The sequence below is a fragment of the Manis pentadactyla genome, chromosome 7, assembly GCF_030020395.1.
Source record: "Manis pentadactyla isolate mManPen7 chromosome 7, mManPen7.hap1, whole genome shotgun sequence".
Lineage (NCBI taxonomy): Eukaryota > Metazoa > Chordata > Mammalia > Pholidota > Manidae > Manis > Manis pentadactyla.
This window is the reverse complement of record NC_080025.1, coordinates 128,291,547-128,435,725: the sequence shown is the minus strand read 5'-3', so window position 1 is coordinate 128,435,725 and position 144,179 is coordinate 128,291,547. Positions and strand designations below refer to the sequence as shown.

Below are 144,179 nucleotides of genomic sequence, written 5' to 3'. Positions count from 1 at the left end.
GGTAATTGCAGTATATCTTTAATGCTTGTTCCAACTTTAACTTAACAAATTATTTTTGGGAATAGTCCACTCAGCCCTGGGTATAAAGAAAGAAGATCCAAGAGTTGTAGCTTGAACTTAATTACTGTGCTACCATATATATTCATACACATATTTCCTGTTGTTACTGCTTTACAGCAAAGGCTGTAATCTTTTTCGGTTTACCCGCTATTCTGTACATCAGCACTGTCCAAAATGGTGCCACTTGGCACATGTGATTACTTAAATTAGAATTAAATAAAAGTATGCAGCTCCTCAGTTGTACTAGCCAAATTTCAAGTCTTCTTTAGCCACATAAGCTGGTGGGTATGGTGTTGGACAGCTTGGATATGGAAAGTTGCCATCTGCAGAGGGTTCTTCGGCACTGCACTAGAAGCTTTCTTCAAATACATTTCTTACTAAATGCAGTGGCTTTTGCACAGGTGAGGGTTGGAGGACTCTGCCCAGGAGGCCGTGCCAGCATTTCTGGGTGTGGACAGAGAGCTTGCACTTTCACGCCCTTCCCACTCGAGATTCTGATCCGTAGCATGCCCTCCAACTATTTACTGGGAATTAGTGTTCTGTAATAACTTAATTGTGGGGAAGAAAATTGGTACCAAGAGCTGTTCAAGGCTAGAATATTACTTCAAGTAATAATTGGTGATGCACACACACTGCCCAATAGCACCTGCATGTACAGTAAATGTTTCTATTCAATTTAGAATAGAAAGTGTTTCATAACATTAGTTTCAGTGAATGCTCAACAACAAATAATATTTAAGTCTTTTAAAATGAGAAAGGATAGAATATTGGAAATATATCCTTTTATGCAATACAGGATGCTTTTATTTTGACATTTATGTTAGAAAATACATAATTTGGGCAAATACAAAGGAAAAAGCAGGTATAGTTCCCTTTGGGAAGGGAAATATAGATGAGAGGGAGACAGAGGCAGCATGGAGAGTTATTTTTTTCAGGATGTATTTGTTTTTACCCTGTAACAGTAATATTAGTTTAAAAAGAGATCAGTCAATAAAATAATGAAGGAAAAAATAAAACACATCTTTAAAATGTGCAGGATGCAGAATGTATTCTTGAGAAAGTAAGGGTCAATAGGACAGAAGGAATCACGCAGTTAACTAAGAGCAGAGAGCTGGCGACAATCAGAGGGACCCCCAACAGGGCAGCCTGGTATGCCTAGGCCGAAGGTTGGCACACTGTTCCTTACAAGCTGGTGATTTTGCAGCAGTTGAAGCTATTTAAAACTGTTCTATTATGTGTAGTCTAATGCATTTTAGAAGAAAAAGTATTCCTGGTATGAATTATTTTTTTCATGTCAACCCTTCTTAACACTTGTGGAACACAGTTTAGGAAATGGCTGATTTTAAATTCTTAAAAGTAATTAACCCAGAAAGATGAGGTGGAAAAGAAATTGTTCTAGGTCTGGGGCACCCTGTTCTGCTCTAATCTTTCAAGAAAATGAATACAGGTATTAATTGAGTTTAATTTGAATAGTAATGCATCACAGACTATTCTGCATATACGCCCACATATAAGTAACATGTCACTGAATGTGGACTGAACAGTTCTTACTGCCCCTTCTCCTCCCCAATCCTCTGCTTGAACTGCTACCAGTGACCAAGAGGTGGGAAGGTCCAGCATTGTGGTGGCTGGGCAGTGGGGACAGAGCTTTCTTCCACTGCCAAGTCTCTCTCAGTTTCCAGGAGACCATGACATCAAAAATGGAGTACCCATGGAGTAAAGATAAAATACTAGTTTTTGAAAACAGTACTGTGTATTTCAGGAAAATGGATTATTCTCTACTAAAGCAAGTTGCTAGGATCTGTACTTTTTCAAGAAAAAAAAGTAAGGGGAAAAATAACTAATTGGGGAAAAATTACTTCCTAAACTCCATGTATTACAAAGGAAATCTTATTTGGTGGGGAAGTTTAAGACAGGACTTACTGAAAGGCAGGGTAATTCTCAAAATATTTCACGAACTAGACAGCATAGGAGTCCAGACTTTCAGAATGAATGCCAGCTTTAAATAACTTAAATACCACACCAGTGTGTATAGGCTGAATGTCACTCCTGCTGAACGACAAAGCCATTTGGGTGGAAGATGAGCCATTACTGGGTTTTGTGACAGCGCCTGTTGATTGTCCCCCCAGTGTCCATAACCCACCCCTTCATAGAGCCACTGGGACCTACTTTATAGCTGGGGGGCTTGGCAGTTTTATGGCCACAGAACTAAATTCTGGTTAATAGGAGGTACATTATGTGGTCCTTTCCAGAACCTTCCTTGATGAACAATATGTATCCCCTCCTTGCCCTCTCTTTATGCCTTTCCCATTCTGCTGCCTGCAATGTAAGCCACCATCTTGGACCTTGAAGTCGAGGCCACACGTGGTAGAGCAGCAAAACAGATGGAGTCCACATTCGCCTTCCTGTACTTGTACCTCAGAAAGAAAGAAACTTCTCTTGTTGAAGCCACCGATACTTTGGGCTTCCTGTCATGCTCAGCCAAACTAGTGTAGGTCCCTAGTCTGCTAGGCAAATTCCATTTTATCTTATTTAAAACTTAGTGACCGTAGGTATTCTTGTTCTCGTTAGATTGGAGTTCTTTAAAAATTAAGCAACTTGCCCAAATACACACAGCCAGAGCCAGCATTTGAATCTGTGTCTGCTCTTTCTGACTTCACATTGCCCAAGCTTACTCCTTGCTTTAGTCATTAATATGAAACATAAAAAAGGGCACGTGGCACATGGTTTTGTAATATTCATGCTTTGGCAGAGCCCCAGTTTTGTGGATTTTTTAAAAAAGACATTGGGTTTTTCAGAGAAATTCATTTGTGGCTTTTTGAAAGTGACAAACATGTTAACTGTTCTCAGTCAATAATACCAGAAAAGCTTTTTGTTTAATTTCAAAGAAACTTGTGTTGTACCTCTAATTTCCAGTATTTATTAATTGTTTGCTAAATAGGACAGTCTATGAAAAGAGAATAGTTCAGAGAAAGACTGTATCGTTCATCTTCTTTGCTTATATCTACACTGAAGAAAATTTCAAGAAAAATTAGGAATTTTTTTAGAATTCTCCACTGTGCAACAACACGAGACCATTCTCCCTATCTGTTTTGTGATAATGTAGAAATTAGTATGATAGTGGAATGACAGGTATACATTATTTGGAGTGTCGCATGGGGGCAGCCTCTGCAACCAACATTTCTGCAATATTTAGACAGGAGAACAGAGACCACAGATGGCTATGTGCCATGCTATTCAGGATGGGGTGAAGGCGCAAGCTGGCGGCTGATGCCTGCAAGACAGGTGGGGCCCAGGAGGTCTGGGGAGGCTGGTAAATTGGGTCCAGTGCAGACAGCCAGGTGGCAGCAGAACCTGCAGTAGCGAAAGGGATCTTGACCCGCTGCCAAGGCTCCTGGTGGTGCCCAGGGTGATGCATCAAGTCCATTCATTTTTGTCATCTCAGAGTGGACACTTGATTGGTTACAGTAGCAATCCCTGAGTGTATTCCTGGGAACACTGCATCTGCAGGATTTGCTGTATTAAAAAAAAAAAAAAAGAATTTTATGGCAAATACATTGGGGAAAATTCTGCATCCTAATATAATACCTCTGCCAGAAATTGACAGTGCACACTTAGCATTTAAAAAACCCTAAGATGCAAGGAAATCTTATTAACTTTATTTAACCCAGTTTCTAAAACTTAACTTGAAAATGGAAATTGTATCATTTTTTGTTTAAGGGTCTATGGAACTATTTCATAGTTCTTTTAATAAGCAGTTAAAAATAAGTCTTGGAAATTGCAGTTGGAGTAGGCTGAATTCCTGAGAAAACACAAGATTTGAATTTAACAATGGAACTTCTCTTGGTGTCCCTTTTGCTCTTATTTGTGTGGCCATGTTCTTTAAAGTCCAGTGCCTCTCTGCTTGTGTGTTATGTCACAGAAGCAAAATTTTAATGCCTGAAAGGTCCTTTGAGGTCATCTAATTCTGCCTCCTCATTTGGTGGTTAAAGAAACTAAGATTCTAAAAGGTTAGGTCCCTTTCCCTTGCCAGGGTCCAGACAACTAATAAGTAAGGACACTGGGCCAAAGTCTCTTAATGGGCCATGACTCAGTTCCTAGTGGAAATTAGTTGAGTTAGTTTCTTAACTTTCAAGGCTTGTTTGTTGATAACTCCCAAGTGGGATGCAATAAGAGCAAAAGATTTGATGTTTGATTTTTTTGCCAAGGTTTGGGATAGGTGAAATGAGCAAAAGCAGGAGTGTTGCAGGAGGCCAGCCTGCTGCTCAATAAAAGGTGGGCTGCAAGGAAAACCAAGAGTCTAGATGAGGACTGTTAGGAAAAACCCTTTTATTTGTGTGGCCAAGAATACTTACAGTACACTTTCTTTGCAAGAGAATGCAGAAACTGAGTTAACTTCAGGATGGCTCTTACACAGTGAACAAATTAACAGCTAAGCAGACAATACTGCAGCTCCTGCCAGGTCTTATAGGGTGGCAGGAAGTGCTTATAGAGCCCATCAGGAAGTACTCATTGTCTGCCAGAGGTAATACTTGTCTGTTTTTCATAGAATTAAGGGTTTGGAAAGAATGGCCTCTGGAAATTTTTTATAAGCCTAGAGAATAGACATCATTAAGGTCCAAATTATTTTGCTTTAATTTAGTTTTCTTTGATTACTATGTGAAGTTGGATTCTTTTATTGTTGTGAGAGATTCTTTTTCTGTTTTCCTCACTGTGGCAGAATGTCACCTGTCAAAGATTTTTGTGGAGTTAATTTTGAATGTTTTTCTTACATTTTTTTGAAGTACTATCTATATAGGTTTCCAGTGAAACAGTGCTATTTTCCTGTTACAACCAAAGTTTTCTGTTTACATGCCCCCTTCTAAAGGTGCTATGTTCAGAATGAAAGCACAAAACTAAGGATATTATATACTGTTATATATCAACTATAGCTCCATTAAAAAAATAAGGATATTAAGTTTTCTTACTGACAGCCTGGAAGAAGAGAAAACATCATAAACTTGTAACATTCCCTGTTTCATTAATTAAGTCAGGAAAATTCCTAAAAAGGCAAATTCTGGAGCACAATTTCCAAAGTCTCTTGTCCCTGTTGCAGGCTCTGATCCCCAGTAAAGAGTTGAAGAGATTTGCCTCTGTAACCAGACAGTAGCAATCAGTCTATTGAAACTCTGAGAATAAGTTTAAAGCAAACATGCAGAAGATGACAGAATAAGTGTTGTTTCTAGAAGTAGGGAGTTTTTCTGATGGCTATCAACCTGAGGGTTCTTAACAACTAATAATGAACACTTATGATAACTAAATATACATGTATGTGGGAATTTGTTTTTTAGAACATAATTTAGGTTCACAGTAAAATTGAGAAGAAGGTGCAGAGCTCTAAAAGCACGACGTTCACTGGTGACTCTAGTGCTGTGGTGCATAGCTGGCCTGAAGATGCTCCATATACAGAGTTCATAAATGCTAAGAAATGTCATGTACTGAAAATTGGGGCCTTGAAAGAAATCACCTGTAATGCTGAGATCTCAACTCAGGTGGGAACATGGATTTATTTGAAGTGGAAAGGGGCGTGTGTGTGTGTGTGTGTGTGTGTGTGTGGCCAGCTAGTTAATGGAAAAAGAGAAAAAGAAAGGAAACCAATGTGTTTCAATTTCTTGAAGATGTGCTTGCAAGCTAACCCCACTTCCCCTTTTTCCTGACTTTCTCCTCAGTTCTGAGACATATCATTAGGTTTAATTTCATTCATAGCCACTGAGCTTTTACTTTTTATAAATTTGTATGCTTTTTTATAGTACAGAAGGAGGAGTTGAGATATTGCTTGGCTAGCTTGTAATCACTGGTGAGTTACTGGCACTATTTGTAGATAATGGTCAACCTTTAGTATTCTGTAGTCTTCTCCTGTCCCAGGTTTGCCTGAAACTTAGATGGTATCTTCTAGTCATCCCTCAGCTGGCTCTGCCTGCATAAACTGAAATATATCATGGAACTACGCCCAGTGCAATACTACTCTGATGCCTAAAATAGTTTTGAGAGTAATTCTGTCTGCACTTAGGGAATGGTGGTCTGTGTAATTTGATTTAGTAGTAATAGTCATTTTCAGAACATGAAATATACAAAACTAAAAAATAACCCTATTCCACATTTTCATAATAAAATGTTCTGTTTGACTAGAATGAGTGAAAAGCTGATTTGTCGCATTTCGTCAAACATGCTAGTCTGAAAATGGTGCTCTCACATTTCTCCTCTTTTTTTCTCCCTTTTATCAGCAGATGGCGTCCTGCTGTTTGCTATCTCTTATGCTTTCTTTGCCTTTTTATTCCTTTCCTTCCTCCTCCTCTCCTCAACCCCCCGCCCTCCTCACCTTGTCACAAGAATGGATGCTGTTAAAAATAAAGTCTGACTGTGACATGTTGTCTTTTCAAGAGAGGAGGAAACAGGTTTTTATTGCTTAAGGCATAATACAACTGGCTAATTTTCTCTGCTAACATATGTAATAGAGGAGCACTCCTTTTCCTTTAGAAGTGGATCTGACATTTTATTGTAACAGTTTAGTGTGCCTTTATATTCTATCATGTTTCTTTGTATGCAGATGACTCCTCTTTTCTCTTTTAGGTATATGGACACCTTTTGGTAATTTTACCTTTTTTTAAATACAAAGCTATTTTCAAAAGAAAATCTTTTGATGCACAGATAAATAGACCAGAATACATTTGTACTTAGTTTTGGGAGTAAAACTGATATGACAGTGATTGGGCTAGTCTTTACAAATATGAAGTAAACATAAAGATTTACAGTTCAGTAGAGAACACATACAATTAATGAAGATTGTTAATGACTGAAATAGGATTTAATTAATATGTATTATAAAACCAGATTGCATGTGGAGCAGTGTGTTTGAGCTAATTAAATATTCTAGGAATTCTATGAACCCCACATCTCTTTTCCTATCCTTTCTCCATCAACAGATACTTATTGAATGTATCCTAAATGAATGTTGCATTAAAAGTAAGTATGTGCAATTGTCTTTGCTGTTAAAGATATACTCTCATTGAATGTGATTTGTTAGTTCACTTTACTACTGTAGGAGGAATATTGGGGTGAGCCCAGTGTGATCTTTAACATATTACTTCTCATCCCAACTTGTCTAAATCCAGGTTGCAAGTAGGTGCTATCTTCTACGTGCTTATTTTAATTCTACTCCCACCCTCCTCCACTGAGGCACCCCACCTCCAAAAAAGGTTATCTGATACTCCTCAGAACATCCTTGGCATTTATGAAAACCCTCTGCTTGGCCTGTTCACTTACTACTTTGTAGTATAGTTACTTACAGTTCTTGAACTTAAAGTATCTTGATTCCCAGTGGTTCTCAGCGCAATACCCTGAACTGAAGCCCTATTCACTAAACTTACTGAATATGTATTGGATATTAACTTTATAAGTGTATTGGCTCTTAGAATCTGTTAGAACCTGGGTTTGAAACTCAGCTCTGCTATTTACTGGCTCTGTGATTTTGGCCAAGCCTTAACCTCTCTGAATTTCAGTTTTCTAATCTTCAAAATGTGGGTGATAGTGACTACTCAGTGGAGATGTTACAGAGATAAAAAAAAAACAGTGCCTGGGGTATAGTAGGTGTTCAGTAAATCTTGATGCGTATCCACATGCCCACTCAGGACACACACATATATATACACACACATGGTGTATGTGTAGTACTCTAGGCACTTGAAGGACAAAAACCACATGGGTCCTGTGCTCTTGTTGCTTAAAGACGAGATAAAAACCATATGAGGTAGAAAACAGTGGTACTGTTGGGGCAGTAAAGATGGAGAGAAATAGAGTTCATTTAATTCTCCCAGAGAAAGAATAGGTATGATTCATGAAAAATTTTGATACAGAGGTAGCAACTGTGCAGAAAGTAGAAGACTGGGTAGGGCTTAAATGGGTGAGCTGGAGGCTAGAGAGGTAGATAAGTATTTTGAAAGATTCGTCTTTTCAAAAACTACATCTTGTAGCACAGTAGAACTTTTTGGTCAGAGACTGAGACTGGAGATGGATGTCCCTACTGACCTGCCAGTAGTTTTCTCAGAAACTTGTCAAGTTCCTGTATGTGTTCTTGGCTGATTTCTGGATTCATTTTGGGCCAAGTGTGGTAGTTGCTGCCAGGGACGTTGGAAATGATAAAATTACTTAGCAGTGTGTCGAGTGTATTTCCCATAGATATGAAGAAGGGGCAGATTAACTTGGTAACTGTCCCTAAGATATGTCAGCAAGCTCTTCAGCTTAATGGTGAAATGATAAAGTATAGAGTAGCTTCCTAATCCTTACTGTATAGCACCTAGATTTTTCTAAGTGCTTTGAAGTAGATAGGGAATAAGAGAAGCAAGTAACACTAGACCATCCAAAACAAAATCAGATGCGTTATGCTTGCTGGGCATTGTATCATTCAGAAGTGTGGGCCTTAAGCTCCAGTCTACATCTATAAAGTTAACAGTACAGGTATCTCCTGCTCAGAATAGTGAATCAGTAAGTAATGGAATAAGGTTTATACTCTCCACTCACAGGTTGAGAATCTTTACAACGAAGAAAGCCACTAATACACACAAACAGGAGTATATTAGAATCCTTAAGTAAGGGCTGTGACTGCATGTCTCCTCAGAGAAGCTCTGAGAATGGGCTGGGCAAAGTGAGTCCTGCTGCCTGCCCTTCAGTCCCTCCCCCTGCCACCTGGGGCACAGGAGAGGATTTAACCCATCGGCTAACCCCATCTACTCCAGAGCTAGTAAATAGGTGATACATTTCTATATAGGAATAAGTTTAGCAGAAATTCCATTTGGTGACCGACAGGCATTTCTTTGGAGTTGGCGGGTGGGTGTCTGGTATATCTTACAATAATGAGGTACCATTGACATAATTACTGAATCTGTAGCTAGGAAAAGGCTGGTCTTTCCTGGCCATTTTACGTTTCTTTCTCCCACCTTCAAATGCCTCTCCATTGCTTGTACTGTTTAAATAGGAAATTGGGAAGAATTTATCTATTTGGAGGCTTAGCAGACTTGTTTTGGTTGTAAACAAGGGTTTAATGGCATGAGCTCTGAGGTAAGGTTGCTGGTCCTGTTAATCATTGGCTATATGATCTTAGGTAACTCAGTTTCTGAATAGTTGTGTTCACTCATCAGTGAAATTAAACTAATAATTCTTATTTCACTAGAGAACATAGATTCCTAATCTGGAATCCATAGATGGTCTTAATTAAAACTATATGGGTATTACATGTTTCTAGGGCCCTTACCTCCTTTTTTTTTTTTTTTATTAGAGGGTTCTGTGAACCTCCTTCCCCAAATTAAGAATCTCTGCCTTAAAAGTTACTATGAATTTGATAAAAGATAATGGCTAAAAAGTGCTGCAATAAAAGCAGCATTATTTCAAGTAGATTATAATCATTCCCTGGCTAGATTACTTAATTCATATTTTCAACTCTTTTAATTCCCTGATAAGTACATTTCTCTGGTTTTACAGTATCTCCCTTCCTCCTCCATCCTTCCAATCTCTTCCTTCTTTCCAGCTGCAGATATATAACAGAAACCTGAGTACAGTTTTCTAGGCTTAAATAGTTATCAAACCTGTAGTTCAATCCCAGGTTTACTTTCCCTGATTGTGGTATGTTCCTGACTTATACTAATGCTTTGGCATTTAAAACTGACTTTAAGGGCTTTAATTTCTATAATATTCTTCTGGTTGCTTTTGCCTTAGTGTTTTTTTCAGCTCCACTTCTATATTTTTGGGAAAAAAAGATTAATTTTCTTTTATCAGTAAGACTAATTATTTATCCAATCCTTTGAAAGAGACATCTTCGCTACTTACCCCATTTGAACTTAATAAATGGTATGAGCTTACCTTTTTCAAGTCAGGAATAGAAAGTAGAAAAAAAAACACTGTAGATTCTTTCATAAGTCTCTTGCATTCTAAACCAGATAGAGTTCTTTGTTCTTTGAGTTATCTGTTTCTATATAATAAACCATCCCAAGACTTACTGGATTAACACAACTATCATTTTATTTACCCATGAGTCTGTCCATTGGCTGGGGCTCAGCTGATGATTCTTCTGCTAGTCTTTCTGATAATCTAGAGTGATTGCAGCAAGATAGCAGCTGAGGCTGGGATATCCAAAATAGCTTCACCCACATGTCCAACCCCTTGGCAGGGTCATCTGGAAGGGTTTGATCTTTCTACCTTGCTTGCTTAGTCTTCTATATATGGCAGCTGAATATCAATAGATACTGGAGAGGATGAATATGCAAGTTCTTATCAAGCATCTGCCTGCGACATGCTTGCTAACACCCCAGTATTCTAGCCCAGAGTTGGTGTGGAAGGGCATGACACGGGATATGACCACCAGAAGGCATAGTTCATTGAGGACCGCTAAAATAATACATAGTGCTAGCATATAGGAATGACTTACTTAATATTTTTATTGGAGTGTTTTAAGTTCTTAACACAGAATAGTTCACAACTCCTCATTTTTTAAGGCTAATTTACATTCCAATGATCCCATACTGTTTTCCTAATCATACTCATTCACTTATTTATGTGTGTATTTATTTTTATAACTTAGTTTGTCTTTTCTGGTCTTCCCAATCCATACACAGCCAAACATACTTAAATTTGATTGAAACTTGGAAGTACAGAAATTTCTGTATTTCAGGTTTCTTAAACTTTTGCTTGGATCAGGTACACTGATTATTTTTTGCAATTATCTATATTTAAGTTTTACCTAAATGATAAACCATAAGTATTCTCCCATGTAGCCGCTCTGGGTCTGTGACATCAGAGAAAGTAAAGTTTGTCCTTTACCTAAGAAAGCCCAGGTTTAGAAATCTAAATTAAATAACAGATGATTGAAAGAAGCTTAAGGTGACTGAATGGAGGATGTGCTTTTGTTACAAAAGTATGTTTCTGATTTGCAAATTATATTCATCTACAATTCCCCATTAATATATTTAGGAATTCATTAATACACCATTAATGACTTGATACAGAAAGAGAAAGGGTGGTAAGAAATGAAAAGGAGTTTTTAAATTTTTACTTGGTGTAGTAAATTTTTAAAGGTTCTAGGAGTTGCTGTCATTTGAGGATGATCAGAAACAAAAATTAAAAGCAAAACACCTGTGGAATTAAAATGCTTCTGGAACATGTGATGTGATACCACTCATCAAGAGTCTGCCTTTTACAGATTGATGAATATCAGGTCATTTTCCAGGGAGAGTGATAGCCTTTCTCTTCCTTTGAAATATCTAAGGAACATTTTAACATATGAAAAACATCTGCAAATGATGACAGTTAAGGAACAGAAAATTGATTGTATTTAACTATAGTACTTCTGATTGTATTTAGTAAAGAACTTCAGTGTAATACTTCTCAAAGTTTAATGTGCATGCAAATCTCAGGAAGTTTACTAAGATGCAGATTCTGATTCAGTACCTCAGGGATGGAACCCAGGGCTCTTCATTTCTGATGAGCTCCCAGGTGATGTGACAGTGCTGGTACCACTACCACCAAGGCTTTAGGACACTTAATCCTTCTGAGGTCTGTTTGCTAGCCAAGCCTCTGAGGTGGCTTTTTACTTTTGTCATTGACCTCCCCCAGGACAAACAGAAATCCTTGTAGCATTTTTTCACATATGCTCAAACCATATACTTCACAACTAGGAAATATGTATTAATTCAAAACTATTTCCTTTGGTATGTGACATTAAGTCATTTGTGTGAATCTGGCCTTGGGTAATAGCTAGAACTTGAAAACAAAGAAGTTATTTGAATTGAGTCAAATTGATTAGTTCTTCAGAGATTTCTTATCAGAATCTTCATATCAGGCTCTCAACAAGACTTCTGCTTATGTAAGATTCTTGTTCAAAGCCAGGGTATAGAGAGGGCCAAACACTCTGATCTGCCAGCTTTTGCCAAGTGCCTGCTGGTGGAAATGGGATCCGGGTGTCTTCACCAACAGGACTGAAGGGCTGCCTGAGTCACGCCCAGGATGCCATCTGAACCCGGAACCTCGAGGTGTGGCTGTCCTTCCTTTACTTGTCAGTACTCTGTTTCTTATATTAGGTTTAAACATATTTCTGGAGGTGCTGAGGCCCATTTTGCATTTTTCTGTGCAGTGTTTTCAGAGTGTGTTCTTTCTTTCAGTGTTCTTATTTACAGAGGGAAGTATAGTAAATGCAGCATCATAGATCTAGCCCATCCAAGTAGACCAACCAAAAAATTTTTTTTCAGTTAGAAAATATTTTTAATTGGACAACTACATTGCTAATCTCCACCCAAGAAGACACTGCGTTGAACAAAGGCAGTGTGGTTAATAGGAGTGAGAGCTTTAGAATCAGACAGATTTGGATTTGAATCGTAGCTCAACTGTTACTAGCTGTGTGACCTTAGGCTGAAAGGGACACAAACCATTCTTCTAAGTCGCATTAAATCTGGTGACAATTCCCAGTTTTCAGGGTGTGTGGGAAATCTCTCACTTATTGTTGGGGCCCCCTCACTTCCCAGAAGGAGAGGGGGACCTCTGGTCTTCATCCGTTCGTGGTTGCCACTCTTCATGCACCTGGCCCAGTTCCCTGTGGTCTGCTCAAAAGGGAGGTTCTGTTAGTGGCTCTGCTGCCATGGCCAGCTCACCAGAGGGCTCTTCGCAGAACACCCCTGTGAATACTGTGGGTTCATATGGTCTCCGCAAGAACTCTGCCAGCCATATTCATCTGAAACCCTGCCTCCAGCAAGTGTGGGAATGGGCCAGGGATTTGCCTTTCATGGTGATCCTTCTCCTGCCAGTTTTGGGGAAATAAGCCTCAGGAGTTGAATAACTCCCCTTTTCAGTCCCAAAAGCCCACAACCTTCATGCCTCAAACTCTGGGAGATTCCAACACCTTAATTCCTTTGGTCTCTGCCTTCAAAAAAGGTCTCCTAGTTAGTCAACCCTATACTTGGAGAATTCTCTTTTGTTCTAAATTAGCAGCAAAAAAAAAAAAAAATTGAGTACAACTACTGCCAACATTCATTGTGTGTTTACTTGGAGTCATTATGCTATTCTAGAAGACCATTAAGTATCTTTATTTTAATTTATATAACAACCCTAGATGGTATTGTTCCTGTTTTTACATATAAGGAAATTGTAGCTTATGGAGTTTGACCAAGACGCTGCAGCTAGTGAGTGGAAGAATCTGAATGTGAACTTAAATCTCTTTGGTTACCAAACCCTGAAACCACGGTTGCCAAGTTCTCCCTCTGCCAGTGAGTATTTCATTGGCAAGTATGTATGTTTCTTAAATGTAGTTGTCTTATCTGAAAAAATCATTGTAGAGTAGTTGCTTTCCAAAGTATCCTTCCATCTAAAAAAATCTGTGATTCTACACAACTGTTTGACTTCTGATCTTTTTTGGCAAGAAAAAAATGATTTTTAAGCTATACAGAGTACAGAACTGCAGCCGTCTGCTGGGAAATGGAGCTCAGTGCGGGAAGATATCCAGTGACTACTGTTATAAATGAAGGGTCCTCAAACTCTAGATTGTTCAAGGAGCTTGCATATATCTTGAAAGACCCCAGTGTTGACCACTTTTGAAAAATCCCAGAATTTAAAAGGGGTCAAATACAGAAGAAAAACAACCTTAGTTCAAATTTTAAATGAAGCAAAAGATTTTGGAAGCCAAATGAATGTGTTCTGGCTATTGATTACCAGTGAAACATATAGCTAAATAGATGATTTGTGAACTTTAGAGAAGTCCATGGTATTACTAGGTCTAACATGAGTTCATTGTAGGACAAACAATATAAAATTAACTTGGGTTTTTTTTGTGTGTGAAAGAGTTCACATATTAAGGGTATGTTGTTAACATATTGTCTTGATTTTACTCTAAAGCATTTGACAGAGAATTCTTTGAGGATGGTGATATGTTGAATATGATTAGATTAGTAGTTTCCCCCTTTTTTGTCCCCTCCCCCCCAAGACAGGATTCTCACCTCCACTCCATACCTGTTGGAAAGGAATTACTGAGAAAAGGGCCCAGGAATCCATATGTTAAAAAGCTCATCCAGGTCTACTGCAGTCGTTCTACAGACTGGTATTTGAGAAATATTTTTTTGGAGGCAGGAAATCCTTTAATCAAATAAAATCTTGTTTGAGACTCCACCATATAAACCAGATAAAGTGACATTTTACTAGTATAAATTCTTTGAGGTTTACAGTTATACTGTTTACTGAAGAGTCAATAAGAACAATGAGGCTGTTACAAAAAAATTAAAATTTAAAATCAGGTGTTGATAATAACTGTATAAATAGCTGTATTCACATTATTAGCTTGTTTTTAATAAATTGTGTTTTTTACTTTAAGCATATATATTTTAAATCTTCTTATACATACTATTCACAAAATTATAATAGGATTTTTTTGGTTTTGTTTTTAAATAAGAAACAAATCCTTGGGATCCCATGATTTTTCAATTCAGCCAATCTAAGGTAGGGAATATTTGTTCCAAAATTGTAACCCTGTAACTAAACTTAATGAAAACAATTGCTCACATTCCTTATCATAAATCTAAAGTCATACAGGAAACATCTAATTCTTAGACTAAATATTTACCCTCTCTTGATGGTTAGCAAGGCCATACAGATGCCCCTAAACCTTGCCTGGCATTTAATGGAAGCCCACTCTTGGGTGTGGTTTTGTATTCGTGTGCTTACTTGGACAACTTCACGAGAGCAGATTGTGCACACTGGTATTTTTCACAACGCTGAGCCAGGGCTACAACTTCCTACCAGTGTCCCACTTACAAGAAGTCCACGTGGGTCCACAGAGGTGGCAGAGAGACCTACAATGGGCACTGCCTAGATCTCCCAGAAGGAGTTGTTTACAAGCGATCCTGTGTATGTGCTGTGGGAACATAAGTGGTATCTGCAGTGGCTGAAAAGTTTGCATATAAACCATTTCGGTGTCATTTTATAAAACTGTAGCTTTTAAAATATCTAAAATATATTTGAACACATTAGAAACAGGTGTTGGGGTATCCTTGGAGCACTTCCATAGAAGTCTTCTAAAAAAACATTTGTCTAATACTGACTGGATGCCTGATTTATATTAGGAAAAATGTTTGGTTCCCTGTTGAATACAGAGATTGAGTTGGGAACAGCTAGGTGGTACAGATGAGTGAAAGATTACAATTCAGAAAGTTAGTCTGTGTGCACCAAAAATAGAACAAAGTATCTTTGAGTACAAGTGGAGGAGTGACTTCTTCTGGCCAGAAAACCAGGGAGGTCTTCCTGGAAGAGAAGGCATTTTGGGGGAGGCCTTTGAGGACATCCAGGACTTGGATCTGAGATATTGGAGAGAAGAAATCATGTTTTAGAGCACTTTACCTTTTGGGAGAAAATAATCTTAACGGATATCTTTACTCTCTTAAACAGGTTACCTTCTCCATTAACAAGTTAGCTCTGCATGTATTTTAAACTGTAATCTATTCTTAATAAGCTCAAAAAAGGATCATTTTCATTAATTTAAACGTGGCCTGGGATTTCTTTCAAAGCTATTACTATCAAACAGTGGTTTTCTTGTTCAGATTTAGATCTTTCCAGTGATACTTTGCCCAGCTTGGTTGCCCCTTAATATCTACATATGTCATAAATTTGCCCTAAACCTGTCATCTCCAAGAATTACAGCCATTCATTCTTCCATTTGTTCAGCCACTCTGGTATAGTGAGCACCCATTTATATGTCAGGTTCTGGAGAGGTCTAGGCACCTGGCAATGAACAAGTAAAAAGTGAACAGGTGAATTGAATGCCTGGAAACCACCTGAAGTTCTTATCATTAAACTGTACTTAAAAAGATAGCAATACAGCTTTCCCTACAAACTGATAACAGCATAAAGCATACACCTCCCCGAGCTTTTACATTGTAACAGGGATCAAAGCTTTGCTTAGAACTGCTTCTAATTAAACAGTGTGTCAGGGGAATTGTGGTTTGAGCCTTGGGACTTTTCCAGCTTATATAGCTTTTTAAGCAGCAGGGTTGGTACTGTCCTATCTGTACTTTGATGTGGGGACTGGCTCTGATAATACTCCTCCCAGAAAACAGCTTAAAGAAAACTCTGCTGCGTGGGGAAAATCAATTAGATATACCATAATAGGAAAAACTCTTACTACAGTTTTGGCTTTTTGAGGCACAGGAGCGCAGAGCACAGAGGGGGAGTATAGCACAGTGCAGGTGCCAGCCCAGCTGTTGGTCATTGGGCAAGTCACTTAACCTCTCCATGCACCTATACATAGGGTTGATAATGATAATAGTGTCACCTTGAAGCACTGTTGAGTGTCAGCTGAGTTAGTACATGCAGAGCATATTGCTATATACAGAACCTGCCATAGGTAGGCATTACATCAATATTACTGATTATTTATTTTAGCTGTGTATTTTTACAGTTTGTCAGTTTTCTGAGAATATATGACAGATACAAAACAAAGCAAGAGTGGATAAGAAGCTAGATCAAAGAAGATGGTTAATTCCTTCTTTGCCCTCCTCATGCTACTCAACCTCATGCTCCCCAGACCCCAGAGGTATTTGTTTTGTAAAGCTCAAACATCATATTTGAATGTATGACTTGGAAAATTTCTGATTAAGTAGTTCTGGGCAAAGCTCTAAAGGTTGGAAAATAAATCAGGCCTCCCACACATACCTGCGCAGCCAAGAATTTGTTTGCCCCAGGAACCATGGGTGGGCGGGAATGGAAGCGAGTACACACCCAGACTCGTGGACTCTGCTTGCTTGAGACTGTGGTGTCACCTGTCTGTCTCTGCTCATCGTGCTTTCTGGTTACTTCTTTTCACTCTAAATTCTAGAGAAACAAATATTTTCATTTTTAAGAAATGCCTTTTCTCTGACCCCAGTGGAAAACTCCTCCGTCCCATTTGTTTGTTTTCTGAATTTTGTCTGTGTATTTGTCTCTTGGTATTGGACTTGTGCAGATTTCTGCCAAGGCAACATACAATGTACAGCAATGAACTCTAGGGCTCCTGCATGGCTCAGGGTCTGTGGCAAGGGCCTCTGGAAGTGCCCTGGAATTTTCCTGTTGTTTCTTGTAGCCAGGTTCTCATACCCCCTGCTTTTGCATTGGGGCATATCCCAGGTGCTCCTGCAGGCCAGGAGTGATTGTAGGGCATCCCTGGTCTGTGTCCTGGGGAGATTGGTGAGGGAGGTTCAGTTTACCACTTCAGAGGGGCTTGTTTTTCTGTTCTGTGAGACAGGCCACGTCAGACATGTGGTCGGTGTGACCTTCAGTTTTGGTTCCTGGCTTGTTGCATGCTTTTATTTTCAGCCTATTTAGCATTTCATCCCACTGTCCTAGTAAAGTCTGCTCATTAGAACAGGGGTGGTTTTTTTTCTGAGTATGAGAACAGGTGTGTATGGGGTCCCGTCCTGTGGAAGGCAGTCTGGGATGGGGAGGAAAGAGGGCTTCTCAGGGCCTGGGAATTCCCCTCGTTCAAGCTGAATGAGAAAGTTACTGAAGCCTAGGTAGTCACACATCCCTGTCAGTTTAAATCTACTTTGTGGGTGGTTCTAAAGGTGACACGTGAAACTGTATGGGACATAGCTCTCAGGAGTGGCGACTCTTCCTCTCTGTCCTTCTCAGATTACAGCACCCAGGCTTCTTGTAAGGATAGCAGGTATTGGGTAAATTCTTTGTAATCAGGTGAGCAGGCTTCAAGGTGGGGGACTGGGATTTGACTTAGCCCTATAGTCAGAATCCAGATAGGTCTGCCCAAAAAGAATCCTCCTTCTCCCTCGTGACCTAGGACTCTTGGAGGCAGCGAACACCCACTTTGAATTTAACCACTTTATCCCCTCTAGTTTGCTTAAATATAAAGAAGAACAGGCAAAATTAAAAATACAGAGGATTTTGTTTTGAAAATTATACCCAATCTACAGACAGCCTCAAATCAAGAGTAACCCCCAGACATCCTGTTCCACAGCACGTGTGCTGGTCGGGCACTGCTGTGCTCAGGGCTCTGCACCTTGAAGCAGATTGGCATTCTCGCTCATTCAGCCCAGGACATCTCTTACTGCTCTTGTAAAAACCTGTAGGATAAAAGGAAATCAGTTTGATAAAATCTGCACTTGGCCCAATTTGCTGCACCATCTTTGTCCATTTTACAAATCTAGAATTTTTGTACAAAGATAGGGTAAAATAAGTTTATCTGATTGTATGAATTGATGTTAGGCCAGAAAACTTTTATTAATGCCACTGAAATATATACCTTAAAGCTATTTTTAAGTCTCCTGAAGTAAACTAAATACCTTCATCAACTCCTAGACTCTAACATTCTCATTATGAAGGTCCACTGTGCGTCCCTGTGTAATAAGGACCGGGGGGTGGGGTAGCAGTTTGTGTACAAACAGATTTGCCACCCATTGGGAGGAGGCTCACCGCTTTGCCCACAGCCGCCTGGGTTGGCTGAGGTGGCGCCCACAGAGCCCAGGAACCGTTCTGTTGCCACTTGGGCAGCAGCACAGGAAAGAAAGTGGGACTAAAGGAAGCAGGCTGTCGGGGAGGTGCAGGTGGGAATGTGTTTTTAGGCATGTTGAGGGGGGGCTGTGAGAGAGGGCACTCCGTTCTGCAGAGCCAAGGCCTCTGCAGAGCCAGGCCCTGTGGGCAGGGCTCCCGTCTCAGGAGTGGTTCACCTGTCATCATATGTTCTTTGGGAAAAGTGGTAGTGTGATTTACGGACATCCTTCTAAATATTAGTTGTTGTTAATAGCAGTGGTTCCATAGTTCCCAGATTTATTCACCTGTCACTCCCCTGAGAAGTCCCAATCAGAATGGCCCTTCATATAAGAGAACACAGAACAACACATACTGGTCATGTTTTGAGGATTGCCATGGTGGGGTAAAAAGCAGATAAGCTTAGCTAAGTATAGAGTCTTAGGAAAATGAGAATGGTAAAATAAAATTTCCTGTATTTGTACTGATTAGTAATTAGGGGTAAAAGCTTGCATGAATAAGGAAAAATTTGAAGACATAGTTTGCTTTCTGGTATTCTCAGTTTAACATAAATGCTTACATAGTGTTCTTGGGTGTTTGCCAGTAGCAGCCCCTGTACTTGTTTTAATTATATATTTATTCCAAACTGCAGGGAAATGCCATGGGCACATTTTCTGCAGGATTGCCAGTAACTATGCAAGATTGTTTTTTATATGCAAACTTACAGGAAGAATTATTTGTATTGTTAAATAACATATATATGTGTATTATTTTTATAAGTAAAAGCAAAATATTGGGACTATTTCTAACCAGCTATTAACGATAATTGGATTAAGTGTACATAAAATGATGAACCTTAATGAGTGCCACGTAATGCATGTCTTTCTGCTGAGAACAGGTTTATTCAAACTGCGTTCTTCCCCAGTATCAGAATTCCTTCCACAATATACACAGTAAATGATAACTTAGGCATCATCATCTTTCTCTTTACTTCCCTCCTCTCCTCTTCCTTCCTTCATATTCCATCAAATGCATGGTGTTCCTAGGTTGCTTTAGTCAGCATCAAAGAATCGCAGGTGAGTACTCCACAGGCCTCACAGGCTAAGTATGTGCGGCAAACTGAGGTGTGTGCAGGGAAGAAGTATGTGCAGGTACCTGGACCAGAGGCTGGCTCTGCACATGCTCCATGAGAGAGAGAAGCACAGGACTCTGAGAGGAGATTACATGCAAGTTGAGATGTCAGTCTGCAGGGGGCGGCCTAGAAATGAAAACACGGTTGTGATGTACAGAGTCGCAAAACCGTGTTTGGGGAATGGCATGCAGCCTGGCAGAAGTGCCATGTGTGGTGCTGAGGAGAAGCAGGGCTGCAAGATGAGGCTATCTCAGGAGTTATGGGCACTCACTACTTTGCAGGAAAAAAAGTTCTGTGGCTGAGAAGGTATTTTGTTAGAAAGCATTTCCTTACATTGGGCCAAGTCTGCCTCCTTTTCTGTTTTTCCTTTGGGTTCAAATTGCACGTGTAGCCCAGAATGAGTCTTTGCCACTGCCTTTATATGTATACAAAAGTGGTATTTTGTTTCTTTAAACTTGCCCCAAGCTGTGTATACTTTCTTAGTTTTACCCTATTAAGGGTTTACCCTTCTTAATAGTTTTTGCTTAATAGTTTACTTCCATAATACAACCCAATGATAATTCCAGTAAGAGAATTATCTCCAATAAAAGAATCTTACGTGGTTGCTCATGTAGAAGTTTCAAATCTAATCAGTTAGCTAAGGATGCCCCAGAAAAGATGACGTGCCCCCTGGCTTCATGGTAGCAAGTGAGGGGCTGCTTCCCTGCCCTGGAGCAGAATGGTTTCCACAATGCAGTTACTGCTGTGATCTCCCCCTACCTTTTTATCCCCTGTTAACCAGCAGAGCAGAGAATAAAAATAATGATTCATTTAATTTTTTTTAGAATTTATCATGTCCATTTTTTACTTTACATGATATTATCATGGATTTCTCAGGGAAAATGTCTGATGGAAAGTGTGGCTTCCTTAGTGATGTGCCAGGCAGTCCTTCTGGACTAAACTCAGTGACAGAACTGACAAATGTCAGGGTTGAATCATGGTTAGATGGTCAGGGTTGAATCATGGTTAGATGGTCAGGGTTGAATCATGGTTAGGTGGTCAGGGTTAGATCAGGGTTAGACCTAAGCCTGGTTTACAGAATACTTCTGTTTGGTATTTATCCAGTTGTACATCAATAGATCTTCAAGTGGAAAACCTTTGTGTTAAATAGTCATTATCTAGCATTGTCACATGTATACAGTGATCTTTCTCCTCACTTAGAGAAGCCTTTTATTGTCAGAGTAAATGAAAAAATGCTAATATATAGCCATTACCAGTATAGCAAGTACTTGTATGTTCAACTCTTTCATAACGTGATGCAAAGTTTGTCTTTTTGATCTTTTCTACTATAAGTGATAGTCATAGATTACTTCTGTATAGATAAAATTCTGCTAACTTTTCTTTTGTAAAAATAATAATTAAAACAAAAACCCTGTTGGTGAACAGAGGATTAATTAAGACTACTAAAATAAGCCATTAGTTAATCCCAGGGCATTTCCTTCAGGTTCTTTACTGGAAATGGTTTCTTGGTGTCGTTGCATGAAAGAATTGAAGAATGGATGCAAAAGCCGCTGAGCTTTTGGAATTTGTTGGAAAATAAGAGTTTTAAAGAAAAGCAAAAAGTACGTGCTTAAGAGCTGAGGGAGGGCAGACAAGATGGGGAGGGAAGGAGAGAGAGAGACACATCCCATGGCACAGACCAAGGAGATAAATAGGAAGCTTTTTTAAGTAGAGTGAGATGAATTCTTACCAAGTGGGAATAGGTTTTAAAGGGAACAGGTGGAGTCTTCTTGGGTTTGGGCTTGCTGCACCTTCTCACTGTGCAGTGAAATTTTTGGTCCTCATTGATCACAATCACAATGTAAACAATAGCCAAAGTCCTCACCCCCTTTCCCTGCTTATATGGCTATCTACCTACTCTGACAGTTCCATGAAGAAGCCATCAGCTTTTTAGAAGCACTGTCACTGTTACACTCTAGTTCAAGCCACTGTAATCTCTTGCCTGGATTGTTTCAGTAGCTCAACAACCTTGCTCCCTTGCTTTCTCTTTGTTCTCAAAACAGCAATCAGATCGTATTTGTCTTTGCCCAAAACACCTCATTTGCATTCCAGGGCTCTCAGAACAAAAGCTGAAGGCCTTAGAGTACTTTAAGAAGCCTCTTACTTACCTCTCTGGCTTCACATCCTGTTACACCATTTCCCTTGTGTATCCCAGGTCAGACAGGCCACACTTCTGCCTCAGGGCCTTTGCACTTGCTGATCCTTCTGTCTGGAACTATCTTTCCCAAGATATTCCCAAACTTCCTTAAGGTATTTGCTCAAATATCAATTTTTCAGTGAGGCTTCTTTATGATCCTATTTAATACCCCCCTGCCACACATACAGCTGACATATTTTGTTTTTTTGCTTAATACATTGCTTATTTCCTTCTATAATGTTCTTCCTTGAGAGGATGAGGTTTTGTCTTGTTCATTTTACATCCACAGCACCTAGAACAATGCCTCGCTTATTGGAGGTGCAGACGTTTTGTTGAATGAATGAGGGACATTGCCACTCTCCAACCCCATGGCTAGATAGGAATTTAGAGCTAAAGGCGTTGTAAGACTTCTTCCTACAAGTTTTGTTCTCATTCTCATCACATAAGAGTACTGAAATATTAGAATATTTAAAAATATTTACCACAGCTGTGAGCTATTTAAAACATTCTATGCAGTGAGTTAGGAAATGCCAATTAATTGTTGATTTGTAAGGCAAATGGGAGAATAACAGTCAGTACACACCAGGTCTCTTGTGTGCCAAGCATGTGGATTCAGGCCCTGGGGGGTGGGGGAGGTGCAGTACATGGAGCCTCCCTCAGGGACCTGCACCTTTCTTGCCTTTGGCCCCTTAGTGGCAGCAGCATCCCACAGTGAGCGTCCCACAGTGAGCGTCCCACAGTGAACGCCAAGTCTTTCATGCTCTCCCTCTCTGCGGACTACTGCCCTGGGCATATGTTTGCATGTGTGCGTGTGTGTTAGTTTGCAAGTGTTTCATCAAGGGCTTCCTTTGGCCACAGTTTATGTTTCTCTTTTTGTTTATAGTGTTTCTTAGTAACCCACTGCCACAAGTCCCCTTTGCAGTGTTGCTACCCAAATGTGTCTTGAACTTTGTGCTATTTCTCTTTTAGTACTTAAGGTTTATTTTTGCCACGAAAGTCTAGGAAACTAAGTTACAGAAGTGAATGTAGACAGTGCCTGTCTAATTATTGGCACTGCAGGGGTGGGAGGACACACTGGGGAGAATGGAGCCCACTTAGGGAAGCCCTCTGGTCTACCTGGCAGAATAACTCATTTAAGTGATGGATGCAGCAGGTTCTAACAGCTGCAAAGCCATCATCACTTAATAAAGTATCTCTTGCATGTCCACTATTGTGGAACATGCTAATAAAATGATCACAGTATGCACCCTCATGGAGATTCTTATAGTCTAATGAGAGAAATAAACATAAATTTAGAAATCTCATAAATGTATAATTGTAAACTATGATCAGTGCTACAAAGGTGCAGATCAAGAGCAATGGGGGCTTAAAATAGGGGAATCTGTCCTAGTCTTGGGGTCATGTAACATTTGGGTTAGGATCTGCAGGTTACTAGGCATATGTGTGCTTCGGGAGGTAATGGGCAGGGTATGTGCCTTAATTTCAGGCAGAGGAAATAAGGTGTAGAAAATCTCTGAGGTGTTGAGGGATCTTGTTCATTCAAGAGAGTAAAAGGAGACCAGTGTGGCTGAAGTAGGTGAAGATGATAGGGAGAGTGGTAGTGGTGCACGGAGGAGGTTGGAGGTGCTGAGCAGGACAAGAGCAAGGCCTTAGAATCAGCTTTGGGTATTTATTGTAAGATCAATGCAGAGCATTGAAGAAGTTTAAATAGGGCTGAGTTTTTCTATTTTTAAAACTTTAATCTGGACACACGGTGGATAATGGACTGGAAGGGAGAAAGAGCAGAAATTGGGAAAATAGCTAGGAGTGTTTTGTGTTTGTCCAGAAGGATGATAGCAGCTTGACTAGGAAGGTGGTGGTAGAAGAGGTGGGACAACACTTGTTTGGAGAGAGAATATTAGAGGCCATTGGCATCTGGATTGTGAATGTTCTGATGCCCACTCACACAACAACTTTCTCTTACTTTGGCTTGATCTTTTACCTACCTATAAGGTGCCTATATCTGGGATTTGAGGACATATTTATTGTGTAAAGAAATGTGAACACATGGCCAGGCTGGATGGAGCAGGTGTCCAAGCTGTCTGGCAAGTATATATTTTTCATTGTAAATAAATGCATAGGCATTCTGGCTTTGTGTATCAATCTCTGAGTAGTTTTCATTAGCATGAATCAGTATTGATAAGCATCATCATTTTTGGAGCCTCAGTGAAAAAGACTTTTGGAGCTAGCAGGGTTGGGGGCAGAACTTAAACAGTCATGAATTCACCAAGGTAAATGTCACTTGATGGAGACACTGTGAACAGCGACATATCCTAGTCAACACCCTCTTTTGATGGGTGCTTTTCCATAATGATTTTTAAAAATTTTAAGTGAATCTGTTATAGCTGTATTCACCAGTTGTTTCTATCTCTAGAGCAGCAATTATACCACACAGCCAGGAAAGATGCTGCCCACCTAAAAAATAACTTCTGAGGGAGTGTAGTTTGAAAGGCATATGAAATGTAGAAGGATTCAGAGTCAAGGACAATCTTCCTTTAAATTGTTTCTCTGTGCATCTATTTATGATGGTGTGTTGATTTCTTTTGAAACCATAAGGCATTTGTTTTCAAATCTCCTATTATCTATACATACAGTTATACTGTCTTAATGGTTCTCTTCAGGGACTCAGTAAAGTTAGGCAGCTGAAATAATTGGCCAAAGTTTAATGAAGCCCTTTTGATACCTGAGTTCAGAAGACATCAAACTGTGATACGAAACATACGTGTGTATTTCTAACTACTCACTAAAAATGTTTTCCTTATCTCTTGCAGAAGAAAAATGGAGGAAACTGTGGTATGTTCAACGGAACAGAGTAAACCACTGAACAGGTAACAGAAATTAGCAGGGGTTGTATATATGTTAATTAGACGAGTTAATATTTGTGACGTCCGTGGAAGAGTACCTGGCACATAGTAAATACTATAAGTGTTTGCTGTTACTAAGTTCTTTTCAGTGTACCTGAGCCCAGGCCAACTAGTCATATGGCCAAAAACTGTCTAACAAAAAGCAAACACTTTGCTTCTAAAGCAAGTGTGAACATCAGTAGTAAGTTCTGACATGGTCTCTGTGTGACCTGTTAACAGTGGCCCAAGAAACTAATTTCTTAATCTTTGAGCACTGTAAGTATTTGAACACCCAGTTTTGTTTTTGAACACTCATCATGATTACCTTATAAGTGTCAGATCAGTTTCAATTTTGAAACAAATCAAGCTTCTTTAAAATTCTTGAAGATGTAGTTTCTTATCATTTGGGGAAATGGCTTAGCGTACAGGTAGCCACTGAAATGGCTTGTGGACAGTTAGGAAAGCTAGGACAGCAGTGAGAACAGCACTCAGCAGTTTCTGAGGATGGCCAGTGGCAACCTCAAATACAAAGTTTCCAGCTATTGACCCTGCCTAGGCACTAAATCATGTCGTAACTGTTGGTGTTACTGAGGCCTCATGACACATTCGACAAATGTTTTTAAGGGGCATATCATGTGTCAAGTGCTGTGCTTGGCATTGAGGTGGCAGAACTGAACATGCCCCCTTTCTTTCTCCTCGCCCACCCTCATCTCTCTGGATCTGCACCAGTTCCTGCCTTTTTTTATCTCTCTGTGGGGAGGCAGGTCTCCTGGCCAGAGTGGTGCTCCAGCGCCCCCCGGCCTGGCCCCCTCTTCCTCAGCTCTCCTACCTCCCCTGGCTCCTGCCCCTCAGCACGTTGGCATGCTGGTCATTCAGGGCTGGGAGCCGGGCCCACAGTCTGGTGGGGTGGGCAGGCACTGCTCTAGACGGCATTCTCATGGTACCTTCACACACACACCCACGCCAACTTCTGTTTCACAGTTTACTTTGCTTATTTTCAATACTCCATCGTTTTATGTTTTGCCGTGCTTCCCTTCTGGAATCTTGGGATATTATCTTTGGAAGTATTAGTATTTGGAGGTATTACAGAGGACATTACTAACTTGAGGGAGGTGGGCACTGCTGGTGCACTCAATATGTGAGTGGCTTTCAGACCTTTTTATTGGGACTCACATGGAGAAATGCTGTTATATTATGACCCAATGCACACAGTTGTACAAGTGGATGTATGGTTTCCCAAAATAATACCTTTTCTGTATGTGAGTTGTGATAGAATTTTCTAGTCTGTTCTATCACTCTTTTCTTTTTAATGTTCTTCTTAACCTACAAAATGGGTTTCATACCTAGTAGTCAATTGTGCTTGGACACACTTGAAATATTTTTATGCAGTGACAAGGACAGATGCTTTCTTGCCTTTCTCTCCATTTTCTGTAGTAATGGGCACAAATCTCTTGTAGCCTTAGAAACCCCTCAAACTTGCCTTCACTTAAATCTCTATGTGTAATACTCTGTCCTTCCTTTGGACATTCTTCTAACCAGTAGCTGAGAATCATTGTATTTACTATTTTGAATGCAATAGGTTACTTTGTACTGTTAGATCTTTGCATATTAAATATGATTTTCAAAATAGTAACACATTTCTTTTTCACTAAATCCTAGATTTGTTTAAATCCCCATAATCAATTTTTCAGAAACAGAGTTATTCTGATGGTTTTATCTCATGATTCATGCCTTTATATGCCTTTAGGGATCACAAAATTACAGCATTTAGCAGGGGAGGGGGATCTTCTGTACCTTTTTATCTTTTCAGTTGGTGTCATGGGCTGTAGAGAGACACTTGTTTACCCAAATGTGGTGTTTGCATTGTTTCTCTAGCCTGAAGTCTGTTATCTTGTCATTTTTAGGATCTTAAATTTTCATAGTGTGCAGGTAAGCTTGTTTATTGGAATACGATACCCCAATCTCCTCAAGCATTTTTAGGATTTCTAGCTCAATATCTAATGACCTGAAACGTTTTCATACTTCAACCAAGAAGCTGATATGTAACTGGGGGGAAAGTATTTCATGGTAAAACTTGATTCCTTATCTTCATGTGTTCTTACTGGGACTACAAAATGATAATTTAGCACCTAGCATGCTGGGATGCATTAAAAACTTTTGGAAATGATAATTCACTCTTCCAAGATGGTTAAGAACTTATTTTAATTGGTGTAGGTTTGCAGCATGGTTTGTTATATGAGGTATATTTGGTACTATTTATAAGTTTAGTGCTAGAAAAACAAGAATCTAAAATCTATTGCTTATTTATTTTCAAGTCTTATTAATACTATCATAGTGACTCAATTCTCATTGATTTCAGAGACAACTTTATTTATAAAGGATTCATAATTATACACGTAAGATTACCTAATGCACACAATGGATTTTGAAGATTATGATGTGCAAAATGATTCTCTTAAACAAAACTAAACTAATAGTCACCTATTTTTGAGGAATCTTTCCAAAGTTCACAGGCAATAAATGAGACTAGTAGTCAGTATGCGCCAGGAAGCCAGTGGAAAAACACTGGAATGGTATGTTAGTCCCATTAACCAACAGCTTTGTGAGCATACAAAAGAGACAGCTAAATCCTTGCCCCTGTCATGGCTCCACCTCATAAGCATTTGCCTCTTCTCTCTATTTCAAAAGAAACGTAAGTATCAGGACACGATTTACTGCCTCCAGAGAAAGGCAGAACTGAAAAAGATATCATTAATGGTTCAAGGGGACAAATATATGACAGAAATGTAAATAGTATTTGAGAATGTAAAATAAACTGTTTGAGTTTAATAAACCCCAGGCAGAAAGAATGACATGTGTTTTTAGAAGTATTTCATTCTTGTCCAGTTTCTCTGGCCATTTTCTTTGATTCATTTTCTGAGAAAGTAACCTGAAATGCAGAGAGAAACTATCGTTCCTTTTACCCAGGTGCCTAGACTGGTCATGGGAAGTCTGTCAGGTAGTCAAGCACTTCCTTTAAAAGCATGAATAAAAGAAGAGGAAGACGGTAAAACAACATAGTAAATGTGTTTTGGGTTGCTGGTTTTGAACTTCAATGCTAAACTTCGAGTCTTAAGTTTTTATGTTGTCATGAAAAGAAGTGAAATGCTTGGTTCATTTAAGAGCTCAGTACACAGCAGCTGCTGTTGTCATAGACAGATGCTCAAGGGCACTCTTAAGTAAATTCTTCAGTTGTGTTTCTTACAGTTAGGGATTTTTTTTAGCCATCCTCTATTTTTTGTGATAATTTGTATGGCAAAGAAACCAGTGATGATAATAGCATTTATTGTGAATTTCCTATGTGCTAAGTAAGCACTGGGTGAAGGACGTGAGGATGATCCTTCTCTCATCATGTGCCTGATACAAGGCTTAGTCCAGCTAGTGTGTGGGAGAACTGTTACCTAACCCTTCTTGGGAATAATGATATCCATAGTTACTGTTCTCATCAGAACCATATGCTAGCTGACTCCAAATAATGTTGCAGCAGCATATTTAATAAGCTTTAAAAAAAAAACCTTTGGTTTTACATTGTTGATTAGCTATGATAGCCACACAAGAAAACTACTACTTACTAAAAGAGAGATGATTTTGATAGAATAAGAATAAAACTCAGATTTTCCTGAGTTTTGGAGCATTAATTTTGATGTTGAAGATTTTTAAGTATTTGCAACTTATAGTCTACTGTTTACTCCTTAGAGATGGAATGGTGTGATATTAAAAAATTGAAAGTAGCAGTGCCTTTTAAAATGTGTATAATTAACATGAATATCTCAAAATATTTCCTGAGTGTCTGGTATTTTCAGTTGTACACATATGGCTTTTTCAACAGGAAATGGACCATTTAGACAGACCAATTCCAAAGGATTTCAGTATTTGGGGTATTCTGCATCAATAATTAGGAAAAAATGAATCCAGCACTTCTGCTTGAAGAGGCAAATAAATACATATCTGTAATCAATTTCCACTTTACCACCTTAATGGGAAGGAACAACAGCGGGGGTAAATGAAAGCTTTCATTTCACAGTAACTTAATTTCTTGGTTAGTTTTTGCTTTGGATTCTTTGTTTTCTGGGATGTAGGGCAGCCTACAGTGGATTTCGAAGTGGCTCAATATGTATTTGTGAAAGAGAGGAATATCCTTGTAATTTAAAATATGTTGCAAATATTGTCAAAAATTAGAATTAATACATAGGGAGTTTATTGTCCAAGACAAAGCAGGCAATTAACACTTGAATCTGTCGTGACAAGCCCTCCTATCTCCCCTCCCCCATTATCCCCATCTTTTTTTTTTTTTAAGGTGAATGAAATTAGTGTAGGAGTAAGATCAGATACTTAAAAAGGAAAGTAAGTCACCAAACCATTTGTATAAAAGCATTTGAATTTGGAATTGAAAGGCAAGTTAGAAGACATTTATTTTAACTTTTCCAATTTACAGATAAGGAAACTGAGATTCTGAGAGCTGATGGGACTTGCACAAGGCCGCAGAGCTATTAAAAGGCAAAACTAATACTGACACATAGACAATATTTACTCAACTAGAAGTTTTCATGATTTTCTTTCAGCTTTATTGAGGTTTAAATGACAAATAGTACTGTAAAATATTTGACATGTACAACATGATGCTTTGATGCAGTATGCATTGTGAGAAGGTTTCCCTCACTTTAATAATTTTCAAAAATAAATATTAAACCTCAGTCTTCCTTGGCTTTGTTGTTTTGTTTTTTAGCACACTATTTGGTAAATGTGTGACTTAGCAAATAAAGTGAAAAGCAAAGCCTGCTCATATCCAGTGCACTGTTTTTTCCACTTTGCCGGACTGAGGGCAGCCTGCCATATGCAAAAACAGATAGGAGAGGAAGGGACAGGCCCAGTGTTTGCCTCAGTGTCAGTGGAAGTTTTATGGGATGATTTTTAAACCTGGAACCATTTCTTTTCTAACAATAGTTGATCCCTGAGAAGTTACATGGCTTTCTCATGGTGTGTACTCCTGTTCAAGAAAAAACAGCACATTCCAGGGAGACCTTTGGAGATCACCTCAATAAACAAAATACTTCTGTGTAGAACGTTATCTGCATTGTTTTCTGACTGGTATAGAAGCAGTTTTAGTGTTGGCCATTAACTTACTGTATTTGTGCCCTGAGCTTCCTGAGGCTACAGTTCCACATTTGACTCCCCTCCCCCTGCTCCATAATCATTCAGCTTCCCAACTTAAAAAAAATCCGATTCCCACAACCAGCTACTACTCTCATTTGGATGGCTGCTTTGAAAATGAATGCTTTTGGTCCCAAGTACCATTAATGAAACAGGGTAAATGGGGCAGGAAAATGAGTATCATCACCTAAAAAAGTCCCAGTATGTAATACCACTAGTAAAAAGTGTCATTGGTAAAGTGCAGACATTACTCTGTTATCCAAAAGCTGTTATCTTTCTTAGAAGCTGATCGGCTAGATTGGTACATACTTGAATCATCCTTTTTTTGTTTCAGCTACAGAGAATGTTCCCTAACCCATGTGAAAAGTATTGGTTTTAGACACAGTGTATGCTAGGTAGAAATAAACAGTATAACATGATCGGAGAAAGAAGTGACCTAAATAAACCTAAAAATAACCTGAAAATGATAGTGATAAGTAGTAAAATCACATTTCTGGCTTCTGGTATGACATTGACACTGGCATGTATCATTATTCAGTTAGAATTTTCATTTTGACAGCCCTCTACCATATATATATATTTCAAAAGGATTGTTAAGCCATTGCCTTACTTTTAATAGAATACTTGGAGAAGGAACATGTAAGAAAATGTGGCGAAGCATTGTCACAATATGCTTAAAGCCCCGATTTTGTCTTAATTATCTGAGTATTTCATTGTATTTTGAAAGAATCTTGAATTATTCTAATTTAATTCTCCACATCTCAGTGTACAGTGCCTTATTATGCATTAATTCTTTATAATTTTTTTAAGTTTGTAAAGTACTGTGTTTGGCCAAAGGTGCTTTCATGAGAAAAGTTCCAAATTATGTAACCAAGGTGTAGTGCTCAGATGAAGACCTAGATATTGTTGCCCTTTTGTTCCAGGATTCTGTTGCACTGCCCATTTTAATGCAGATGTTAACAAAAGGAGAAATAGTACTTCCTTCTCATTTCAGTTTGTAGAAGCACATTGTGTTCACCCAGCATTTGAACAGTACTGTTAGGTTTTTGCTCATGGCCCTGGTACCTAGGAGAGGCAACCAGGCGACCAAGAATAGTGTTGATTTTTACTTATTTGCTATTTGTATAGGCCCTAACCAAAAGGCTTATTATATAAACCTGAAGGCAAGGGTGGGGAGATTGGAGGAAAAAGGAATTTGCGGTATATAATTCTTTCATGTTTTTCTGAAACATGATGATTGATACATGTGTCACAGTGTATATTATACCTGTGATTTTTGTATCCTGTCTGAAACCAATGAGGGAGGGTAACACAAGTGGGTGCAAAGAAAGAGGGACCCCTTGAGTTCTCTGCAACCCAGACTGGCAGTAAACAGCAAGGCTGCAGGACCCACTGGTTGTGGAGGTAAGACATGGAAGATGTGTCAGAAATGATTGGCTAATATAAAAATTCAAGTACCAGCACCTTAGGATAAATCCTTCTTAACTTCTAAATAAATAAGAATTTAGATGCATTACGGAAAGGTAGGGATCCTCTTAGTTGCATTCTTACATATTTTCTAGGAAGGGAAGAAAGATGGAGTTGGGGCTAATTGCTGGAAAGCGTGTACAGAGTGTATCATGGTATCAACGTGTGAAAGGTGGTCACTGTCTCTGGCATAGACTGGATTACCCTCTAATAGCCGGAGAAGTCAGGATAGACAGCAAAGTCAACGCAGGGGTGTTAATAGCATAGGTTTGCCTTTCGGGTTCCAGTTAACCTCAGTGCATTTTCTCCCTCTGTTCTCCCAGTGTCAGTCTGACTCTCCATCACAATTGATAGGGAGGGGTATTACTGTAAGGATACCACACAACTTGGGGGTGGAGAGGGGCCACTGGATCCAACTTCCTGGGTTCAGATACTGGCTCTGCCTCTTAGGCAACTGATTTAATTTTTTAGATTCTTTGTCTGTAAAACATGGATAATGCTAGTATTTACCTTCATGGGGTTGTTGAGAGGATCAAATGAGTTAATGACATGTAAAGTGCTTAGAACACTGTCAGGCACACAATAAACACTCAGTATGTGTTAGTATTATTATACATAATCCTATTTAATATTTTTATAAATTTATCTTCTCCCTATAACCCCCATACAGGGAGAATAGATACTAAACTGCGTGAATGGGTGAGTAATGACTCGCATGGTATCTTTAGAATTGTTGCTTAGTAATGTGATGCATCTTGGTTTGTGCATCAGTGTCCAAGATAAAGCCATGTAGGCATAGCACCCATTAAGTTAAATCCACATGTGATCTTCCCACCTCATTTTAAATAATCCTTCTTTCTTTCCTCCTTGTTCAATTTTGGAAAGCCCCCGGTGGTACTAGTCATAGCTGATAAGCTCAAAAACAGGGATATAATCATTACCAAGGGAAAAGAACTCAGTATATTTGGAAGTGAAGTAAGGCATGATAACCAATGTCATTAACTCTCACATCTCAGAAGTGTCTCAGTCTGATTCATCCTCATCTTATTAAACTTTCTTAAACATTTGTATACAGAAAAGTAAAATCATTACTAGTTCTATTAGTTTATTCCTTACATAATTACTAGTATTGGAACACAAATACCTTATGAGTGACAAGTTTTTGTGGACTGAGCTGGGTATGAACTATTATTAGCATCATTTCTAAGGGAAAAGCAGTTGCAATTCTGTACCACTAACATAGATACATTTTAGAAACATAACCAAGTATTTGAGTACTATTTACTGTCATTTCTCTTCACAATGCCTCTGTTCCTGGAAAGGGGTTGACCATATTAAAATCATCTGAGTGTTCCTAGAGTGCTTTTGTAATTATTTTCAATAGTAAATTAAAATGGAAATCATAGGAGAATTCAGAGTATTCTGAAAATAAGAGTATGGTTCAACATGGATTTTGAAATGACAAGTCACTTTTTTCCCTTGTGTATATGTGATGTTTATAACACACTCCTGGACATAGAGCTTGCTACTTTTAAACACTGTATTTATTCTGGGAGACAGTTAATCACAGAACATTGGGATCTTTCCCTGATTCAAGTTGGTGGTCACAGGTGTCTCAGGACAGCCCCTCACTCTCGCCATTTCCTTGCATATATACTTGAAATGTGATGGCTTTGCCTGATGAGACACATTATCTTTTTTAAGACTGGGAAACAGCAGTCAGAAAATGTTTTAAAAAAAAGTCTGTTATATGTTCCTGTTAGAAGTTTAGAAGTGTTGGTACTTAATCTTTGTTCTCTGTGCTGACCCTGGTATACTTTTTCATTGCACTCTGACAGCGTACATCTTTGCTACCTAGCAACACTTGAAATTTATTCTTCATTTTAAATCTTAAGGTATTATCTTCATTTTTTTTTTGGCTTGCATTTTAGTATATAAAGCTGACCCATGAACAATGCAGGGATTAGGGGTGGTGACCCCAGTGCTTTCGAAAACCTGGGCATAACTTTTGACTTACCTAAATATAACTACTACTTACCTAAACTTAACTACTGTTGGCCAGAAGCCTTACTGATAACATAAACAGTTAACACATATTTTGTATGTTATTTGTATTACATACTGTATCTTACAATAAAGTAAACTAGAGAAAAGAGAATGTTGTTTTCAAATTGTCATAAACTCTTAAAAATGTAACAGTATATTTATTGGAAAAAATTTACATATAAGTGTACCCATGCAGCTCAAATCCGTGTTGTTCAAGGGTCAACTGTAGTCTGAAACTTAACTGTACCATGTGTTGCAAACTAACAGCCATTGGTGCAAGTGAAATCATGGCAAGGGGGTCTTAGATGTTGTGATGATGTTCTCATCACATTTAAAATGCATCATCTTGACAACTTTGGTGTTCGTAAAATTGAAACTTGCATCTGAACTTGCAAATATACTGAGGATATTGTTGCCAAAGAGATACAGAGACACTAATTTCTATGTTACGGTCCACACAAGCCAAATATGAAACAGAATTCCTAAGCCCAATGTATAGTAAGCTGCATTTGAAATATGACTTGATATGGCTTTAAAAATATTTTTATGCATGCAACTTGGAGACACAGACATACATAGAATCAAATGATAAACTATAAATTTTAAAAAGTCATCAAGGCCTGACAAAAGATGAAGGTGAGCCCCTGGGGTTTGGGCAGTGTCATGTCAGTAGCCGTTCTGGAGGATGGTGAGTGGTCGGGCCGTAAGCCCCGAAGGAGGGGACTGTGCACCCTCTGGATGGCCTGCCACACCAACCATGGCCACTGTGCTCTCAGCTGGTGCGCATGCTGGGCTTTCGCCGGAGAGTTCATTTGGGGAATAAAAGCTTTTCCAATGCTGACCTATCATTTGAGAACCACTCCCCTGACAGATCTAGATTTGACTGACCTATTGGGCAAAATACTTGAAACATCAAATGCACTAAATGAGCTGATGTTAAAAAATTGAAGGTGTAAATACAAAGTCAGCTTTGTTACTGCTGATACCAGAGTGCATATACATCCTGAATCATGGAGGGGAGCCCATGGAAAGCTTGTTCATAAATATGTGGTTCCCTAAAGTCCGTTTCCCCTTATCCAGAAAGTTCCCTGGAAACTCTATGCATATTGGAGGAAAAGGTAAAACTTTTTCATTACAGTAAAACAGAATTTGCTCTGTTTTGTTAGTGATGTTCAAATAACAATTTTCTGTTCATATGATAATGATGGTGTTCTCCCCAGCACTTGGTACTGAAGTAAATTAGCTGGTTAATTAAAAAGGAGAACAGGTGATGGAAAATGACTGAATTTTATAAAAAGTTCACACAGTTTTAGGCTAATAAAGAAGGAACCAAAACCAAGAAATATGGAAAGATAATAGTTCAAATACATTTCTGACAGTATTTCTCAACTTCCTTTCTTAAAAATCCTTTATGTTCAGAGAATAATGGGGATAGACATTATTTCCAGAGCAAAATCTTTCTTAGGGTGTGCATTTCTGTTGTTAGGTATAGACTTACGAGTCTGGGTTTTCATAAGCTTTTGAAGAGGTAATTTTTTTGGTGAGACTCCTGTGGCAAAGAAAACCATATATAAACTTGATGTGGTTCCTGGAACATAGTAAGAAATCAGTATTAGTGTCCTCTCTTCTTCATTGTTCCCCTCTTGTTTTTGTAGTGCTCCCCCCTTTTCCCTGTGGAAGCATCTTTTAATGTAATGTTCATACTAAACCTCGAGTACTGCAGTTTTCCGGTGAAGTCAGGTGAACCCAGTCTGGCCTTCCTTTTCCCTGGAGTTAAAGCCACAAATTGTTGTGAGGAGGCTTTAGTGTTCTTACTGCTTCTGATTTCAGCAGTAATCAAAGACAAAATAACTGAACAGTAAGGGAAGGTGGCAGTTGCTGTTCAGTTCCACTAACAGGAAAAGGGGTCCTCAAACTTTATATAAGAATAACCTAGAATGTTAGTTAACATGCAGATTCCTGGGCTCCACCCCAGAGATGCCTAGACCAAACTTAGGTCATTCTAATGCACAGGGTCTAAGAACTACATGCTGAAAACCTCTTTCTAGAAAGATAAGTTACACCATTACTCCATTATTCTTGGTTTTAATTTACTTGGTTGGTCATCAGTGTAAGCTAAAGATTAAATTTTTTTGGAGAATCTTTACCACTCCTAGGTAATTCTGAGCTCCAAAACCACGGCTCAGAATTCTTGGCTTAATAGTAAGTGTACCATGCCTATACCTATCTTAGGCAGTCATATAACATGAAAAAACTTTGGCAGTAGTGTGAGATTAATTTGTAAATTGCCAGTGTCAACATTATACTTTTTTTCACTGGTGTTGCCTCCTGAAGGAGTCTCACTGTGGTTTGTTCTCCTGTGGTTTCTGTAGTGCTGCGGAGAGTGCTACAGAAAAACAAACCCGTACTAGTTTTGACTCACTCAGGAGCCTTTCAGTCTTTTCTGCGATGGGATGTAAGAGGCTTGTCCTGAAGGCGGCAAATCAGACAAGCACACGTGCTGCCCTCACATAGCCGGTCGCTGGCCCAGAACGCATGTATCACGGCGTGTGGTTTCATTCATCAAGGGTGTTCAGGCTCCACCAGCGAAAACCCTGAAGTCTGGGGCGACTCCTGGGCTTTGGGCTTTGCCTTGACTCTGCCAAGCAAACAAGTAGGTTCATCTGGCTGCTGGGAGAATTAATGGGAATTCAGGTAAGGATTAACTGGAGAAATCATTCCTTTTTTTTCTTTAGGTGGATTTGAGATTTTAGAATAATTGGTTCTGTCATCGAGAAGAGCTCAGAATTGTTTGTCTTAAGTTTTTCCTTCTGAATTGCTTTATAGTGTTAGCCAATATATCATCTTTTTGATGTGAAATCCATCCTCTTCAGAACGTCATTTTCATTTTCAAATACTAGAGTATAGGATTCCATTTTTCTTTTTTGTGCGTGAAATTTTTTAAATGAAATAACTATATTAGTTACTAAGATACTAATTACACGTAGGTTCCTGGTCTTATATTTTTAGGAAGTATGCTTTAGAAGTTGGGGGGAAATGAATGTTTGCATTTGATTTGTGAAACGATGATGTTATATTTGTGTCAGATTTAACCTTGTATTAAAGGCCAAATTTTGAGATCTAATGCTTAACATACTCTGCCACGAGCTCTCCCCTCTGCCACTTGTCTCTTCATGTTTCCCAGTGGTGAGATGAGCTCGACTTCTCTCCTCAGGCATGTGGTTTATTCTGTGTACATTCAGTGCAGTGGCATTTTTCTTGAAGAAGTGACTAAGGCTTCTTGGGTGAATTCTCTCTTTGAAAGAGGCGGTAGAATTGCATCAGAAAGGCATTTACAGTAAATGGTTCCCCCCCTCTTCCTGTGATGACCGCATGTGAAAGAATGCATTAATTCTTGTTTTGAGGAAATGAGAGTTGTAGAGTTCTATGAAAAACTCCCTTTTTATCATTAATTAACCAGATTTGAATGTTAAACATTCTAAAAATCAGAATCACTTTGTGCTATCTAAATAATTGTCACAAAGATACAGCTTTTCACTCCGTGTTCTGTATGGAGAAACCAATTGTGTTGAATTCAAAAGGAGGAAATAATGAATGTGGCTATAGTTAATGCACAAGCATAAATAATTTATTCATAGTCATTTCTCACATTAATGTATTTCTTAGGTATGCTGCTGATTTGTCCTTTAGGATTTGATTCTCTGTGACGGAATATGAAGGCTAGAAGGAAACTCCTATCTGCTATCTAGCCAGGGGTTCTTATGGAAACAGTACTGCCCCCTAGAGAATGTAGTAGAAATTGGGATGGTGTTTGGTTCTACAATGTAAAGCTTTTAATGGGTAGGAGCCAGAGATTTAAGATGTTCCGCAACAGAAGAGACAAAAGAATTGCACTGTATCTCACATGACTTTAAGCTGCACTGTTGGGTATTTCTGCAGTGAAAAATCAGTCTATATTTACTAGACCCAACTCCATTTTACATAAAAACACAAGATAACTTTTGCATACTTTTAATATAGATAGAATGTACTCATTTTCATTATGTTGTTCACCTACACCTCTACTCTTTTGTTCTCCTATACTTCTGATAGGGAAGGCTGCTGATTTGATTTCTTTTAATCCAAACCTGTTCTTTCTAACTTAGAAGCATCTCTTTCAATACATAGCTAATTGGACCTGAAAATTATTTACATATTGAAATATGTAGCGTTTTTATTATAAATTGCTTTTCTTTTAGTTTCTCCTTTGTATTATGTTTAGGGTATTGATATAGTAGTTAGTACTTACCAGTGAATTTTACTTCAGGATGGTTAATAGGGCTTTATAGAATTTTTGGTGATAAAAAGAAGGCTTTGGGACTAGTAAGGTTTTGAACCAAAAATCCATGCAAATCACCCAGATGGGAAGAGATGTTTTATCTTTGTGAAGTTCTACAGGGAAAATTACACATGTATCTTATTAACATGTTTTAGGATCTTGAAGTTTTTATATAAAGCTAGTTTTTCCTTGTTAATATTTTCTTAATACTTCATTGTGTCATTGTAAAAACATGACCTTTGGTTTCTCTCTTTCAGGTTTCTTAAGTCATCAGAGTCAGAACTGGGAGGTCAGGATACCCAGGCAGGTGCATGTCATGTTCCACTAATACTTGTCGTTTGGGACCACATCTTAAATTCTGTAGATCTTTCTCTTTGATTGTTACTTCTTGTTATGTTATATAATTATTACTTCTCAGATACTTCTGGGGACACTGATAAAAGTTGTTTTTTGATTTCTTTGTAGAATATCTTCACTCCCTTAAATGTTCTGTTCCTTCTGGGGTTTGTTGTTGTTGTTGATCTTGGTTTTCCACTTTTATGTTGCACTGTGCGTGCCCTTGGCCCTTCACTCCCACAGAGATGAAGCAGCACTGCGGCCAACCAGGCTCCATGCGTGTGGATGCATCTGCCACAGACAGGTTCGCCCTGGTGGCACAGAGCCAGCCTTGTGCTGGGGAGCCAGACCATGTCCGCATTGAAGGAGGCTTGACTTCAGGGTTCTCAGAGAAGCACACTGACTGTTTGTCCTCACCAGACATTTTGTTTAATTTTTTTGGAGAATCGTCTCCCTTTTAAAATTTTTAGTTTTTCCTTGGAGGTCTATCATGTTTGTTGTTTCTGATAAAGACAGGAATTAGGCATGGAAGGAACAGTTGTAGATTGCACCTGTCCGTTAATCTTCTCCTTTCTACCTTTCTTGTCTTTCTATCCATATTGCACTTTTCTGAGTCTGGAGCTTCTTTGGTGTTTCACTGGGTAAACCAGTTATCTCTCTCCTTAGCAACAACTCTCTGAGAACTTTCTGGGCTGTAAGTTACCTCTGCTCAGCTTCATCAGCCAGTACTTATTCATCATTTTTGGCTTCTAGACATATGTTGAAATTTCTCAGGCCCCTAATAGTCTTTTTATTGTAGTTGGTGTATATACTTTTTTTGTAACTGTAATGAACCTTGTGGCCTGAGCACCATTTTGAAATGGTGTCTTAGTTTAGGCTGCTATTACCAAGTACCATGCTGGGTGGGTGGTTTGTAAACAACAGAAGTTTAGTCCTCATTTCATAGACAGCCATCATCTTGCTGTGTCCTCATGTGGTGGGAGGAGGAAGAGAGCCCTTTGGGTCTGTTTTATAAGGGAACTAATCACATACATGAGGGCTTCACCTCCCAATACCATCAAATTGAGATTTTTGGCATGAATTTGGGGGGACACAATCAGTCCATAACAAATGGGAAGTTCTTTCATTTGTTGACATGTCAGAAATATGTCTGAAGAATTAAATCAGAAATGCCTTTAGCCAGGGAAAAGGTTAGATGGGGACACAGTAACTGCAGTGAGTATTGGAGTTTGGGAAAACTAACCGTCAAAATAGAAACAATGAGCTGATGTTATTAGACAAAGATGTGCTTTCCAGCCATGGAGGCTGTAGTCATTAATCACAGAGACCTCTCAGAGGCTCTTCTAGCTTTATTGCTAGAAGAAAAGATACATCTTGTAAAACATCCAGCTTAATGATTTAAATATCTTAATACAAATATAAATGTAGATATGCTTACTTTTTAATTTCTTCTCCACCCTTTGGAACAAGAGTTTCTGAGAGAATCTCTTCTTTCATTTCTATAGCTTTTATTCCCTTGTGGATAGATCACCATACTTCCCTTTCTACATCAAAGAAGCATCTCATATTCTCCCTTCCCATTTCCTTTGAAAAAATTCCAGATGTTTATCAGTCATCCCTTTCTCATATTTGTTACATAGTTCCTACAAATGTATAGTAGTTATTACGAAGATAGGAAGAATTAGATGTTAACTAATGAGTCCTCTAACTTCCCTGACACAGTGGTATCCATTTGTGTCTCAGAAGAAACTCTGAATTAATATTTCTAATCTTACCGTACTCTCATTTCACTTGGGAAAACTAGCTGTTTCCCTGTGGAAAATTTCTGGAGATCTTCCCTAGATCCAGTTAGGGCCAGTTTCCCCAACGTGATTGAACCTAAAGCAGGATCTTCTCAGGCCTACCCTAATTTCTAGTATAATACTGAGAGCCCCAAAAGTATCTCTAAAATTTGCAAAGTAGTACTGTTGGATATTTATTATTATTTGTGTAGTGGCTTAGGGGCAATTGAAGATAATAAAGATCCTCTGGTATCTGACCTTTGTATCCTGTAAGCTGTTTACCAGCTTAGAGCCTTCTGGACAGTCCTAGATCAAAGAGCATGCCTTCTGAGGCCATGCCTCTGGAAGCAGATATGGGAAGTACTGAGATATCCTGAGCTCTGAAGAAGTGAGCTCCCAGGCAGAAGATGCTTGTAATTTCATTGGCCAAAAGGAAGACCGTCAGCCTGTCCCAGGTGCCCTTCTTCCCAAATCCACTGTCTCTCATCCATCCCCATAACATACTAGAAGGAAGAAATATGTGATGTGCAGGTTGTCATTTGTCTACTGAAAAAATGGTGGGCCTTAAAAAGGACACTGTATGACTGTAATAATTTAGAACACTTCTGCTTGGGTTTGGGGACGTGGAATATTGGTTGGCTATTACTGCTGGATGAGAGGAAAACTAGCAAGTTCCTCCTTTTACTATGGAGAAAATACCCTGCATGGATATTCCCAAAGAAATGAGGCAGCCATGATAGTTGTCAAACTGAAAGTAACTCAGGTACAGCCCCCGTTTGATAGGGTCAAAGAGTTTAAACCAAATCACATTCTGCAGGAGGACCTGGGGCTGTCAAAACAGTCAGGGAGTCCTGCTGGCCTTCCTTTCTAGTTGATAGAAACTTTACATGCAGTAGAATATACTGACGTTAAATATGCTCGTGTAACCCAACCCAAGCTAACATATAGAACATTTCTGTCACCCAGGTTTTCTCATTCCCCCATCCAGTCAGTCTCCATCCCCACTGGCAAGTACTTCCTGATTTCTATAACTGTAGGGTATTTTTTTTCTGTTCTTGAGCTTCATACAAATGGAATCATAGAGCACGTTCTCTTTTGTGTCTGGCTTCTTCTACTCCATGGTTTTATCATATTGTATTGAGCATTCTTTTTTATAGCTGGGTAGTAGTCTGTTAAATAGACGCAATTTGTTGGTCCATTTTCCTGCTGATGTTTGGATTGTTTCCAATAGGCTTTTGCTCTTATGAATATTAAGCTGCTGTGGATAAGTTCTCTGTCACTCTGATTCCTTCTTAGATTTAGGCTTAATTGCCAGTCTATGTTTATTTTTGTAAGAAACTTCCAAGTAGCCTTCCAGAGTAATTTGGATTGGAGTTTCAGATGCTCCAGTACCTTCTCAGCATTTGTATGTTGTTGGTTTTTCTAGTTTTAGCCATTCTACTGTATATGAAGCCATCTCTCATGATTTTTAATTTACATCTCCTTGATAACTAACATGTTCTTATTGGCCCTTTGTATTATCTTCCTTTTTGAAGTATCTGTTCCATCTCTTACCTGTGTTTAATTTTCTTTGGCCATTTTTAAATTAGATTGTCTTACTATTATTGATTGGTAGGCATTTTATCTATCTATATATATATATATACACACACACATACATATTCTGGGTAAAATTCTCTTGTCAGAAATTTATAATGCAAATATATTCTCCCAGTCTGTGGCTTACCTTTCATTTTCTTAAAAATGTCTTTTGATGAGCAGGTTTTAATTTTGAAGTAAATTAATCACATTATTCCCCCTATATTATCAGTATACCTTTTGTTTCCTAAGTAATCTCCTTCCCCAAGGTTGTGATGATATCCTTCTGTGTTTTATTTAGAAGCCTAATAATTTTAGCTTCTATGCTTTCGGTCTATGATCCATCTCAAATTAATTTTTGTGGATTAGGTAAGGTAGAGGTCAAGGTTAATTTTTTTGCATATTTTCCCAGTTCCAGTGAGATTTGTTGAAAAGATTTTCCTTTTCTCACTGAATTGTTTTGGCACCTTTGTTGAAAATCAGTTGTCCATATATGTGTAGGTCTGTTTCAAAGGAGCCTAAAGAATGTTTGTATAAACCACATGTGGCATGCACTTAAGTCTAGGAAATAACAGTTCGTATCAGTCAATCTTAATAAGTCTCAAGTGACTGGCCGTCTTGAGCTTATATATCATGGAACATTTGCATCAAAGGTCACTGACCGAAGCTGTATGGGGGCCACATTTTGCTCATTTTATAAAGCTAACCCAGCTGAGGTCTCCAAAAGTTCCAACATTCCTATGTTAAATGTAAAGTTCTTATCTGCACAGAAATACACCATGACGTTTGTGAGATTCAGCCTGAGGCCGCAGGCAACTTCAAGAGAACTAAATATTTGAACTGCAGTTTTCTTGTTTGAAAATTTGGATATACATGGATTCAGAATGACTGATGGGAACTCATTATAATTAAATGTGGGTCAGAGGGAAAAAATGTTACTTTTAACAGGAAATTTTTCAAGATGTAAAGAAGCCTGAGAAGAAGGAGTTGTTGTAATAACTTACGCATATTGTATGCAAAAGTAGATCTGCTTACTTGAAGCAAATTTTGTCTGTGAGTAGAATCTCTACTTGGGAAGGTTTTTGTAAGCAGTTTTTACTTAGCGTTTAAACTTAAATACAGTAAAAACAAAACAAAACACATTTTCTTATAAAGGATTCCTTGATTTGAAAACCGAAAGGTCAACAACAAAATCATTAGAAAGGTAGAATAAATGGTGATCATCTCTTTTTAACACCCTAAATGTTGAGATTCATGTTTCATGGTATGGCAGTGTAGTGAAGTAGTTGATAGCACGGTTCTGATGGCGGACTGCCTGGTCAGGATACTAGCTCTGCTCGTCCTCTAGGCAAAGGAACTAGCTCCTCTCTGCTTCTCTTTGAAACCGAGAGAATAAGAGTGCCTGCCTCACGTTTAAAGAAGGCAAAAGACTTTTAGAGCTGGGCTTAGATCAGAGAGAAAACTATTGAACTATCGGCCAGTAGCAACATTAATAATAACAGCACACCAAAAAAGGAAATACTCTTTAAAAGAAGAAACTAAAAAGCAAAAGTGTGTTTTGCACTATCCTATGATTCAGGTATCCCACTATTCATAATAGACTCCCTAGTTGATTGAATTGGTCAGGTTTTACTATTAATTCCCATTCTCTCCCAAAAGGATGTTGAATTAAAGGATTTCTTTTGAGTTTCTTGGAATAGGTATGCCCTGAGAATGCAAGACATGCTTCGTATTAGTGCTAGAATTACTTTTGTCTCTACAAAAAGACTTTACAAGCAATGATATTCTTTAAGCTCACACCTTCCTCATCTCCTACTTTGCTCACTGAGCTCAAGTAAAATGCAACATCCACACACTTGAAATACCACCTTCCCTAGCATAGCACATGTTCAGACTTGTAGGGCTGTGCTCAGTTCCAACCCGTTTTTACTTTCTCTAGCAAGTTTCTGACCAGAGCAGAAGCCGGAGCTAAGTCTGGAAGAGGTGATGGTAACAGGCCCTTTTCCCACCCATGCTTAGGAGGGAGGGATGTGTCTGACCCTCACTGTAATCCTGTGTGCACATTTAGCAGGGTTGACCGTACCCAAAAGCAAAATCCAGCTCAGACCAAATGTGAAGGTTGCTAATGTACTATTAACAATGTCATTCATTCCAGTTGAAGTATGATGTTTTGGTTACACCTATAAACTGGGTTTGACTATAGAATAAAGTTTGAGCTTTCTACACATTGTCACAGGATGGCATATATTCTGTATGAAGCATTTGTCTCTGGTATCCATATGTGGTTAAGGCCTGAGGATATTATTACAGTTGATTTACTTGATCTTACTGTATCAAAGTTGAGATTTCTCATGACATCTGCTCAGTGTAATTGAGTTTTTGTTTATGTTCTCGGCATTGTTTGATAAATACCACAGAATAAATGCCACGCATGCTCCGAATACTGTCATATGGCTCTCCGGATTTGACATACAGAAGAAACACATTTTCTTACAAGGTAATTTTCTACTGTGTGATGTGATGGCTGCTCCCTGCCATCCCTGACAGCTTCTGCCCACGTCACCCGTTCTCATTGTTCCACTTCTCTCTCTCTCCAAGCTGGCCACCCCTCCCATGCCCCAGAAGTAGTAGAAGCCAAAGGTGAACAACTTGAGGTTCTCACCCTAAGTCAACACGCTTCATCTGCACTGCCTTGTTTCCCAGAGTGGAGTTCTTGCACACACACACACACACACTTGCACACACACACACTTGCACACACCCTTCATTGTTGCCTTACTTTTTGGTTGCCTCTCCATTCACCACTTCTTGGAAGAATTTTCTGTATTTGCTGCCTCCATTTCCTCACTCCTGCCCCCTTTTTAGGCTACTCCAGTCTACTTTTTGCACCTGTGATCACACTTGGTGCTGCTTTGGCCAAAGGTGGTAATTGCCTTCCTACACTGTTGCCACTTTTGTCAGATATATTTGGATCCTTTTCTTCTGTGACCTCTCAGTGGTGACAGTGTATGATGTACTCTCCTCTCGGGCTTCCAAGATGCTGCCCTGCCCTTTGTCTGTTCTTTTCTCCTTATTTCCCTTTGCATGTTTTCTCAATCTGTCTCAAAGTTCCATGCTTTTTATATTCAGATGCCAACTGGGAGTTTCCACTTTGATTCCTTGCTGGCATCTCACATCCCAACAGATTTCATTCTTAGAGATCCTTTTTTCTCTCTGTGCCTCAGCTTTTTTGTATTCCTCTTCTCTGGTTTCTATTTCATTTATTGTCTCCTCCACTGTATCCAACCTGCTTTTAATACCCTCCATTGTGTTCTTCAACGATTGGATCTCCGACCGGAATTCATTCCTGACTTCTTGGATAGCTTTCTGTACCTCCATTAGCATGTTAATGATTTTTTATTTTTAACTCCCTTTCAGGAAGAGTCACGAGGTCCATGTCATTTAAATCTTTCTTGGGAGTTGTATTAATAATTTTACTCTGTACCAGGTTCCTTTGGCGTTTCATATTTGTATATGGTGCCCTCTACTGTCCAGAAGCTTTACTCTCTGGAGCTGCTCAGCCCCTGAAGCAATGTCGGGGGTCACAGGGGACTGGTATTGGTGCCTGGGGGGAGGAAAGAGTTGTTTGCTGCTTACCTGCAGCTATGCCTGCCTCCACTGCCTGAACCAGTGGGCCAAGCACACAGGTACAAGCTTTTGTCCCACAGCAGCTAGATATGGATCCCTGCTTTCCACAAGCAGCCAGAATCCCAGTCTCCCCAGGAACTCTGCCTGACCCAGCTTTACAACCCCGTAATCACGAGAGTATGATGAAAACACCATGAAATGTAGGTTTGTGCTCCCAGAGCAGATCTCCAGAGCTAGATATTCAGCAGTCCCAGGCTTCCACTCACTCCCTGCTCAGTTTTTCTTCATCCTCCCAGTGAGCTACGGTGGGGGAAGGGCTTGGATTCTGCCGGAGCACAGCTCTGGACGTTACCCTGTTCCGTGAGGTCTGTTTTTTTCTCCAGGTGTATGCAGTCTGGCATAGTCCTCTTTCCTGTTGCTCTCTCAGGGTTAGTTGTATTAATTATATTTTCGTATTATATGCGGTTTTAGGAGGAAGCCTCTGTCTCACCTCTCACACTGCCATCTTTCAAATCCAACAGATTTCAAACTGACCCAAGTTGGCTAAGCATGAAACCTCTGACTTACTGATCCTTCTTTCTCCTCATCTTCCCAACCCACAAAGAAACCAAATCTAGTCAAAATTCTATATATCAACAGTTCTCAAATCCATCTGTTTGGTTGCTTTTGGTGTCGTTCTCTGGTCCTTTGTCCTGGCTGCATTCAGGATGACACTTCCAAACAACATCCATGCCATGTCACTTCTCTGCTTAAGCTTTTACCCATTTCTGTAATATTCTGTATCCAAGTTGACTGGGGCTTCTACAGAGTTTGTGTTCTCACCTTGTGCATAAACAAGTCATCAAAGCACTAGAATTCCTGGGGAGATGGAAAAGAGAGAGTAATTTGCCACCGCACACAGCAGAACTTAATGAAAATATTGACTGGGCATCAGCTGCTCCTACTCTCCAAAGTTCTGATTATGGGCTTCATATCCCTCCCATCCTTTTGGCCCCTGCTACCTGCTCATGCTTCCCAGCTGCAGCCTCTCCCACCTGCAGTACTCCTCTCTGTACTCCCCTTGTCTTGTTCAGCTCTTCCCTGAGTTCTCTGATCCTTTAGTTACATCCCTGTCTTACCTTAGTTTGGGTTCCCCTACAAGCAAATTCTGCACAAGCATGCAGCTTGGCCTGTCTCCACAATGTCAGAGCTGAGTGGCCTGTCCTCAGTTTTCTCATCTCTAAACTCCTACTTTATAAGGTCATAGTGAAAATTAAATTCATTTATGCATGGAAAGTGCTTACAACTCTGCTCAATAGTAATGATCAATCAAGCTTGCTACAGTGATAATAATTGTCACTATTATTAAAAATGTTACTTCTTACAGGTTTCCATCCTTGACCAATCTAGACCAGATTGAAGCCCCATCCTATAGGTTCCAGTAGCACCTGACCTCCTTTCAGTCATAATTGCTATTTTGATGAGGGAGGGATGATGACATCCTCCCAGTGTCTGGTATAGAGTATATAGTATGTACTGTGTACTCAGAAATATTTTTTGAACACAATCAGATGACTTGTAGAAAGAACATTCCAATTATGCTATGCTTCTTACCTTTAACAAGCTTCCCATTAAAAAAAAAACTTAAAAACAAGACAAAACGTAACTATGCTTCAGGAGTTTGTCTTCAAACCCAGCATTACTGAGTGAGCTGGGCAAGCTGTCTGGGTGTCTCTGTCACTGGGAGAGCTCTCCTTAAGAGCCTTGGTTCAGCTCTCAGATTCTTCAATTCTGTGTTAATAGTGTGCAGTAAAGGTAGAGCACATTTTTTGGACACTTAGGGTTTCCCTCGTTGTTATCTTTTTTCCTCTTAGCCAATGAGAATATGTCATCATGTTGCTTGGACTTGGAGGTTCTTTCCTAGTTGTGGGGAATTTTTCAAGCTGGCTATAATGACAGGGGCTCAGAAATCCACAGAGAGGTGTGTGTGTGTGTGTGATTTTTAATTGTAGTAAAATTCAACATAAAATTTACGATCTTAACCATTTTTAAGTATACAGTTCATTGGCATTAAATACAGTCACATTACTGGAGAGACATCACCACTATCCATCTCCAGAACTTTCATTTTGCAACACTGAAACTCTGTGCCTGTTAAACACTAACTTCCCATCCCCTTCTCCCCAGCCCCTAGCAAGCACCATTCTGCTTTGTGCCTTTATGAATCTGACTACATGCCTTATGTATGTGAACTCACACAGTATTTGTCTTATTGTGACTGGCTTATTTCCCTCAACAATAATGTGTGTACTCAAAGTTCTTCCATGCTGTAGCATGTATCAGAATTTCCTTCCTTTTAAAGGCTGAATGATACTCCATTGTTTGTGTAAACCACATTTTGTTTATTCATTCATCTGTTGGTGGACACTTGGCTTCCTTCCACCTTTTAGCTATTACGAATAAAGCTACTATAAACACAGGTACATAAATACCCAGTAGAGACCCTGCTTTCAGTTACTTCAGATCTCATTATGTATTCAGTCTCCTCATTTGATGCTTTGTTTTCATGGACTCCTGCCTTCCTCTTGGCCATTTACTACCCGTCCCCTACCAACTGCCATTTTCCTAATACTGTACTGCTGTCAAGATCCATATGCTTCAGTATGACCCTCACAGAACTGCCACATGGAGAAAAGAGATTGATAACTAAGAAATACGATTTGTTCTCACTTCCTACATACCAAGCAATTCCTGCTGTTTTGTGAAGGCATACCAGTGGTTCCTAAAAAATAAAAATAAAATAAACCCTTTGTAATAGAGCAGATTTACTGGCTGTGACATTCTGTATTTTGAAATATAACTGTTCATAGTAGCATCTTTTGATGTGTCGGTCCTATAACTGATACTAAATTTTTTTCTCATAAAAAAATATGTGACATTGTAGAAAGCTTGTAAGATACAGAAAAAATAGTACATACTATTGCACTATGTTTAGGCAACCACTGTTAACATCTTAATGCATATTCTCCTGGTCTTAATGTGAATGTTTGCATATTTAAGATAACACTGTGTTGCATTACTTTTTATACGTAATAAAGTACAAGCATTCTTTTGTTTAAATATTTTAATTATATGACTGCGAAATATAGGGTATTAATTAGCTTAAATAATATTTTGAAATTACAAAAATAATGTTTCTTACAGAAAATGTCAAATATCTCAGTATTGTAAAGAAGTAACAAAGTCTATAAATTCCCTGTGTGCTCCTTCTTAAGCTTTTTCAATGTATTCTTTTCATTCTCTTTTAGAGATCAGCATCTCCACCCACCCCTTTCACCTTTGTCTGTCCCTCCCTCACCCTCCCCTTCCTAATTTTCTTTCTTTCCTCACAGCATTGATACCATATTTATAAACAATTTTATATCCAGCATTTTCACCTAACGCAGTATTTTGTGATTTCCAACGTCATGAAGTATTCTACAAAAAATGCTATTTAAACATGTGAATTTACTATAATTTATTTAGTCACATGCTCCCCTCTACTTTTGGAAGTTTTGTTCCCAGTTTCACGTTGTTGTAAATATGTCCTTGTACCGTCTTCCTGTGATATCTATGGTTGTTTCTTTAGGAGATATGTAAAGACATATTATGAGTCAAGACAGTTTTAAGGCTTATAAAAAGATACTGATATCCTGAAATGCTTGTCTCACTTCCCTTCACTAGGTTTACTCTTTTTGTTGTCCATCTTTGTGAATTTGTTTAAAAAAATCTTGGTGTTTGCTAGTGAAATTGAACACTTTCTCATGTTGGCCTTTTGTGTTTTGGGGTGAATAATTTGTTAATATCTCTTACCTTATACAGTTATAAATAATATAAAATATACAAAAATATAAGACAAAATAAAGTATCCTGTTTCCAGTATTTCATTTTTTTTTTACCTACCTTTCAGTTTTGTCTGCTGCTTCTGAATGGACACGGCTTTTGCATTTTAATGTAGTCAGAATGAACCAGATTGCCTTGCCTCTTGTTGCTTTTTTTATTGCTTTCATAAAGCTAAAACTTCTTTTCTACCCCAAATTAAGAAATACTTTCTCCTACTTGTTTTCTCTTTTTCCTTTTACAGAATTAATTTTGGTGAAGGTTACAAAGGAGGAGCTAATTTTATGTTTTCTAGACTATTATCTTGATCTCATGCTTGTCCAGAATCCCAATAAAGCTGTGATGTGAACCAAAACAAGTGTTTTCCCTTACTTTAGTGCCTTGATTTTCCCACTGGAAAAAATGAGGAGGCTGTGATACTCTTGTGGAAGGGAGGCGCTGGGAAGATGAACTGATACCATCTCAAGCTTTACCCCTCAGCCCAGAACTTGGCCTGTCTCTTCCCAGCTCAGAAAGTATGTTCAGCCCAGGTAGGTTGGGGGACAGAGACAGCAGCAGTAATAAAGGTCAGAGGAACTATAAGGGTAGGGACTAGGTGGTCGAGTGAGTCCCTCCTGTCTTGACCCTATTTCAGTTATCCATAACTAAGATAAGGGATGAGGGCTCAGTTGATGGGAGACTTGCTTAAACCTCAGGTTGTAGATGTTAGGCAGCACATACTGAGAAAGAGCCCTATGCTAGGAAAGTCAGAAATTTAGGGCCCCATTTTAGCTGTCAGTGAACTATCTGTAACATAGGAAAGTCTCTTTAATTCTCTAATTTCCTGATTTATCAAATAAGAGAGTTGAGATATGTACTTTCTGAGATTTAGTTTCAATTATGGTCTAGGCAAGTGACAGACTAGGTTGTGCTGTGAATCTGTTGGGGACATTTCTTGGTTACTAGTTCATCTTTTGTTAATTGTCAACCAGTATGATGCCAAGATTAATAAGACGACCACAATGTTATTTAATGCTCTACCTTGGAGAATTTGTGCTTCTTACCTTTCCTAACTGTTCTAGCTTCCCTTATGAAAGACTTCTGTCCTGCCTAATAATTTCTTTCATTCTTTTGCCTCACTAACTCTTATGTTTAAGAGCTAGTAATAAAAAATACCCAGAACTAATTTTTGTCTGCCATGTGTCCAGAGCTGTGGTATAAATTTTTTAAAAGGCTAAAATAAAAATATGAAAACCATTTTGAACATACAAAACATTAAAGTGACAAAAGTAATAACTATAAGACACAAATACCTGTTCTTAGCCATTTTAATTGTTTATTACTGGTATTAATAAATTATTTCTTACCATTAATAACAGAAATCACATTGGAAAACAAAACAGCCACAGGCCAAACCTTTTGAATTTCAAAATATGTTGATATTAACATACTGTATTTTAGAAAAGCAGCACAGAAAATGTTTCAAGTAGTTTTTATGTAATAAAGTCATATGTCAATCTCTTATACTTACTAAAGTGTTTTAACAGTCGTTCCCTTTTTGATTTCCAGAGTGGGTGAGCATGGTCTGATATCTGTGGCATAACTTACATATCACACAAGGATAAATCTGATACTATTTAATAATGGCCCTGTTACAAGCTTTGATATCTCAGATGAAAATTTCTATAGCATTGACATTGTCCTCTTGACGTATTTGCTGTAATAAGATACAGGGACCACTTGAAATCTATAGAACTTATGTGGAGTCCAGATAAATCTTTGTGCTCCAGGAACACAGTATTATATATTAAATAAAATATACATATTTATACGTAGCTGCAATCGATGTTTACTTTGATTACAATTGATTACACATAGCACCTGATCTTCAAATAACATTGAAAAATAGCCTTTAAAAATAAACCTTGAATGGATACGATCTTCAGGGAAACAGTTCCTTTAGTAATTAAACTTTCATTTCTCACTGTGCATTGCTTTGATCTCATAACTTTTTTATAATGTCCTGAGGGCTTATTTTCAAGGCTTCCCAACAAATTATTGTTTCTCAAAAGCCATGGTATTTTCATGGCTTGATGAATTTGAAAGGCAGTATTTTTAAACCGCTGGTAAGTTTTTCTTAGTATGCTGGTCTACTGCATAATTTCCTTTGCTCTGGGTCACATGATTCCTACTGTGCATAACACACGCACTTAAAATTTTCACTTCCTGATTGAGCCATCAGGATTACGTAAAGTGTAAATCAGTCTAAATACTTAAGAGCAGGAATTTTAAGAGAAAAATGTATTTTCTTTTTCTGTTTCATTATTGATGCCTAAAACTTGGAGTGTGTTCTCACCTATTTGTACTTGGAAATGAAAGCCTGTTAGGGATTTTTTTGTCCCTTCCCTTTCAGATTGAATCACACTTTGCTTTCATTATAAAAATAATGTACCAACTAAACAGACCGTGGGAGTGGTATAGTTGCAGGACTGAAATCAAAATGGTTCCGATGACTGAGAGAGCTGTTCATTTACTTACTACTCTTTTCATGACCTGAACGAAGAGTACAGCATCTCTCAAAAGGTAACAACTTGATATCTCAGAATTGTAAATGGCCATTTAGCTCATCTACTGCCTGATATAAACAAAAGTAATTTCTAGCAGGCTGGGTGACACTTGTTTTATAATGGATCTTAAAATTTCTCACATTTTCTCAAAGCAATTTTGAAGTTGTCATAGTAACAGCATGATGTTTGGACAGTCTTTATAAGTAGTTCTTTAGCTAGAGTTAATTCATTTTGTTAACTCTGGATGTTTTTCTTTTTACTCCTCTTTGACAAACAAGGGCCGTAATTGCTCAAATATGTATTTCGTGTAATTTAATGGTGACTGTAGTTCAAAGACTCAGTGTTTTGTAAGTTGTTTCAGGAAAGGAACAAGAATGTTACCAATTGACTTCAGATAGGTTTAACTTGGGTTTTTATGCTTCTCTGTAAAATTGAACTACCACTGCAGGACCAGAATTTAATTTTATTTAAAGAGGTGAGTTATGGGAGATATTCCCAGAAATTTAATTGTGACTTGCCTCCAGGGGTTACAACGATCTTTACTTTGATTCTGGTGTATCTAGAATAAGGTTTGAGGAACATTGAAGGGAAATGTGTCAAACTTATAGGAGAAAATGATTTCTTTAAAAATGCAACACTTGGATACAACACCAAAAGCATGTTTCACAAAAGAAAAAAAATGGATAAATCTCTCTTTATCAAAATTAAAAATGCGATAATACTCTTTCTAAAAGTCTAAAACATGCTAAAATAAATTATCCCCTAGGATAGCTTCTGGGCATTTTTTATTGGGATGTAGATCAGGATCTTCTATTAGTAAAGCTCTGTGGCAGAAACTCTTGCCAGAATGGCAGTCTGTGAGAAAGGAAACCCTTCTCTTGGGCAGGGAGAGGGTCAGAAGAAAGAATGGTCTGTACTAGGTCTGGATGTGGGACTTGAAAAAGTATCAGATGTTTGATGCTTTTATTTTCTTGTAGAAGTGATCATATATGAGATGTGACATTTACAGAAGGTATTGTGAGTCCAGTGGGTTTAAAGCTAAGGCCAGTATCCTTACAGTTCTGTGGAGTATTTGTTCAGCCAGAGGCGATGGAATATGTCAGGGTAGCAGCATGTGCAGCCAGCAGCAGTGAGGTGCACATGCAGTGATGTCAGGAGTTACGAGACAGCGGTTTCAAAACACTGCAGTAAACAAGGTCAAAGTGTCCCGTTTTGCTGGAAGAAGGCTTGTTTTTATGAGCGGGACAGTACATAGATGAAGTAATGTTCAAAACAAACATCAAATTTATACGGGTGGTGGTTGTTTTTACTTTTTGGATTTTAAAGAATTAACCAGATGAGATTTAGTAAGGGCTACATTTTTAAGTAGAATTATACTTTTTCTCTGTTTTTTATTGATTTTCTGTAGTTTTCACAGGAGAAATGAAAATTTAGGATTCTTAAATGCAGTTTTAGAAAGCTGTGACCCAGTACACAGCAGATGCCAGAGACAATCACTAGTAAAATATTCTTTGTAATTCTGTACCTTTTACTTTTATTTAGATAGGCATTTAAGTACCAGAAAAGTACATGGCGCAGAGTACTGCTGACTGTGGGTTCTCATTTTAATGCATTTTCCAACCTTGAACCTGAGAATGCCAGAGGCTCGAGACTCTGGACGCTCATCTGAGTGGCAGTCTGCTGGTGGCCTGGCTCCTGAGGTAACGTGTGTGTCCCGAGCGTGCGTGTGTGCTAACAGCAGCAGCGGTGCCACGTGGCACCCAGAGGTCACTGCAGTTCTGGCCTGGGGGTTCCTGATGCTCGGCTTCTGAGGTGAACTGTGAACCTGGGGCGTCTTGAGAAGTGCAAGCACTTTGTGGAGTTCCACAGCAAACCTGGATGCAAGCACAGACACAGCTTTTTCAAAGCGAAAGTAGGGGCCTCGAGGAAGGAATTACCCTCATCTCACCCCCAACCTGCTTACTGTGCTGGAAAACAAAGTAAGTTTTGTTTGTTTCTTTGTTAGTCAGTCTCTCCTACATGTTTTTTCTTGCTAACATTATTAGACATTCAGTATCGGGCAGGTGCCAAGTCTCTTTCCCCCTCATTGGGAAGCAGGATATGAAGTTTGTTAAATAGCTAATTGCTTCTTTTATCTTTTCTGTCTTCCTGTATCTAATGTGCTGGCTTGTTCGTTAGAAATAGTAAGAGACTGAAATTTATAATCAGTGAGGAAACAAGAAGTTCCTTTTTTAGAAAAAGGTCCAAGGACTTTGACATTAATTAAGCGACAATGACAGGGACAAGGTTTTTATGTGGTGCAGCCAGAAGTACACCTAGCAAAACAGCCCCAGCCCACTGTCTTGACAGCCACTGGGAAGCCGGAAGGGTGTGGGCATGAGATGAGTACGAAGACAGAGTCCCCTTGTGGGAACTGCAGAAACTAGGTGGGAATGGCCCCTGGACCAAGAGGCTGTAATTTAAAAACCAGTCAGGAAATGGGAAGGACCTGAGGAATACAAATTACTTTGTAATGTTTAGGGGGGAAAAAAAGATTTAGTATAAAAATGAGACAGATATATAAAGACCTAACATTGTCAACAGAAACTGAACTTTCCTTCATGTTAGAAAGGTTCATGTCTTGTAGATTTATAGAAGATGTATTTAATAGCTTCCAGAGAATAATTAAGAGGCTTCATGACCTATACAGAGATTCTCTGACACCAGCCTAATTCTGACACTTGGCCCCTGTCTTCTGTTTTTGTTTCTAATGCTGATCCTGTCTCCGGAGATGTTGCATGGCTTGATAAATTTTTAATACAAATTTCTGTGTTTCTAAAAATGCAGAACAAATAGAAATGCAGACTGTCTTGTGATTTCTAATTAAATTATCCTTCCTCATAAAATGGACTGTTTTAATGCAGAGTTTTCTTGACTTTTCTCAACTTAAACAGAAACACACTATAAAGATAGAAGCAAGCAGTGCGACTGTAGTACAGCACTGGAAAGCAAAAATCAGGGTTTGGTCTTCTACATCAAGTATGGGATACTGTGAGTTCAAGTTAGGGCTTCTGTGCCATGGGAATTCACATTTTATCCCAAAGTGATGTGGGAAGACTGGCGGTGTCTGTATTTCATGAAACACTCCAGGCTCCCTGTATGAATGTCCATGAATTATTCATTCAGGAGACATCTTCAAGTGCTTTCTTTATGCGTAGTGTTTTGCTCAGAGCTGTAGTTTTCACAATTAAATGTACAGAGATTCGGTTTACAAATTAAAGGTTGAGGACAGTTTGAAATAAGGGTGAATAAGCAGAGCATTACCATCGGTACGGTTTGTCAAAGATGGTGCCAAGTGAGCAGAGCTGTCCCCTTCTGAGCTGCCCCTCCTAATTAAAGGGGAAGGTGACTGCCATCTGTCTTCTTTCATTCAAGGCAGTAGGGGGCCTGGGGGGAAGGAAGCGACCCTCCCCCCACCCTGTATTTTTCTCCCACTCTTTTTTATAGTCAGCTTTTTCCCTAGTCAGTGACCCAGAAGGTCATTGATGATCAGTCTGTCTCAGAATGAATAGTAACATAAGCATGCAAGACACTTTCAAAAAAAGTTTATAATACGCACTTATCCATTTAGAAGCTACCTGGTTTATGATGTCTGAGAGTACTGTAATCTCTCTGTTGGTATCTTTGTCCTTTTTGTTACTGAGGGCACTTCTGACAGGAAACGTGGGGCATTTTACTTTTACTGATCTTGCTTTTCCATAAAAAACTTCTACACTCTACTGGGCATGATCAGAAGATGGCAGCATGTAGCTCTCCAGTGGGGATGTACAGGAGTATTCTTATAAAAATCATGGGCGCCTGTTAACTATGATATACACGTTCATCTCAAGGGAAGTCATAGACAAGGACATTAACAGATGCCCCAAGTCGTTCACTCAGTGGTCTGCTGCAGCTTCTTGGGCCAATTACTGAAATAATACACATAGTTTATCCTTCAGTTAAGACCAAGCCTTTTAGCCCCCTTCTTCTGAGAATAGATTGCCAGAGAATTTAGTTAGTTTGGGGTCGTGGCTTAACTGCTTTTGAAATGGCGAGGACTCTCGCAGAATGACTGAGCTTGCTTTCTTCAGCTTCTCCTGGTAGAACAACTACATGTTGCTTTTAGATTCAAGAGAATGTGAACTGTTTTCTGTCTTTGATAAAAACTGTACTGTGACTGAAAAATTCTAAAATCTTTGGTTATTTCTGTTTTCATTTTTTTTTTTTTTTAAATAATTATTTTTTATTGAAGGGTAGTTGACGCACAGTATTACATTACATTAGTTTCAAGTGTACAACACAGTGGTAGAACATTTATATACATAATTCTAGGTTCCAGCTATCACCCTACCAAGCTGTTACAATATCTTGACTATATTCCTTATGCTATACATTACATCCTGGTTACTTATTTATTTTACCATTGGAAGGCTGTCCTTTTTTTTTTTTTTTTTTTTTTTTTGTGAGGGCATCTCTCATATTTATTGATCAAATGGTTGTTAACGACAATAAAATTCTGTATAGGGGAGTCAATGCTCAATGCACAATCATTAATCCACCCCAAGCCTAATTTTCGTCAGTCTCCAATCTTCTGAGGCATAACAAACAAGTTCTTACATGTAGAACAAATTCTTACATAATGAATAAGTTACATAGTGAACAGTACAAGGGCAGTCATCACAGAAACTTTCGGTTTTGCTCATGCATTATGAACTCTAAACAGTCAGTTCAGATATGAATACTCATTTGGTTTTTATACTTGATTTATATGTGGATACCACATTTCTCTCTTTATTATTATTATTTTTAATAAAATGCTGAAGTGGTAGGTAGATACAAGATAAAGGTAGAAAACATAGAGAGCAAATGTAGATGATCAGTTGTGTGCCTGTAGACTATGTGTTAATCCAAGCTAGACCAGGGCAATAAAACATCCACGTATGCAGAAGATTTCTCTCAGAACAGGGGGGGTGAGGTTCTAAGCCTCACCTCTGTTGATCCCCAATTTCTCACCTGATGGCCCCCCTGCGACTGTGCCTGTCTTAGGTTGTTCCTCCCTTGAGGAATCTTACCCGTCTCTGGCTAACCAGTCATCTTCCGGGGCCATACAGGGAAATGTGAAGTTGGTAAGTGAGAGGGAAGCCTTATTGTTTGAAAAGGTTAGCTTTTTACTTCTTTGCATATTTATGCCCTGTGGCTTCTATGCCCAGCATTTGTCTTGAGGTATCTTTACCACTTGGAGGAGTTATGATACTCGGTAAATTTGATATGAGGCACGAATTCTATTTAAGGGTTGTAATTAGGAAGGAAGAAGAAAAGCTATAGAAGTAGCAGGCGGAAGAAAACATGGGAAGATTGATTATTTCTTTGACATATCTTCTTGTAGAGTAACTTCAGCATATATAGGTTTTAAGCTACTACTTAAATTGCGCACACACATTAACATAATAGGAGTATAGTTACATAACCAAAGCATATCTGTAATTACCAGCCATCTCCAGTGAAACCAAGAAAACCATTAAGGCACCTTAGGCATTTGTGAAAACTTATCTATGATATGGTGGATATTGTCCAACTGAACTTGAACAGTCTGAGAGAAATCAGACAAATTAAAACAACCCATTCCTGGGGACTGTTCACATGCCATATGTTCTTTTAACAGTAAATAGTCTGTAGTTGTAAGAGTTTGGAGCGCTACAATTTGCACTTCTCCAAATTCTTGGTTGAGTTCCAACAGTATAGATCCAGTCAAATTTGTTGTTTTACTGTATGCACAGGCCAGCTTAGATATCTCCTTCCTCATTCCCATGGCAAGTCCAGGAGCTGGTGGGATGAGTGCATCTACAGCTGTAGCAGTGCGTGGATCTTTGTTGGGGTTTTTTGATGATCATCTTCTGGCATGAGTCTTCCAGAGAGTGCAGATATTGGAAGTTCTTTTTCATATCGTATCTTAGTTCATTTCCGGGGTAGCCCAATTAGGCTTTGATCCTCTGTATAAACACAAACAGACCCTTTGCCTACACTTTTATATGCCCTTTATACCCTTGTGTAGAACTCGTTGGAGGTCACCACACAGGAACTGCCCTTTTTTTTTTTTTTTTTTGCTTTGTTTTTGGTATCACTAATCTACACTTACATGACGAATATTATGTTTACTAGGCTCTCCCCTATACCAGGTCTCCCCTATAAACCCCTTTACAGTCACTGTCCATCAGCATAGCAAAATGTTGTAGAATCACTACTTGCCTTCTCTGTGTTGTACAGCCCTCCCTTTTCTCCTACCCCCCCATGTATGTTAATCTTAATACCCCCCTACTTCTCCCCCCCTTCTCCCTCCCTACCCACCCATCCTCCCCAGTCCCTTTCCCTTTGGTACCTGTTAGTCCATTCTTGAGTTCTGTGATTCTGCTGCTGTTTTGTTCCTTCAGTTTTTCCTTTGTTCTTATATTCCACAGATAAGTGAAATCATTTGGTATTTCTCTTTCTCCGCTTGGCTTGTTTCACTGAGCATAATACCCTCCAGCTCCATCCATGTTGCTGCAAATGATTGGATTTGCCCTTTTCTTATGGCTGAGTAGTATTCCATTGTGTATATGTACCACATCTTCTTTATCCATTCATCTATTGATGGACATTTAGGTTGCTTCCAAATCTTGGCTATTGTAAATAGTGCTGCAATAAACATAGGGGTGCATCTGTCTTTCTCAAACTTGATTGCTGCGTTCTTAGGGTAAATTCCTAGGAGTGCAATTCCTGGGTCAAATGGTAAGTCTGTTTTGAGCATTTTGATATACCTCCATACTGCTTTCCACAATGGTTGAACTAGTTTACATTCCCACCAGCAGTGTACATTTCTCCACAGCCTCGCCAACATTTGTTGTTGTTTGTCTTTTGGATGGCAGCCATCCTTACTGGTGTGAGGTGATACCTCATTGTAGTTTTAATTTGCATTTCTCTGATAATTAGCGATGTGGAGCATCTTTTCATGTGTCTGTTGGCCATCTGTATTTCTTTTTTGGAGAACTGTCTGTTCAGTTCCTCTGCCCATTTTTTAATTGGGTTATTTGTTTTTTGTTTGTTGAGGCGTGTGAGCTCCTTATATATTCTGAACGTCAAGCCTTTATCGGATGTGTCATTTTCAAATATATTCTCCCATACTGTAGGGATCCTTCTTGTTCTATTGATGGTGTCTTTTGCTGTACAGAAGCTTTTCAGCTTAATATAGTCCCACTTACTCATTTTTGCTGTTGTTTTCCTTGCCCGGGGAGATATGTTCAAGAAGAGGTCACTCATGTTTATGTCTAAGAGGTTTTCGCCTATGTTTTCTTCGAAGAGTTTAATGGTTTCATGGCTTACATTCAGGTCTTTGATCCATTTTGAGTTTACTTTTGTATATGGGGTTAGACAATGGTCCAGTTTCATTCTCCTACATGTAGCTGTCCAGTTTTGCCAGCACCACCTGTTGAAGAGACTGTCATTTCGCCATTGTATGTCCATGGCTCCTTTATCAAATATTAATTGACCATATATGTCTGGGTTAATGTCTGGATTCTCTAGTCTGTTCCATTGGTCTGTGGCTCTGCTCTTGTGCCAGTACCAAATTGTCTTGATTACTATGGCTTTATAGTAGAGCTTGAAGTTGGGGAGTGAGATCCCCCCTACTTTATTCTTCTTTCTCAGGATTGCTTTGGCTATTCGGGGTCTTTTGTGTTTCCATATGAATTTTTGAATTATTTGTTCCAGTTCATTGAAGAATGTTGCTGGTAGTTTCATAGGGATTGCATCAAATCTGTATATTGCTTTGGGCAGGATGGCCATTTTGACGATATTAATTCTTCCTAGCCACGAGCATGGGATGAGTTTCCATCTGTTAGTGTCCCCTTTAATTTCTCTTAAGAGTGACTTGTAGTTTTCAGAGTATAAGTCTTTCACTTCTTTGGTTAGGTTTATTCCTAGGTATTTTATTTTTTTGATGCAATTGTGAATGGAGTTGTTTTCCTGATTTCTCTTTCTGTTGGTTCATTGTTAGTATATAGGAAAGCCACAGATTTCTGTGTGTTGATTTTGTATCCTGCAACTTTGCTGTATTCCGATATCAGTTCTAGTAGTTTTGGGGTGGAGTCTTTAGGGTTTTTTATGTACAGTATCATGTCATCTGCAAATAGTGACAGTTTAACTTCTTCTTTACCAATCTGGATTCCTTGTATTTCTTTATTTTGTCTGATTGCCGTGGCTAGGACCTCCAGTACTATGTTAAATAACAGTGGAGAGAGTGGGCATCCCTGTCTAGTTCCCGATCTCAGAGGAAATGCTTTCAGCTTCTCGCTGTTCAATATAATGTTGGCTGTGGGTTTATCATAGATGGCCTTTATTATGTTGAGGTACTTGCCCTCTATTCCCATTTTGCTGAGAGTTTTTAACATGAATGGATGTTGAACTTTGTCAAATGCTTTTTCAGCATCTATGGAGATGATCATGTGGTTTTTGTCTTTCTTTCTGTTGATGTGGTGGATGATGTTGATGGACTTTCGAATGTTGTACCATCCTTGCATCCCTGGGATGAATCCCACTTGGTCATGGTGTACGATCCTTTTGATGTATTTTTGAATTCGGTTTGCTAATATTTTGTTGAGTATTTTTGCATCTACGTTCATCAGGGATATTGGTCTGTAGTTTTCTTTTTTGGTGGGGTCTTTGCCTGGTTTTGGTATTAGGGTGATGTTAGCTTCATAGAATGAGTTTGGGAGTATCCCCTCCTCCTCTATTTTTTGGAAAACTTTAAGGAGAATGGGTATTATGTCTTCCCTGTATGTCTGATAAAATTCCGAGGTAAATCCATCTTGCCCGGGGGTTTTGTTCTTTGGTAGTTTTTTGATTACCGCTTCAATTTCGTTGCTGGTAATTGGTCTGTTTAGATTTTCTGTTTCTTCCTGGGTCAATCTTGGAAGGTTGTATTTTTCTAGGAAGTTGTCCATTTCTCCTAGGTTTCCCAGCTTGTTAGCATATAGGTTTTCATAGTATTCTCCAATAATTCTTTGCATTTCCGTGGGGTCCGTCGTGATTTTTCCTTTCTCGTTTCTGATACTGTTGATTTGTGTTGACTCTCTTTTCTTCTTAATAAGTCTGGCTAGAGGCTTATCTATTTTGTTTATTTTCTCGAAGAACCAGCTCTTGGTTTCATTGATTTTTGCTATTGTTTTATTCTTCTCAATTTTATTTATTTCTTCTCTGATCTTTATTATGTCCCTCCTTCTGCTGACCTTAGGCCTCATCTGTTCTTCTTTTTCCAATTTCGATAATTCTGACATTAGACCATTCATTTGGGATTGCTCTTCCTTTTTTAAATATGCTTGGATTGCTATATACTTTCCTCTTAAGACTGCTTTTGCTGTGTCCCACAGAAATTGGGGCTTAGTGTTGTTGTTGTCATTTGTTTCCATATATTGCTGGTTCTCCATTTTGATTTGGTCATTGATCCATTGATTATTTAGGAGCGTGTTATTAAGCCTCCATGTGTTTGTGAGCCTCTTTGCTTTCTTTGTACAGTTTATTTCTAGTTTTATGCCTTTGTGGTCTGAAAAGTTGGTTGGTAGGATTTCAATCTTTTGGAATTTTCTGAGGCTCTTTTTGTGGCCTAGTATGTGGTCTATTCTGGAGAATGTTCCATGTGCACTTGAGAAGAATGTATATCCCGCTGCTTTTGGATGTAGAGTTCTATAGATGTCTATTAGGTCCATCTGCTCTACTGTGTTGTTCAGTGCTTCCGTGTCCTTACTTATTTTCTGCCCAGTGGATCTATCCTTTGGGGTGAGTGGTGTGTTGAAGTCTCCTAGAATGAATGCATTCCAGTCTATATCCCCCTTTAGTTCTGTTAGTATTTGTTTCACATATGCTGGTGCTCCTGTGTTGCGTGCATATATATTTAGAATGGTTATATCCTCTTGTTTGACTGAGCCCTTTATCATTATGTAGTGTCCTTCTTTATCTCTTGTTACTTTCTTTGTTTTGAAGTCTATTTTGTCTGATATTAGTACTGCAACCCCTGCTTTCTTCTCACTGTTGTTTGCTTGAAATATGTTTTTCCATCCCTTGACTTTTAGTCTGTACATGTCTTTGGGTTTGAGGTGAGTTTCTTGTAAGCAGCATATAGATGGGTCTTGCTTTTTTATCCATTCTGTTACTCTGTGTCTTTTGATTCGTGCATTCAACCCATTAACATTTAGGGTGACTATTGAAAGATATGTACTTATTGCCATTGCAGGCTTTAAATTCGTGGTTACCAAAGGTTCAAGGTTAGCCTCTTTAGTATCTTACTGCCTAACTTAGCTCGCTTATTGAGCTGTTATATACACTGTCTGGAGATTCTTTTCTTCTCTCCCTTCTTGTTCCTCCTCCTCGATTCTTCATATGTTGGGTGTTTTGTGCTGTGCTCTTTCTAGGAGTGCTCCCATCTAGAGCAGTCCGTGTAAGATGTTCTGTAGAGGTGGTTTGTGGAAAGCAAATTCCCTCAGCTTTTGTTTGTCTGGGAATTGTTTAATCCCACCGTCATATTTGAATGATAGTCGTGCTGGATACAGTATCCTTGGTTCAAGGCCCTTCTGTTTCATTATATTAAATATATCATGCCATTCTCTTCTGGCCTGTAGGGTTTCTGTTGAGAAATCTGATGTTAGCCTGATGGGTTTCCCTTTATAGGTGACCTTTTTCTCTCTAGCTGCCTTTAACACTCTTTCCTTGTCCTTGATCTTTGCCATTTTAATTATTATGTGTCTTGGTGTTGCCCTTCTTGGATCCTTTCTGTTGGGGGTTCTGTGTATTTCCGTGGTCTGTTCGATTACTTCCTCCCCCAGTGTAGGGAAGTTTTCAGCAATTATTTCTTCTAAGATACTTTCCATCTCTTTTCCTCTCTCTTCTTCTTCTGGGACCCCTATAATACGGATATTGTTCCTTTTAGATTGGTCACACAGTTCTCTTAATATTGTTTCATTCCTGGAGATCCTTTTGTCTCTCTCTATGTCAGCTTCTATGCGTTCCTGTTCCCTGATTTCAATTCCATCAATGGCCTCTTGCATCCTATCCATTCTGCTTATAAACCCTTCCAGAGTTTGTTTCATTTCTGTGATCTCCTTTCTGGCATCTGTGATCTCCTTCCGGACTTCATCCCATTTCTCTTGCGTATTTCTCTGCATCTCTGTCAGCATGTTTATGATTCTTATTTTGAATTCTTTTTCAGGGAGACTGGTTAGGTCTGTCTCCTTCTCTGGTGTTGTCTCTGTGATCTTTGTCTGCCTGTAGCTTTGCCTTTTCATGGTGATAGGAATAGTCTGCAGAACTGGGACGAGTGATGGCTGGAAGGACTTCCTTTCTTGTTGGTTTGTGGCCCTCCTCTCCTGGGAGAACAGCGGCCTCTAGTGGCTTGTGCTGCGCAGCTGCGCGCAGACAGGGTTTCTGCTTCCTGCCCGGCTGCTATGGAGTTAATCTCCGCTGTTGCTGTGGGCGTGGCCTGGCTCGGGCAGCTACTCCAAAATGGTGGAGTCGCGTTGGAGCAGGAGCAGCTGGGAGGCTATTTATCTCCGTAAGGGGCCTCCCTGCTCCCTGCAGCCCAGGGGTTAGGGTGCCCAGAGATCCTGGATTCCCTACCTCTGGATTAAGTGACCCGCCCTGCCCCTTTAAGACTTCCAAAAAGCACCCGCCAAAACAAAACAACGCCCACCAAAAAAAAAAGAAAAAAAAATTTTTTTAATTAAAAAAAAAAAGTTTGTAATTAAAAAAAAAAAAAAAAAAAGGGTGGTGGTTCGTTTTTCTTTATTCTCCGGTGCCAGCCTCAGGCCACTGCTCACCGGTCTTTCTGCCCTGTTTCCCTAGTATTGGGGTCCCTATCCCTTTAAGACTTCCAGAAAGCGCTCGCCAAAACAAAACAGCAAAAAAGCAAAAAAAATGGTCGCGCGCTTTTCTTATGCCCTCTGTCGCCCAGCCTCCAGTGCCTGCTCACTGTTCTTGCTGCCCTGTTTTCCTAGTATCGAGCGCCCTGCACTCTGGCCCGGATGGCTGGGGCTGGGTGCTCGGCAGCCCTGGGCTCCGTCTCCCTCCCGCTCTGCCTGCTCTTCTCCCGCCGGGAGCTGGGGGGAGGGGCGCTCGGCTCCCGCGGGGCCGGGGCTTGTATCTTACCCCCTTCGCGAGGCGCTGGGTTCTCTCAGGTGCGGATGTGGTCTGGATATTGTCCTGTGTCCTCTGGTCTTTATTCTAGGAAGGGTTGTCTTTGTTATATTTTCATAGATATATGTTGTTTTGGGAGGAGATTTCCGCTGCTCTACTCACGCCGCCATCTTCTGCCCCTCTTTTTCTGTTCCTGTTTTCATTTCTTATATATTTAGTCAAATTCTCAGCAGTCATCTAAAAAGATTTGGTCCTTACACACTCTATGTAGCCCCCCAGTCATTAGATATGGACTTCTCAGAATATGCTGATTTTTACAACCGTTAAATGAAAATGTGTGTTTCTTATGCCCATAACAATATGTTTGGAAAATCCAAATGTGAGAGTCATGTCTATAATTTTATTTAGAGTTTTTCTCAAATTTGTCATCCACTTGTAATGAACTTTCTTGGAAACATAGATGTGTTTATATGGATCAATCTGGGAAGAGCAGTGTATAGATTCTGCAGACACTGATGTCTATTGGTAGGACTGGATCATACCTGAAAAGTGGATCACTTCCTAATCACTGAAGGGTACGCAGTGCTGAACAGGCAGGTCTTCTTGACTTTTTCATGTAACAATTTTAGATATTCAACTAGGTCCTTTGTTAACTATCCTCTTTAATATGTGATTTAACCTAATTCGGTTTGACCCATCAGTATTTATTTCAGGGGACTGAATAAACAAACAAAGCACATCCATAAAGTGTGACTCTGAAGTAATGTGATTTTATTTTAACTCACATAGACATGCAAATGAATGTTGCCTGCTTAAAGAACTGGGTTAGCCAGGAGGAATGAAACTTTTGCTACTGCGACACCATCTTTGCCAAGGGCACATTTAGAACTTTTTGTTTGCCATTGCCTACAATCCTTCCATCCTTTCTAAACTATTCCCAGGAGTTAATATTCTCTGTCCTGTGTGAGTATAGGAAGGAACCAGTAGTTAAATTCGATCAAATAACTGACTTGAGTCATTGGTCCATGTAAGCATGAATCACCTGTAACATGAGACACCTACCACCTTCCAGAGTCAGTACTGCAGATTCAAAAATGAGTACATCATGGACCTGGCCCTCCAGGAAAACAAAGTTGAGAAAGAGAAACGAAATTTAAAGATGTAACACTACAAATTGCAAGTACTATAGCAGAGTTACATGTGGTGTTGCTAGAGCCCAAAGAGCCATTAAAATAAAATTTCATAGAAAAATGAAAATTGTTGTATAAGCCACATGACTTATAAAGTGGCTTACATGATAGAATTTTGGAAATGAAAGCCCTGAGAAATCTTCTATTTTAAGAATGAGGAGATTGGAGTTCATTCTAGAATTATTTCTGAAATTCTTTTATTCTCAGCCAGTTCAAAGCCAAATGAGAAAAGATATTCATTCTATATAAGACTTTTTATTTTAACCAAAGGAAGTTGTGGCTCTGAAAAAGGTGAGGTTTAAAAAAGGTTATGGATGTTGTTAGAATACCTCTGTATTCTCCAAAGGAGATTATTTTGAAGAATGATTCTTATTCACATGTTAAGATTGGGTACTTTTGACATACCAAATATACCAAAGCATTATATGCCATATTTATTGATGAGAATAGCTGTATTGCTTGTGGAAGATAGTGAGCTTGAAGATTGCCTGCATCTCTAAATAAATATATCGTGGGAAAGAAAAGGCTTCACATCTTCTTTTGTGTTTTATTTCACTGGGATAGAATTTTTGTCCTATAGACAATAGTTGATTCGCCTTGTGGGGAAGTTCATTTAACATTTATTTGTGGAGTGTCACTCTATGCTTAACACTACTCTAGGAGCTGATCAGAAGCTGAGCTGACCGCCTGCAGACCCCGGATGCCGACACTCCTGAGTAGGACTCTGTAGGTCTGCACATTAAGGTGCCATTTCCTGGCTGCTTTGCCTGAGCATGATAGCTTGGGCCTGGACATGATGCTGCCCTTGAAGAGCTTAGAGTAAGGTTCTGTGCACAGATAAAATTAGAATAAATGGAGAGAGTGACATAAATGTACTAACATAGAGAAATAAACACACTACACATTGGTAGAAAAAAGAGATTTTCTGTGGCTGGGGTGATCAAGAAATCCTTCCTGGATTAAGGAGAAATTGAGCCAGCCCTTGAAAAAAAGGTAGTACTTCACTTCAGGATTTAGAGGGAGAGGTCCAGGTTCAAGGAAACAGAAGCAAAGGCAGAGAGAGGGGTGGGAAATACCAGTGTACAGAGTGGGCAGTAGCTGATTCGTTGTTGCTGGGGAACTGCATGTGTAAAAACGACTAATGACACAACAGGACAGCAAAGGTCTGCTGATGTCAGGTCTGGGAGGACCAGGAATACCATATGACTGAACCGTTCAAACGTAATCCTGAGTCATTGTGGAGCAGTTGCGGAGTTTTGGTCAGGAGAGTAACAATAGACTCTCCTGTGGGAGCCTTGTCTGGTGTTGGTGTGTGGAGCGGCTTGGGGTCGGTAAAGGGGCTGTGATGGTCCAGGAGGGAGGCGAAGAGGCCTAAGTGAGAGGGCAATTAAAATGAAGGACGCTAGGCAGATTTAAGAAATGGGATTTTGGAACTGCCTGGACTACAGGGTTGGGTGGTAGAAGAAGCAAAAATAATTACAGATTGTTGGACCCAGGTGCCAGTTACTTTTCTGTGCCATTTTCCAGGCATTTCAATCTTACCCTAACCCTGTAAGGTTGGTATTTTGTTCTTGATTCAGTGATGAGAAAACTGCTCAGAGGAAGATTTGTTAAAGTTGTACAGCTGATAGGATACAGAACAGAGCATTGCAGGCATCTCAGATTTCCATGCCTATATTCTTCGTACTGTGCTAGGTCCAGAGTGGGGAGAAGCGGAGCCCTGTCCACTTCATATATATTCAGTATAGATACTGGTAAGGTGGCCATGAGGTGACTGAGATGTGGAACTGAATCCCAAGGACAGAGTTAGGAGTGCAGGGGAGAGTGGACTAAGAATCAACTGCATGTTCACTTACTCATCCAATACTTGTTGAGTGTCCCTGTGGGCCAGTGCTGCGTGGCCACACATGCAGTGTTCCATTACCAGGGAACACAGCGGTAAGTGAGCAAGCCACAGTCTTGCTCCACAGAACTACAGGCTAGCGAGGGAGACTCCATACCGTGGGCTGAGTGTAGTGCAGGGAAAAGTGCCGATTCGCTAGAGGAACGCCTATCCAAGGGTCCTGACCAAGTCTGGGGGCAGGGAAAGTCTCTGGAAGGACATGACTATCAAATGACAAGTGCCAAAATAAAGTGAAAAAAGGCATATTCTAGGCAGGGGCGATAGAATATCCTAAGACTCAGTGGCCAGAGAGAAACGGTACACCTAGAGAACTGGACATGATATGTGGCTGGAATGGGGGTGAGGCAACAGATTCTGAGAAATTCAGAAGCTATGTCAGGGAACCTGGTTGTTTTCTTAAAAGACATAGGGTAGCATTTGTGAATTGTAAGCACTAAGGTGACATAATTAGATTGGTATTCAGATACACCACTTTGTCTGCTGGAGAATAGATTTTGGGGAAAAAAGTACTGGAAGCAGGAAAACTGGCTAGGAGAGCACTGGAGAGAGGAATCCAGGCGAGAGATGATGGTCATTTGGATAGAGAAGGGAGACGCGGGTTGATCTTCAAGGATAGTGGATGTGTTGGGGTTTCGGGGTTTGTTGGATATGGAACAAAGATGAAGGAGAGAGAAGAATAGAAGTAAACATGGAAGCTTCAGCCTGGGAAGCTGGGCTGGTGCTGGTAGTTCAGCAGGGGACACAGTGGGAGGATCGGATTTGGGTTTTAGGACTGTTAGGTTTGGTTATCCTAAGTAATTGGTAAGGGTTGCCGGAGGATGGGAGATTGTGGTCAGAGAGAGGGATGTCAGGATTTATTATTGCAGAAGTGCAGCAGGTGATAAAAGAAGGTCCTTACAGTGGGTGGGTAAAGTGGAGGGGAGGGGAGGGAGCTAAAGAACCAAGAGATCCCGGTGCCAGATGGAGGTGGAAGTCATGACGGTTGTTGGCTGAACTTGGAGCAGAAAGAGAGGTTGGCATCAGTCGTCACCACCTGGGGAGGAGGCACAGAGGCTGGGCACTGAGATGTGCACTGAATATGTTTTCCACGGACTGTGTGCCCAGTGTTTGGAGAGAGCAAGAGAATAAAAGAAAGAATGGATGGGACCTACGGCTGGACATCCGAGAGGAGTTAAGGAGTGGGGGGAGACCAGGAAGTCGGGAGTCCTAGAAGGCAGGTAGTGGTCAGTGCAGAAGGAAGTGCTTGGCAGTGTCCTGCTAAAGTGAGGCTAGGGCTAAGGACTGGTGAGAGGGCCTGGGGCTTGGTGGGCTCAGAGCCATTAGTGCATCTAAGAGAGCAGTTCCTTGAGTGATGGTCACGGAAGGGGCATGCAAGAAACCACGGACTGAATGGGAACTAAGGCAGCAAGTATAACCTCTACTTGGGACAAATTTTAGACTGAAAGGGAAGAAAAAGGCTTACAGTAGCTCAAGGAGTGAAACTAATGTAGCATCTAATAATGAGTCTTACTATTTTATATTTCTTTGACAGTCTTCTAGGATTCTCTGTTGAGGACCTTGGCCAAACTGTGTACCTCTCTGTGCTTCATTTGTAAAATAAATATCTGCCTCAGAGGGTTGTTGTGAGGATTAAATGAGTGTGAAGCTGTGCCTTCTACATAGTAATTGCTATATAATGATCATTCATAAAAGCAAAGAAGAAAACTAATACAATAACTAATGTATTACATATAATCTATATAACCTTTATATGTACATACACGCACACATCATCACATTCTAGGCACTTTTCCCTGAATATTCACACTCATTCTGTAGTCTGAGTGAAGCAGGGGCCTAGAGAGGTTTAAGTAGCTTACCTGAGGTCATGCTGCTAAGGAGAGGTAGAATTGGGAGACAGGGCCCCTCCAGCCTGACTTGAAGTCCACAGTCCTCCACTGAACCATGGCTGTTGCAGGGAAAATACTGACCTTGGAGGCTTCCGTGGCAAGAAGCTGAGGAGCAGCTCTTTCAGATAGGGTGTGCACTGTGCACACTACACAGCCCCCACCCGATTTGTTTAACTCATTTGTCTTATCTGCCTGGCCCTTACAGGCTTTAGGTTTGCAGCCCTTGTGCTGAAGGCTTGTCCTTTCTGTGGACTGGCTTGCACTCTCCTGACTCATCCTTCTGTCCAGTGCCATCTTCTCTATCTGCTTTAAAGGTTTTCGACTTAGAATTCACCTGTGAGGAAATGGGTGCCCCATCTGAATTTCTTGCCTTTAATCTTATCTCAGAAAGTGGGGTTGCTATGCAGTCTGGAGGCTTTCCCACAGCAAGGAACCAGCCGAGCACCATCTCTTTTGAAAGGATAGTGTAATGTGTTAGCTCAGCTGGGTCACAGTACCAGTCTAGGTGTCGCCATGAAGATATTTTTAGATGAGTTTAACATTTAATTCAGTAGACTTTGAGTAAAGCAAGTTCTCTTCCGTAATACATGTGGGCCTCGTCTGTTAAGTTGATGGCCCTAAGAGAAAAAGATTGTTCCCCAGATTGAGGATTTGCGAACCCCATAACCATCTGAACCAAGTCCTTAAAATAAATCTCCCAGTCATTCTCTCTCTCTCTCTCTCTCTCTCTCTCTCTCTCTCTCTCACACACACACACACACACACACAATTTGCCAACCCCGTAACCATCTGAACCAAGTCCTTAAAGTAAATCTCCCAGTCATTCACACACACACACACACACACACAATTTGCCAACCCCATAACCATCTGAACCAAGTCCTTAAAATAAATCTCCCAGTCATTCACACACACACACACACACTGTCACTCTCTCTCTCTCTCCTGTTTCTTTGGAGAACCCTAATAATACAGATAGGAAAATACAGAAATTTAAATAGTTTGCTTACTGTTGACGGTAGCAAAACCCTGCATACGGCCACTCCAGGCATTCTTGGTGTACATGTATATTGTTGTGTAGATAAGGAAAGTGAATTAGAGAAGGAATGTGGTGTACTCAGCGATACATAAAATTGATGGAAATGCCAAGAACTTGGTTTCCTTTGGTGATGCTCAGTTGCTTTCTTGGCTATTTGGCTTTCATGTTTTTACTAACAAGATAACAAATTTACTGCATTTGCCATGCATATCTGTTCCTAACATTTATGGAATATTTTTTATATATCAGGTACTATTCTAATTGTTTAACAGATGTTAGTGCTTTTAATCCTAGTAACTACCCAAAGAGAGAGTGACTAATACTATCCCCATTTTACAGATTTTAAACACTGAGGCCCAGTGAGCAACATGGTCATTGCTGTACAGCTGGTGAGTGATAGATGGGGTCCAGGAAGCCTGGCTCCAGAAGTCATGCCCCTAAACATTCCACTCTATGACTTCTCAGCCTAAGATGCCCTGGACATAGCTCTTCTCTCTCCCTTTGGAGTCACCATCCAGAACATTGATTATGGTAGTGTGATTTGGGTAAGGTTTGTTTTAAAAGAGAAAATGCTTGTACATTATTTTTCAGGATACCAATACTTGCTTACTACCTCCTTGAAAAACAGAGAACGTTTCCATTACATCAACAATATGGGCCTCTTGTTGGGGGATATTTTTAGCAACTAGGATTTCCTGTCTAGCCTAGTAACACTGGTGGACATCTGATTTGACAAAAACCATACAGAAAGTGATAAAGTGATGATGTAGGTTAGTTCCTTGTCCAACAGTTTGGGGTGTGTTCTGAGGAAGAAGATAGCAAACTTCTTTGTGTCCCTTGGTTCTCTGAGGGGACAGCCATCATAACTGCCACTTGCGAGACCTTACGTGTGCCAGGGTCCGTTTTGAGTTCTTTACAAACATAATCTCATGGAGTCTTCTCAATGTTGTCATCCCATTTTACATGTAAAGAAAGTAGTGATTAGGGAGTTAAATGTTTCCAAATAGCAGAGCAGGATTTAAGCCTCATGTTAATGACACCGGCCAGTGCTCTCGGTCACTGTGTGGGCTGCCTCCCTGGGCCCACCGCCTTCCCTGTGGGACTGTAAGCTCCAGGCATGCAGGAGCTGTTTCACTAGGTTCACCAGCACCTATCAGCATCTTTAAGTGCAGTGTCTGACACCTAGTAGGGGCTTAATGCATTTATGTTGAGTGACTGACAGATTCACTCTGTTTTTTGGGACATTACCAACTAGTCATAGGGCCAGGGAGAGAGAACACTGACCTGTGAGGGTTTCATGGACTCATGTGGATGTAGCGCTCAGGCACCTTTTCGAGCACATTCTCTCTTTTCCGTCCTTTAAGACAAGCATATCAACCTGGGCTTCAGTCAGGTACTACGTGGCTGGCTCTGTCAGTGAGTCTCCTTCCCAACGGAAATCTAGAGGATATCACATACGTCCCTGTCATTAGCACTTAGGACCAATCTTTAATAGCTCTTACTCTACAGTGGTCTAGGACAACATTTAAATGATACTGGTACCTTTAAGGAAACATCATATTATGTATTTTAAAAACATTCCTAAAGTTCTCTGTTTTCTTCCATTATTGCTGATTCTTCTCTTTCTGTGTGCCCCTCTCTCTGCATGCACACACATGTATGCACGTACACACACTGTAGTCACCTGTCTCATAAACATATCTCCTTTCTTTTTAAATGAAATACATGGTACTGTATCATAGAAAACCACTTTGCAAACCAAAACTGTATTTACATTTATATTTTGTCCCATTTTTATCTCAGAGTTCATTTTACTTGATTCTCATAACTGGAAATTAGATATTGTATTCAGTGCCATTATATAAGTTTACTTTTCCTCTTGGAAATAAGTTAGAATGAGTTTGACCAAAAAGTATAGCTCAGAATTACATAGCACTCAGTACTTCACTTCTATTCTTGCTTTTAATTGTGCAAGTATATGAAGATTTCTGCAGACCTACAGTAATAATGTGAATTATCTATTTTTTTCCTCTGTAAAACAGATGGCATGGTCTGAAAGAATCACCCTATGGGCCTCTGGGCTTGTATGTTTCATGAAATACATGGGTCTGTGCATATACTTATTCTGTGAGCCAAGGTTTATGCCTTTTATGATTTTTTTTAACCTAAGAAACACCTGGACAGCCAGAAACTCCATTATTATTAGTGTAATAAGCCTTAGAATTTATATCCAAATCAAGGCCATGCAAGAATGCAGATTCACTTAATTAAAACTCACTAATAGCCTGCTTTGTACCAGACAGTACCATCTCTTAACTTTGGAAGCCTCAGAGTAGGGCAGTTGATGTTTGGGAATGACCAGTCAAAACAGCAAAATAGATAAGGGCAGGAACATAATTTTTCAAAATTTACACAGGAGCTAGTGGAGCCTGCCTGCAAACAGATAACAGTCTGTTGGAGCCATAAAGTAATAACTGCATTGGAAACACATCTGCTCTCAACCTTCTCAAACTCAGAATTTTTGCTGGCACTCTTCTTTTTGAATCTCTGTTCTGAATTGTTTATTATTTTTTTTAGTAAGGAGAAAGAAAGAAAAAAATGCTCCTTAAGAATTCATTCAAAATTAAAATCTATCTCAACATTTCGTATTCTTTAGCCAATGGTACAGACTGATTTGAAAGGACAGGGCTTAATTTGATCAGCCCCAGGAAAGGACAGACAGTAGTCACAGAGAGTAGTCCTAGCCAACACATCTTCGCCATAGTGGAGAAATGGTGTTGCTTTAATTGTAATTCTTTCATTCCCTTCTTTGCCAAGCCCAGTGGCTTCTGTTACAACATGTGGCAACTTCTCCCTAGCAGGCTAACTCAATCCAAGTTACCATAATATTTAGGACTAGCTACAAAGACATTTCTTCCCCTAAACCCATGCCAAATCTAAATCAAACCACCTTCTCCTCCCTGGCCATTTGGACAGATGTAGCTCTTACTTGGAAAAGACGATAAATGCACAGGCCTCGTTTTGTTTTACGCCTGTTTGAACAGATAAATAAGGCACATCATGCCTAGTGTTGCTTTGAGATTGCTTCCTTCTAGAATAGAATCTGATACTGTGTTCCTTTTAAGAATTGCAACTTAGATTGTTTTAGAAAGAAGAAAGCATATTTTAGGTCCAGCTACAATAAGCTGTCTGCTCTGTGCTGATGGAGAAAAGAAGAGTAACTCTAAAATCACAGGCCTTCAGTTGGTGTGGCTTTGAGCTTCTCCTGGATGAGCCTCGAGCCTCAGCCTTGAGATGCCCGAGACTGGTCCAGGCAGGAAGGCTTCTTACCCTTTGCGGCTTGGATTGTCTGCCTGCCAGACAGACAACACTACACAAGTAATGTCAGTACATTTTCTTTTTAAGGAACAAAGCCTAGCAAAATAGAAAAAAGATTCCTGATAAGCAATTTTTTCTTGTAAACCTGGTCATTTTTCCCTTAGTATTTGATTCACATATCACATGTGTGTTTTTATTGATCCTTGTTAAAGTAATTATATTCCATGACCTACTTTATTCATATACATTAATTTTTTATATTTTCAGCAAGGTTTATTTTCCTTCACTGCTTAGTTATTGTTTTTGGAGTGTAACCTCCAACATAATTCATTTTTATGGATTGTATTTCTGTCTTTTCAGTTCTTGGTTATTTGATACATACAAAAGTTTATATGTAACATGTCAGCAAGCTCTAAAGCACAATAAAAAAATGTGCTAATGAGCCATCACCCCATTTAAGAACTCGAACATTACAAATACCTTTGGATCACTCTCTGTACTTCGTTACTGTCATTCTCTTGCTTCCTCAAGAATCTGAAATTTGTGTTTATAATTCTCTTGATCTTTAAACAAATACATATATATTCTATCACATAAATGCATTAGTGAAGGTATTTTGAGACAGGTAAAAATGCTGTCCCTGTGTGTGGATTTTGGGCAGCCCATGTTTTTCCTTCCTGTCGTGCTTATAAAATCCATCCCTGTTGTTGGGAGTACAGCTGCAGTTCCTTCATTTACATTGCTGTCCTGTTTCAGTGTGTGTGAATGTACCCTGGTTTATTCATTATCCTGTGGGGGGGAACGGTGGGGTAGGGGGAGAACAACAAGGAGTTCTGTTTTCAGACATGCTGACTTGAGATGCCTGTAAAAACTTCCAGGGAAGACGTTGAGTAGACAGGTGGATATTCAAGCCTTAATTCAGGGGCCAGGTTTGAGATAGAGACACCAGCATGTGGATAGTATCCAAGTCATTATTTTGCCAGCTGTTTCTAGAATGCTATTTAGCCAATCAAGATTTTTATTTTAAAAATTACTGTTTTTTATTTCTTAAAGTTCTAGCTTCCTTTTTGTTTTGGTTTTTTCCCAGTCTGCCTGGTCACTGTATTGCAGTGTGACTTGGGAAAGAATAAATGAGGAAAATACGAGCTTCAAAGAAATAAGGGAAAGCATTTTACAAACTCTAAAGGGCTGGGTATTACATATATAATAGGTTAAGGATTGTTGTTAGGACCTCTCGCATGAAATTTCCTGAGGTCCAACCGAAGCTGTATATTTGAATTTGCCTTGTAAACTAAAAAAATATGTACTTTGTTGTTATATTTGATTTTAATACTTCGTTAACATTTATCTAACAGCATGTATTCACTACCGAACACTTACATGTATTAACTCATCTAATCTTTACAACATCCTGTGGCAGGTGGATACTACTTATTTATATTTTACAGATGAGAAACTAAAGCCCATAAGTGGTAGACCCATGATCCAAATCCATGGCACTGACTCCTAAAAGCTATGCTTTAGCTGCTATAAGGAACTGCCCCTCTTTTAAATGACAAGTTTTAACCAGTTCCTTCAGCTTCAAGATTTCAAAATTTTTAGGGTCAGATTTCAGCAAGGATACCTTGAACTCAGCTACAAAGCAGCTCTCTAGGCAGTGGGTCCTGGCAGAGTGCATTGTGTATACTAACACAGTTTCATCACTAAACCTGGCCTTACATGTCACAGGGCACTGCCCACCTACCAAGTGCTCACTTTGTGCCCATTGTAAATGATGTCTACTTGATGTAATTTATTTACCTGAAGCCACCCAGTGAGTCAGCCATGGGCCAGGGACTAGAATCTGAGTCTCCTGCCTTTCAAGCATCACATTTTTTGGTGTTAATAAGGCATATTTCTCTAGGGGATTTGGCAGAAATTAGAAAGTGCTTAACTTTACTGCAGTAAAAATACTAAGAATCCTTTTAAAAGCATGGAAGCCCCAGCCAGGGAAAACACAGTTTTCTCTGAGGCCTTTGACAAACTCACATTGGCACTAGGATTAGGTCATAGGTCATTGGCCTTGATTCCAGCTCCCACGGGGGCTTGCTGAAGGGGTTAAGGCCTCTCTGCTGTGACCACAGTATGAAGCTGGGCCTGGAAATACTCCTGTACATGAAGCGAGAACGCACACTGTCCTACTCACAGAGCCAGCAGGCCGCGGCTGATTGCCATCAGGAGAGTGTGTGATGGGGAAGGTTGCATTCCTGGGACACTGGTCCTACAAGTCAGGACCCAGGGGAATTAGCCCATCGGTCAGAATGGATACCTCTCTGCCTTTCTTGCTGTGTGATGGGTGCTGTGCAGTTAGCTTCCTATGTGTGTGAATGTGCCATATTTTCTAAAGCCATGGCAGTCAAGAAAGAGATTTAAGCATCCAGGAGAAGGGAGAAGAAAATCTGAATTATAAACTGAGTCTTCACGGCTGGTCTGATGGCACTCAGATTGAAGCTCTGTTTAGAAGGGAGGTTATCACAGGAAACCCACAATGCTAAGGTGCACAAGGGCATGCATCATTTTTTAAAATTCTCCACCCACATTGTAACAGATGGCAAGACTCCATTCTTTCTTTAGCTGAATAATACTCCATTGTATATATGTACCATATCTTCTTTATCCACTTATCTACTGTTGGACACTTCGGCTGCTTCCATATCTTGGCTATTGTAAGTAACACAATAAACACACGAGTGCATGTATCTTTTCAGATTAGTGATTTTGTTTTCTTCAGGTGAATTCCCAGAAGAGGAATTGCTGGGTTGTATGGTATTTCTATTTTCAGTTTTTTGAGAAAATTTCATACTGCTTTCCACACAGATAGCACAAATTTACATTGCCACCAGCAGTGTAGGAGGGTTCCCTTTTCTCCAGATCCTCACCAGCACTTGTTATTTCTGGTCTTTGTTGCTAATTAGCCATTCTGACAGGTGTGAGGTGATACCTCATTGTGGTTTTGATGTGCATTTCCCTGATGATTACTGATGTTGAGCATCTTTTCATGTGTCTGCTGGCCATCTATCTGTATGTTTTCTTTGGAAAAATGTCTATTCAGGTCCTCTGCCCATTTTTTAATCGAATTACTTGTTTTCTTGGTGTTAAGTTGAATGAGTGCAGCCTTTTAGGCCTGGGACTGTTGGTTAGGGGTTGTATGAGCTCAGCCGAGTCCTCCTCTGTCCTTTGTTGGTGGTAACGCCCATGATAGGACATGCTGTGTGAGGAAGAGCACATTGGATGCTGGCCCCTGGAGATCAGAGGGCTCACGAGAATCCTCATAGGATACAACCTGCCTTCCTAGCTAGCAGGTCTGAGGTCGTCCTCTGCCCTCAGTGACCTGCTTATTACTGGTAAATGATTTCTCTATTGAAAGGTGCACTTTTACTAGAAGCTGCATTTTTATATGGGTGGTAAAAATGAGATTTTCTTGAGAACTAGTTCTTCTTTACATAAATACATCCAAAGTTAAAATTGGGGCTTTGTGTTTCTAAGACATGTTGAATGAATAAAAAGGGAAGAAATAATGAACCTTTATCTCCTTATCACAATTCTTAAACTATCTGCTTACAGAAACATAGCTCTGTATTTACATACATTAACTTGAAAGGTCAGTAAACAGAACTACTTGCTTAGTGGCTGTTGTATAGATAAAATGTGGAAGATCGAGAAGTGAATCATTCCTCATTTATATGCCTCTATGTCATAAATAACAATTTTAATTTAATGTTAAAAGATTGCTTGGAGTTGTCTTGAAATTTGATGAGGTGATAGTTACAAAAAATTCAAAGTTTTGTGAATGACGAACGTGATGAAACTGTGAAAGCATTCCTTCCATTTACCCAAACCAGCATAGTGGCTGTTGCAACGTTCCGTTCCTTCCCTTGTCCCCTTCCTTCTCTTACTACTTCTGTCTTTTCCCTTCCCTCCTTCGACTCCTTTTCCTCCTTCTGTCCACCCCGCAGTGTTTATACAAGGACAACACAGACACGAATCCTGCCCTCGTGGAACTTGGAGGCCAGTGGAAGGAGCAGGCCGCATGATTCTCCCACGAACGGCAGGTTACATGCTGCAAGGGAAAAGCATACACAGGAGAGGATCTCAGTGAGCCTGCTGCGGCAACTCTGTATGCGCAGCCAGAAACTGAGGCCAATGACAGAGCTCTTCTGCTGTTACCTCTTAGAGGATAGATTTCTAAGCATTTGGTTTTTAAAGGCTATCTAGTATAGAAGCACTCTTGAAGATTAGTATTATAAGTTCATTTTCATGTAGGCAAAGAATAGATAGAAAGTTTTTCCTAACCAGTGCAAATGATGGTCTGTGAAAACTAATTTCCCACATGTGCCTTTTAGGATTGGATGAAAACTGTTGGTTGAATTGTGATAAACCGGAGAAGAAAACTTTAATTTTTTTACAAATACAGTTGGAGTAAGATATATATATTGTCTACCATTTTCAGAAGAGGAATTGGTAAAGGGAGAGCTAATTTCTGTGGTATTAATAGCTGTGTGCTCCTAAAGAAAACTCGTGGAAAATCCCCATCAGTGTTCTTAGACTGAAAATGGGTCAGGTCTGCTGCTTATACGAGACTCAGCGGGCAGAGCCTGTGGAGGCAAGGAGGGCCTCCGTCCCTGCTGAGGACGGCCACCCAGATGGCAAGTCGGCTAAGCATGGGCTTAACTTCTGAACATGGGTACCTCTGCATGTGTGCTGGGCCCTGCATGGCACCGCACACTTCCTGTTTCCTGTCACTTGAATAGAAGGCTACGAAACACAGGCTTTTCCCAATCCTCACCCCTAAAGCAAACAAAAACTATGCCTCCAGTTCAGGTAACTTGTCCCGTGTCTAAATCAGCAGGATCTGTCTTGGAGTTCCCTGGGCACAAACCTTGTCTCTTCTTTGGTCCTGATGACTAAAAGCAGCTAGGATTTTTTAATTGACTAATATTTAAGTATTTCCAAACAGAGGAGAAAATTAGATCAGAAATCTAGTAAGGCTGAAAATTATCTTTAAAACTACCTTTTCTCACTAGAAGTAGAACACTAGGTTATTGAAAGCTTGTTCACGTTTGTGATTGATCCTGTGTTTAAGTAGTTTTAAAATAAGTAACTCATTTTACTGCTAACAGCTCACTTCACTGTCTGTATTATTACCACCATCATTTCTGTGAGGTTCTAGGTCTTTTGTGAACAAATTAAATACAGTGCTTTCTTTATGACATGAATTAAATCTAGATCCCAATGATATTTGGCACCTTCTAAATACCCAGATGGGCACAGCGTTTGCCTTGAAGCGAAGACGTGCACAGGGTTTTAATCACATCATGTTTTATTTTTTCTCTTTTAAATATCGCCTTTTCAACAGTTGCTTCTTAATGAATGACTGATTGTTTACTAAGGTTTATAACCAAGTATTTTATTTTAAAAAATTCTAATCAAGATTCAGATGGAAAAAATTTTCCTCCTCATTCCCTCATCCCTTACATTAGAATAAAAGTAAATTGTCTTTCTTTTGGAAACTGAATAGTTTGAGAAGTCCCATCATTCTCTTCTTGAAAACTTAATTTTAATAAATCAGTTCAGAGGAAATTTAACTACAGTTGTTAAAACAAAAAAGATCTTATAAAATAAAAACAAGGTAGGCCTAAGTAAGTTTCACCTCTTGAGTATGACTGCCATGTGAAAGAAAATATAGTTAAAAAATAAATTTTGCTGTGTCTTCCCCGTGGCTTCATCACTTGGACATACTTGACTTTTTTTAAACAGCAGGAACGAGACACAGAGTTGGGTAAAAACAACTGGTGTCCAAAGACCAGATTCCAAAACAGGCCTCAGATACCTGGAGACACAAGGGGTGTATTCTGTTGCAGGGGTCTTAAATGACAGTTTTGTATCCAAATTTTACCCTATTTTATCTTTGAAAGTAATAACAGTTTCTCAATAGCAGATTAGTCTCTTGATACAAGATTGACCCAACGACCCCCAAGAAGTTATGCTTTGGGAGTGCTCATTTAATTAAGAGAAACAGAGCTGATAAAAGAGACCAGGTAACTCAGAAGTGCTCTTTCTGTTGAACGTTTCCAAAAGAAGCACGTGAAGTCATGGAGCAGGTGTTGCCGTTACACACAGACACACACACACACCCTCCTCAAAGGCAACCCTAGTTTCCCAGCTTTAGCTATCCCAAAGGACCCTCAGCACTGTGGGTTCAGGGTGGGGTCTGGGTTTAGTGAAAGGTTTTAATGCTCCCGGGGCAGAGAGCTGACCTTAGGGCCAGCATATGGCCACAGAAAGCTGTTACCTATTCCATGAGAGCAGTGGGATGATGCTTCCAGGTCCTGCCTGCCGACTGCCCAATGAGTCTATAGTCGGTGTTGCATTCATAATAGAAATAAATGCTCTGATACTCAACGTAGCTAAATATAATTTATAATTTTGATCTAACTTTGAAACATGAACAATCATGCTTTTCACACTGCTTTAATGACTTACACAGACAATTTATTCTAGATAATGGTGAGTTAAACCTGCCAGCATCTGAATATTTTTCACGCATTTGTTCAAATACCTGCGTTTGGGTGCTAATGTGCATGTTTAATTGCTTGAACCTAAATTGTAAAACCCCTAAAAGGATGTTTTTATCCTAGAGACTGTTGGCCCCCTCTTATGAGCTCCTTGCATTTCCCAGGATTTATGTGCCAGCCCCTCTTAGAAGAGGTCTGCTTTAAAATACAGGAAGTTGAGCTCTTCAGGGAAAGTGCAGATAGCCGAATCATCAGCAGGATCACTACAGGCGTTCCATGAGAAGTCTATTCTGTCAGAACCAAGTTTAATCCAGGAGCTATTGTTTACCCAGGTTTCTTGACGATGATGATGAGCATGGTCAGAAGGCTGTTAGTAGCTGCCCAGAGAGACTGCCTTTTTTTAAAGCTCCAATCATTCACCTCTGGTCATGCCTTACTTTCTGCAGCCACAGAAGAGAGCAGAATGAGATTAAAATGGCCCTGCAACAGAGCAGGGTGCTCTTGGCTTGCACTTTGTTGTTTGTTCCTCCAGTGGTTCCTAGCTGTTGTGACGTCAAGGCTGCCATTCAGGGCAGAAAAAAAGGAAACCTTGCCTTCTCTTTGCATCAGTATCCTGGACAAGCTCTTGTTTCCCAGGCATCCAAAATGCTCTCTGTCTGGCAGAGCTGTGCATTCCATGCCTGGGTGACCTGGTTAAATGGAGGAAACCAAATATTCCCTGCTGAATGCTCTCCAAACAAGCATTCCACCCTGAGCTGAAGTATAGGCTTCACTGCTTCTGAGGGCTGTAAATGGAACCGTAGCATTGCTCTACATTATCTGCTAGCATATTCAGCTTCTGTTTAGAGGCTTAAAAGAGAGAGAATCATTATCAACAGTCTTCATTAATATACACTGCAACAACATCATTATGCTGCCTTTTGGGGTCAGTGCTATAGAATTCTTTTTGGAAAACAAGTCCTGTGTTAAAAATCTTTTGAGTCATGGAAGTTCACAACTGCCACCTCTTCCTTCCCATTCCATTTCTGCCCACCTCATTCCCCAATTTCAGATTTCTGAATTTTAGAAAGGCTCTAGGAAGTAATATATACTTACCTATTAATTTTGCACTCTGCATTATTAAGCTTGCATATCTTTTGCAGATATATGAAAAAGAATCTCACTGTAATATGTAGGTCACAGACTCTGGATTTTTCTTACCGAAGAGTAACACCTTTTGTTTATCAGAGGGAAGGAACTATTTCAGAGTATCACAGAACTGCTGTCTCTTCAGGAACAAGCCAAGATCCTTATGGCAAACAGCAGTCTTGCAAGGCCAGAAACTCACTGATAATGTTCTGGTTGCTTACAGTGAATGCCTCTGAATTTACCAATTAAGACTCAGTCTTCTGAGGGTGTGCCTTCTTGGGTTTCTTCCTGGCGTGAGAGAGAGCATTATTTTATTAGATTCTTGGAGGTGGACACTATAGTCAGTAGAAAAAGCACAACCGCCACGTTGTATTCTAAAGTTGTCTTGGTTAAATCAATATGCATTAGAGGTTTTATGTTACAAATCCCATTAAATCTTTCTCAAAATAGCCCTCCTCTGAACCTTTGATTGAAGGATATTTGTAGAAACCAAAACCATTTAATTTTATACACAGGTGTATATACATGCAGGAAGGATCTTAACACAGCAGAGCCTTTCTGAAGTGAATTATTATAGGACAAAATTCTTCCATATTACTAACTCTTGTCTTCCAAAAAAAAAAAAAGATCCTCAGGTAACTTGATAAAGATGGAATAGATGGAGTGAATATTGAAAGGAAAATTTACACCAAGAATTTACTGGACTGCAGTCTAGTTTTGCCTGGACAGACTTGCCCAAAGACTAGCCTACTGCCCTATGAATGCCATATCTACGCCATTGTAGTTGCCAGGATGGGAATAGGGCACATGGAGCTCTTGAGCATGGCTTCTTCGTGGGTGCTTTGGACCATGTGATGCTGAGAATCTTGAAATGAGAGGAAGAACTGGGACATTACTTTCCATTTGTAAACTGGAGAATTAGTCTTTTTTGTTGTTGGCTACTATTTACATAACAGTCATCCTTTTATTTATTTTTCCTATTAATATCATTTCAGTAGGTCCTTATTATCTGTAGATAACTGGTACCAGAAAACTGCTACTTTAAGAGAATCAAATTAAAACTGAATCAAACATTTAAAACAAACATGAGGATTAATTCTTGAAAAAGTTTTAAAAAAAGTTAAATCTAAGCTTGTTTTACATTACATAACAGAAATTTGGGACATGATACAACAATATATTATTTCTTAGAACAAAGATGGAATGTCAGCCTTTGTGGCAGAATCACGAAGAGAGCGATTTTGGTTGATACAGGCATTCAAATTTTCCCAAGAGCTACTCTTAATCTTTGTATGTAGACTCTCATGAAGTCATCTGCTGGCTGCTGCTTCCTCAATCGTTAAATATTCAAATTCTCTTTGATCCTTATTTGTCAATGACTGTGGGTAACTTAAGCAATTCTCTAGTGTCACTTTCATCAACTTTATGTAAAACCTGCAAGTTCATGTTACAAGTGGACTATATTGTATGTGCATTTTTATTCCATGATACTGACCAAGAAAGTGAGCAGGAACAGATGCTGATGTTAATGAGGATGAAACAAACGTTAAGTGATCACTTTATCGTCAGTATTTTTATATTACGATGACCTGTGTGTCCTTACCTGTACTGGTAACTGAAGGACTCAGAGAATGATTATACAAGTAATTAGAACTCCCCCCACCCCATATTGTGTTACATTTAAGGCAATCAATATGGTTTAGTGGGCTTTATCATAAACCACATATAGATTTGTATGTCATTCCTTGGCACTTAACTAAGTTATATAACCTTGAGTAAGTTACTCAAAGAACTTCAGACTTCATTACTCTGCAGAGGAATAAAACCAGCCTTGCCAAGTGGTCATGGGAATTGCGCCCATGTGTCTAAAACTCCTGGATAATACGTAGTGCCGCTCAGGAAATGATGATTGCATTTCTGTGGTACCTTAGACTTTTTTTTATTATTATTAAGATATCATTGATATACAATCCTGTGAAGGTTTCACATGAGCAACATTGTGATCACTACATTCACCCATATTATCGAGTCCCCCCGACACACCCCACCACAGTCACATTGTCCATCAGCACAGTAAGATTGTGGTACTTTAGACTTTATATGAGACTTTCATGTTTAATTCAGGCTGAAGAACTTAAATTTTAGCAGTCACTAAATATTTTTAAGGTATGCAGTGACCTGAGGAAACTAAATTTCAGCTTGTTTGGTTGACTGTGTACATCACGGATCACATCACATAGTTCGATGGCTACTTTCTTTATGCTACAGATGAAAACACTGAGGAAGGAAATTACCTAACATTCCCAGGGTCACATGGTTTCTATCTGGCAGAGGTGAACCCAGAACCCAGTCTTCACTGTGTTTTCCACAGCATAGTTGCCAAGTGAGCCAATTAAAAAGGCCATCATACTTGTCTGGCATGTTACCCGGGAGTGGGAATGGGAGGAAAAGGACAGAGCCAGGGCTGCCGAGAGCAGGCGCTGGTTCCATTCGGCTCCATGAAAAACCAGGTCAAGGATCCAAACGTGTAAGCCTGGTCGGATGGCCATACAGTTAATTAAACTAAAATAGGTAGAATTTGTTGATTTTGTTGTTCTCTGAAGAGTTTAAAGGGGATGTCCAGATATAAGATTCAAGGGAGGGGAAGATACCAGTGCTCAAGAAATAAATATAAGACTACTTCTGAAAAAGGAACCTTGAAAGCACTGTAGGGTATATAAATACATGCCACCTTATATAATAAGTGTGTGTGTGTGTTTGTGTGTTTGTGTGTTTTAAACTGGACTTTGCGGCATATTCCCCATTCGGGATGAGTGGTGTTACAGCTTACTGCCCAGTTATTATCACAAACTGTTACACCTTCATCAGAGAGAAGAGCTGTTCCCATAGATTCTTTGTGTCTGTGTGTGTTTTGTTGGATGGATCCTGCTGTGGCACTGAGAGACAGACTCTGCTGGGCCCTGTTTTGTAAACAAATCTGTTCACACACACTTTCTTCCATCGTTGTATGTGTACACTGGCTCTGCTTTTCCCACCAGACACAAGGAAGCCCTAGAGGTGGAGAAGCCTGTTTTCCTTTAGAAGTATGCAGGTGTCAAAGAAAAATGCACATCTACCTTGTGTAAGTGTTTGAATCCTCACAGTTTTAACTCTGGGCCATGAATTCTGCAAGTACATGGTAGCCCAGTACACACACAGTGCCCCTGGGAGGCATCCTGAAAGCTGCCACACAATTCTGTGTTGAGCTCAGTAAATAAAGCAAGCTCTTTTTACCCCTAAAGTGCATTCTGTGGGCCATAAGCGGGTCTTGTCACCCAAGGTGATAAAGCAGAACTCTGCTTTTTCCAATAAGGGGTGATTCATCCCTTTCTTAGATTGGAATATGAACCTATAACAATATATATCCATATAGTCACTTCCTACCTATGGTTTTTTGAGTGTTTTATTTAATATTCTAGCCAAGTTCAAGTTTTTATGACAGGAAGTATGTGAATGGTTATGACAGGAGTAAATAACGTTTGATTTTATGATTACAGTTCAGGAAGTAACTTTTCATGCCAAATAAATCTTTGGGGGGAAAAAAGTGCCGGCTTATAAATTTAACGTACGTAAATTTCCGAGAATCTTTGTTCTCTTCAGAAGAAATAAAATCAGAATATGATCTTAACTTCTTCCTCTTCTTTACTTTTTTTGTCAACAAATGTCTTTGTTTTAAGAAGAGGCACTTTCAAGGTATTTTGGTGTGACCCAACATGATATGGAACCATTAAAAAAAATTCTAAGTGAAAATAGTAAGGCCAAACTTTATGGGATAAATAGCATGAAAGGCTTGAAGACTTTAAATAGGAAATTACTTTTTCTTTAAGAGTAAATGGCCAAATCATTATTCACCACTGAAGCTGAGGCGCCCTCCCCCGCCACCTGCAACATCCAGTTGCTCTTGTGGCTCTGTTCAGTTAAGTACATGGGAAAGATAATTTGTTTAACGTCAGAGCATCTGCATGTAAGCACATTTAAAGAAAAAAGAATTGGGTGGAACTTCAGTTACGTTCGTTCTAGGCAACCAGCAGAACTTTAATAGAGAGGCATTGTTTTTCCCTGACTTAAAAAAAAAAATAATAATGGAAGAAAAAAATTTTTTCCTCATTTTTATTTTCTTTTAAATCCTGAGGAACTCGCAGTGAGAAGGAAATTTATAACTGACACTCATCTGAGGACGAATATTACACATGCATGCATCACATGAATGGATGCCTGACAGATTAAAACACCCTAGAAGGCTGTCACAGTCTACATGGAAAAGCACCAGTGGCCTCAGTGGGGCTGGGCTGCAGCGGTACAGCTGGGAGTTTCAGGATGGAGGTTCACATGTTCGCTGTGAGCCTCACTCAACCCACACTGATGAAAAACATGGTCTCTAAATCTCTTCTACCTCTAAAATTCAGTATTACAGGTTTTGCAAAGAACCTAGTTCTGCAGAGAATGTATTTGCATATGGCATGATTAAAAATCTGCCTCATAGTGTAATTCTCAAGGCAGTTTTGTAAGTCTTGTTTTACTAACAGACAAAGGAAGGCTCCATGGCAGAGTGCTCAGGGTCAAGCCCCAGGCTTTCAATCCTGGCTCTGCTACCTACTGATTCCATGACCCTGGAGAAGCCCTTAAACTTCTTGGGGCTCAGTTCCCTACCTGTAGGATGGTGATAATGATAGAATTTAGCTTGGAGGGTGTGTTTGGGGCTGTTGGTAGTGGCTAGGCCAGCCCTGAATGTTGGTTTGCCCTTCTCACTGGGGATTAAACCAGCTTGGGTGACTGCAGCAGGGCGCAGCGTAGCCAAAGGAAGAGCCGGGTCTCCACTCCAACACAAGGCTGTCCGACTTCCCGAGGGCTGCTGCCCTTGCCGTGTGAGGCCACTCCTCCCCTCATAAAGTGCCGCTAAAGACTGTGCTCCTTCCCTCTGTCCAAAAGAAACCCTTGAGTAAACATTAAACATGAACAGAATTTGTCGCAGGGTTTTATTTTGTTGGAGGGAGTGGGCCCAGAGGTCTAGAGAGCAAACACTGATTCTACAAACTTGGGCTCTCATCATGTCCACAGCGAAGCCAATCACAGCAGGATCTGGGTATTCTCTACCATTTAATCACAGTCTGGATACCCTACCTTAGAAATAAACCCGCATTACCCACCAGCCCGCAATTAGCAGGAGTTCCTAAAGGGTGGCAGCTTCTTGGCAGCAGCCACATCTGTTTGATTCATGTTTTCTGTGCTTTTCCCCCAAGCATGTATTTCATGATCTTTATTTTATATTTTTCTCTACTTTCCCTTTCTCTTTTTAAAAAGCTTGCAATTTAAAAAGCCAGTACTTAAAGAGGATCTCTCCTATGAAGCACAGTCTGAAATGGGAACAAACTGCACAGAAGCTGGGAGAGCTGAGGCATGTGTGTGAACTTGACACAGTCGGAGGGGGAAGTTTCCTTTTTAGTAGGTGAAGAAATTAGATATTCTAATATTTGAGTAGTTGTCAGGCCCTCTATAATCATTGTTTTGTCTTTCACCAAGTTCAGGATCAATAGGATTTTTTAAATTGTAAAAAGCTAAAATTGCTCTCTCTAAAGGGTTTCTGTTCTTTTGACAGAATGGCAAGCTGTACAGAACATTCCCTCTTTCCATTGAGAAGGCTCATAAGGTATGGGGAGTGAGGGCAGAGGGGTGACTGTCATGTCATGTGGGTTTGAATTAAACTCATAATGCCAGCTTTCAATCCCACTTTCACTTGTCCTTAATTCTAAGATTATATTCATATCATGCAAAAGGTTTCCATACTCTTTTTAAAATACCAGTTTGGTACAGAGTATAAAACCATACCTCAGTAAAAATTTCCTAGAGTATAAAGCACAGATGGTTTTATTACATTTACATTTTTTACACGTATTCATTTTTGAGTACTCAAAAATGAGAAATAGAGGAGTTGGGGTCTGAGTGGTAGAGTATTAACCATGTTAGAAATTGAGGGTTTAAAGTGCTGTCTAACAAATAACATGTATGCATTTGATTGATTGGTTTTCATTCTTCCATTCCCATTAAGTGGAAGCTTGTATTTTTCTCCTCCCACCTTCATGAGCACCCCTCACCAGCATTCCCACCAGAGACAAGCACATTAACAGCCTGAAAATCAAGGACAGGCTGTTTTTTGAGCCAAATGTTTATAGACCCTTCAGAAAACGAGCTTTGTCCCCATTGATATTCTTTAAGGTGGGATGAAAGCCCAGTTACCAGGAAATTCTGCTCTTCTCTGGTAAAAATAATCAGGTTTGGCTAAAGCTAGGAGAAATACAGGTCATATTTCAGCCCTTCATGGACTGTTTTCAAAGGGTGCTCTCGTGTGAAAGCCACGTGGCCACTCTGTTACTGGGAGAGGGTCTTAAATTTAAGTGTATTTCTGCCCCGTCACGGACAAATCCGAACAAGTCCGTTCTCACAAACCCGGACTATGGCCCCCAGAAGCTGTGTTTTTGGTGTCTCGGTGCCCAGAAGGAAAGATGATTTCCATAGTTGAAATTTGGGGACAAATGAAAATAGCTCTTTCTCTTTCCTTGAAGGGTTAATGCTCTAACCAGCTTTCAGATTGGTTCATTTGAATCTTAAGATTACTTTTCTGGTCACGCGCACTGAAGGTCTAAGCATTTGTGAAATGTCTTTTTTCTACTTCTCCCAACACTGTTCTCTTTGGGCTGTGTTAATTACACGGGTTGAGAAACCAAATTAAAATTAGGTGTGGCTGGTAAACAGTGATCACATTACATGCTTTTGGTTTTGCTTGTTGGAGTTATTTATCCTCTCTGTGTGGCTTCCCCCTCCCCCTTTTGTTTTTCAAGGGAAATATCATAAGCTCTTTCAGAAATACTCACAGGAAGTGAGTATCCATATGCTGGTTACTCGCCAGAAACTGAGTGTTGACAGGTGGAGAATGCTGCTGCACCCTCCCAGATTTCTTTGAACATTTCCACCAGAGCAGAGGATTAAATTCTGGGTGTGGGGACCAAAGGGTTTTTGTATACTGAGAGAGTTATTAGAGGAAATTGGTCATCGCGTGTCATCTTGAGGGATGGTGATTCAGGGAGCTGTGATAGGGGTCAGCAAGGCACGTGGCTGCCATCGCTGAGGTTTCTGCTTGCTCCTCAGAGGGCTGGCTGCCTTCTAAAAACTAATGCTCCCTCCACCGCCAGCAATGATTCTTTTGCAGTGAATCACTTCCAGAAATGAATAGCCACAGTTTTTTGGAATGAACGTTGTGAAATCCCTGGTTTATAATGGCAGGTTTTCAGTTGGTGGTTTTATCAGAGAAATTTCTCAAGATCAAAATGAAACCTCTTCTTTAAAAAGAAAGAAAGTACTCGATACAGAAAGCAAAAGTATTTTCAGACTCCTACTGAAGAACTGTCACAGAAGATCTCTGAACCTTCTATATATAGAGATACATGTCCATATCTTTGCCTGAATGTGTGAGTTCTTGGAATTCTGGATTCATTGCCGGTAGCTGGTGATTTCCTATGCAGAAGGTTGCTAACTACAAGAAATGTTATATGCGGTGAGTAGGTGGTAGATTCCTATGGTTATTGCTAAACCAGTGTTCGTAGTCTTGAGTCATGGATTCAAAGGACTGATAGCACGCTCTTAAATACTTCTGCCTTATATGATTTAATGGATGGAGCTACAGGATTCACAGAAGCCTGTGAAGAGTTTTTCAGAACATGGATTAATTTAAAATCAGTAATGTTTTGAATATACTAGTCATTTTTAGGAGGAAAGGTTTTTTTACAGAAGGAAGAGATTTGCGGGGGGGCTTTTAAAGGTATGATTACTGCTCTTTTATGTTAATTTTAAGTATCACATCATCCTCTTACGTGGAAGAAGTAAATGACTACATGGTCTCAACAGAGAAAAACTTAAGCCAACTCTTTAGATGAGGAAGCTTCATCCACGTGTTACTCCTAACCAGATTGTTTTTCCCTCCTAAATATTCACAAGGAGAAGCTGCCCCATGAAGAAGATGAACCTTCTGGCAGTAGCTGTGATACGTCTCACTCATAGATTTTTATCCAGGGGGCAAAGAGAGAGGAATGTGTTACTGGAAATAATGAGTGCAGTTTAAGGAATTGTTCTCTCTTCAGAGTGGATAAGTTGACCTACTGACTCATTTCACAGGAATTGGGAAAACAACCCAGTGTGGTTTCCATTGTTAGTCCTAGAGGATTCCAAAATGTGTGTGTCTGCACATAAGATGAGGTGGAGAAAGGTAGTGTTGCCACTTGCTCTTCGTGCTTGCCTCTTCTCCCGATGGAATCCAGTCCTGTCCTCCTAGGTCAAGTCCAGCCTGCGCGTGGGGACCCTTCGTGTGACTGTTTGCTGGTGAGTGTGGATGACAGCCATTTCTGGTTTTTCACTAGTTCTTGCCTTTAAATTTTTAAATGGCATTCTGCCAAAGGAAAAGCTTTCAAGAACATTTTTTTCCTGGCAGATTTTACTACATGTCATATTTACCTGTAGAAAATACTCTGGGTGTGGTAATAATTATAAAAGATTGTAATGAGAATGAAAGTTAAAAGTTAAGATACTTTTGGTGGATAGATTTCAGCATATTGACATGACAGCAGTTTTGATTTTGACTTATATTAAATGATTTTTGTACTGTTATTTAAACCACAAGTACAGAAGATAGTATATTCTAGGGAAAATAATATAATTACTAATAGCTAATGCCAGGCATTATGTTTTTGGCTAGTAATATAATGTTTATATGCAGAGAAACTTGATTCATGGTGTTATAGTTTGAAACCAATTTATCAGATGAGCTAAAGGTAATCAAAAGAGGACAAGGAGGGTATATTGAACTTGGACGAAAGTAGAAGCAGATATTTGAAGTGATTGATATTCACGTTGTTAGATTATTGCCTCTATATAATTTCAGATATGCTGGATCTCCCAAAACACCTTCAAGTTATATTCTTCATTAACGCAAAAGATGCTTGAAGTATTATTATTATTGAATTTCTCATTCTCTTTGGGGATGGCTGAGTGGGAAACTGACTCAGTCATGCTGGCACCACTTACTCCGTTTACTGCTTTATGTCTGAACGCCTTGAGTTGGAGTTACTAACCTTTTCAGGGTGCTAGGCGCCTTCGGACTGTAATGGAAGCCAGGAATCCTTTCACTGCACTCATACACAAACGCTTGCCTGCGTTTGCAGGGCATTTGCAGCCTCAGTCATTCATGGTCCCCAGGTTAAGAACGCCCATGTACATCGCAACCTTACCGCGATTGTGCCATTCTTTAGCTTCCCAGGAAACACTGTGGTTTAAAAAAAGGAGGCATCTAAGTCCAAAAGAAGTAATTCTGTATGGTTGCTAGGTGGGGGTGCAAAGCCTGAGAAAAAGGAGGAAGGGTGGAGAAAACATGTGACTAATTAAATAAACAAAGAAAATGGTTAATATTATCAGACCTTCAAGCAGACACCCCAGAATCCCTAAATATTTAACCATGTATATTTGTAAAGTACAAAGACTCAACCCATGTTAAATAATTGGGGAGAGTTTTCCTCATATACAGTGAAATCTCTTTTCTTTCTTTTTTCTTTTCCATTGTGTATGTTATCAAATTATGTAGTACTGCAAATCATCTGAACTCCAGAAATAAAATTTATAGCAATTGTAACAAAACTAGAAAAATGATTCTAGATTGGCAAAAGAAATTTAGTGAGAATAGATAAAAGGTAGTTTGGATGACTACAAAAAAACATTTAAAATACATATATATATAGCCCTCATTGCCCATCAATTAAATTTAAGTCAATACTATAAGGTTGTTGTGGAAAAAAATAGATGTGATTCTTGTGTGTATTAAAAGGAGTATGACATAAAAGAGTAAGAAAGTAAGACTTAACATTAGTCAGGCTCTTATTGTGTCCAATTTGAGTCACATTTGTAAAAATATTTGGGGTAATTGTGAAGAGCTGACACCCAAGCAACAGAAGTTACATACCCTCCTAGCAAAAGATAACATAACTGATTGTTCTAGTCTGGAAAAGGCTAAACGATTTCTTGCTAGTGGTCTTTAAATAGTAACAGTCTGATTTATCTTTATATCCCTGGGGCCTAACACACTGCATGCTTTCAGTAAATTGCAGTCCTTTAAATGACTGCCCTTTGTAGGAACATTAGTTAACACTTCTCTGATAGGCTCAGTAAGAGCTAGTAAGTTCAAATAAAACCAAAGAGATATTGTCAAAACATAGGTATAGAATAAATAAATTTGTTGGCTGATGAATAGATGAGAAAGACTATCTCAGTTGCCAAGATGGTAAAATAGATGAGTGGCCAGCTGAGGGAAGTTATGAAGTCTTTGGGTGAGATCTCTCAAGATGAGATGAGGTAACTGTTTTAGATGGCAGAAACACTTAACCAATTCATTCAACAAACACTGAGGGCCTACTTTGCAAGGTGCTCACAATCTGGTTGAGGAGGTAAAGATACAAAAAAGAGATCACAATGTATGGTTAGTTCTGTGGTTGCATAAGAAGAGCATGCTGTGGACCTTGTAACACTTGGGTGCCATCCAGAAGGCTGCCTGACCAAGCAAGCTAGACAAGGGTTGCAGGCATTGTGGTAAGGGGTTCAGACAATAGGAACAACAGAGGCCTAGACCTATGAGGTGTGCTGAAGGGTGTGGGGAAAGGAATGCGAGAAGATGAAGCCGGGTAGTCATTGTGAGCAGAGGTCTGCTTGCCTGAAGGTCTCTATGTAGGAGGGTAGCACAGCCAGGTGTGCACTTAAAGCTCATAGGGCTGCAGTGAAGAGAATGAATTGTGGGGAGGGACCGAGGGGACTGACCAGGCAGGGCAAGGAAACCAGTTGGAGAGAAAGCTGCCGTGGTCATCCAGTGGAGAAATGGTGAGGACATAGATTCGGGAGAAATTGGCGAGGTGAAGAGGGGAAAAGGTGAAGTTGAGGATAGTGGCTGAGGTTATTAAGTAGTATCATTCACCACAAAATGAAATACGAGGAAAAGAACAGGTTTGAAGGGAAGATAAGGCAGCATTTGGACATGTTAGAGTGCACAGAGAGCCCATGGAAACACAGAAGGCAGAGCAAGTGGGAAGGCGGTTTGTATGGATTTGGACCTCGAAATTTAGATTAGCAACCACAGTTCAGAGCCATTACCTTACTGGTGGTCTTGATCTGTGGAAAGACCTGCTTCTAAAGCAGTGACTCACTCTTCCAGATTTTTTACATGGCATTTTTTCTTTCTTTCTGATTTGTAATAAAACAACATAGAGACTCATATAAAGAAGAAATAAAAATTATCTCTGATCCCATCACCAAAAGCTGTTAATATTTGTGTATATTTCTTTCCAACATTTACCTGAGTGCACATATGCACACGCACATCCAGTGTGCAGAATCAGCATCTTTCTAATGTAGGCACTTCCATATCCCACTGAAGAAATGAGCATTTTCTCTATGTGCTTAAAAACGCTTTAAAAACATTTTTAATGGTACATTATATTCTCTAATTTTGGAGTGTTTATTTTAGTCTGCTTCCATTTTTAAAAAACCATTTGTATGTTACAATAATTATCCTTTTAAATACATGAATCTTGGGAAGTGCTAGTTTTTATTATGTCGTTCAGATAGATTCCTTGCAGTGAATTTATTGAGTCGGAAGAGCTGAACTTTTTAAAGATTCTTGGTACCTTTGCAAATTGTTTTCTAGAAAACTTGTACCAAGTACATACATTCTAACAATTTATGAAACACCTGCCTCATTATATCTTCACCATTACTATTATGTTTTTTAAAAATCTTTAGACAAAACATTATGTTATTTTTGATTCATTTATTCAACAGCTATTTAATGAATGCCCCCTCTATGCCAGGCATGTGGCATTTTTTAATTGCTATCAGTAAAGTTTAACATTTTCATATGTGTATTAATCCATTATTTCCTTTTGTAAATGTTCTGTTCATGTGCATTATCAACTTTTCTAATGGGATATGATGCTATGATTTATTTGAGGACTGTGTGTGTGTGTGCGCATGTGTGGGGGAGAGAAAGAGGTTTGGGCAAATATTTTTCTGTTTCTTTTATTTTTATTTTTGTTTATATGATTTTTTTTGAGCCATAGAAACTTTATACTTTATGCCTTGGGCTTAGGAATTCCTTCCCACCCAGAAGTTTAAAAATATTATTTTTTTTAAAAAGTGATTTCTACTTTATATTAAAACTCACCAAATGAGGTGTAAGAAAAAAATCCAAATACATTTTTTTCACACAGTAAATCCCCCAACATTTTGTATTGAGTTACTTATCTTTCCTGAGTTAATTTTTGCTGCTTCCTTTATTTTATATTTCAAGACCTTTTACTGTGATATCCAGCTGTAGGAGTCCATGAATTTGGAGGGATAATAGTACCTGATTGAAGGATATATGGTAAGACTGTTTTCCCAACATTTTATTATGAAAAATTACAAGCATACAACAAAGTTGAAAGAATCTTACAGTGAGCCCCCACATTTTACTTTTTCCTTTATCATCTGTCTATTCATGGGATAATTTTTTAACTTCCTGAATCATTATTTGAATTCAAAAGTGGAATATCACAGATATTTTCTCTCATTTGTTGTTTTCTTTAATACGTAGGTTTTTGATTTCCAGAAAACTTTCAGCAGTTTATATTTGCACAGTAAAATAATGAACATCATAATACATACCAAGAGAAACTGCTTTTCAAAATATGTTTTGCTTATTTAATTTTATGAACATGGTTTGATTTTTATGGTTATGACTATTACTCACATACGATGAATTTGTTTTTCAAACATAATTCCGTTAAGGGCTCCATCCTCCAATACATAGAGTTGCTTTTTGGTTTTTTGGCTGGAACTGAAAAGTACATCTAAGAAAGTGAGAGAAAGACCAAACTGTTGGCACCAAGATGCTTCTAGAAGTCTATGGTGGTTAGGCCTTGTCAGAGCTAGTAAGGGAGCTGCCTGGGCCACAGTGGGCTTTCGGAGAACACTGGGTGGGTGGCCACCCTCATGCTCTGCCGTGAGAGCCCGTAGCATAGGTAGCTTGTCACCCCAGACAGCTTGCCAACCCAGACCAGCTCTACTGATGTTTGGCATTGAGTGTCCCTGGTTCACGGTGCGTGCTCAGGTCAAATAAACCTTAGGTCAGGGAGCTTCACCTCTTTCAGCCAAAATGATGAGCTCCATAAATGCCCATGAGTTTTTGAAGTCTGATGGCATCCCAGTTTAGAGATGGGTTTGCAATCGTGTCTTAACAGTAAACTGACCTACTGCATCTGCCACTTAGCTTGGCATACACTTAACTGAATGGAAAAGGGCACAGCCTGTTTAAAAGACCTGTTTTTGGTCACCACTAGAAATTAATGCGTTTTTGTTTTTTCCCTGCCCAACCCCAATTTCCTCTCTGTAAAATAGGTTTATTTTATTAGATTATGTAGAAGATTTTGTTCTCTATCCAAAATCTGTGATGTTAATCTAGAACACCAAGTGTAGGTCAGTATCCACCCCTTTCTCAGAAATCTGGGAGAGCAATTTTTTTTGGCTTCTCTGAATAATTTCCAGGGTGTTATGATCACTGGTGAAATTCACCAGACTCTGGATCTAGGCTAGAATTTTAGAGCCATGGGCTCCTGTGAAAGAGGAGGACATTCCCGAGATCACTCAGAGGAAGCCGTACTCACAGAAAGCTTACTAGCTGACTAGCTGCTTATCCAGCACAGTCCCACCTCAGCCTCCGGGAGACTCACTCTGGCCCAGTGTCACCTTGGGTCTGCATTCTCTGCTCTTGGTGAATGGTGCTGTATTAGAAGTCTAGCCAACAAATGCTTCGAAATGTAAGGATAGCTATTGGAAAGTTGTAACACAACCTAAATTGATATTCTAGTAACATCAGTGTTCAGAGGAGGCATTCTGAGCAAATGATTTTCAGGAAAAAAATTTAAACACCAGAGTTTTTCTCTTGCCCTTGTCCCTGCTCACATTCATGCCCCAGCAGGAGCCAGTGTGCTGCTTCCCAAGCCTGTTTGCTGCTACCCCATCCTCTTCCGCTGTCCACCTCTCTGCCAGGGGAAGCTGACCTGAGGTGCCCCGCTCTGTTAGCCTCTCCCAGCCCAGTGCCGCCTTCCATTCTGCAGATACACAAATACCAAAGTATTGAGTTTATTTGGCTTTCATTAATTTGCCAGGAGCGAGGGAGGTAGTTAGAAAGCACGATTCTAACCTGTTATTTTCCTCACTGTTAAAACGTAAAGAAGACTGATGTAAGAACCTGCTCTTTCCACCAGTCATCACCATGGTGTTCAGAAAATTATGAATCATCTTCTAAATCCACAGCTAACTTTAAAATTCAGCTTCCAGGCTAGATGTGCAGGAAATAAGATTATGAGTGCATGAACACCCCGAAGTGAGTGCGAAGTTATTTACCAGATCCCGTAATGTTAGCACTGGGAATCCTGAGGAAGCTGCATTATAAGTGAGTCACCCCTGTATGTAACCTACTGTCTCCAAAGGTGCTAACATGTCAAAAACAAATAGCTTTATAATGAGTTTAAGTTGAAACATTAAAAAAAAGTTTGGATATATTCACAGGGGATGATATAACAGGTTAGTAAGGAAAATAAGAGATATTTTAGGTACGTCCTTAACTTTTAAAATGGCAATCTTGAAAAGAGAGCTCTAATGAAGAAATACGCTATAGTGTTAGGCTCAGGGATTAAAATAAAAAAAAGAAGGCATGGAAGCAAAGTTCTAGACAATCGAGAGTATTTTCCAGTGTGACATTTTTAATGTGCTGATTTAGCAGGACCCTTTCATATGAAACTGGCATACCACCACCGTGGTGATAAGGGCCCAGTTAGCTGTAACGTCCTATGTACCAGCCATGACGAATCCTGAATTCCAGGTCCCTGTAGTTGTCTTTTCCTGTGGCCTCAGTGTTCTAGGGTCAGGGATAATCCATTTCCATGTTCAGGTCCCTAATTTTTCATCATGTAAACTGCAGGCGAGAGCAGACCTGGCCCGACGCAGGGGTGAGAGCTCAGCAAGAGCAGCAGCCGACACTGTTAGTTGAGCCCACAGGCCAGGCACTGTGCCGAGTACCAGTCATCTGTTTCAGTAAACCATCCTTTGAGGCAGGTACTATTATTAGACCCATTTATAACTAGCAAACTAAGGCTAGGAGAGGTTAAGTCATTTCTCTCAGAAGCTAGTAAATGAAGGAGCCAGGATTCAAATCATAGCAGTCTGGCTTCTAAACCCAAGCTTTTCATTTCTATCCTATTCAGTTTTCATAAATGACTCATATTTTAGAAGTATTTTTATCCTTTGGGGCTACTCAATTTCCATTTAGTCAGCTATCTTTTGTAGTGGTTTTAATGTAGTAGGTAAGGATAGTTGCATCCCCCAGAGCTGGGCCTTTTCAGGCCATACCTTGTTCCAGATCACCTGGTCACAGCTTGTTATTAATGGTGCATATTACCACAGCCCGCCCCCATGACTCCAGTAGAACAGTGATTATAAGAGAGTATGTCCAAAAAAGGTAATTTAACAAATAGCTATCCAAAGCTAAAAAAAATGACTTGGCATGGCTCGTGATGGAATTCCCTCTTTTATTATTGGAGATGAGTAGAAGCTCATTAGTGTCGTGCCTTCCAGTAAGTTCAGGCCCATAATTTAAGTAAACTGTCAGGACCCAGAAATCTGTTGCTGTGTGATAGTATTATTGTTGCTTGCTTGACTATCTAATGCCTCATTTAGGGAAGCTGGCCTTCTACTGATGTGGCACAAAGGCTCTCCATGCTGTTCTTCCATGTCTTGACATTCCCCCCCACCATCTTTACTCCTATTTGATGGTCTCTGGTCCATCCAGGTGAAGCTGGGCATGCTTGCCCTTTACACTGAACATCTTTCCTTTCCTCGCTCTTCCCCTTCAGATGAAGCCTCCTCCAGGCAGCCTTCCCTGACTGCTCAGGACTAGGTCAGGTGCCCCTGTGAGCTTCCACAGAACTCTTGTTTACCCCTTTGTGCATGAACTATACCAGTTTCTAACTTGCTTTTTCTTGTCTATCTTCCCTGACTTGCATGGGCGCCAAGAGCCAGGATTGGTATTGCTTAACTTTTGGATAAACAGTCTGATACACAAGACAGTGCCTGACACATGGCAGGCACTCAAAAAATGTTTGAATGAGAGGTAGAAATGACATAATGACAGTGGACACTATATATACAATGCCTAGTGTTTATGTTCATGAGGTACTTTCATATACATTACCTTACTGAATCGTCACAGCAACTCTGGAAAATAGGTATCTTCATCCCTGTTGTGCTGACATGGAAACATCAGCTTGCCCTCCATATACATGGTTAGTACAGTATCCCCCTAATTAAAGGAGGATGTGCTCCAAGACCCCCAGGGATGTCTGAACTGAGGATAGTACCAAACCCTGTGTATTACCGTTCTTTTCCTATATATACCTACCTACGATAGAGTTTAATTCATAAGTTAGGCACAGTAAGAGGTTAACAACAATAAAATAGAACAATTACAATATACTGTAATAAAACTTATGTGAATGTGGTTCCCCCCCTCTCAAACTATCTTACTGTACCTACTCAACCCTTTTTCCTCCTGTAATGATATGGGGTGATAAAATGCCGATGTGATGAGATAAAGTTAAGTGAATGACACAGGCATTGTGATGTAGCATTAGGCCAGTGTTGACCTTCTGAGAGTATATTAGGAGGACAATCATCAGCTTCTGGACCATGGTTGACTGTGGGTAACTGAAACCACAGAAACCGAAACTTCGGATAAGGGAAGAAAGAGTATTGTAAAGCCAGGACTTGACCTTAAAGTCTTCTGACCCCAGATCTTGTGCTCTAACATGTACCATGTGACTATTACAAAGGCCAGTCCACAAAACAGGTATTAGAATCTGTAACAAAAACTGTCATTCTTGTCGTAACTAACAATCTTCCAGGAGAACCGACAGGTTTTCATTTCTCTCCCTTTCCTCCTTGGCATCCCCCTGCCCCCCTGCCACACACACACACACATTTCCACTGAAAGCCTTCCACTGACATGGGATGGATCCTTTCTAAGTTTGAAGGTGTTCATGGTATGTCTTTTGTATTCAGACTAAGTGGGCTGCTGCCCTTATTTTCCTGGGGATAGAGCTTTTGGAAAAGTGGAGAACTGTGGCATTCGAGTCCTTGGACACATTGAGTTAGAGCATGGTTTGTGAGGGAGTGAGAAATGAACAGGCTGGGAGGTGTGTGTGCCCAGGTGCTGTGGGAGAAGGTGAGCAAGAGGGTTTGAGTGAGGGGCTGGTTTGCTTGGCAGGTAAGGGCCTGGAGAGAGTCTACCTGGGATAGGCTGTGTAGTTAAACAGTTGACCAGATCTTAGTAACAGACGGGGGTGCGCTCCGCAGGCCTGCAGGGGAGTGGGCTGGAAGCAGGAGAGGTGGCAGCATCCTCGGCCACAGAGCTAGATGTGAATGATACACCTGGAAAATGGCCTGTGTCATGTCCACAAGCAGGTAGCCCAAGGAATATAGCATAATCAGAGGAGGAAGAGGACTTGGAGCAGTGTTTCCTAAACTTTAAAAATTCAGAATTTAATACTCAGCCCTGCTCTGTCCTAGGTACTCCTGGTAATATAGTCAAAGGGAGGACTTTTTAATTTCATAGAGAAATTAATTTTGCCACCACAATAGAACATTAGATCAAGTTCATATATACATTTAGCAATTGTTTGAAGTATCAGTTATGAATATCTCCTTTTACACCTGGTTATTTGCAGGAAGAAGATAAACCAGCATTTATTATGGTTCTGTTGGGTGGGGGGTAAGGTTGGTAAGAGATGCAGATGTGGCTGGAGGTGCTCTCTACAGGACATTGAGGGATCAGAGCAGCCCAGGGAGGTCAAGGTGGGCTAGTGTCATTGTTCCATTCATTCAACAAAGATTTCTTGAGCACTGCCTGTATGCCAGGCACTGGTTAGCACCGAGCTAGTGATAGTGACAATGATGAAAACAACATGCATGGTCTCTGCCGTCATGGGACCTAAGTGCACAGAAAAGCAGTCCAGTAAGACTTGGGCTACATGCTGGGAGGGAACAGGTGCTCTAGAATGAAGTGGGGCTTCCTTCTGAGTTGTTCTCTGAGGAGGTGAGCTCTTAAGCTGGGAGCTAAAATATGAGAAGGAAAATGTCAGTGAAGAGCTCAGGGGTGAGGTTTCAAGCATAGAGACCAGCATGTTTAAAGGCTCTGGAGGGGGAATGAGTTTGGACTTTGAGAATCAAGAAGGCGCTGAGATGAGAGTGGGAGAAGCAAGCAGGTGCAGTCCCTGGGAGGCCTTCAATGTGGTCTGGCCCTGTTCTGGAAGGCTTCCGTCTCACAAGTCTCATGGCATCACTTGATGAGCCCTCTAAGAGTCCCCAGCCCAGACCCAGGTACCCCTGAGCTCTCAGGAGAGCCTCATTCCCGAGAGCCTGCTGCTGCTCTCCTCCCTATTAGTGTTACTTGTTGCGGGGAATAATAAACAAGAACATACAGTGAAAGCAAATTTTAGTGAAATTGGAACCAGGAGTCATTTCAAGTGCTAAAAAGCACAAAAATATGCCCATAAAATGTCTTCAAATGGCACCAGTTTTAGAACATGATCTGGTTTGCCCTCCTGTGGCTCACGCATGCAAATCTTGTGTGCCAAAGAATCGGTGGTGAATACAGCAAGGCAGTAAGATTAAAAACCTGAATATTGGTTAATTTTGAAAAGCGAAACCTACATTGTTGGCTCCCCAAAGTTCTGGGGAAGACTGTCTGCTGAATGAAGTGGAACTACTTTCTCATGGTCTGTCATTAGGCCCCGGACCCTGAAGGAGCAGCGAGGTGGCCTCAGGCCAGCCCTGGCTTCTGAGCACCTCTGCTGCTGGTCCTGACCTGGGTCCGGAAGGCCCCGTGCTGTCAGGGGCATTCAGCGCAGGCTTGTCACAAGCACTTCTCCTAGGTCTTTCCCTGTGGGCTCTTTGAACCACCTCTGCTCTGTTCTAGAAGAAATGAACTTCGAACTTGGGGGATAGAGTGGGGGTGGGGGTGGGGAGCCAGAAGGAAGAAAGCACTAGAAATTGTTGTGTAAACACTGGTTCTGATCCTTCTAATCTTTTACTACCTGTGGGGAACAGGTGGATGCAGAGAAGCTGCTCGCAGGAGAGCTGGTTTTTTTCAAGGTTATGGGTTATGCAACAAAGCAGAAATATCTTTGAAGCTGCAGGAGGAGATCAGAGCAGCTTGTCCACAAGGCACATTACGCACAAGTTTCCCTTTATGAAATTGTATTTGCTTGAGTATCATTAGGAATTTCTGTGCCAGCATTTAGCTATATCTCTGAGGTGTGCTGGTCTGTAGTTAAAGTAAGCATTTTTTTTAAAGGACTCTTTCAAATTTTCCCTGAGGTGCCAGTCTGAAAGCAGTTATCCTTCACCAGCTGTTTTTGAGTAGAATGTTGTCATATCTTATTCTGTAACCTTGTATTCATGTGTGTGAGGAAAGAAAAAAACAAGAATATTCTCTCACTATCCAGTTTCAAAGTGGATATAGACAGCGATGTACCAGGTTCTGCAGACCAGGCGGTGCTGAGCTCGCGTCCAGAACAGTGACCAGAGAATGAAAGGAGAGAAGTATTTTTAGCACGTCAGAGTCGCTTGGGAACATTGGTTTCTCCCCAGCCCAGTAATTCCAGCAGGGAGCTCAGTGGTGAGTACATACGCTCTAATTCAGCGTGAACACGTTTTGGTTCTGTGTTATACTCTAGGATATTTACAAGGACTGGTTAGTTGCTGATTTGCTGGAATAGCTTCGAAACCCTGTCTATGAGCTTGGCTTTTAGGGGCCCTCCATTCAGTCCGAACGTGAGCCATTACTTCGGAGGGCTGGTAAGAGGCCGCTGGGTCCCTCGGTGGCCCGGAGACTGTTCTTCTCCCTATGAAGTGTGGCTTCCCCTGGACATCGGGGGTGGAGGATGCAGTTAACTGTCTCCCTTTTCCTGTGTTGAGGTGATTCTAGCATATGTGTTCAAATTTTGATGTTGAGAACAATGTGACCTCTGCAATTAGGTTCTTAAAACTTTTGGTGTGCCAATTTAAACCACTAACAATGTTAAATCAGCTAAAAACTTCAGGGAGGCTATAAATCAAGTACAGCTTTGGAAAAGGAAGATATCCTGTCTGGGCTTTGAGGACGTCCCTAAAATCACTTTTGAAGACTGAAAGACTTTGTGCATGTGGTAAGAAAAGTACAGGTTGATTTCCATACAAGGAAATCTTTAGTAAACTTGTTGAGCTGATCCATGTTTGACTGAGGACTGATCCATCTCTCCTGGCCATCTGAGCAGGGGGTGCTGGTAGGAGCAGAGAGGAAGCCCCTGGGTATGGAGGAAGCACTGGGGCAGGATTAGGAGCTGGGATTCTCATCTCTTGTCTATAGCCCCTACCCTTCCTTCCATGCCACAGGGGCTGTGCGGTTCAGGGCAGGTTACCAGGCCTCCCTGTTGAGATGAGGCAGTGTATGGCATATAGGCTCTGAAGTCAGGCTGCCTGGATCTGAATCCCAGCTCTGCCACTTCCTAGCTATGTGATTTGGCACATTAAAGTTACTTAATGTCTTTGTGCCTCAGTTTCCTCATCCATAAAATGGGAATGGTAGTAGGAGCCACCTCATAAAGCTTCTGTGAGAATTTGCATGGGTAATAGGTATAAAGCGCCTGCAAGGTGATTGTCTTCTCCAGGTTAGCTCGTGGACACTGCATTCCAGGTGACAGAGTCTGTTCCTCTTTCTACTTCTGTCTACTTTGCCTCTGAGTAGCAAACAGTAAATGGCCAGCATGTTCACAAGAGAGCGAGTGGTGGACCGAGGAAGCCAAAGGGGCTGCATGGGCTCTGGAACAGGGCTCAGGCTGGTGGCACGTCCTCACTGGGCCCCGCCGCCTTCCCTGGGCACTTAGGTGGCACTCCTTGCCTCTCCAGAAGGAGCGGCCACTCAGCCCCATGGGAGACACGTGCCTCAGCATCTCCCTGAGGTAACCTACACAGTGGAGACCAGGGCCTCAGGTAGGCAGTTGTCGCTGACCTGGAGGCAGTGCCCTCTTGCTTGCTGAGGGTCTGGGCAGCATTCGCCGGTTTAACTTCCAAGCCTCATTATCAGACCCGCCTGGGGGCCAAGCCCTTTACCAGCTGGCTCTGCTTTCACTCAGACTCACCATTCTCAACTTCCATTGTTTCAGACTCTCTGCACACTTTTCCCTGGGAAGGAGCCCAGTCGGAGGCAGGAGGAACACTAGTTTCAGGCTTCTCGCCCAGATGGGCAGAGGTCTTCAGTGGGAGGAGAGTGTGCTCCTGGGGCAGGCTTACAGAGCTTGTGTTTCCTCTTCAGAATTTACTTAGTGGTTCTGCCCTGCATGGTGGAAAACGCTGGGCTCTGAAGTTTGGGTGGTTCCATCCAGTCTTCCACAAAGATAAAATCATGAAAGGCTGCCTGTGAGTAGACTTAGGGAGACTGGTAAGGGGCATCTAAAAATCTCAGGGGGGCTAAGCAGAGAGCAGTTTGGGAATCAGAAGCTAAGGTGAGGGCAGATAAGGCTGTACTCGTCTTACAAGTCATAAACCTTGAAATTCTGTCAGCTCTCACGTGGATGTGGAGAAACCTCCCAGAATACATGTCTTAAATCCATTTTACAATGAACTTAACTGGAGAATGGCAAATATTCCTTACTTTTCAAAGTTGTTAGCCCAGAAATCTTTAAAAAGGCCAGCTACTTCTCGTGGTCAAAACCAAATGTTCCCAGGTTTTGCAAACAAATCTGGAAATTGCCCCCTTCATCCTGGAGGGGCTAGCGGCCACGATGGCTGGGCGAGGCTGCCACCTTGTGGCCAGCTCCAGGAAGGGCGTGTGCAACCTCTTGGATCCTCTGAGAAATATATGAATTTTAAAGTTTTTCTACAGTGATTTTTCAGTCGCCCTCTCATTACACATTCCGTATCTGGGGCTTATTGTAAAATCTGTACTTTGTCCTTTATCTTCACAGTCACTATTTTCCAATAAGCTTTTTTACTCAGCCTCCAGACTGATCTTTCTAAAATGTAAATTTGGTCGTCTTTCTCTCACTTAAAGCCAGCCCTTAAACAACTCCTCCTCCAATTTCCAGCACATCTCTCAGCAGATCCCTGAGCCCAGCGCCTCCACCCTGGACTGCACCTTTGCGTGTGCTCTTAGCACTTCCTCATCTGTTTAATTGCTAACACCTCCTGGTTCTTCAGAGCCACCTCAGGTACCACCTCCTTCAGGAAGCCCTCTGTTTGTAGGACTAATGCAACACAAGATAACATGAGAGGGAGGAAGAGAGGATATCAGAGGGAACCTGACACAGCACATTATAACCAGGTGTACTTTCCTCCTCCCCCGCAGTTGTGAGCTGATTGAGAGGGAAGGCTTTTGTCTCTGTATCACAGTGGTTAGCATATAACTGCTGCGCTAGGAGGAGTAAAGGGAAGGAGAAGAAAAGCAGGCAAAACCTACATTACCGAGTATCCACTTGGGTGTGATGGACTCAGGAAAGCCCTCAGTTAAGCTCAAGGTGCCGTCAGAACAGTGACCCCCAATGTCAGCACAAAAGGTAGAGAAACTTAACACCTCTAGAGGCAACCTTTACTCACCTCTCCTTTGTACTATTCCCTGTCTCCATTCAGCCCATCCTACTGCCAAATTAATCTTTTTAAAGCATGCTTCAGTCATGTCACTTTCTTCCTCAAAATTCTGCTGTGGAAGAGCTCCAAATTCTGTAGCCCGGTTGTCCAGGGCCTGCACAACATGATCCCAGCCTGCCTACATTGCACGCCACTTTTTGTATGTACCATCCATATTCTAGAACTCAAGATGATTTGCTGATGAATCTAATACTGTATTTGACAGGCAGAGTAGCAAAAGCACGTCCTAAAATTTCAATTGAGACGTGTGACTGAACATCTGTGGGGTGAGGTGCAGCTCTGCTCACTGGGGAATCCTCAATGAGGAAAGTGCTGTTCCGTGCTGCAAAGAGCTGATGGTCCAGCTGGGGAGAAGACAGAAACATGCAGGCGACATTAAGGAACCGAATGGCAGAAAGGAACATGTCACAAGGCAGGATGATTAACTGCCAAATAAATGGCTGACCAGTGTGGTGGTGATTAAACAAGATGATGTATGTGAAATGCCTCTGCCCTGTAAGAGTCCCTGTTGTAGGCTGTCTGTCTCTCACACAGGATGTAGCTCTGTTACACTTCAGACATCCTAGGTACACTGCCAGTCATGCAAACTCTTGGTGGTAAGGCCCTGGGGCACTGCGCAGCCCTACGTGCCCCCTGCGGTAGGACTGCAGCCGCGGCGATGCTGAGGTGCACATGTGTCTGAAGCGTTTTCTCCCTCCCCATCGCCCTTCCTCGTCTGACCTGTGCTGCCTTGAAACTCTGTTCCTCCTTTAGAATCCAGCCCAGGGCTGACACTGATGCTGTAGGCAGGGCAGCCCCTCCCTCTGCTGAGCTTCCGTGGCCCCTTGTCAGACATGGCCCCTACGTCTGCTGACCTGTGTCGCTCAGGTGTTTCTCCCCTCTAAGGGATGCAAACCTCCTGTATGCTTTCCCTTTACACTCCTAGCACTCGACAGCATCCGACATGGAGTATGGGCCCCTTAGGTGTTGGTCGCTGATGGAAAGGACTTCACCGTTATGGGGACTCCGTGAACATCAGTTAACTTTATGTTAAGTCCAAGTGCTTGAGTGCAGAAGAGGGTTCAGGGAGGCTCCATAGAGGAAGTAGGTGAAACTGAACTGAATGGTGAAGGTTTTGTACATTAAAGTGGGCAAGGAATAAAAAACCAGGTGGAGTAGTTCAGTGTCTGTGGCTGCTGGCAGTGTAACTCTTCCCCCAAAACAGAGCTGAAGGAGGGAGCCCTGCAGAGCAGGGGAGTGGAGGCTGCTTATTTCAATTGGAGCCGAAGGAAGTTGAGCAAATGCCCAGAAGGTGGGTTGGATTTAGAGAATGGAATGGCCTCAAGTGCACCCAGTATCTTGCAGGCAGTGGACGCCCTTTGCTTCTCTTTGAAAACCATAGTGACTCAATCCAGTGGTGCTGAGAATGGAAGCTGCTCTGGGGCCCTGCCTTCATTTCCTGTGGGCATTGAGTCTCAGGTGGTGACCAAGAGCTTAGGACCAGGGGTGAAGCCCCTCTACTGTTTAATGCCACCCACTTAAGGGACCAGATCTCTTGTCAACAAAGGCTTTCCTCCTGGTGGTGCCCTTGACCAGGGACTGAGCTGTTGGACCTTTGGACCCCTTCAGCTCTGCCCTGTTCCTCTCCCCTAGTGACTGGCATGACCCGGAAGGTGGTAGCACCCACGTGCAGCAGGTGGCCTCCGGAGCTGAGTCACCACCCTGGGAACAATGCCCTAGTGAGGCTGGCTCAGGCAGCTAGAGAACCTCCACCTTGCTCAGCTTGTAAGAGCTGTCAGGGCAACAGCCAGGCAAGGAAAAATAGATTCGTTGATGTATTTCGAGTGTCACTGCTGATTAGGATGTGAAATAAAGCTAGGTGAAGAACTGAAAAGGAAATTATCTTAATGGTAGTTTCTGGCTGGTGTCTTTGGCAAAGTACAGACAGTTTTTCACACAGTTACAGTTATGGTCCATTTTGTTTTATTTAGACATACCAGAACCATCCATTTACAAATATCTTTAAAAATGGAATGAACAGATTCTAAAGTGATGTTTTTCAGATTCTGTTTGACCTTGTGGATTAAGGGAGCTTAAGGAATAAAATGGCATAGAGAAACGTCTAAACTATCAATATTCTTAAGAAATAAATGCATGAAGTTTAGGGGTTTTTTTTAAAGTTTTTAATTAACTTATAGGGACTCTGATAGATGTTGTTTTCAAAGATTATGATGCTTTTATTTCATTTCCAGAGAAGATAAAAATGTAGTGCTGCTTTTGAAAGGAGATTAAAAAAATGTATGTCTGACTCGTTTACTACACTAATGAATAGAGATGGCCTCAGTCTAAAAAAAAAACAAGTGAACCATCATATCCCTCCTTGCCTGACAAAATAAGCCTTTATCAAGTAGCAAAAGAAGGGCGAGTCTGACTACCTAGTCACCATTGCAGCTAATCAGGATTTTCCAAAACACAAAACAAAAAGCTCTCTGCATTTTCACCACAAGTGAACAATGACTCTTAGGAAATACTACCAACTTTCTCAATTCCTATAAGGCCAAAAAGAGTCTGGTGACAATGAATCAGTTGGTTGCCCAAATGCAAAGGCTGCATGTGGTTAACGATGCTGTCACCACTGGCAGCTTTCAAGATTGGAGGAAATGGCATCATGTCTCTTGTTTTTTGAGTATGGAATTTTTTAACTTAAAAAAGTTCATTTTTAAAAAATTCTACACATCACATGCCCAGTTAATTCTGTATAGCTGAAGCGTCCCTGAAGGCAAAACCCCAGTCATCTTGAGCAAATTGTCTTGAGCTCTGAGAGTATGTGCGTGCCCTCTGACCAGCCCCAGGCCTGCATGAGGCCGTTTCCCCAGGGCTGTGGAACTCAGCTACTGACTTGCCAAGTACGCTGGGAACTGTCCCTGAAGCTGGGTTTTTTCCCCTTGTTCTTTCCGTGAATACTGTATATATAAAAAGTTAGCCACACCAGAAAGTGGACAGAATGTTTCCTAGTTTTTTATAAGGCAGAAGAATTGAGGCAGATTGTGCTGGACGTCAGAACCATACCCTGATTCCTACAGCCTCTATGATTTCAGATCAATAAATTTAGGCTGAATCGAAGTGAATGTGAAAGTTAGAGGTCAGTTAATTCAGCTGATTCTAGAATCCATTCCAGTCAAAAGATACTCTAAACTCATTGGATTTGGGAGTGCAATTTGGGGAAGGAGGATTTTTAACAAGAGGGAAGCTTTATTCTTCATTTTTTGACCTGTGTGGGGTGGGAGAATTAACCTGCTTTTGGCAAGAAGTTGCCAGTCCTGGTGCCTTACAGAAAGAGTAGTGAGCACTCAACACCGAATTCAATATGCCTGGCCTTGAAGAAAGCTGCCTTAATAGTACCGATGTGACCGCATTCGGCATCGAAGCCATTAGAAGGTACTTGGGAAGCACTTAGGCACTGATGAGTTAAAAAGGCAGAGACATCCAGTGAGTGAGTTCTCGCCCTGCCCAAGTTTGTTTATCCTGCCCTTCTGAAGTCGGAGCCAACATTCTTAATGGTTTTGCATGATTCAGAATGTTTCTCTTTTGGCAGGGCCACTCTCCACACATGGGTTTAGGACTAAAACCCCTTAGGTGAGGTCCCAAGCAGAAACTGCCTTTATAGTTAATGTCCTGTTTTAGAATCATCTTATTTTAGACCAAAAGGAAAACTATCAAATACGGCTTACCTGTTTTGGAGTTGAAGAGACTAAACTTGGGGGACTTCGGTCTGCCAGAGATCCCAGAGCAGGAAGGAGAGGCCACAGCAGCTCGTCCACCTTTGGAGGAGGTTCCAGCATGCCCTTGGCCTCCCAGCCAGGAGAGGCCATTTGCCCTTGGAGCAATGTTTAGAAAATTACTTAAGGCAGAAGGGAGAAACCTCATTCTTTACAAAATGAAACAAATCAGTTATTTATTTGTCATAGGCAACTTTTTCAAAGTCTCTTGTCAGTGTTGTAAATTTATTAGCTCCTGGGCAGAAATAAGAACAGTACCTATATGCCAAAATGCAAGATTGGTAACTTGCTCTCTTTCTCTTTTTTTTGGGATTGAGAATTAAGTTTTGCCACACTAGTTCTTAATAAAACAAACGGAGTCCTTCCAAACGGAGGGAATTGAGCAATATTCTAAGAACATGTTGTACTCTTTTGGCCCTGAGTAAATGTAACATTTAGAAGATGCTCTAGAAGCTCACAAGCACCTCTTGGTAATGAGGAGGGAGGACGGGGACAGAATGGGATAGAGAAGCTAGATGGACCAGAGGAGGAGAGTTCAGGACAAGCAGCCGACGCGCCCTCTTCCCACCTGCTTGTGAACTTGGGCACAAAGCCCACGGGAAGGGCCCCATTGCCCCATGAGCCAGAGTGTGAATCAGTGACCCTGCCAGGCCCTCTGGTGCTGTGAGGACCAGTTCTCCTCTGGACCCTGTCCCACCTCCAGCATCCACAAGAGCCAGGGACGGCATCTTCGGAAAAGGACCCGGCAGCTCCCTGTGCCCGCCGCTGCTTTCTCAGGAAGCCAGTTGGCCACAAGGACAACAACCAGAGCTGAGAGAGAAAATAATTTAGATAGTTTTTGCCTGGAAAAGCCAGTCAAGAGATCCGCACGGGATTCCTGCAGGGGTCCTTCTGGGTGTGGGATTCCACAGCTGGCGTTGGTCACTTCGTTATGTTAATGGCACGGCTATTACAAAACTGCGTTTTCCCCCAAGAATGCACACTAACTTTGTCTAAGGATCAAGTCAGCACCCCCAACGAGGTCTCTTCGCAGGAGAAACTGCTCTTCAGCCCTCCTAACAGTGAGTGCCTTTTTTCCCATGGAAACAGCATGAAGCCAGCAGTACCTTGTATTTAGCTTCCAGTATGACTTTGGAGATAAATAACAGTGCTTTTCTCCCCCATCACCTGTATTGTCTTCATTTTTAAGGTAGACAGTTTATTTTAAAAAGAGCTAGGACGGAGAAGTGTTTGACTGTGTACAGGCCGCCCTGGGTCCCCCATGGCCTTTCCAGGGGCCACTCTGCCAGGGTGGGGGCCGTCTCCCGTGCTGCCCAGAAGCGTGCGCACCTTGGCCCCACCCCACTGAAACCTGGGGGCGGTGGGGAGGCGCACTTAAATAGACCTTGGATTTCTTGTTTTATTTTTGTGTGCTTAAGAAATTATAATCTGGCAAATGTTTCAAATTTAAACCATGGGTACAATTTTCCTTACAGAAGATTACACAGTAAACAGGAAAAGTGGAATCGAAAGCAGCTTGTGTTGTTTCTTCCCTAGGGTTTTATATTCGTACTGTGTTTGAATGCCTCAGCCAGCCTGCTCTTGCTGTTTCTTTGTCGGGACGCTGCCGTGTTAATAGCCTTCTCGTATGCAGGCGGACTGGGGTACAGGGCCGAGAGCTCCTGTCCTCCCCTGCTGTTCTTGATCAGTGTGCTAAATTTCCTGTACACGAGCAGCACTTGGAAGTACCTTAGCTGTGTTTTGCCTCCAGTGTACAGGGAAGTCAGCATCCCTGAATATGGTCATCTGCCTTTGGCCTAAATTTTAAAGGATTTGGGTTCAGGGAACAGGACTCATGTTGAGCTGAAGAGCATTTTGCAAGGCATCATTTAATCTGTCTCTAGCCAAAACTACACTCCAGACAAATAGTCACCTGTAGACCCCGTTCATCAAGGCATCCCAGAGGGGGCCTACCAGCCCCTCTGGGAAACCCAGGCACAGCTGACCACCCTTATTTCTTCTTGCCCACTCCTCTAGAGAGATGGAGAACAGGAGGCCCTTGGGAAAGCTTATCCTGACCCCAGAGCCTGGTGCTGTCCCTATGGGCCCCACAGCCCCTAGAGACCCTGTGCTAGTCCCCATCCCACTGTCAGCCAGCTGTCTGGCCCCCACTAGCTTGCAAACTCGTAGAACTGGTGCTGGGCGGATGCCTGTCCTTCTGCCCTTTGTGAACTTCATGTGTGTTTCCGCCTTGGCTGTCCCTGCCCTCACCCGACTTCCACCCCGTGTGTGTGCAGGAGCGCAGGCACGAGCGTGCTCTCACACGCTTTCGAGTCCTACAGTCTTGGGTTACCTCGGATCCCTTGCTGTCTAATACCACAAGTTCCTGCCCACCAGCGCGGTGGCCTCCCCCATTCTCACTGCTTACCTCCCTGCCATGTCCCTCTGAGGCCCTCCCTTTTTCCCTCCTGCCCAGACCATCCCATGGAGCCCCGCTCAGGCCCTTTCCTCTGTGAAGCCCCCTAACTCTTCGGAATGGCAGTGTCCTCTTCATTGGGTGACATCTGTTTATATGTTTGCTTACCCAGGACTTGTGTGCCTTGTTGGCTTCTGCACCCTCCGAGCCTCATGCAGCGCCTGGTACGTGGTAAACGCAGTCGGCCATGGGGTGTGAGTAGATCAGGAGCAGCAAGTGTTTGGAATGCCCTCATCGCAGTTTTGGATAGGATCTGTCTTTTCCTGGACTCTTGACTCCCTTGTTATGATGTCGATTGGTTTACATGCTACCCTTTCCCTCCAGAGAAACCCCCATTTACCGATGCCTGTTAGTATTTCAGTCTTTCATACCTATTGTAACATACTGATTATATATCCTTCAGAAATTTTATCCAAAACGTTAAATGTGCTATCCCCTCCCGGGGGTGTGGTTAACATTTATGGAAGATTATCATCCATGTGTTTTACTTGAGTTATTTCACAACTCTGAGAATTAATAGTATTACTTCCACTTTATACATGAAGAAACTAAAGCTCAAAAATGGCTTGTACAAGCTGTGTAACAAGCGACAGAGGGAATCTTTGAATCAGGTCTTTCTGACCCCAGAGCTTAAGCTGCTTGTCTCTCTAGTCACAGTTTAAACGTGCCATTAAATGTGAGGTCAATTAGTAGCACGTGACACTTAAAAGGCAGCATGTAAGCAGGTTAACTCAGAGAAGCTGGTGCTGGGGCGGAAAGGCAGAGACAAGGAAAAGATACTACTGGTAGGTTTGCTCCTAAGCAGAGATTGACAGAGGTCAGCTTCGACCACCTCAAAGGTTCAAGAGGCTGACTGCTGAGCACTTCACCTCTGGGGGCCTCTTTGACAAGGGCTGTCCTTACAAGAGTGTAGGTTGGCTGTCGGTCCCTCCTGAGAAAGCAGCAGGAGTCTCACTGGTAAAGAATGGAATTGGCCGCTCTCCTTGGTGATGGCCCTGCCCTGCACCTAGAACCAAGAGCTCCTGGGGAGGGTGTGGGCCTCCAGTGCTCACTAGGGGAGGCAGGGGTATCAGTGAAAAGCTGCAGGTGCATTTGTCATACTCATACCCTCAGAGTTGAGCGAGCTTACATTGCCTCACACAGTCTTCTTGGCCAAACCTTTTGGTGCTCTGGTTTACCCGTCTATAAATGATGTGTGTCCATCTGAATCTTAGGAGGCTGCTGTTCTTGGTCACACAGTACTCCCAAGTTCTTGAGGCATGACAGCGAGAAAGAAGGAAGTATGCTACAGAATGAGATTTTATCATACGCTTTTACAGGGCAAGGTTAATTACCGGACTTGCCAGCAGCTTAAATGAATTACTCCAGATACTTTTCCAAAATGCTGAAAAGCTCCCAGCAAACAGCAGACCGGCATTCCTCACAACCTGACACATATCTCAGTTACTGTTTAAAAGGGAAGGTATGCCCCTCTGACTTTGGGTCCAGTCCTTGTTATGATAAAGACAATTTTGGAAACATGCTGTTACTTTATAATAGTACTTAAATATTCCAGAATTGTTGTGATTTAATAGCTCCACATTGGTTTGAATTCTGCGTTTGCCCTGATAGATCTTCCTTCCATTTATACTTCTCAGCTTGAAATTTTATATTTGTTTTCCTGTTGTAAGACAGTATAGAATGTAACTGGCTTTTCTTCACCATTTCTCTTACTAGTCAGGATCCTCTTGAATTCAGCCCCAACTCTCCAGAATCTTCCCAACGTATGTCCCTGTTTTGATAGCATCTTGGAAGTGCATGAGCATAGTCACTGAAGAGCATGTTCACTAGCAGTTGACGTGAAGGTCACACCTGTGAACCACAACTCATTTTCTTCCCAGTCAGATCTGATGCACGTATATAGATGGTATCACACCATTGCTGATGAACGTGTCCTGATCTGTGCCCTCGGCTGTGTTTAAGTTCCTCCCTGGAGTTGTAATCATTAACTTAGAAGTTGCCATAGGTGGTAACTTGACAGGACAGACTTCATCATCTTGCTGAGTCACTCAGCCTCCTGCTGGGTGAAATGTGAGCTTTTGAGACTTAAGCCCCTTGAAAGGAGATCTCCTTGGTGCTCTTTTGCAAGCACTCCCAGTTACTGTAGCAGGTCACATGTGCAGAAGATCTGAACAATCAGTTTTAAGAAATGGAGACCTCTGGGACCTGGGCTTCCTTTCTTGTGATGTGGTGAAGGTGCAGTCCAGCTTTAAAGTTAGACCACGTCGGGGAGACTGCAGTGCAGTTTCAGTTCTGAATTGCCCTCCCCGTGATACCAGAACAGTTAAGGGGAGGCTGTACTTACAGACTAGTGCTGCCCTCTGCTGGCCTTCTGGAGTCTGTGCCGCTGCAGCGTGAGGTTTGCAACGTCGGTTTTTACAATAGAAACCTCCTGTCTTCTGGTCAGGCTGCTTTCTTTCATGCCTTTCTTCCATGATTGGAGCTATAGGTTTACATTCTGTTTTATTTTATAAGACATCTTGCTGAGCAAACCTTGATGACCTGTGAAACGCACAGTCGGCATTTTATTTAGTAGTGCCACAACGGCGCAGAGAGGATACCAGCGTGAGGGGACGTTTGCCACCCACTGCACAGGAACCTTCCCAACCTACATGTCTTAAGCAGCAAAGAGAGGGTGCTTCTTAATTCTCAAATTAAAAATTCATTTCTCTATGACGTTGGTGGAATAACAAGAGAAAACAACTGACTTGTACTTCCTCTGTTGCTCCGGGATCTTTCCTAAGGGTTTATGCTATTATTTAAATTCCAGGTGCTGATCTTCTGAACAAATGCCTCCTGAAGATTTTGATGCCTGGGAAATACCTGTCAATAGATTGCTTTCACACCCCTGTGTAAGTAGAGGCTTGTGCTTGTAAATCAACCTCAGGGGAGTTTTGTTTTATTTGTTCCTGGATGATACCCCAGTAAAACTTTCTTCATGTGGTCATTAGTGTTTGATCTCTATTACAGTCCTCTTAAACACTCATCTCTCAATTTACTGTTGGAAAAAGTCTATAACATGAACTTCTGCCTAAAAGCAAGTGTGGATCCCATGTTCAGGTCCTAGAATGGGAAAAGAAGACAGAAAATATTAAAGACATGCATTTCTGTTAACTGAGTTGGAGATGCCATTTATAGATCCAAGGGCATCTTTTCAGATTTTAGTATTCATCACACACATCTACAATTAGGTACCCTGGAGTGGGTCAGCATATGGCAGATGTATGAACGCAGGGTCTGTGAGCTCCGTTTATGAGCTGTGCCAGCTCTCTTAGCTGCATCTCTGCTAATAATGTGCTGAAGGAAAAAGGATTTGTTTTTATCATCATAGCTGTCATTTATTGAATGTTGACACCATGCTTTACTTAGTTATTTAGCAAACTTCTTTACCTTATTTATCTTAATTCTCACACCAACCTTCAGTGACAGGGACTGTTAATCCTGACTTTACAAATGAGACAGAGGCACCAAGAGTTACAGTAACTCACCCAGGGCTGTGCGGGAGGGCTTGACATTCTGGCTGCAGGAGTCTGCCTGGGACCATGTCACTGCACTGCCGCATAATAATGGGGGAGCTTAGGAGGATAAACTTGGGGGCTTTATCTTTAGGTTTGAGGTGAGTCTCTTGTAAGCAGCATATGGATGGATCTTGCTTTTTTATCCATTCTATTACTCTGTGTCTTTTGATTGGTGCATTCAGTCCATTTACATTTAGGGTGATTATTGAAAGGTATGAATTTATTGCCATTGCAGGCTTTAAGTTTGTGGTTACCAAAGGTTTAGGGTTAGCTTCTTTACTGTCTTACTGTCTAACTTAACTCGCTTGTTGAGCTATTATAAACACAATCTGATGATTCTTTATTTCTCTCCCTTCTTATTCCTCCTCCTCCCTTCTTCATATGTTGGGTGTTTTGTTGTGTGCTCTTTTTAGGAGTGCTCCCATCTAGAGCAGTCCCTGTAGGATGCCCTGTAGAGGTGGTTTGTGGGAGGCAAATTCCCTCAACTTTTGCTTGTCTGGGAATTGTTTAATCCCTCCTTCATATTTAAATGATATTCGTGCTGGATACAGTAGTCTTGGTTCGAGGCCCTTCTGTTTCATTGCATTAAGTATATCATGCCATTCTCTTCTGGCCTGTAGGGTTTCTGTTGAGAAGTCTGATGATAGCCTGATGGGTTTTCCTTTGTAGGTAACCTTTTTTTTCTCTCTGGCTGCTTGTAATACTTTGTCCTTGTCTTTGATCTTTGCCATTTTAATTATTATGTGTCTTGGTGTTGCCCTCCTTGGATCCCTTGTCATGGGAGTTCTGTGTACCTCTGTGGTCTGAGAGGCCATTTCTTCCCCTAGTTTGGGGAAATTTTCAGCAATTATTTCTTCAAAGACATTTTCTATCCCCTTTTCTCTCTCTACTTCTTCTGGAATGCCTATGATTCTTATATTATTGCTTTTATATTGATCACTCAGCTCTCTTAAAATTCTTTCATTCCTGGAGATCCTTTTATCTCTCTGCATCAGCTTCTCTGCGTTCCTGTTCTCTGTTTTCTAGTCCATTAATGGTCTCTTGCATCTCGTCCATTCTGTTTTGAAGTCCTTCCAGAGCTTGTTTTATTTCTGAATTCTTCTTCCTTAGTTCTTGCATATTTCTCTGCAAGTCCATCAGCATGGTTATGACTTTTGTTTTGAATTCTTTTTCAGGTAGACTGGCTAAATCTATCTCCCCAGATTCCTTCTCAGGGGAAGATGTAGCAGATGCTGAAGCTGTCTGGGTTAGTCTTGTCTGGATCATATTTTTTTGCCTTTTCATGTTGACAGGTGCTATTGACTGTCAGCTGGGAGGGCCAAAATTTTCACTTACTACTGGCCTTTCTTTACTGGGGCAACTGCGATCCCTAGTGGCTTGTGTTGGGTAATTGCGTGTAGAGTGTCTTTGTGTCTTGCCTGGCCGGGAGGGAGAAATTTCCCTTTCTGTGGGCGGAATTTGTCTCAGGCTGCTTCTCTGCTTTCGCAGCGCCCGGTGGGGTGATGGATGGGGGTGCTGCTTGACTGTTTGCCTCCGTGAGGGGTCTCGGAGCTGTTGCCCAGGGGGTTAGTGCACCCGGTTTTCCCTGTAATTTCCAGCTGCTGTACTGTGACCTGGGTTGTTTCCGTCAAGCTGTTAAGTCCCTGTCCCTTTAAGACTTTCAAAAAGCCCCCGCTTTTCTTTGTCACAGGGGCATCAGCTTCGGCACCCGCTCAGAGGTCTTACTCCCTGTTCCCCCAGTATCCAGGGCCCCCTGGGCATGTACTGTGTCTGCGCTCTGGCCCGGATGGCTGGGGCTGGGTGTTCGGCAGTCCTGGGCTCCGTCTCCCTCCCGCTCTGCCTATTGTTCTCCCGCCGGGAGCTGGGGGGAGGGGCGCTCGGGTCCCGCCGGGCCGGGGCTTGTATCTTACCCCTTTCACCAGTTGCTGGGTTCTCGCTGGTGTAGCTGCAGTCTGGCCACTGTCCTGCGTCTTCTGGTCTCTCTTTTAGGGCTAGTTGTGTTTGTTGTATTTTCAAAAGTATATATGTTTTTGGGAGGAGATTCCCACTGTCCTACTCACGCCGCCATGTTGGCTCCGCCTCTCCGTATTCGGGGGCTTTATCTTTAGGACAGTATTTTAGCACTGTCATGAGCTACATACATGATCATTGGACTAGTTGCTATGCTCTTTAACTCAAGCTTCCTTAAAATTAGTGGAAAAACAGGGCGTTAGAGAAGACATGACTTGCTTAAGGTCACACTGCAAATCCGCAAAGTGGCTGAGGTTCCGGGTCTCTGAGCACTCAGTGCAAGCCAATCCTGATTTCCAGGTTTCTGCCCTGGGTGGATCCATGCTGCTTCTGCTTAGCAGGACCGAAGTTGGTTCTCAGGGTTTGCTCATGCGCTGATTGATGAAGCCTGGAAACTCAGAGCCAGTTTATGTTGAGAATTCCACGTGACAGTGCGGAGTCCAGCCGTTACAGTGTCTACAGCACTGAGCAGCCGAGAATGACAGCTGGAAGCCTGGGCTTGGAACCAGGTAAATCAGGGTTTGAATTCTGGTCTTGCCATTCACAGGTTTTGTGACCAAGAACAGACAAGTCCTATGCCCCCTCTAGGTCTCTGTTCCTTCACCTGGAAAGTGGAGTTAACACTGCCAGCCTCATTAGGTGGCTGTGAACGTTGAGAAAACTCAGTGAAACCATGTAGCACAGTGTCTGGCACAGAGTAAGTGTTCCCAAAGGGAAGCTGTTACTATTTTTCAGAGTACCTTTCCATCCACTTCTCAGTTCATTTTGGCCTTCCCCGGAAAAGGCACTCCAGAGTTCTGATCCGTCTGATAAAACAACGCATATTTGTGTAGTGTTTTACAAATTATGGACTGTTTTCATATACTGAATTCCACATGACCCTTAAAACCACTGCAGTGTAGGAATTTGTATCTCCATTCTCTAGATCAGGATACTAAGGCTCAGAAGAATTAAATGATTGCCCAGGATCCCTAGCTAGTAAACCACAGAGCCAGGACCTCACCTCAAAACCACAGCTCTGGATCCTGCACTAGTTGGTCATCTGCTTCCTCTAAGAAAGTGCTCGTCCAGGCATGTAAGTCACCAGAGAGTCTTACCTCTGTGCAATCCAGAGCCATACCGATGGTAGTTGCATTGTTAGTCTGGCCCAAATACTCAAGTTTGGACTGTTGTGTCCTGATGTCTGTAATGTTTGGAATCTGTGTTCTTAAAGAAGTGTCATAGTCAGATAAGTCTCCTTGTGAAATCTTCAAGCCCCAAGGGAAGTTACCTTAATCCAGTTGCTCCTGCAAGAACAGACTGGCATCTCACCTCAGTGAAAACAATGTGCTTCCACTGTTCTGCTTTCGCCACACAGGACCTGCTGCTGTGGTTTATTGATCCACATTTCAGGCTCCAACTTTCCTATCAAATTTGGAAGAGAAAATACAAAAAAAAAAGAAAAAAGGCAGCTTGCTCAAAACAGCATGAAGTATGGCAGTGCAGACTGGATTTTGAAGTGGAAACACATTCTCGTGGCTTGTGGAGATACCAAGGAAGGATTTTGTTCTTGAAAGGTAATTATTTGAATGCCGGAGATAAAAAGTTTAACAATTTTAAGAACTTGTTCCATGTGTAAGAAAGAGTTGTTGAAAAATAACACTCCTTCCAATTGATTCCGTACCTTAAAGTCGTTGATGCTTAAAATAGAAACACCCTGAGTTGCAGAAATTCAGGCCTACAGCATTCTGTCCTAAAAGTACAGAACAACTGGGTGGATTGTTAGACATTGGATGACACAGAGGAATGGAAACTTGCTAATGTTTACTGAGCAAAATCTTTCCTTGCAGTTGAATGTCACTGAAAGAGCCGACCAAGCGAGCAGCTTACCAGCTGCTGTCATCCCGTTTCCTGAGCGTGTCCTGGAAAGAGAAAGACTGATCCCTATTGATTTATCAACTGACTCTTTTCATTTCCCTACTAGTGAACAAGCGATTTTTTTCCTGTATTAATTTGGTAGCCAGTCTCCTCACGCAGAACTATGTTCAGGTAACTGGTCCCTTGCTTCAGCAAATTAAGTGAAAACAGTGGCCCAAACTCAGGATCTCTATTAAATTCAGTGTGTTTTGTATAATTCATTTTAGAGTCACCAGCTAAGTACCTCAGTTCCCCCCTTTTTCCCTAAGACTTAAAACCACATAGAAGTATGCTAAGTGACTGATCAATGTGCTTTCTGTGCTTTGCAGGCTGAAAATGCTTTGTCTCACTGGGTTCGCAGGAAGAGACAGATGCAAAAGCATGTATCCATCTTTGTTCTTCTGAAGTTTTTAAAAAGCATACTTAAAGGATAATACAGAATACTTACCAGACCTATTTGTTTCTAAGGGAGCAAAACAGTATGTTTGTTTATATAATATGTACGTGTGTATGCATGTGTGTACATGTATGGATGTATCAGATGTGTATCATGTGTATGATGTTATCAGACCCAAATGAAAGGAAGAAATTTATTCAGGAAAAATTTTCCCCTTAACCAAAGTGTCAGTTGTTGATTTGAAAAAAACCTCTTAAGTGGCAGTAGGCAAAAGCTGGACTAGTCATTTGTAAAAAGTAAACAGATCTTTTTGTTCTGGATTTTGGAATTTTTAACTGATGAGAATAACCTGGCTGGCTGCCTCTCGGATACTTTCAATCACTAATGTTACGAATGATAATAGCATATACCGAAGGATACCATGGACCCCTAAACACAAAATTAGAGAAATAGTTATTGGAGGGGTTGAGTGATGCTTCTGATGCATCACTTTTTCAGTTTACAATGCTTGAATTTATATCCAGTTGAAATATTGAACTGCCTGTCACTTCACAAAGTTTGTGTGTTTCTTTGCAGTCGGTGAGCTGCTGATCTTTGATGAGGTGATTGCTACACGTCTCTGCAGCCTGTAGTGTTCTAGTCCCTTATTTACAGAATGAGAAAACTAGCCTGATAGCCATGGGCATGTGCAGCAGATGCTTCTCCCTTATGAAGGATGAGTTTGTGTTGTGATCTCCTGATGAAGAGAGAACTGGGCAAGCTTGTAAGGAGTAAGAGTGTTAATCAGACCTGAGCTAAACACTCTGCCCCTCTGGACTTAACTAGCATACTGCTGAACCCACTTGAAATCACCAACCATGGGCACATTGTAGTTAATAGCTCTCCCCCTCCTCCTGGTGAGATTGTAAACCAGGGTGACATACATTTACATGTATGCTGTAAGGCACCACTTTCTAGCTATCCTTGACTGGGTTACTTTGGCCCTAAGATGAGCCCTGGGTTCTTTACCCAGGCAAATGATTTCCCTTGACTTCCCACCAGGAATAAAGGAGTTGACGTGTGCTGGTGCCTCTAAATGATAAAACTGAACCTTTGGCAGCTCAAAAATAGCCATAGGCATGCCCCCCCAACACCAGATTTGCTGATACTAGTATATGCATATATGAGATTTGCTGAAGCTCTGTTTAGGCCACAAAGTGAATAGCTCACAACCAGGTTTTAACTTTTTCCTTTCTAGGTTGTCTTGAGTTTATTGTAAGAGAGTGTTCAGAAGAAAAAAATGATCATAAAGCTTCTTCAGGAAGCTGGTTTCATATGGTGGTTTAGATTTAAATAGTGATTGTCTAGCACCATTTGAAATCAGTGTTCTTGGGGGAGACCAGCTGCACTATCAGCGGCCAAAGGACGACCCTGAAGTATCTGAGTAGAGACAGGAGAACCTGAGAACCTGCCTGATGTTGTAGCTGACGCATTCCTTACCCTGCCAGCTGGGTATTACACGTAACAGGTTGATTGCACAGGATGTCTTTGTTAGAACTTAATGCTCATTTGTGTAATAATCCTCTAAGCACTTTTCCTGTGACACCAGCTCCGTCATGTGGGGGTAAAGGACTGAATTTATGGCTGATTCATACACCTTTGGCCCTTCCCAACCTGCACATCCTCCTGTGACCCCTTAGAGGATGACTGATTTCTTTTGGTGTTCAGAGTCAATATAATTTTCTAGCACCATCTGAAATCGGTTATAATGATTGGGGAAGAGCACCGTGCAGCTCATAAAGGAGAGAGAATGTGCATTGGTGATGTTTGGGGCCATGAATAAGAACCAAGACAACAGAAATCCAAAGCAGAAAGACCACAGTGGTTCTTTTGCAGTTTTTAAGTTGAGTTGCAGTGCCCTGAATTACATGTGTCATAATGCTAATAAATGGTTAACTATTAGCATATTGCTAATAGTAATATAGAGAAATTGTACAGAATTTGTGGGGATTTTTCCTTGGTGCTACTAGATACCTAGAATAAAAAAGATGAGTAAACTGGATGACTGCTTCAGGTCATTTGAAAGGAGCAGTGAGGGAGGAAGCTGCTCACGTTGAGAAGCCTGCGTGACTTCATCCGCGAGCTCTTCTGTGCCTGGTTGGGGCGCCCCTTCCATGGCTCACAGGTCACTTTCTTACAAGGCGGTGTCAGGCTCAGCAGGCTAGGAGTTCCATCTAACACGAGGGAAAATGTACAGATGCCTGGGTTTCTGTGTCTAGGCAGAGCTATGTTAATATGCTTCGCTTCAGTTTAGAAAGCAAGGTGAAGGAAGCCGGAGGTTATATTGCATGTTTTCCTAGATTACGCCTTCTTACTATGGAATGGAAGTTGTTAGATTAAAAACAACACTTTGAGTTTTCTAGGTCCAAGCAATGTGGGAAAAGGCTTAACGACAAGCCACTCCACCTCCCAGGGGTCACCGTGCTGCCTCTGCCCCGCAGGTACCAATTTAGCCAGAGGTCAGCCCGTTGCCGCCTGCTGTCCCCACGTGGCTTCCGGAACAACAGGGGGGCACCTGGTGAGGTTCCAGGCTGAGTCCTGTCCTCTCCGACCTGGAGAGGCCACAGCCTAACCATCAGGCAGTAACCACCGAACCTCACCAAGCTCAGGCCTCTCCCTTTCCTACCTTCCCACACACACATCCTGCCTTTTGACCCTCCAACTCACAGTTGGCCTGGGGAAGCCCTTTCCACCTTGGGGCTAACACTTGGAATTTGTAGCCAAAACATTATGTGTATCACTCAAATCAAATGAGGTCATTTCACTTCTTTTTCTGTCTTTTGGTTATTATGTGCCCCAAGCCCTGTCTTCTGCTTTTTTACCTGCTCTCTCTTTCCTCACTTATCTGACATACTCCCCTGGTTCCAAAAACACCAGCGACTTCCCCCAAACTAGAGTTCTAGCTGCAGACATTTCCCCAGAACTCTTATTTCCATATTTCCAGTAGCTCCTAGATAGTTTCACCTGCTATTCTAAACCTGTCGCGATTTAATATGCCAAAGCCATAGCCATTCTCTTTTCCCCAAAACGATTCCTCCCTACTCTCCCCCCTGGTTAAAGCGGAGCACCTAGGATTCCTCCCTTGGCCCCTGCCACGCCCACCCTCCCCCTCTGCCTGTCTTCTCCATGACTTTCTCCACCAGCCTCTCACTTGCACTCCAGCTTTCATGTGGCCACCAGTTGTCTTTCTAGAGTACTTGTGCTTTGTTCCTTCTCCGTGCTTTGTGATTTGCGTAGCTGCCTAGATCGCCAGCCTTTTCGCCAGCCACAGCCCTTCAGATCCTGTGTTCTGGGCTTGCCCAGCTGCTGGCTGCTGCCCACCCCTCACATATTTCCAAGCCTGGATGTGTACTGACTATATCCTCTGCCCCGATGCTGCCTCCGCCTCCTGCTCCTCAGCCTGGGAGCTCCAGCTAACTCTTCAACCCCTGGCTTATCTCCGAGGCCTTCCCTTTGTCTTCAACTGTGAGTCTTGGAGCACTGGTAGTGTAGCTTTCTTCTTTGTCCTCCTCTGGAAACCTTATGACACTCCTGTTGTCCTGTGACTGACTTATTTACTGACCAGTCTTCTGTGCTGGCCTATAAGGTCCTCGGGTTAGGAGTGATGCTGGGTCCTACACACGTGTACACCCAGTTCTTACATGCCCGACATGTACAACACCCTCTGTGTACATGTCTGTGGCAGATTTTCCTTCCAAGCTGCTGCTTCCACCTTTCACCCAACTGGCAGTTTCTCTCCGTTTGCATTTGCTGTGCGCACGGGGAATGACAATTACTTCCAATGATTACCTAAATTAAATAGAAGAAAACTAATTGCTTCAAAAAGCATTTTTTCTTTCTAAAACTTCAAATATAATTGTGATAGATCTTCCACTACAGTTCATCCATGTTTTCTTTCTTCTATATACATAAATTAATTCTGTATTTAATGAGTCAGATAGCCATTGACAAATTAAATAGCCATGTAGAGAATAATTATTACTGAAGGATAGTTATCCCCATTTTAGAGAAGATCAAAGACAACAAACATAGGCCCAACACAAAAAGGAGTGAAGGTATGCTAAGCAAACTAGACCCATTAAAAATACCAATTGACAGCTACTCAGCACCAACCACATGGTCACTGCCCATCCCTCTGAACAGCTCTGTGAAGTGGGTACTCTTTACCCCACGTCATAGATGAGGAAATAGCACAGAAAAGTTGGGTAACTCGTCTGGGATTTCCACCACTTGTCAACATTAGATTTGAGTCCTAAATCAGATAATAAACAATGATGATGATAGAATGATGGTAACAGCTTATACTGAAATCTTATTTTGTGCTAGGCACTTGATAAGCATTTTCCCTAGAATTATCTCATTTAATCTGATTTGAAAATGGTCCTAAGAAGTCAATACTATCATCTGCATTTTGCAGATGAGAAAACAAACTGAGAATAATGAATTTGTCCCAAGATCATTCTTATGCAGGTGTACGAACCCAGATCTCTCTGATTCTAGTGCCTATGCTTTTAATCAGCACTGTTCTTTTCAGAGTGGATGGGCGTGCCCATTTGGTAGACAGCCTCTAAAATGGCCCCATGAAGTCCCACATACTGGCATTCATGCCCTGTGTAAATCCCTTCCCTTGAGCGTGAGCTGAACCTAGTGACTTGCTTCTTGTGGACAGAATACAACAAAAGTAATGGAATGTCACTTCTGAGATCAGGTTACAAATAGACCATGATTCTGCTGGCTCTCGCACTCGCTCATGTGCTTTCTCTAAGGAAAGCCATCTGCCGTATTGGGAACTGCCCAGTGGAGAGGCCCACGCGGCAAAGAATGATGTCTTCAGGTACCAGCTCATGAGGACCTGAGGTCTGCCAAGAGCACCAGGAGCTTGGAAATGAGTCCTCCTGCAACGAGTCTGGAGGGGTGGCAGCCCCAGCCAACACTCTGACCGCAGCTGGGAGAGACCCTGAGCCAGAGGACCCAGTTAAAGTTGTGCCCAGATCCCTACCTGCAGAAACTGACGTTGTAGATGTTTGTTGTTTTCAGCCACTAAACTTTGGGGTTATTTGTTATGCAGCATTAGATAACTAATACAGCTCATAGTACCCATGTCCAGACTTAGACTTTCTGCTTATGGTACCTAATGTTTCTAAATTTCTTTTTGGAATGACATACAGATTTATAGAAAAGTTACAAAGTTAGTACAGAGGGTTCTATTTTTCACCCAGTTTTCTCTCTCATTGTATCTTACAAAGCCATGGTACATTTGTCAATACAAAGAAAGCAATTTTGGTACATTACTGTTGACTAAGTTTCAGACTTTATTCACATCTCACAAGTTTTTCCACTAATGTCCCTTTTCTATTCCAGGATTGGTGTCATATTTTTAATAGCATTAATAGCTATCATGTCATATGCCCCATCACTCTGTGTGTGTGCCCCATGTGTGTGTGTGTGTATAGAGAGAAGAAATACATATATATATGTTTGCTAAAATTTGGGAGATCACTCATAGATGGGTGGAAGTGGCTACAAATAAAACAAAACCCTAACAAGTCACAAATACTTTTTAAAAAGTCATATATACCTTGCTAAAAAGCAATAATGTTTTAATAAATTTTGATTTTCATTTATTAATAAGAGTATCAAATACTACCAGATTCACAAAATGGTTATTTTGCATTATGATGTTGGTACAAATTAATTTTTACTTGTATGTAAATACTTTATCTTCTAATATTTAAATGGAAACTATGCAACTAAGACTATTAATTTCCTTTAATTCCTATGCAGCATGATCCTAGCTATGTCTTTCTGGGTTTTTCTTTAGTATCAATTTATATTACTATAATACAACAAATTAATCATGAGCTATAACCGTTTAATAATTGTAAACATCTTGCAAACAAAACTGTATGTAATAGGGTAATAAAACTTCCTATTCCCTAACTGCTTAAACATTTAGCTGCATATTTTGCAGCATTTCTGGGTGATTCTTAAAGAACAATCCATATAAAAGTAAAACTTGCAGGAAAGAATAAGTGATGTTGCTTAAAGGAGAAAGGACACCCTACTTCTACATATATTCTCCTGGTTGAGTTTTTAAAATGGGGTGTATAAATGAGAAAGTTCAGTGGCTTAGGACAACATAACAAGTAGCGAAGCTTTGGATCCTAAAAAGCCATTTAGCAAGACAGGATTTTGAAAATATTCTTGGTGATCTACCGAAAAACCCAAATAAGCCACCAAAAAAACAAAATAACAGGAACAGATCTGAACTCTGAAAATGATTCACACAAGACCCCAAATCTTCTCTGAGGTTTGCTTCTTGGCTTGAGTCTGAGGGGGTCCAGCTCTTCTTGTAGCCAGAATAACTCACCTGATTTTCAATAACTGACTCCTGAAAAAAGATAGAAGATACTGCAGAAGGAGGGGAGTGCCAAAGGAGAGAGAAATTAAATATAACTGGTAAAAGAGGAGCAAAACACAGTGTACCCTCATTCAGAACACATTACTTCCCAGAACTCCAAATTCATTAAGTTTTCTGCATTTCTCACCTTTGAAGTGAAACTGCCAGATGACAAGCAAGCCATTAGGCTTCCAGAAGAACTGCACGCATGAATATTTCTAATGTTATATTTTGAGATTACCGCACAATTCATTTGCCTATTGTGTCTAAAATATAATCTTGCCTGAATCAGAATGATGACTGGCCCTCAGATAATGTGGAAACATAAATCATCGAAGACTTCTATTCATCAAGCAGAAGAATATAAACATGTTGTAGAGGCTTTGTAAGCAACTCTCATTTAGCTAAAAATAAAATAGACTTTATATACTACATCGACAAAAACGATTATACTGTGTTCTCTACATTTTTTTTATTGAGGTAAAATTCACCATTTTAACCATTTTAAAATGTACAATCCAGTGATTTCTAGTGACAATCTAGTGACTTCTCCTTTAAGCAACATTCACACACTGTGCAGCCCATCACCACTAATTCTACAACATTTCCGTCACCCCCAGAAGAAGAACCCGAAGCCTTCAAGCATGCACTCCTCCTGGCTCCCGGCTCCTGGCAACCACGATCTGTTCTCTGGACTTGCCTGTTCTTCATTTATATAAATGGAATCACAATAGGGACCTTTTGCAGCTGGCTTCTTTGACTTAGTGTAATGTTTTTTCATTACTGAGGTAAAATTCATCTTTACTGAGGTAACAAAGTTGATCAATGTTGTAGCTCATATCTGTACTTCATTCCTGTTGATGGCTGCATATATTCCATCGTATGGGTAGATAGCATTTTATTATCCATTTGATGAGCATTTGGGTTGTTCTTCACATGCTTTCATTTCTGTCGATGTCACACCTGCCCTTAGACTTAACGAGTCAGCACCAAGTCCTCCAGTAACAAAGGGCCACCCTCTGCCCTGGCACCAGCAGCCCTTTTACTTTCCACCCACTTACTGTTTCTTCTGATTATTTCCCTCCATTTAAAATGCCCCTATTGCTATTTCTTCATTTTAAGTTTATTTTTTAAGTTTTCTTACTATGGTTAAATGAGGGTTTGGCTCTAACACTGCCCTTCATACTATCCATTTACCTTCAATTTAGTCATAGCTGGACTTACTACATCAAAGAATTGATGGGGATAGTTATGTGAATACTGTTGACAGTATTCATTTTGAAATAACTTTAAAAATTCTCAGATGAGTAATTCCATCATTTTTTATTTGCTCAATTTTCCAATGCAACCCATTCCCAGTCTTCACTACAGAATTGTAATCACCCCTCTCAGCCTTTTCAGACCCAGCACACAGTCATTCAGTTGCATTTCTTTCCCGGGGCTCGCGTCCTATGGTGACCTGGACTGTTGCTCTCTGAGCCCGCTTGCCAGCGGTCATCTGGGGCTCACCCTCACTGCTGTCTCGGAAACTCCCTTGATTCCCTCCTGGGCTGGGTTCCCCAACCTGGATCCCAGGATCTTTCTTGCCTGACTTTTTAACTCTGATTCTTCTCCCCTCGCTTTTTTCTATCCACATCCTTCAGCAGTTTCCTATGTAATAGTGTCTTGCCAATGGGTTTAAGCAAGTTCGCTATGGATTCAGTGTGACCAAAGAAATGACAGTAGAATGTTCTTGGGGTGAAAGGATTTATTACCTGGCTTGTTCTTCCAGCGGTAGGTTGAGCACTAGAGTCTCTGTCTCTGCCCAGTGCACTGGGCCTCTGTCCTCGGCGCTGCCACCTCTCCAGCCTCTGCTCTGCTCTCCTGCAGCCTTGCAGCCCTGACACCCTGTCGCTCAGAGCACTGGGCAGAGCTCTTTATACAGAGTCAATAGCAACGTATGGCCCACACATGTGTAGTGAGCAAGCCGACCAGGGCCAGGTGAGAATCCTGGCAACAGGAACTTTCATTTTATTCACAAATGGATGGCCAGGAGGTAAGTTTTTTGAGGTTTTCTTTTTCATTTTAATACTACATTTTGCTGATAATTTGACTTAAGTAATTTCTGATTGTATAAAAATTTCCCCTCAGACCCCTGGTTTTCTGGCTCCGATGTTGTTTCTGGTCCCTTTTCTCTGGCAGGTTCAGGAGATTCTGTTTATCCTTCCAGTTGTTTAAATTGCATAGTTATGTGCCATGACAGAGGTTTTGTTCATTTACTCGGCTGGGTATTTAATGTCCATTCATTTTGGAGGTTTATGTTTTTTGACTCTAGAGGACATTCCTCTGGTATTCCTTAATTTCCTATCCTCATTTTCACTGTTACTTCCTTCTAGAACTATTTATTTTTCATATGCTAGATCTCCCAGACCAACCCTGTAGTTTTTCTTACCTTTTCTTTCCCGTTTTCCAACTTTTTGATCATGTCCTACTTTCTGGGAAAATTCCCACCTCTATTTCCAAACTTTAACACTGAGTTCTGATTTCTGCTAATACAGTTTTAAAAGCTTAAGAGGTTGTGTTTTTCTTTTTTAGCATTTTTTCCTGTTTTGAGGATTCACCAGTGTTTCTGAAGATGTTAAATGGGTTTCTTTTTTTTTCCTTTTATAAAGCTTTCTGCTCCCTACATCGTTTCTTCTAGGCTCTCTTCGTTTCCATTTTGGGTTTTGTCTTTCATGTTAGAGGTTTACTCAAATGACTGTTAATCCTTGACTATCCACTCATATTTAAGGATGGGGCCTCACAAGTGTTGGAAGCTCTCTGTACTTTGTCAGAACTTACCAACTCATGGGCCTCATTTGGGGGTGTGGTAGGCAGAATAATGACCTCCCAGAGGTGTCCACATCCTAATCCCCATCATCTGTGAAAACGTTGTTTGTTTTACCTAGCTAAAGGGACTCCACACGTGATTCAGGTTAAGACCCTTGAGATGGGGAGCGTAGAGAGCCTGCATTACCCAGGTGGGATCTATCTAATCACGTGAGTCTTTAAAAGCAGAGAACCTTTCCCAGGTGTGGTCAGAGGGAGCTGTGAATATGGAAGGAAGGTTGGAGGGCATGTAACGTTGCTGGCTTTGCAGATGAAGAAAGAGGGCACTAGAAGCTGGAGAAGGCAAGGAAGCAGTGTCTGCTGAAGCAGTGTCTGCTGAAGCTTCTGGAAGGGAACACGGCCCTGCTGACCACTGATTTTACGCCAGTGAGACCTGTATCAGACTTCTGGCCTCCGGAATGGTAAGACAATAAATTTGCCTTGTTTTAAGCCACTAAATTTGCAGTAATTTGTCACAGCAGCAGTAGAAAACTAATACAGGTGATGAGTTGGAGCCTCAGCATTAAACTGAGGTCTCCCAGTATTATTAACAAGTTTGGGTTTTTTCCTGTCTTGGTTTGATCACTTTTTTCAGAGGTGAATCCCTATGTCTCCTGCTGGGGGTTGTATCAGTGAGGCTCAAACAGAATCACTATGAATTTTACAAGAATAAAGTGTTTAATATAGGTATTAGGGCCTCCACAGTGTGGGAGTTACAGAGGGAGTGATGGTCTTGACACCTGCAGCTAGAGAATTAGTAAAATTGTCACAAAAGACATGAGCCTGCAGCACTGGTCCAGAAGCTAAGCCTCAGGAACATCCAAGAAACCATGCCATTTACATGCCACGCACAGTGGGAACTTGGAGGGCACGTCCGTGAACCCACTGCTTCTGAGTACCTGAGTGCTGGCATTCACTGCACACACATCCTGAATCCTATGCACATTCCTCTTGCTGGCAAACTAGAACCATAGAGACAAAGGGGTTCTGGGAAACCAGGTTCCCAGCCTCACGGGCATTGTGATGGCAGTGAGTTCACTAACAACAGACAGTGCAGCACAGAGGTACAAACCTGGCTGCCAGACTCTGGAAGCTGAATGGAGGAAAGAGCCTGGGAACTTCACTGTTCAGAGTGTGGACTTAAATTTAACCACCCTTTTTAGTAAGGCACCTAATCCTTCTTTGACTGTGCCTAATATCCCTAAGTCCAGAGCTCCAGACAGTGGCCCTATGTTGGGGAAGATGGGAGGAGACCAAGAGGTAACCAAGCCCCTGTAAGGATGCCCAGGGAGTCCCCTGTGCAGGCTCACCCCGCATTCAGAGGTACTGTGCCCCCACTCCTGAGCCTTTCTGCCATACTGCATATGTATCAGATCGCTGCTTGTGGGCTTTCTTCTCCGGCATCTGAGGTTTCTCTTCTCCTGATACACTAAGTTTATTTACATTTCTGCCTATTCTCCAACATTTTATTGACAGCTCCTACCTGCTGTGGTCTATGCTTGCATTCTCTTTGTCCTTGTTGGTTCATACTTCTTTTGTTCTTTTATCACCCTTATCAGTGGGATTTCAGAAGGAAATCAACAAACCCATGTGTTTACCATGTTTCACTGACAGTCTAAGATTTTTAAGATAAATAGTATATAGTGAAAGGGCTAAAAGGTATCTGGGTCTAGTTGCAGACATCTTACCACTTAAGAAGCCCAGTTTTCTCATGTCAAACAAATTGACCCCATCAGGGTTGTTTTTAAAGACTCTAATGAAAGCTGCAACCCCCCCCCTTAAAAAAATAGTACAAATGCACATACATCCAAAACTGAGTGCATTTTGGAAGGTTCACAGGTCCCTTCAGAAGGCCTCCATGAACCCTCCAAAGGTATTAACACCCAGGTTCAGAGCCCCTGGCTTAGATAATCTCTGAGGTCACTTTTAGATCTGACATTCTAATTCTCAAAGCTATAGGTTTAAATAAAATAGATTTCAAAGATGACATTTCAAGTTAACCTTTAAAAAAAAAATAGTTTTCAATGTAGTATCTATCAGGAAACCAGGAAAGCTGCAGTCTAAGAGTCAGTCTGAATTCAGTTCAGAGAGGTGAAGGGCCTTAGAGATTAAGTGGTCTGTGGGCTCTTGATGACTAATTGGCATGGCTTGTGGAAGGAGTGACCAGTGATCAAAGAAATCCTCCCTCATTAGCTCACCATGATAAGTGCCATGGACTCATGGCAAGAAATCAAAGCAGAGGCTTGACCAGCAAGCATCAAGCACAGACCAGAACATTAGCGATGCCTCCCTGATAGTGCCCTTGCATGGCATGTGATTTTTGAATAAGGAAGTCAAGGAAACAAGTGAAGCTGAACTACAAACCAGGTGATGGCAATCACTGTGTACCCAAACGACCCTACCTGATTTTTAGTCTTTATTTCCAGCTCTTCAGGACCTGAAGGGCAACATAGCTCCTGAATTCTGTGCATGTTATACTACACCTGGCTAAGGAGCAGAGTGATTTGTTTGGGGCTGAATAGCTGACAAACAGAACTAATCTCTATTGCTGAGAAAGATGTGGGGGATGAGGAGGACACAGTTTTGCCTAGGTTAGGAGCAATGCCTAAGGGGGGAAGGGCCTCTGCCAACTGACCTCCAAGAAATTGGAACAACATAGCAATTATGGCTCTTTATCTCTGGACCTGAAGCAAGCTTTGGTCAACCCTGTGATGCTGTCTTCATTGACATCCAGTTGAGGCTACTTGGAAGTACTGGGATTGTTGAGTGGATGAATGTCACACACTGTAACCTGCAGGCTACCTCCCTTAGCCTTAGGAATTTGTTCAGTCTCTTTCTTTTGCCTGCCGTGTTTCTTTAGAGAGTTGAATCTGCTGAGTAAAGTGAGGCTTATTTCATTTGGCATACAGTCAAAGCAGCAATTCCACCAGCCAGTTATTCCTTTTAAAGATTTTGAAATGGGTTTTAACAGTATTTACTCCATTCTACAGCTAGTAAAACAGAGGTATCAGGAGGGAGAACCACTGTCTAGATGTCCACACAGTGGGTCAATGAGGAGAGGCTCTAGTATCTTCTCTTCTAGCATCATCTAGGCATAGCGGCCACCCATGTGTTTTGTCTTCTGAGAATGGAACTTAAACCCTCATAGAAGTTGTGTTTTGTTACTAAGTTGACTGAAGGATTTTTTTGGCATTGATTTTTAATTCCTGTGTATTCTTCTAGAGAACTTTTGGGCTCCACACCCATCATTTACTTTCAAAGCCAATGAACAAACTTTAGCCAACTGCTTTGGAGGCACCCTGTTTTGAAAAGGCTCATTTTACCCAGGTGGCCTTAGTGCCCAATGGCCAACCCTGCCCACTGAATGGAGACAATAGATAACTGCCTTAGCTGGCACTGCCCTGGTATGTGGGTGCGGTCAGGAGGCTCTGGGCCAACTGTGCAGACTTGCCGTCTCAGGATTAGCACTTTCTAAAGCCAGAGAAGAGATGAAGGGCAGTAGGCACATACCTCTTCTCATGGGAGGTGAGGAGGTCTTTGGGTAGACAGGCAGCTGGTCCATCACAAGTCAGCAGAGGAAGTCAAAGAGGAAAGAGGAAGGAGGGCGGTGCTTCTGTCCCTACAAATCCTGCCTCCATAGGAAAAGGAACACTGTCCACAAACCATGGCCCTGAACAAATCTGCATAAACCTGAACGTATTTGCCACCATTCACTGGTTGGACAGAGATGGTGCAGGCCTGGCAGAGGCTAAGTAACTGACACTGTGCCAAAGGCTTGATGTGGCAGGAGGTGACAGGACAAAGGTATTGGAGTGTGCCAAATTGGGTGCCAGCCTTCTTAGCTGTCAGAACTGGTCTTGGAAGAAAGCACAGCCCGTGGGTATACTTTTGTAGGAAGCATTTTTACTCTGTGAAAACAGCTGCCTCTCCCCTCAGGCTTCCTTCCTGTGGCAGATCAGGCCAGGGGGGAAAGTCAAGGGCAGGCAGAAGAGCAAGGACAGAGGAGTCAGGTGGGGATTGTACACAGAGTCCTGTTATAATCCTCGCTCACTGACTGACTTCCTACATGTGCAAAACAAACAAACTGGAGTTGGGTAGAAAAAGGCTGGGAGAAATGTAAATGAGCAGAACTTCAACAACAAAACAATGAACAAGTGTAAGATTCTTGGGGGAACCCTACATAGGAATGACTTTGGAATGACCTTAGAAAGGGTTCTGTTTCCACACTGATGGTCATGAAAGAAGCCACTGGTCTCATTTTTCCTACCAGAAGGTAAAGTCAATAGCAATACCTCATCAAGAGGTCCTGAAAGTTTAAGTAGCAATCTCCATAAAGAAGAAAAGGACTGTGGACATGTATATTGGCCTTTTTTAGCTGAAGAAGATGTAGCCAGTGAAGATGGTCTAGATTCTGGGCACTGGGTGAGCTTTTCCTGAGCTCACACCCCTCCTCCTAGCATTGGGAGTTCCTCAGAGTTGTAAATGTGACAAATATAGTCTGCTGATTATACTAGAGTCCCAGAGGAGCAGGACACACAATAATTCTGCCTTCTGGAGTATAGCATTGGCCCTGGGAAGCAACCATCCCCAATTCCTTTAGTATTTCAGCAATAATTTGATTGAATAAAGATTTGCTGAGCATCTGCAGTGTTCCAGGTACTAGCTGGAGGGGTTGAGGTGGGGTTCCTCTGTAACATGCTCCTTAGGCCATTTCTGCCTCAAGATATCTATAAACTGGTCACAAATGCTTTCGTGTTGTTAAACACCCATGCTGTTGTCCTAGACAAAGTTGATGTCAGGCCTGGCATGCCACAGCTTTCTGTCTGAAGTACTTCTTTAAGTTCTGAAAAAGGGATCCCAGGAAAGGCAAGAGGAAAACTTGATATTTAAGTAGATGAAGGACACTCTGACCCTGTTGCTGACCAGTGTCCTCCCAAGTCAGCCGAGGAAGGACTGATTGTCATAGTTTGTTCTTCCTCAACAAATTCCCGCAAATCCCTTTGTTTACAGCACCTCAGCACATGAATCTTTCTGCCTTGCTTGTTTGCAGATTGCTAGTGGTAATGGAGCTATAGTTTGTGTCCATGAAACAGACTGAACACTACCTGTTCCAGCCTGCCTGTGATACCCTCTCGCTGGCTGGCAGTACTCAGTGGAACACATGGAATCCACCCTGGCTCCCAGCAATCAGGAGTCCCAGGAGTCATGACCAGGATCTCATAGCAAAGTAGAATCCATCCCTAAAAAGAGGTTTACAGCTGACCAGACTTCATCAATTCAGGTATGTCTGCCCCTACTCTGAAACTGAAGATGAATGGAAGTTGAAGACCAGAGCTCAGGACTCTGGAGAATGCTCTCCGGTTAGGTTCCAGATCAGAATTGATCACTGTCCTGTCACAGTTCCTTGAACATGTGTTGTCTCTGTTAAAGCACAAAGCACACCGTGCCTTGCAGTGGTCACTCACACTCATGATCTCACCTACAGACTGTAAGCTGGTGTCAGGGTCCTCATGCCTGGCACAGTGTGGGCACTCTGTTGAGATGAATTGGCATGAAGTTCTATTTCCCACAAATTCTGTCTTAGGAGGATTAATCTGTGATAAAGCTTTTTGCAAACACAAGTATGCTGGGTGTCAGTGAAGCAGCACCACCCTGAAATGAGGAACCCCTGCTCTGAGAAGCAGAAGCCTCTTTGTGGTCATTGTCTAAGTAACTGACATAGGTATTATTATTTCCTAGAAGCTGAGGGAAAAATATTGTGCTTGACCCACATCCAGTTTGCTTTGGCTCTAGTTTGTTTTCTGGCTACTCAGAAACCTTTTACTCATACTCAGATGGAGTTCAGGAACTGGGAGCATCCTAATCTGTAAATGTTAGCCCAAAATTTTTCCCAAATCCTATTCCTCAAAAGGAGTTCAAGGGAGTAAATTCTATAGCTTAAATGTATGGTTGGTAGAACTACAGAAGCGAGGAAGGGCATTGCTGTGCCCCATATCACTTTCACACCCCCGCCCCCCCCCCAACTATGAGAGTTTCAATCTCCTGCCCTTGTAGGAGTTGAATTTTCAAGATCAGAGGATTCAGCACCATGGTCAGAGCCCAAGAGATAACAAATTTGGGCCTGAAGTAAACTCTTTAGGAGGAAAATAAAGGGAATCTTTACCTGAAGAATTCTTGTAAATAATGAGATGCCACTCTAACCCTATTAGAATGCCCCAAATTCCGGAACACTGATGACACAAATGCTGGCAAGAATATGGAGCAAGAGGAATTCTCAGTCATTGCTGGTATGAATGCAAAATGGTACAGCCACTTTGGAAGATAGTTTGACAGTTTCTTACAGAATTAAACATGCTTACCATCATCTAGCAATTGTGCTCCTTGGTATTTACCCATGGGAGTTAAACTTGTGTCCACACAAAACCTACTCATGGATGTTAATTCATAATTGCCAAAATTTGGAGGCAACCAATATGTCCTTCAGTGGGTGAATGGACGAATAAACTGTGGTACATCCAGAAAATGGAATATTATTCAGCAGTAAAGAATAGCTTATTAAGCCATGAAAGAAATGGAAGAAACTTAAATACATATTAGTAAGTGAAAGAAGCCAATCTGAAAAGGCTACATACTGAACAATTCCAACTATGACATTCTGGAAAAGGCAAAACTGTGGAGATGGTAAAAAGATCAGTGGTTGCCAGGCACTAGAGGGGAGGAAGGGATGAATAGGCAGAAGCACAGAGGATTTTTTTTAGGGCAGTGAAACTATGTAGATGCAAGCCATTAAACATCTGTCCACATTGACAGAATGTACAGCACAAAGAGTGAGCCCTAATGTCAACTATGACTCTGTGGGACAACGATGTGTCAATGTAGGTTCATCAGTTGTAATAAATATATCCCTCTGGTAGGGAATATTGACAACAGGGGAGAGTGTGTAAGGGCAGGGGGTTCTGGGTCATCTCTGGAAGTTCCTCCCAACCTTTTTGTGAACCTAAAACTGCTCTAAAAAATAAAAGTCTTTAAAAAAGAATTCTTCCACCACTCTAATGGCCCTCAAGCCAGGGCTCAGGTCAGCCAGAGAAGATACACTAGAACCCCCAGCTCCATGCTAGGATAGGCACCACTGTGTCTTCAGGTGGTGCCTGGACTGGGACCCAGATCCACAACCACAAGTCTCAATCTGAACCTAACCCACTAAGGGTCTTTCTGACTTTAGAGATAAGCACTTTCCCCACGTGGGCTTTCAGTGACTGCTAATCTGTGAAATGAAAAGAGCCAGCATATCCCTCAGCTGTATTAATCCCAATGTCTGAGAGCTCCTCCAAGACAAAGAAGGTAAGAGGCTGACCTCAGAGACCCTGGAGGAAGGTCTCCTGGTCCCAGATCATCCCTTTGTTCCCTCCTAATGGCTCTGTTAAGGGAAAAGCTAACCCTATGCAAGTATGGACAAGCTTTGAATGCAGATGGAAGTGGAGGGACAGAGGGGGAAATGAACTAACATCCATGGAGCCTCTCCTGCGTGCCAGGTACAAAATGGAAACTGCCCTGGCCCATCCTCACAGCAGCCTGATGCAGATGACAGCTGTTCTGTAGCTCCCTTTCACAAGAACGTGTATGAACATGGATGCGATGTGCAGCTGTCGTGAAGGAAATCGTTCTTGTTAGTAATCTGTGTGCCTCCCGTTACATAATGCATTCATTCCTGAAGAGGTGCATAGGTGAAGCTTCATATACACACTGTGTTGTCTTAGATCAGAGAGTATATCGTTCAAGGTTTGCTTACTTCAAAAAGTTAGGAATCCAGCAAAGTTAGAAGTGAAATCCTTCCACTGAGAATATGAAAAGTTAAACACCTAGTAGAATGTGGCTTACTGCTTCTCTGATGTAGACTAGAATATATAAAATTGAAGAATGCAGAATGTATGCAATTGAAACTGTACTCATTGAAATGTATTGAATGTATACAATTGAAACTGCAATAAATAAAAATTACAAAGTAACATGGACACATGTGCACACCTGCCCTTCATATCCTAATGGGGGAACACTACAGGTACAGTCTCAACTGTAGGGTGTTCCCAGGAAGCAGGTCAATGATTACATTCCACAACTCAGGCTTTCTTCTCAGGACTCATTAGCTAGTTAATTGCTAGTTAATTATTATTGGTTGAGTGCCTAGTTGCTTTCTTCCAGATCTTCAAATTCTCCCTTTTTATTCTTGCAAGTTCCAAAACCAGATGCTGCTTTTATGGAAAAGTCTAATTGCTGTGGAATCCACTGTATGTCATACTTTCATATCCAAATATCCTCCTCCTTGTTTAATTTATAACATTCCCATGACTCACCTGTAGGTTATGATCTATAAGGCACCACACCTTTTTTGGTCCCGCCTGCACATTGCTAAGTGTTTTCAACTTCGGAAAAAAGCATCCATGAGTTATGTTAATAATGGGAGCTACTAAAAGAGACTTGTCTTACACAAAACCGTAAGTGACAAATTCGGTTTTTTTAAAGCCCCATGTGCTTCTCTCCTGCATCTTACAGCCTATACTTACAAAATTGTTGGCACTTTTATGGAATGAGGCATGCTTGGAAAGCTCATCATATAATAGCATGTGCCAGTTAACTATTTGTCAGTTCTAGCATTATAAATTCTTTTTGAATTAGTAAAAAGGGACAAAGAGACGTGAGATCTAGATATTTAATGGGTGATGTAAAGTAAGCAAAAAAGTGATCAATAAAGCCATGAAGAGTGAAAACTGCTCTGTTATTTTAGATAGTAAAAGTTCCTGAGTAAGTTCCAAGTGCCCACTCAATTTGATGTGACTGTTTAAAAATAATGTACATAAAATCCACATTTCAAATACTCCTGCAGCAGGTACAGGCAAACCTCCTCCTTTTATTGTGCTTCACTTCAATGTCTTTCCCAGATACTGTATTTCTTAAAAATTGGAGGTTTGTGGCAACCCTCCATGGAGCAAGTTTATCAGTGCTATTTTTCCAACAGCATTTGCTCACTTCCTGTCTCTGTCACATTTTGGTAATTCTAACACTATTTCAAACTTTTTCATTGTATTTGTTATAGTGATCTGTGATCAGTGGTTATGACTCACTGGAAGCTAGATGATAGCATTTTTAAGCAATAAAGTATTTTTTTAAATTAAGGTATGCATATTGTGTGTTTAGACACAATGCTATTGCACACTGAATAGACTACAGTATAGTGTAAACATGACTTTCATATGCATGGGGAAACCAAAAAACTTGTTGAATTGCTTTATTGCAACATTTACTTTATTGTAGTAGTCTAAAACTGAACTTGCAATATGTATGCCTATATTGCTCTTCTCTTTTCCCATTCTAACAGAATAGCGATTTCAGAGGATGAGAGAAAATATTTACCTCTAAAAATACCTGCCTAACCAGTGGGGTCACCTTGTGACAGGTCTGGTCAATGATGCTAACAAAAGTATTCTGGATATTTATGAGAAAGGTCTTGTGTTCCTCACCTGGGCACAGCTCCTACTTCCTGCCTTGAGTGCTGATGTAAAGCTTGGTGCTGCAGCAGCCATCTTACAACCATGAGGTGATGAGCATGACAATAATGGCTTACAGGCTAAGGATAGCAGGGAAATATGGTGGGAACCTGGTTCCAGGATGGCAACAATGTACTTCTTATTGCTTGAAATAAACATCCATCACACTTGTTTAAGCCACTGTTAATATGTTTTTTTGTTGCTTGCAGCCAAGAACAATCATGTCCAATATAACACTGCATTCAATCCCCAAATTGAAGTTCTACATTTCTCTTAAATTCAGAAAGAAGCTAAACAGCCATGTTCTCTAATATTGGGCCTAGACTTCTCAGCTGTGCAATAACTTGTCATATTCATTACAACTAACTGGAGATAGATAAATACCAGAGTTAAATGTAAAAAAAAATAAACATTTTAAGTAATTACATGTGAAGAGTTGTTGGATCTCAGGATGAAGGACAACTTTATATAAAATGAATGGAATCAAACCCTTTAGATTGGCGAAAATAAAAACTGACACCACCAGTGTTGGCACAGTTGTGGGGATATGGTATTTTTCACATACTCCTAGCTAGTGGGTAAATTGGTGCAACCACTTTGGAGAGCAGTTTTCCACATCTAGTAAAGTTGATGAACATATCCAATGACCCAGAAAATCTGGCACATGTGCAAGAGAGATATGTATAAGAATGTTTGCTGTAACACTGTTGAATAACAATGAAAACCTAGAGATGATCTAGGTGTCCATCAATAAGTGAATGGATAAAAACATTTGTGTTAGATTTGTGATAGATTTAGTGGTATACTGCAGCTAGCTCATGAGAGCATTTAAATCTCAGAAATTTTGCAAGATAGTTGATATTACATCAATAGCTTGGAAATTAAAATTAAAAATCATTCCCCTTTCTCTTACAAGAGCTAGTAGTTAAATATTTACCAGCACATCACTGTAGATTTCAAAAGTTGTTAAAAAGTAAGTTGCAGAATGATAACAGTAAGGTAGCACACATTTAAAAAAAGCTTAAATGTAAAATGTTATTTTTGTGATGTTTATCAGTAGTAACCTATAGTGTAGTAAATGTCAAATTTGTGATGACTGTCTCGGCACTGGAGTCATGTAAAAGTGTGAAGGGAGAGACTGGGCTTGAACTCAAGCTGTTATGTTCTATTTGTCTTATTTTTAAGATACCTAAGACCAAAATAGAGAATTATGGTTGGTAAATATAAAAATGTTTATTCTCTGTGTTTGTCTCCACCATTTAAACTTCAAAATGAAAGAGGCAAAAATATGAAATGGGCATCTAAAGAAAATCTGCCTATCATATTTCACTGACTTCAAGACATGATTGACTTAAGATGCACTACTTTGTATACCACTAAGAATTTTTTAAATTGCCATTTAAACTATGTTGATGAGGGTGTGCAGAATTATGCATTGCTCATGGGAATGTAAAATGGTGCAGCCACTGGGGAAAAAAAAAAAGCTGGACAATTCTTTAAAAGTTTACACATAAAGTTACATACAACTTAACAATTCCACCCCTAGGAATATAGTCAAGAGAATTGAAAACATAGTTCAAACAAAAACTTGTACACAAATATTTGTAGCAGCATTTTTCATAATAGCAAAAAGGTGGAAGCAATCCAGATGTCCATCAACTGGGGAATGGATAAAATGTGGTTCATACCCACTACGATGGCTACAGTCAGAAGACAGACATTGAGTGCTGGCAAGGATGTGGAGAGATTGAAACACTGGTAGATTACTGGAGGGAATGTAAAATAGTTACAGCCACTTTAGGAAAATAATTCGGCAGTTCTGCAAAAAGCTAAACAAAGTGACTATATGACCCAGAAATTTCACTCTCTAGAATATATTCAAATGAGAATACACATCCTTAAAAAAGAAGTACATGAATATTCATAGCAGCTTTATTCATATAGCCAAAAAGTGGGAAAAACCCAAACATGCAACTGATTAATGAATAAAATTGTTCTATATCCACAATGGAATATGATTCATCTGTAAAAATAAATGAACTTTTATACATACTACAACATGGATGAACCTTGAAAACAAGTTATACTAAGCAAAATTAGCTAACCACAAAAGGCCACATGTGGCATGACTCCATTTATGTGAAACGTTCTGAACAGGCAAATCCACAGAGCCAGAAAGCAGATTAATGATTGCCAAAGGCTGGAAAGAGGGGAACAGAGTTTGGCTACTTAATGGATACACAGAGTACAGGGTTTCCTGTTCTGGAGTGAGTGTTGGTGGTTGCACAACATTGTGGATATGCAAAAAGCCACAGAACCACACACTTCAAAATGGCAAATTTTATGTTACACAATTTTTACCTCAAAAAAGTCATTTAAACTATATCACTAATTTTAAGGTGATACTGATTTCAAAGACGCTACATTGTAGGATGTAATGTCTTAAGAGTTGATGAAATGTGATTTGAAGCTCTTCTGTACAAATAGCATTATATGAATTAGGAAATGAGTTTGCTGCATTTAACAGAAAAACCCATGATAGTGATAGCTTAACTAAGAAGTTTTTTTTTTTCCATCTAGAAGAAGTCCTGATGTAGACAGTCCAGGGTCCATGAACTGTCTCCTTGGTTTGTTCAGGCACTCATGTCCCTACACATCGGTATTCAGCATTTAGTTTCCATCCTCAAAGTTACTTTATGCTCCAAGATGGCTGCTGGAGTGCCAGCCATCATTTCACATTCCAGGTGTGCAGCAGGAAGAGGGAAAGGACAAAATGTCTTCCTCCCAGTTAAGTCAGCTCTATGAGTAGAATAAAGGTATGGGTAAATAAATACTCATATATCCATAAAACAAGAAAAACTCTGTGAAGATAAGACCCCTGTCTGTTTTATCAGTGCATCCCCAGAACATAGCACAAGACACAGCATACTGAAGACACAAAGTGTGTGAAGTGAATGGGTACATGCGTGGAAGTGGATAGATGCATCATACAACTGTTTAAATACTTTTTAAAATAAACAAATGTTCATTACAATATAATGTGTGTAAGCAGATCAAATTATATTTAGTATACCTTAATTTTGTTGAAAACATGTTTATCTAGAAAAATAGCACTAATCTATTAAGTGTTTTTCTAAATATATGCTAAAATTGCACCAATTTTTAAATATTTCTTCATACTTTTATATATTTTCCAAATTTCTGCAATGAGCCAGTGTTTTATTTTTTCTAATTAGAAAACAAACTTAAAAATCACCTTAAGGAGCACGTCAGTCTAAGTATTAAAAGCAGGTAGTGAGCTATTAACCAAAGAGGGTACCCATAGTCCCACGTTCTGTGTAGAGCCCAACGTCCCTGCTTTACAGTTTCCCTTATCCAGTAGCTTTGCTGTACGACTTGTTGGGAGAAAGGGGTGTTGACATCTGTAGATGAAACCAATATGGAATCATGCCTATCCCTACATTTTGGGGTAACAAATTGATTCCCAGTCCTTTATCAGTTTTTTCAACCTAGTAGTTGAACATGTAAAACTCCTTTAAATGTGAAGACAGCTTTAAAGCTTACAACAGGGAAAGTTGTCCTATCAAATCACACTGATTATCAACTTCCAGATCACTTGCAAATTAATAAATTGAACTCAGCACTTCTAAGCACGACGCATAGCCACCTCCCCCGCCTATATTTTTTTATTGTTTCCCCACTCTCACAGGCTAAATTGTGCCCCCCATTCATATGTTGAAGTTCTAAATCCCAAAACCCCAAAATGTGACTATATGTAGGTAGTCTTTAAAAAGATAATTAAGATTAGGTCATTAGTGTGGCTCTAATCCAAGATAACTGGTGTCCTTAGAAGAAGAGACTAGGACCCAGACATGCACAGAGGGAAGACCATTGACAAGCCAAGCAGAGAGGCCTCTGAAGAAACCACACTGCTGATAACCTTGATCTTGGGATTTCCAGCTTCCAGGAGTGTTGAGAAAAAAAGTTTCTGTTGTTCAAGCGACCCATTCTATAGTACTTTGTTATAGTAGCCCTAGCAAATTCACCCACTCCTCATGTTAATTAGACGTTTGGTGACTGGAATGGTTAATTTTATGTGGCAACTTGGCTAGGCTATGGGGCCTAGTTATTTGATCAAGCATCTGTCTAGATATTTCTGTGTCTGTATTTTTTAGATGTAATTAAGATTTAAGTCACCCTCCATCATGTGGGTGGGCTTCATCCTCTCAGTTGAAGGCCTTAAATACAAAGACTGAGGTCCCCTGAAGAAGGAATTCTGACTCCAGACTACAACACTAACTCTTGCCAGAATTTCCAGCCTGCCTGCTCTGCAGATACCAGACTTGCCAGCCCCTACAATCACATGAGCAATTCCTTAAAATAAGTCTCTCTTCCCCCCCGCAACCTCACCCCACACATTCACATACACACATCCTATTGGTTCTGATTCTGAGGAGACCCTGACTGATATAGTGACTAAGGACTGATACTCCACATACTTAACTCCAAGTTCTTGCACTTGTTTATGTAAAATGCATATTTTCTTATTTCCAAATTTGTGAATCAAAGAGCTGGCCAAATACTTACATCCAAGCAAATGAATTCATCAGTATGCTGTTTGTACTTATGTTGTAATGATGACACTGAGCTTTGTTAGAGGATATGTCATCAGAGAGCCAGAGATCACTCATCCAGATGCCTTGCAATTTACACCCACAGTGTGCTGACAGCCAGTAAATTCAAACAGAATGAATAATTATGGCTATAATTTTTAAACTGTCTTTGTGTGAGCATCCTGCTCTTGTCTTTTGATCCTGCCTAATCTTGTTCTACCCTGTACACTTCTTCAGAAACGGCAAGTTTTTTTCTGCTCTATTAAGTACATAACTGCTAATCCAGACCAAAGTCAGCTACAGATGTGGAGGGTTTGGCCAAGAGGAAAAATAAAGATGTGGGACTTGAAAGTCAGCCGAGTCTGGAGAATTTAAGGAGCGTGGAGTGCCTGAGGGGCCAGGTGTGGCAGGGAGTGGCGGGGGTGGTGAGGAATGACCCCAGGTTCACCTGTAACCCAGAATATTTATTTGTGAGACCAGCTGACAGAAGATAGCTGGGTGACCTGACAGATCAAGAGCTAAATAAAGCTAAGAAAACTACCTAGATTGAACTCATGAGGTTGGCTTTCTTGCTACCTTGCTCTAAAAGTCAACTGTCCAAAAGTTTTCCTTCCCTAATACACCTGTGAATTTTTAAATTTGAAGAGGCTTCCTGTGGAGGTGGAGGAATGTGGAGACAACAAAGAGGCACCTTGGCCCTGGTGAAGACTGATAGGCATGGGATAGAGGCAACGGGGGGCTGGTCTTTGAAGTAGAGACGAATGGTAGTCCGCAAGGCAGGCACCAAACTACGTGGTAGTCTGGCTCACCACACCACCACCGTCCAGCAGGACTTTCCATGGTGTTGGAAATATTTAACATCTGCACTGTCCACCATGGTGGCCTCTAACCACATGTGGCTACTGAGCACCTCATCTGTTGCTGTTGAGGCTGAGCAACTGAATTATAAATTTTAGGTAATTGAAATATAAATAGCGGCGGAGGGGCGGAAGATGGCGGCGTGAGTAGAGCAGCGGAAATCTCCTCCCAAAACAACATATATCTATGAAAATATAACAAAGACAACGCTTCCTAGAATAAAGACCAGAGGACACAGGACAACATCCAGACCACATCCGCACCTGAGAGAACCCAGCGCCTCATGAAGGGGGTAAGATACAAGCCCCGGCCCCGCGGGAGCCGAGCGCCCCTCCCCCCAGCTCCGGGCGGGAGAAGAGCAGGCAGAGCGGGAGGGAGACGGAGCCCAGGACTGCCGAGCACCCAGCCCCAGCCATCCGGGCCAGAGTGCAGGGCCCTCGATACTAGGAAAACAGGGCAGCAAGAACAGTGAGCAGGCACTGGAGGCTGGGCGACAGAGGACATAAGAAAAGCGCACGACCATTTTTTTTTTTTTTTGCTTTTTTGCTGCTTTGTTTTGGCGAGCGCTTTTTGGAAGTCTTAAAGGGACAGGGACCCCAATACTAGGGAAACAGGGCAGAAAGACCGGTGAGCAGAGGCCTGAGGCTGGCACCGGAGAATAAAGAAAAACGAACGACCACCTTTTTTTTTTTTAATTAAAAAAAATTTTTTTTTTTAATTAAAAAATTTTTTTTTCTTGTGGTCGTTGTTTTGTTTTGGCGGGTGCTTTTTGGAAGTCTTAAAGGGGCAGGGCGGGTCACTTAATCCAGAGGTAGGGAATCTGGGATCTCTGGGCACCCTAACCCCTGGGCTGCAGGGAGCAGGGAGGCCCCTTACGGAGATAAATAGCCTCCCAGCAGCTCCTGCTCCAACGCGACTCCACCATTTTGGAGTAGCTGCCCGAGCCAGGCCACGCCCACAGCAACAGCGGAGATTCACTCCATAGCAGCCGGGCAGGAAGCAGAAACCCTGTCTGCGCGCAGCTGCGCAGCACAAGCCACTAGAGGCCGCTGTTCTCCCAGGAGAGGAGGGCCACAAACCAACAAGAAAGGAAGTCCTTCCAGCCGTCACTCGTCCCAGTTCTGCAGACTATTCCTATCACCATGAAAAGGCAAAGCTACAGGCAGACAAAGATCACAGAGACAACACCAGAGAAGGAGACAGACCTAACCAGTCTTCCTGAAAAAGAATTCAAAATAAGAATCATAAACATGCTGACAGAGATGCAGAGAAATACGCAAGAGAAATGGGATGAAGTCCGGAAGGAGATCACAGATGCCAGAAAGGAGATCGCAGAAATGAAACAAACTCTGGAAGGGTTTATAAGCAGAATGGATAGAATGCAAGAGGCCATTGATGGAATTGAAATCAGAGAACAGGAACGCATAGAAGCTGACATAGAGACAAAAGGATCTCCAGGAATGAAACAATATTAAGAGAACTGTGTGACCAATCCAAAAGGAACAATATCCATATTATAGGGGTCCCAGAAGAAGAAGAGAGAGGAAAAGAGATGGAAAGTATCTTAGAAGAAATAATTGCTGAAAACTTCCCCACACGGGGGGAGGAAGTAATCGAACAGACCACGGAAATACACAGAACCCCCAACAGAAAGGATCCAAGAAGGGCAACACTAAGACACATAATAATTAAAATGGCAAAGATCAAGGACAAGGAAAGAGTGTTAAAGGCAGCTAGAGAGAAAAAGGTCACCTATAAAGGGAAACCCATCAGGCTAACGTCAGATTTCTCAACAGAAACCCTACAGGCCAGAAGAGAATGGCATGATATATTTAATACAATGAAACAGAAGGGCCTTGAACCAAGGATACTGTATCCAGCACGACTATCATTCAAATATGACGGTGGGATGAAACAATTCCCAGACAAACAAAAGCTGAGGGAATTTGCTTTCCACAAACCACCTCTACAGAACATCTTACAGGGACTGCTCTAGATGGGAGCACTCCTAGAAGGAGCACAGCACAAAACACCCAACATATGAAGAATCGAGGAGGAGGAACAAGAAGGGAGAGAAGAAAAGAATCTCCAGACAGTGTATATAACAGCTCAATAAGCGAGCTAAGTTAGGCAGTAAGATACTAAAGAGGCTAACCTTGAACCTTTGGTAACCACGAATTTAAAGCCTGCAATGGCAATAAGTACATATCTTTCAATAGTCACCCTAAATGTTAATGGGTTGAATGCACCAATCAAA

At 41.0% G+C, this 144,179-nt stretch overlaps 1 long non-coding RNA gene across 1 annotated transcript; it reads left to right on the top strand.

Moving 5' to 3' along the window:
• Positions 1-46,598: 46,598 nt before the first annotated feature.
• On the top strand, positions 46,599-113,378 carry LOC130684311 (uncharacterized). Its single transcript, XR_008998550.1, has 3 exons — positions 46,599-53,492; positions 77,022-89,117; positions 112,573-113,378. It is a non-coding gene; the product is annotated as an uncharacterized LOC130684311 (long non-coding RNA).
• Positions 113,379-144,179: the final 30,801 nt, after the last annotated feature.